This window comes from Trachypithecus francoisi, unplaced genomic scaffold (genome assembly GCF_009764315.1).
Source record: "Trachypithecus francoisi isolate TF-2019V2 unplaced genomic scaffold, Tfra_2.0 Lachesis_group11, whole genome shotgun sequence".
NCBI classification, from domain to species: Eukaryota; Metazoa; Chordata; class Mammalia; order Primates; family Cercopithecidae; genus Trachypithecus; species Trachypithecus francoisi.
In genome coordinates this window covers 64,913,204-65,035,099 of record NW_022681456.1, presented here as the reverse complement: position 1 = coordinate 65,035,099, position 121,896 = coordinate 64,913,204, and the positions used below count along the sequence as shown (strand labels likewise).

The 121,896-nt window shown below is 41.2% G+C and overlaps 1 long non-coding RNA gene across 1 annotated transcript; it reads right to left on the bottom strand.

Moving 5' to 3' along the window:
• Window positions 1-3,619: 3,619 nt before the first annotated feature.
• Window positions 3,620-85,434, bottom strand: LOC117089767. The gene is made up of 4 exons (XR_004439740.1): window positions 85,319-85,434; window positions 83,342-83,448; window positions 80,239-80,309; window positions 3,620-3,669 (listed from the first exon to the last, which is right to left on the bottom strand). It is a non-coding gene; the product is annotated as an uncharacterized LOC117089767 (long non-coding RNA).
• Window positions 85,435-121,896: the final 36,462 nt, after the last annotated feature.

Below are 121,896 nucleotides of genomic sequence, written 5' to 3'. Positions count from 1 at the left end.
TTAATTTAGGAACTCTTTCATGACATTTCAAGATTCATGAGCTATGTAGGTGGTGATAAAAATGTCACGGCATGTTTTTGTTGTATATTTTCTCTGTGCCACATCACTTAGAAAAAAAATTAAAACTTTAAAGAACATTGTATGCTGCTAGTCTAGCACAACTTGGGGGGTATTGCCCAACCTGGAAGCGTATGACATACATTCCTTCAGTCCCCTCATTCTGTTCCCATCTCTCTGAAACCACCCTCTCAAGGTTGCCAAAGACCTCCAAGGAGCACATATTTTGTCTGCCTCTGCGGCAGCCTCTCACCAGTACTGGACATAGTTTACACTCCCTCTCCTTGAAGCACTACCTTCTCTTGGCTTCTGAGACACACACAGTCTGGATTTTTATCTCTCTCAGGCTCCTTTGCTGACTTCTCTCCTTCCCCAAGTGAGGGCCTTCTTGGTTCCTTGCCTTCTCGGCTCCTTGCCTTCTCTGTGTTCCCCCCTCCTTAGATAATCTCATCCAGTCCCTTGGCTTTAACTCCTATCTATGTGCCAGTGACCCCTGATTTAAATTTTCATCCCTGACCTCTCCTCTGTGCCCCAGATTGACATATCTCAATGCTCACCTGACATTTCTACTTGGATGTTTAATAGGCCTCTCAAACTCAACATCTAAAGAAAAAACCATTTTTTTAGCTTTCTTAGGTAGTGTGTGTTTATATTTTGGCTTCTGATCATGAGAAATGCAAACTACTGCCTCTAATTTTCAAACAGTAATACCACGTTACATTACAGTTGAAAAGTACATTTTCGAAAAGTTTCACATAATAATAATGGCTTCCACTGACTGGACTTCTAAGCACCAGGCAGCATGCTAAGTACTTTGTTTTACAATTTTTTCAAAGTGAGCTTCACAAAGATTTAAAATTATATCCACAATCACTAAGCGAGTAAGTGTCAGTGTCCCAGGATCCTCAGGGGTGTCACTTTTCCTGCTGGAAGCCTCTGTGGCTGGCGGCACCTTTGCCTGAGTTTTACTTGGGCCTGCTGGGCTCCTTCTGCTCTCAGCCCAGCAGGCTGTGCTCAGCTTGTGCTACTGGCCCGGATTCCACACCTGCCAAACACCAGCCAGGTGTGGAGCAGCAAGGGGTGTGTGGGCAAGCAAGCGCAGGCTCCAGCCACTGCACACAGCCAGGCACGCTGGCTGCTACTACAGGGCAGGCAGCTCCAGGCACTGGCACAGGTGCTAGCTCCATGTGAGGCTGTGGCTGGACCAGACGTACTGCACATGGCTTCTGCTGCAGGCACCTGTGTCTGGATGAGGGGAACATAGTGGTGCCTGGGAGCTTAGAGATGCCAGGAACCGCAGAACCCTGGGTGTCACAGCCCTGGGTTCAGCAAGCCCTAGATCTGCGCTTCCCAAAGGACTGCAACTCTTCTCTTCTTCTTGTTGCTTACAACATGGTGAGTGTGTGTGTGGGGAGCGTGTTTCAGCCCTGTTTGTGTTATACCTCTTTTAGTCCCGCCACTTGGTGGGTCCTGAGTTCTAGTGCTGCATCCAGGAAGAATGAGGTACTCAAACAGTTGGAGGGTGAGCAAGGGAGAGAGGAGCTTCACTGAGTGGTAGAACAGTTCTTGAGGAGACCCGAAGTGGGTAGCTCCCATTTGCAGATAGGTTGCCCTGAGGTCTGTGCAACCCTCAGCTGAGAAGAGACCTGGAACAGGTATCTCCTATCCTCAGGCAGGTCATCCCATGTCTGCCTGAGTCTGGCTGAGTCTGGGGTTTTTACAGGCTTTAGAGGGGAGGAAGTGTGTATGGACTGGTCCATGGGTGGCCATGGGTGTCCCAGAAAAAGCACCATAAGTTCTCACTCCAGTGTGCAGAACTGACAGCCCACCCCCCAGGCTTCAGGCCATCCCTAGTTTGGAGGTGGGGCTTCACTGGGTACCTGCCGCTTTCCACCCAGGAGCCTGTCTGCCTCCTGCCACCATCAACCTGCCCTCCACAGCACCCACAGTGCCCAGGCTGTTCCTGCTAAGGGGCTCCTGCAGACCCACACCCAGTCCCCTCTTAGCCTGCTTCCAATGCTCCTCAATGCCCAAAGTCTGGAGGGGTCCCAGGTGGCAGGGTGCTGGCATGTCAGTGCTTCACAGCATGCACACTTGGCCAAATCATGACAGCACCCAGGTTTGGCCACAGTTTGCTCTAAAATTGGAACAGGTGCCAGGAGCGGGGAGAGGCCAGGCAGTGGGACCAGTCACCTCTGAGCCTGTAGGGTCAGGGGGAATTCCTGGGCCCCAAGAATGCAGGGATGCCAGGGTCTGTAGCCGGGGCTGGGCAGCTGCAGCTGCACCCAGGAGGGCGGGGCTCCCATCCCTCCCACTTGGAAGGGCCTACTCCCGGCTCCCACTGGCTCCATGGAGCCGCTGCCCCAGCCACGCCTCCCCCACTACAGCTGGCATCATGGCAGCAGCCACTCCAGACAGGCCACCACTGCCATCACCAGCACTTGGATTCAAACCTAGGTCTGTCTGACTCCCAAACCTGGACTTCTTGCACAAAATTGCCTTGTTTAATCATCACAACCCATTGGCCGAAGGACCTGTGCTTGATTATCCCCATTTGCCCAGTAAAAAACAGACAGGTTAATGATTTGCTCCACATCACAGAACAAGTTATCAGGAGCCAAGGTTAGAACCTTCCTTCCCACTCTTCATTCCGTGTTTTTTCAGAGCACCAAATCACCGTTCACATGTTACATTGTAAAAGCTCTATTAATGGCAGTTCCATTTTACTTATGGATAGACATAAAATTTGATTTCTGAGAATCTTCAACATTGCAATAAATATGGCTTAGCTTCAACACAGGTCTGGCACATTCCTGTTTGTTCCAGTTTACCTATGAATCAGGTACCTGTTTCTACCCCTTTATTGGTTCCAGAATCCTCTCACAAGTCCTATGAACAATGGTGCTAAAAATATAAGGGCACAAACACCCTCCTCGGCCTTTATCCTGTCTTTGGCTGCCCTGACACCATCGCCAGACAATCGACAGAGCACCCCAAGGAAGGGTAGACATCATCTTATCTGGATTTTATTCCTTTATTTGTAAAATCATGAAGAGATTGTGTTATAAAAATCCAGCAAGAAGGTCTCATGTCCTTGAATCCCACTATTGAAAGCAGGTTCCCAGAGGAGGTATCATTTTATGTCCTGGCAAGAAGGTCTCTTCTTCTTGAAGCTGCTGACACGATATCCTCAAACCTGTATTCCAGAAACGGTGTCTATGGTGTGTTGTGACCAAGAAGTGATTCTCAGAAAATATAAAAAATAAAAACAAAAGTGGTCATGGACACCGCTCTCTGGTGATTCTGTATTCAGCTAAGGGGGCACCATACTGCTCCTTTAGCAGCATCTCCACGATTCAAATTCCCTTCCGAGCTCCCTGTCTTAAGAATGTGCTGGCAAAAGTTTCCAAAATGCAGTTGAGAAATACAGCTCTGGTGACTGAAATCTTGCGTTTTTCAATGAGCTCTGTCCAATTTGGATTTTCCACACTTTCCCAGAAGACAGACTCTTCCTTCCTAAATGCATACTGTGCCCACATAAGGCAATGACTCCATATAACCATGTTTCTTGAGAATTGAGTCATGACTTCTCTTTTAACTGGATGTTAGGTACTAAAAAGGAGATTATTATTATTATTATTATACTTTAAATTCTAGGGTACATGTGCACAACATGCAGGTTTGTTACATAGGTATATATGTGCCATGTTGGTTTGCTGCCACCCATCAACTCGTCATTTACATTAGGTATTTCTCCTAATGCTATCCCTCCCCCAGCCCCCTACCCCATGACAGGCCCCAGTGTGTGATGTTCCCCATCCTGTGTCCAAGTGTTCTTGTTGTTCAGTTCCCACATATGAGTGAGAACATACGGTGTTGGGTTTTCTGTCCTTGTGATAATTTGCTGAGAATGACGGTTTCCAGCTTCGTCCATGTCCCTGCAAAGGACATGAACTCATCCTTTTTTCTGGCGGCATAGTATTCCATGGTGTATATGTGCCACATTTTCTTAATCCAGTCTATCATTGATGGACATTTGGGTTGGTTCCAAGTCTTTGCTGTTGTGAACCGTGCCACAATAAACATATGTGTGCATGTGTCTTTATAGTAGCATGATTTATAATCCTTTGGGTCTATACCCAGTAATGGGATTGCTGGGTCAAATGGTATTTCTAGTTCTAGATCCCTGAAGAATCGCCACACTGTCTTTCACAATGGTTGAACTAATTTACACTCCCACCAACAGTGTAAAAGCATTCCTGTTTCTTCACATCCTCTCCTTCATCTGTTGTTTCCTGACTTAAAAAGGGGATTTTTAAATGACTTTTTTGGTTTTCCCCTCAAACCCCTTCCACCCAGGCCCCTCCACCCCTGGCTTTTCTGTCTCAGGAAACGAAACCACCTTACACTGTTACTCAAACCAAAACCCCAGGAGTCTTTGACTCTCCACCCACCCCAGCCAATGCAATACATCAGGAAGTCCTGTTAACTCCATCACCAAGATATCTCCTAATGCTGTTTGTGACTCCTCCACTGCTGCCATCTTGGTCCGAGATGCCATCGTCTCTCTCCCAATCCCCTCCCTGCTTCCTCTCTGCTACCTGTAGTCTACTTATAGCTCAGATGCCAGAAGAGTGTTTTAAAACATAATCAGAACATGTCCTTTTCACTCCAGGGGCTTCTAGTCACACTCAGAATCAAACCCAAAGCCTCTTCCTTCCTGGACCCTGAGACCCTACATGAACTAGCCCTGCCTGCCTCTCCTCCCTTGGTAACATTACATTACAGCCACACATGCCCTGAACACACAGATTTGCCTCTCACCCGAGGGCCTTTGCACAAGCTCTGCCTTGTGCCAGACACATTCTTCTCCAAGTTATCCCATGTCTGGTTCCTTCTTATTCAGGTTTCAACTTCAATGCCATCCTCTTTGAGAGACCTTTGACCACTTAGATGTAGCCCCCAGTTCCTGCACCCCAGCTGTCATTTCCTTGCACATCTCTGTCTTATCTTCATCATACCATTTACTATCATTAAATATTTTCTCCTTATTCATATATTCCGGCCACCACCATCCTCCAAATGTAAGTGCCATGAGAAAAGGGTCCTGGTCATCCTGTTCAGTGTTCCATCCCAGCACCCACAGCAGTCCCTGGCACAAAGTAAGTCTTCAGGATATGTTTGATGATTAAATGAATGAATGGATAGGTTTTAGAAAGAGCCAGTCCTCTCCATAGACTGCAATCTAAATGATGAGACTCAGAAGTGTTTCAAAATCCCCATTGCCTAATAAGACATTCCAACTTTTAGATTCATTCCATTGGTCACTGTCTTAAAATATCATTGTTATTGTAAAAAAAAAATTACCTAAAGGAGAACAGAGGTCTTGTGCTATGCTGTTAATACACTAATTCTTCAAAACATAAGACTGAGTTAGTTTTCAAATCATTTTTGTCTTAGAAATCAAAGGCAGTGGGACCAAGGACAAATATATTATAATGAAAGTGTGAAAGAGAGAATATGAAACGTTGGCTGCATGGGAGCATTGCCGAGTCAAGACAGATGTGGGTGAAACATCATGGACAAGGAGGGGGTTTTCCCACGAGAGGCCAAAATTGGGGGGAGGGTGAAGAGAGGGTTGCTGGGTACTTCTCACAGGCTAGCGTCGCATTAGGTGCCTTAGGAACAAGGAAGAAGTGAAGCACAAACTCTAGCCCTCAGAACCTTCTGGGAAACCTGATGCTATGGTAATTTCTGGTGAGGATGATCATGTTTAATAAACAAGGCACAAACATTTCAGCTCTGCTGTATCCCCAGGCATCTCTCCCGAAATCAGTTTATGTCTCTACTTTACAAGAAAAGTCGGTTAGCTTCAGGGTTTATAAAACTCACTAAAACATACAAATGTAAAAGCAAATGTTACCCCGCTGATTTGAAAGGGGTTCTGGCATGACTTCTCAGATAAAGATACAAACACATTCTTTGTTCATTTCCATGAACGGCCTTTTTATGGCTTTTGAGACCTAGTCTAAGTCAGTAAAAGTCAGAATTTGTGTTTCTGATAGGTGTTGGCCTTGTAAAACTGGAAAAAAGGAATCACATTTTCTATAACATATGAATGCACAAGGGATTCATTCTTTGGATCAGGATGGAAACATTTATTTTTGGCACTCTTGATTCCTCTTTCTGCATTAGCTTCATAGATTTTTCTCAATACGATGTAGACATTGGATGGGCTTCATTCACAAGGAAACACCAAGATAAATGGGGTGACTAGCATCCAACTATTTAAAACTTGTAAATATTTATGAGAAAATTATATCCGTCTTTGTGGGGATTTCTCTCTGAAACTTGGATGTAACTATTGAGGGCTCTAACTTCCCTTTAAATGGTGGATTCTAGTGTTAGTATTGCAGTGCTTTACAGCAAAATCAGTATGTCCATTGTGTATAAAATAGTTATGCTAAATCTTGGATAAAAGGGATAATGCTTCTTTACTTGTATGACCCTTCCCACTGCTGAGCCTAGAACATCATATTTTGAGATCAGTGACCTAAGTCCCAGACCAGCTAGATAATTCGCAGGGTCCAGTGCAAAATGAAAATATGGAGCATTTTGTTAAAAAAAAAAGAAATATATATATAATGTCAAGATGATAACAGCAGAACCTTAAACAAGCATGGGACTCCTCTAAGTGTGGCGACCTTTGTGACCGTACAGGTCTCAAGCCCAGAAAGCTGACCCTGTATAAGCCCTCATTTGAGTCCTTTGGTATGACTTGTTCAGGTGAATTAACCATTCTGCACCTACTTTGTCCTATCTGCTGAACAGGTGAAAAGAGTAATGGGTTTTCTATTAATCTTGATGATTGCCTGTAACAACTGAGAGTTGATTTTTTAGTATACCAGTCAGGCAGGTGAAAGGCTATGCAACTTAGCATTGGGAACTGTCATCCCCAGTAAAAAACTAGGAAATTTGTTAATGTCCACTTACTGGTTGTTACCCAGACAGAATAGACAGGGACAGTGGTCTGAGGATTGAGGTACAAATATCAGAAGGATGAGAAGAGTCATGAGAAAAATAATGAAAATACCTGTAGTCTTAAAAAAAATTTTTTTTGAGACAGAGTCTTGCCCTGTCACCCAGGCTGGAGTGCAATGGTGTGATCTCAGCTCATGGCAACCTCCAGTGAGCTCAAGCGATCCTCCTGCCTTAGCCTCCCAAGTAGCTGGGACTGCAGGCACGTGCCACCCATGCCTGGCTAATTTTGTGTTTTTTGTAAAGATGGAGTTTTGCCATGTTGCCCAGGCTGGTCTCGAACTCCTGGGCTCAAGTGATCCATCCTCCTTGGGCCTCTCAAAGTGCTGGGATTACAGATGCAAGACACAGTGCCCAGCCTAAATTTTTTATTATATATATTTTATTTTAGAGAAGAAGTTTCACCATGTTGCCAGTGTTGACCTTGAACTTCTGGACTCAAGCAATCTTCCCACCTCAACCTCTGAGTTGTCAGTACTACAGGTGTGCAACGCTGTGCCTGGCTTGTGTATTTTTTATTTAAAGAAGAAACTTTGGGAGGCCGAGATGGGTGGATCACGAGGTCAGGAGATCAAGACCATCCTGGCTAACACGGTGAAACTCCATCTCTACTAAAAACACACACACACACAAAATTAGCCGGACATAGTGGCGGGCGCCTGTAGTCCCAGCTACTTGGGAGGCTGAGGTCCTTGATGGGAATGGCATGAACCCGGGAGGCGGAGCTTGCAGTGAGCCGAGATGGCAGAGCAAGACTCTGTCTCAAAAAAAAAAAACTGTATAAGTTGAATGGGCCAGGCATGGTGGCTCACACCTGTAATCCCAGCACTTTGGGAGGCCAAGGCAGGTGGATCACTTGACATCAGGAATTTGAGACCAGCCTGGCCAACAGGGTGAAATCCCATCTCTACTAAACAAACAAACAAACAAACAAACAAACAGACAAACAACAACAAAAAACCCAACAACAACTTATGATGGTTGAAAAGCCATCATAAGTATATTTAAATCAGCAATTTAAAAAACATTTGATTATTTTTAATGTTTAAAGTGTTTCGTGGTCTTTTTAAAATAGGTTTTAAAAAACTGTGGTAATATACACATAACACAAAATTTACCATCATAACCATTTTTAAATCTACAGTTCAGTAGTCTTAAGTACAGTCACACTGTTGTGTCACTGTTGGGACATGGAAAACAATACCCTAAAATCAAGGCCTCAGAAGCAGCCTGAGAAGCAAAAGGTTTTCTCTGATCTTCTCCTGCTTGCCTCCTGTCTCTCAGTCCCACTCTCCCCCGAGGGCAGCCATAGAAATTAGAATCCCTCTTCCCCAGGTGGGTCCTAGAAACCAGAATCCCTTTTCCTCAAAGCCAGCTATAAAACCTAAAAATATTATCAAACTTTTCATCCACCTTTCTTGTAAACCAAAAATAAAATTCTAAGTACCCTAACCATCTGAAAGGACTCCTCTTGGCAAAAGCATCCCAAAGTTAACTGGAAAAACAAGTTCAGCCCATGATGGGAAGGGGGAGCCAGACATGCCCCCTTATACCCTCCTCCCTTTTAGAATTATTGATAGAACAGACTTCTTAAGTCTGATAAGAAACATTTACAATCTGTTCTCTCTGAAGGCTTAATCTGCATGATAAAACCTTCGTCTCCACAATCCTTATCATAACCCAGACATTCCTTTCTATTGATAATAGCTCTTTCAACCAATTGCCAATCAGAAAATCTTTAAATCTCCCTATGACCTGGAAGTCCCTGCTTTCAGTTGTCCCACCTTTCTGGACCAAACCAATGTACATCTTATATGTATTGATGGATGTCTCATGTTTCCCTAAAATGTGTAAAACAAAGCCGTGGCCTGATCACCTTAGGCACAGAGGCAGGACCTCTTGAGGCTGTGTCATGGGTGCGCCCTTAACCTTGGCAAAATAAACTTTCTACATAGCTTGGGACCTGTCTCAGATACTTTTGGTTGACATTGTGTATAAAAACTGGCCATAAGGAAATGATCGGACCTACCTTGTTTGACTGTAGGTCATAAGACCCCCATTCCAGAAAGGGTCCTGTCCCATACCCAGAAGGAAGAAATGCTGCTCAGGGAGGTCAAGAAGAATCTAGACAGACAGGCCTTGTTGGGTTTCCTTACTTCATCTGTTAACGTTAGATCATACTCTTTTGTCCAGTCATATTTCTACACAGCTCTGCATACTTTGTTGAACCTAAACATAACAATGTGCACTTTCCCTTGTCTTGATTCCGAAGGTTCCCATGTACACATTAAATGCATTTGTATGTTATTTCTCCTATTAGTCTGCCTTTTGTGAGTTGATTTTTCAGTGAAACTTCACAGGGCAAAGGGGAACTTTTCCCTTGGCCCCTAGATAACTAATCTCCAGAGCATTCTCGCCTTGCAAAACTGAACCTCTATGGCTATTAAACAACAACTTCTCATTTCCCCCTCCCCCTAGCACCTGACAACTACCATTCTACTTTCTGTCCCTATAAATTTGACTATTTTAGACACCCCACCAGTGGAATTATATAGTATTCATCTTTTTGTGACCGGCTTATTTCACTTAGCATAATGTCCACAAGGTTCATGCATATTATAGCATATGTCAGAATTTCCATCCTTTTAAATGCTAAGTAATAATAGTTCATTGTATGCATATACCACTGTGGGGGAAGAAAAAAAATGTTTTCCTTTACCTTCTTAGGTTCAGTATCTGGGGCCCTGCAAATCAGACTGATGAAAGACAGATTAGCAGGAGGAAAGGTTTATCTTGTATATATACAGGGGCCTTCCTAGAAAAGTGAAGGGGCAGAGAAGCAGTTAGACCTAAGAGGTGACACAGCATTTTGACAAAGAGTGATACATTTGATATATTGCAGAGACTGACAAGACAAAGAAAAAAGGGGATTCCTAAGGGTGGTAACTTGTGGGAAGGAAATACATGAGGAAATAAACAGGAAAAAAGAGTGGTTTAGTAAGGCTTGTTATATACATTCCCCTCTAGGTCTTTGGGCTGAAAAGAATCTAGAGTCATCTCCAGTGATGAAGAGTCCCGATGATTAATGAAACCACCTTTGCAAAGATTATGACAGTGAGAGGAGTCTAACCTTCTAGCTTCTAGCCTCACAGACTGGCTATCTTCACTCATTCCTGGGCATAGGAAGCTAACCATGGAAGGGATTTAGTTTCTAGTTTAATGTGGAAGCAAGGATGATAGTCCCTCCCTAAAACAGATCCCCTCCTTGTTCAGGAGCTGAAACCACCTTTGTAAAACTAGTGGAAGACTGCAAGATTAGAATTATGGAAGGGGCCTAAATTCTGATAAAATATAGTTTCTATAATCCCTTACTACTCAGGAGTCATGTGGCCAGAGGTCACAAGATTTGTGACTTCCCCTATTGCTCCTATAGATAACATCATGATTGTATAACTTAAGATTGATCTTTTGAGATGTTTTTCAGACTTTCGCATTTTGGCCACTGACTGACCCTACTGACTCATGACTCAGCCGGTCCTGTGGCCCCCACCCAGAGGCAGACTCAGTGCATGAGGACCATTTTCCACAACCCTATGATTGTGTCCTCAGTCAGTCAGCAACATGCATTCCCTAGTCCCCTAACCACCAAGCTATCCTTAAAAAACCCTAAACTCCAAGCCTTCAAGAAGACTGATTTGAGTAATAACTCCATCTTCCATGTGGCCAGCCTAGCATTAATTAAACTCTTTCTTTACTGCGATAACACAATCTCAGTAAATTGGATTTGTCTGTGCAGAGGGCTGACCAAACCCATCAGGCAATTGTGTTAAGAGTTGTTCTCTTCCTTGACAAGGGAGAGCACACCTTTGTAAATGCATAACATAAAAATAAAATCCTAAGCCCACATGACACAAGATCCTTCTTGGCCATGGAGACCCAAAAAACCTTAAAAACTGAATTTCCAACTATGACAGGAAGTGAGGTTGAATACACTTTTTTATACTCCCTCCCTTCTGGAGTTCAGGCACAACTGACCAGTATTAATGTTAAAATAGAGATCGTAAGACTGACAAAACAGACTCTTTGTGACAGTAAGATACCAAATTATAAACGGGACCTATGACCATGCCAGACAAAGGTTAAGTATATCCCTACAGGTCACTCTGACCCAGTGTATTGGTTAATGAACCTCCTTGACTTAAACATTCCTTTCTACTGACTTCAAGTCTTTAGACAAAGCTTAATTCTTTCAACCAATTTCCAACTAAAGAATCCCAAAAACCCACCTATGGCTTGTAAGTGCTCTTCTCCCCACCTCAAGATGTCCTGCCTTTTTGGGCTGAACCGATATTACCTTCCATGAAGTGATTTATGTCTTTAGCTGTAATTCTTGTCTCCTTGAAATGTATAAAACCAAACTATAACCCGACTGCCTTGGGTACACTTTCTCTGATTTTTTTTTTTTTTCGGACATAGTCTTGCTCTGTTGCCCAGGCTGGAGTGCAGTGGAATGATCTCAGCTCACTGCAGCCTCCACTTCCCAGATTCAAGTGATTCTTGTGCCTCAGCCTCCCAAGTAGCTGGGACTACAGGTGCCCACCACCATGCCCAACTAATTTTTGCATTTTTAGTATAGACAGTGTTTCACCATGTTTGCCAGGCTGGTCTTGAACTCTTTACCTCAAGTGATCCACCTGCTTTGGCCTCCCAAAGTGCTGAGATTACAGGTGTGAGCCACTGTGCCTGGCCATGAGTGCACTTTCTCAAGACCACTTGAGGCTGTGTTTCTCCAGGTCATGGCCACTCTTGTTGGCTCAGAAAAATCTCTTTAAACTATTTTGCAGAGTTTGGTTTTTCCATTAAAAATGGAAAGTCATGTCCTGCTTTTAGCCAGATAGGGGGAGGGCAGAGAGTTTTTGTTTTTCTGTCTGCTGTTTCTTGATTGTCTTTAGCTCAAAATAATTCTTATGCCAAAGTGGCATATTTTGGGGTGGAATAGTCTGGTTCCCTTCACCACATTTTGTTTTTCCATTCATCCATTGATGGACACTTGGGTTGGTAGTCTTTTTAAAAATACTCCCAAAATGTCTTATCAAGGCATTCAATTGAAACAAGTGCAGTGCTCTCCCTAAAAGGAATTCTACTGAATAAAATTTCTCCACTGTTACCAACAGCAGACTGTGTTTTGGCTACCAGGTTAAAAAAGCAAGTTAAACCAGCATTAGGTAAATAACCATTATTTCAGAAGGGTGTCTTCATCTATCTGAGAGTTCCAGAATCCCCATCAGCAAATGCTGGCTAAATAGTGATCTTGACTTGTCATTGCAACTCATTTGCAACTTGGTAGCTTGGAATCAGAAGAATTAGTGGAAGGTCCAGCAAAGCAGGAATTGATCTTGAAGGCCATCTTTCTTGCTAATATGACTTCATGGATCAATGAAGTTCATCAAATGAAATCTTTGTATATATATGCTAGAGTTAAGGGAGTCCCTAAACTTTTCGTAAACATACTGAATATGCTGTTATGGAACTCCAATGTTCCTGTGAGTTCCTTTGCTTCCTTTTCCCTTTACCTCATTTTCTTTCATCAGAAATACATGTGACTTCAGTCACTATGTGAGGCTTCTGCTTGCCTTGTGTAAAGGAAATAAACAAGACAAGAGCTTCATAAGCCAGCTCCTGCCCTAAATATTAATAAGAAGAGAAGGTATGGTTCGTTTGCGGTAGAAGGATGAAGAAGAAAGAGAGGGGATGTCTAAAGCCAGAGATCCATATGGAGCATATTATAGACTTAGGTAAGTGAACAGCCATAGCTTAATATTTGAGTTGATGAATGGGACCTAACCATTACCAGCCAGAATGTTGAAGGGAACTAGCAGAAGTTGGAAGCACAGATAGAAATAGAAGACAGGACAAATAATCAGCTTTTTGTTTCTATGTCTTGAGCTGAGCTAACTTGGACATAAATTTGCTCCTGAGTCTAAAAGGCAATGTAGAAAAGTTAATAATAAATCTGCTGAATGCTAATGACTAATATTCTGACCTCTGCTGCTTCCCTGGGTGACTACGGGGTGGTGCAACAAGGGGCAGCGTCGTATAGACTGTCACTGTGACAGGAAACAGAGCAACATTAGTATCTACTGGTATTTAAGAGCTTCTCCAAAAGACTTAGAACCTTTTTTTCGGTTGAAGCTATGAATACTTTCACCTCATAACAGGTGTCCTTAGCTGAGGTCCTGGACCTTAAGTAGTGAAAGACTTGAGTAGACTTTTAGTTCAAACGGGTCCTCTTCAAAAGAGATCTCAGGACCAGGGCTGAGCAAAGGTTGAGGCTGTGTAGAAACATCCCCAGGGAAATTGTTAAGTAAATGGGTTTCTTTTTTATTTTTATTTTTTTGAGACAAGATTTCTGTCACCCAGGCTGGAAAGCAGTGGCATGATCATGGCTCAATGTAGCTTTGACCTCCCCAGGCTCAGGTGATCCTTCTGCCTCAACCTTCCCAAACAGCTGGGTCTACAGGCACTCACCACCATGCCCTGCTAATTTTTGTATGTTTTGTAAAGATGGAGTTTTGCCATATTGCTGAGGCTGGTCTCGAACTTCTGGGCTCAAGCAGTCTGCCCACCTTAGTTTCCCAAAATGCTGGGATTACAGGTGTGAGCTCTGTGCCCAGCCCTGGGATTCTTTTCTAATTCCTCTGACCTCCTCAGAGAAGGTTTGGAAACCTGGGTTATGGGGGTGGGGAGAATGAGCTACCCTCCTCAAATTCACAAATATTTCCTTAAACACAGATAATACAAATATTTCTTTTTTTATTATACTTTAAGTTCTAGGGTACATGTGCACAACGTGCAGGTTTGTTACATATGTATACATGTGCCATGTTGGTGTGCTGCACCCATTAACTCGTCATTTACATTAGGTATATCTCCTAATGTTATCCCTCTCCCCTCCCCCCACCCCAAGACAGGCCCCGGTGTGTGATGTTCCCCATCCTGTGTCCTGTGTCCAAGTGTTCTCATTGTTCAATTCCCACCTATGAGTGAGAACATGCAGTGTTTGGTCTTCTGTCCTCGCGATAATTTGCTCAGAATGATGGTTTCCAGCTTAATCCATGTCCCTACAAAGGACATGAACTCATCCTTTTTTATGGCTACATAGTATTCCATGGTGTATATGTGCCACATTTTCTTAATCCCGTCTATCATTGATGGACATTTGGGTTGGTTCCAAGTCTTTGCTATTGTGGATAGTGCCACAATAAACATACGTGTGCATGTGTCTTTATAGCAGCATGATTTATAATCCTTTGGGTATATACCCAGTAATGGGATGACATAGTACAAATTTTTCATAATGCCATCAGAAATATAATTAGTATACTTGTCAGAGTGCTACAAGAATGTTGTACAAGTGTAAGATATCAAACATTTAAACCCAAACCCTTCTCCTCCCATTGGGAACACAGATTCAGACTTTAGTTCAATGCTTAGCTTAACATTTAATATCTTACCATGGGCCTCTTATTTAGTATGCCCTAAAAAGCACATCAAAAAGAGAACAAATGTTTATGAAGGCAGGTGGAGCTCTTCTCTTTTAATGGATCGTAAAGCAATGAGCTTCCCTGGATTTCACTGGCGTTAGCTAATGTGGCAGGGTATAGAGTAATAATTTAAAATAGAAATATACTTGGAACTGGTTTACTGTTGGATCAGATTCGTCAATGAAATAAGGAAAAGTGATTTTCTCCTTCACCCTCCCAGGAAGGCAGGCAGGCTTTTGTGTTCTGGAGTTCTGGGCTCTCTCACCTCTTGCCCCACTCCAGATCACTGGGTGACTGAGGCTACAGCCCCTTAAAGACTGGAGGTTTATCTTCTAGAGAGGGCAAAATAGTGTCTCTGGAGTGAGCAATACCAGACATAGGTGAAGGAATGGTACCCTCTGTGGAAAGCAGAGGTGTAGTGGCTGCTTGCATTTTAATGCCCATGGTGCAGGTACTCCAGACCTCTCTCCCACTCAGCTCCTAGAATCTGACAGTTTCCCAGACCTTACCCTCCAGGCAGGAGACTGGAAGACTCTTCTCTGGGAAATTTCCAACCAGTCCAAAGGAAAATACTTTTAAATACTAACATGGAGATTAAGGGTGGGGATGAGGGAAGTCAAAAAATAGTCTACCCAAAGCACCTTGGACCTAGAGTAAAGGTCAAAATTAATAAGCGTCAGCCTTGAACTTCCAATCAGTTTTTACTCCCCCATCCTGAATCTGGAGCATTAGTAAGGAAAATAGACAAAATTACTGTACTCCATGAGCTTATATTCTAATGGCCATGGGAATGGGTTGGGGGCAGAAAATAATGAAATAAAATGTATAGTATATTAGAGAGTGATAAATGCTTTGGATAAAAATTGGGTGGTGGTGGTTATGAAATGCCATTTTTGGAGGGCATTGCATCAGTGGATTAAGTTTGGGTCAGGGAGAGAGATAACACGCATCTATTTAACCTGCTCTCTTCACCTGGAAGCTTCGCATCTGAACTACTTTCAAGTTCCTGAAACAAACCTGCCGGTTTTGGCCTTGAGGCCTTTGCTGCATTCCGTTCCCTTGATTTGGAAAACTAGACACTTCTGCTCCACCTTGCATGCTAACTCCTGTGGAAGAATGAGATTTGGGGTTGTGCTTGAAATCAATTGGCTTAGCCTTACCTATTTATTTTTATTTGCATAAACTATGCAAGGAAAAAGCTTCAAATACTTTCCTTATGCCAAGAAAACCCACAGGTCTTTATAGTGGTTGAGTTCATTATAACAACACCAGTGAGGCCTTACTGGTTAATTATCATGGGGTTGGTGAGCAAGTTTAACCTCATATGACAAACACAGTTTGCAACCTCAAGTGAACAAACACAATTTTCTACAACAACATTCGATAGTGTAGACTGCAGTTCTGCAGGACCAACATTTGCAGTCTCCAGATTATAAATCAACCGCCCTTCAAACTGCAAAAACCTATCTCTGAATATTACAGGGACACTCTTTGCCCTTCTCAGTAAATAGAGGGAAATCTAAGTTTATGATTACAAGATACGGAATGATTATAGATTTAATGTAAATTTAATGGTAACAAGTGTGTAAACATTCTCTAAACTTCTGTATTTTTTAAATCAGGGAGTAATGACTAATCCAGTGAAGTTAAAAGTACTTTTGTCACAACTCAAAGTTTCTTATTAAGCACCACTAAAAGCCTGTGGCCTCGACTAAAATTTAAAATGAGGGTGTGTGCAAAAATTTGAAATTTAATTTTACCCTCTATATCTCAATTTAATCATTTTTCCTCCAGAAAGTCTTCCCTGATCTCCCAAGAAGGGAACTGCAATCTGTACTACCCCATGATCCATTTATCACTTTGGAATTGTGTATTTCTTTTCTTTTCTTTTTTTTTTTTTGTACACACCAGTGTACAAAAACCCTCCACCTCCAGGGTTCATGCAATTCTCCTGCCTCAGTGTACACCTCAGGAGGCCAGACACTTCTAAGAGCAAGAAATAAGTTTGTCTTTTCCTCAGTTCAATCCCCAACGCTCAGTACAGTGACCAGCCCTTGGTTAAGCACAAAATAAATATTTGTTGAGTAAACGACTAAATATACAAATGAACAAAAAGTTAAGCATCATAGTAGGGAATGAAATAGTTTATAAAATTTTAAATCTCAGCAGTTGTTAGCTATTATTTATCAAAATGTTCACTTAAATTTAAAATAACATTAAAATGCTAGATTAAAAACTTAAATGTTGGACTCTGTTCAAATGTCACTTTCTCAATGATGCCTTCTTTGACCATCCTACATAAAATTGCACCTGAGTCATTGTCTTGCCATGACACTTCATCTTTTTCTGTTGCTTGTAGAACAACTTGACTCTGTATTTCATATATTTCATCTGTCTTCCCAACTTTATGGAAGCTGTATGAGAGCTAGGATCCCAATTTATTACCATTGTATCCTCAGGGCCTGGAACAGTGCCTAGCACATGGTAGCCGCACATTTAACTTTAAATTTACCTTATTAAAGACTAATGTTAATGGAGAGTATTCGCTGGGGTGAGGATAGAATAATTTAAAACTTTTTTAAAATAAGAAGCGTACCAGCTATTATGTAAAGTCTAGTGCTTTAAAATGTTTAAAAAACAATTATTATTATTAGTTTTTAGAGACAGGGTCCTGCTATGTCACCCAGGCTGGAGTGCAGTGGTGCAGTCACATCTCACTGCGGCCTTGACCTCCTGGACTCAGGCACTTCGTTTACCTCAGCCTCCTGAGTAGCTAGGACTACAGGTGTGTGCCACCATGCTGGACTAAGTTTTACTTATTATATATTTTTATTTTTATTTTTTTGTAGAGACAGAGTCTCATATGCTGCCCAGAGTGATCTTGAGCTTCTCAAGTGGTCCTTTCTCCTGCCTTGGCCTCCCAAAGTGGCGGGATTACAGGCATAAGCCACCATGCCTGAATTCCAGTGCTTTTTACACCAGTTTGACCATAGCCTTAGAGTAGGGATGCATTTTACATAGCAACGTGGCACATCCACTTGAAGCAATACTCATCTTTATTATATGCAATGCTCTTTTCTTTTCCCTTCCATTCTATTTCAAAAAAAAAAAAAAAAAAGAGTGGGAGCAGTGGCTCACACCTGTAATCCCAACGCTTTGGGAGGCTGAGGTGGGCGGATCACATGAGGCCAGGAGTTTCAAGACCAGCCAGGCCAACATGGTGAAACCACATCTCTACTAAAAATACAAAAATTAGCTGCGTGTGGTGGAGTGCGGCTGTAATACCAGCTGCTCAGGAGGTTGAGGCAGGAGAATCACTTACACCCTTGAGGTGGAGGTTGCAGTCAGTTGAGAGTGTGCCATTGCACACCAGCCTGCGTAACAAGAGTGAATGAAACTCCTTCTCAAAAAAAAAAAAGCCAGTCTGATCCACTGACTTCATGACTCACTAATGATCATGATCATGATTCACAGTTTTAAAAGCACGGATTTAAAGTGCTTTTACTTAATAAAATGTCCAACTTATGAAAACAAAGTAATGACTGCCTTCCCTATGACACTGTAAGTATGTGATAGTTCTACTGATGGCTGAAAGTAGATCAAGAATTAGTTTCAGCTCAGTCAGCTTCTTTTATTTTTTAAGGTCTTTTGGACCACAATACAATCCAATTAAAAAAATTTTGTTCATTCATAAAGGAATTTTATGCTATGTAAATAAAATTTCTTTTTTTTTTTTTTTTTTTTTTTTTGAGATGGAGTCTCGCTCTGTCACCCAAGCTGGAGTGCAGTGGCCAGATCTCAGCTCACTGCAAGCTCCGCCTCCCGGGTTCACGCCATTCTCCTGCCTCAGCCTCCCGAGTAGCTGGGACTACAGGCGCCCGCCACCTCGCCCGGCTAGTTTTTTGTATTTTTTAGTAGAGACGGGGTTTCATCGTGTTAGCCAGGATGGTCTCCATCTCCTGACCTTGTGATCCGCCCGCCTCGGCCTCCCAAAGTGCTGGGATTACAGGCTTGAGCCACCGCGCCCGGCCATAAAATTTCTTAAAGTAATGGCCCAACATGTTAGTTACAATTACTTTTATGGCATTTAGGAAAAAGAGGAAATTTAAAAGTCCTTATATTTGAAGTATCAGCATAAATGAAAATGTCTTTGGCAAGAAATGATTATAATAAATTTATAGGGCATTACATTTCTTAGCTATCTTAAAACCATTCATTGTTTTATGATAAGGTAACACTTTAGATGGGAGAAGGTGTTAGACCCTGAGTTTTGATATGAGATTATATTATACTACATTGTCTAGGGAGTTACACCTGATGTAAATGACAAGTTGATGGGTGCTGACGAGTTGATGGGTGCAGCACACCAATATGGCACATGTATACATATGTAATAAACCTGCACGTTGTGCACATGTACTCTAGAACTTAAAGTATAATAAAAAAAAGAAAAAAAATCATATCATAGTAGTTATCATCTATGGTATCATAGTAGTGTGATAGTAGTTTGAGGTCTGTCTCATCAAAGCATGGATGAAAATGTTCTTCATTTGACCAGAATGGCCATGTCCCTTAGAGCCAGCATTCTTATTCTCTGGACAGCCCTGTACTCACAGGTCAGACCTGCCTCAAAACAAATGATTCTGTCCCTCTGCCAGGAAAGCTACTGCCCAATCTCTCTACCTCCCACCATCATCATTTGAATATCCACTCAAAGGTCACTTTCCAGCAGACAGACCTCTGTTGCTTCCTCCCCCAAGCCCAAGCTAAATCAGGTCTCCTGTCATAGTAGCCATCATGGTAGTTAATGTTGATTATTACTGAAAACGAAATGGTCCTTTTCAGGCAAAAGGCATGTGCAACAATACACAAAGGAGGAAATACAAATGACTAAGTAACATACGGAAAAGTGTTTAATCTCACTGTAAATAAAAATAAATACAAATTTAAACAACAGTGAACAAAATTCATAACCTATCAATGTATCAAATACTTAAAAAATTTTTTTGTATGTATTCATTTTTGAAAATGAGATGCCTAATATGAATGAGGGAACAAGGAAGTGGCTATTGATACATTGCAGGTAGGGATGAAAATTGCTACAAGCCTTTTAGAAAATAATTTTGCAATGTAAGTTTAAAATGTTTATTATGGTAATTCTACTTTGTGAATCTATCCTAAAGGCATGACCTGAAATTTGGAAATTTTTTTTTTCATAAAGTTAGAAATCATAATATTGTTTAAAATAACAAAAAAATTGGAAATGAGGTTTATAAAGTGGTTTCCTAATCACATCTTAGAATATTATTCTGCCATTAAGATGAAGTTTATAAGAGTTTTTAATATTATGAGGCAATGTGTACTGTTACAGTGTTAACAGCATACATTGGTGTCTTTACATTGTATACTGTTAACATTGTATTACAACATCTCATATTGCCAGATAATGTGCTAGAGAATGTTCTCACTCAGTACTTCTATTTAAAACCATCTTATCTACTTCTTTCAACTTATAGATGTACAAAATTCCAGAATGAATGAATTCCAAAAACAGTGAAATTGTAACATTTCTTTTTCTTTTTTTGAGAGGCAATCTCACTCTGTCGCCAGGCTGGAGTGCAGTGGCATGATCTGGGCTCACTGCAACCTCCGCCTCCCGAGTTCAAGCTTTCTTTTCTTTCTTTCTTTTCTTTTCTTTTTCACTGAATCTATTTGCCTTGAAAATTGTAACATTTCCTGATGTAGAAGTCTAGAACAAGAGACATGAACTATGAAACTTATTCAGTTTCTACTCTTGGAAGTGTCATTATTTTAAGAGAGCATGAAATTGGCCTTGTATTCACCAACAACTCTTCTAGGCTATTTTTGACTTGAGGCAAATATTTTGAGGAGTGGTTGACAGACTGTTACTCTGGTCACTCAATTATGAAAGCAGACAAAAGTGAAATTCGGGGCAGCATCTAGAGGGGAGAAAATCAATGACTTAGGTAACTTTACCAGCCACAGCTAAAGAGGGAGGTGCACATTGGAAATCGCAAGCATCATCTTCCCTCACCCGTGTCTCTTCTCCCAAGACACATGTCCAACTCCAGACTTCATGTGTTTGTTTGTGACTTTTCCCCTTAAAGGTTGCTTGGGTTTACTTGTACCAGTTTAAAAATGTCCTCATGAGTAACTGCCTTTGTCAGCAGCCCCGGCATAAATAAATCTTGACTTCTACCAGTGTTGGTTAGAGCCAGCTCTAAGCCTGGATGGCCCACTCAAGCCCAGCAGGTTGGTAGTGTGACAGGAGGCACAGTGTTACACAATAGCCCCTAGAGCACCTCGACTCAAATACCCAAAGCAGCAGTTTAATGATGGTATTTTTTCCTTTAAAGGCAATGATAGCTAAGCAGCTGTTTTATTCTTAGAGAAGTTCTATGACAGGAATTGGAAGAAGTGTTTCCTATTTTGCAACTAAAAATATGATTATTTTGATTGAGGATTGCCTACTGCTGCAAACTTAACGTTAAAGAAATTAGGAATGTTTCATTTTATCATATTTTTCTGTCAAAGAAAATGGCAGAAAATATAATAAAACTGCAGTTCATGACCCTCAGTAAGCTATGAAATAATTTAGAAGGTCATGACTAGCAAACTTATTTATTATACTTTAAGTACTGTAACTTTATAATATCTTTGCTAAAGAATCGTGTAATGGATATTAATTATGTATTAAGGACCAAATCTGCATTTTTCCTGAACATTAGACTGAAAATAATGAACAAAATCTATATATTATGTAACAGTCTAAAACGTTTAAAATTCATCTTTTAATTACTAATGCATATTCATTATAGGCAGTAAAAAGAAGATTACACTTGCCCATAAACCCAGCAGCTAGAGACAAATGGGCTGTTGTTAATATATTGGTACTTTTCTGTCCATATGCTTTTTCTCCACATATATAAAAATATGATATTTTTTCCTTTCAAAATAGGGTCATTCTAGTAAAGTTTTTCACCCACGTATTGTCAACATCTTTCCATACTGATATAGTTCTACCATATTATTTTTAATAACTGCATATATTCTGCATTATGACTGTATTATATTTAATGAAACTGCTCAGTTTTGGATATTTATAAACCAATGTTTTTTAGTCTGCCGTTCATGACCCTTAGTAGGCTATGAAATAATTTAGGAGGTCATGACTAGCAATCTTATTTATTACACATTAAATACTAAAGCTTTATGGTATGTTTTATTAAATAATTTTTTTTTTTTTTTTTTTTTTTTGAGGCGGAGTCTCGCTCTGTCGCCCGGACTGGAGTGCAGTGGCCAGATCTCAGCTCACTGCAAGCTCCGCCTCCCGGTTTACGCCATTCTCCTGCCTCAGCCTCCCCAGTAGCTGGGACTACAGGCGCCCGCCACCTCGCCCGGCTAGTTTTTGTATTTTTAGTAGAGACGGGGTTTCACTGTGTTAGCCAGGATGGTCTCGATCTCCTGACCACGTGATCCGCCCGTCTCGGCCTCCCAAAGTGCTGGGATTACAGGCTTGAGCCACCGCGCCCGGCCTTATTAAATAATTAACAGGACAAGTTCTTCCTTAACCATATTCTTCTGATTTTTCTAAATGATATGGGTTATTTTTATAAATTTAGTCTTTCAGATAATGTTTAAAATTAATTTGAATAGATCCAAGAAACATGCTGTGGAAATTTTCACATTAAATTTTTAAATTGACTTGGAAATTGATGCCTTTATAAGAGTGAATCTTTTCATCCAGAAATAAAGTATGTCACTTCATTTAATTATTTCCTTTTTTGTCTCTGAGTAAAATTGTAAAGGATTCTTTACACAGGCCTTCATATTTGTTGTCAAGTTTATTCATGGGTATTTAATATTTAGTTTTGCTATTGCAAAACAATATTCATTATTTTTTTCCAACCAAACAGAGCCATATGTAGGAAAGATATCAATGTTTATACACTTATTTTGCAACTGAGCATACTGAATTCTAAAAATATTTTCCCACCCAAGTCGTGTAGGTGAAATGAGAATGAAAGCCATGAGATATAACTGGAAAATCTTGCTCTTATCCTTCTTCCTTCTTCAGTTACATATTATTTGAGTTTCTTTTATTTCATTAAATATAAATGGCTGTCCTATGAAACCAAAAATAACAGAATGACCTAAGGTCGTCTGTATGACCAAATCTCCTTCTCGAAAAAGCAGAGTGAGTTTCCAAGTGAACCTGATTAAACAACGCATAACAGGACCCACCTGCAGTTGCTTTAGCTGTCACCCTTTTGCCAGCAGCTGCACATCCTGAAACCACATTCTCCCTAAACAGGAAGAACATAAAGGACCCCTTGGCTAGGTAAACCCTGTTGCTGCATTCTGATACCGGTTGCTACCTGTGTAGATGTCATACTGAGTGCTGTTATTACCCTCGTTTTACAGATGAACAAACTAGGCCCAGAAAGGTTACACACTTCATCTACTCACTCACTTATCGTTCATTTGTTCTTTTAATAAATTTAAATTAAGTATTGAGCACCCACCATGCACTGAGCCCTCTTCTATGGCTGTGAATGAAAGCATCTGCCCTCATGAAAGCTACATTTTAATGGGGCAGACATGTATAAACAAAAAAGTACCCCCTTCCAGGTGGCACAGCTGGAATTGTAATTGAGCAATAGACCTCAGTCTGGTTGCAGAGCTCATGGGTTTGACCATGACTGCAAGTCCACATTGAGAGAGAAGAGAACACAGGCCCTGGAGAAGGTGATCCGGCATCTCCTGAAAAGCCTTCAAGATGGTATGACTTGGGTGAGATGACGGCAGTCCGGGGAGTCTTTCCAGAACCACCTCATTCTACAGGTTCCACCCCGGGAGAGGATATCTCTCCCAGGGACAGCTGCCTTTACCGCTCTTAGGATACTGTTTTATGTGCTCAACCTTCCTGACCCCTGTAGCCCACATACCTACTCTATGTTCTTTCTTTCATGTTCTTGCTAGTGCAAATGTCAGTTCAATAAGGTACTAATGATTAATAAGAACTAACTTATTTTAGCAGAGCTAAATGAGCCTGATGCCAGGGTTTTCACATACATTGTACAACAGTGGGCAGAAATAACTAAGTGGAGTTAGATGAAAACTTTTAATATCATTAAAGATTATCTGTAGAAGTAGGGCAGTTGGTGACAGGACTATCACCTGATGCTACATGGACTGAATCTTTACTTAATAAAATTCCATTTGCCAGCCCCTGCTATTCCTTCCTTAATGAAACCAAGGCTCTTCTTGCCTTATAAACGTACATATTTATAGATAAAGATCTTTTCTAAATATCCAGAGTTAATCTTCATTTACTAGTTTTGAGATTCATCTCGATTTTAACTTTTAAGAAAATATTTATATTGTTTAACTCTTTTGAAATATTTGGAGTTAACTAGACCTTTATCTTAGTCCAGTGTTTATTTAAGAACTCTAGAAACTTTATAAAGGATTTAAATCACTTTTGCTAAACACTGTTGGTAGTTTCAATACAGGAAAAAAATATTTTCTCTGCTATTAATTCAGCTTGGTGTCAGATGTTGTCAGTCCCTTGGAAATCAGCTTCAACTGTTCAGCTTTAATTAACATTTTTTTTTTAATTTGTGAAAGATAGAGAGGAAAGAGGAGACCCCAAGGAAAAGACACCCAGATACCCTGAAGCCTTTCTAACAGCACCGCACAGAACTGTGGGTTTTCCCTCTGAATCCTCTGTAGTTAAGCGGTACAGGCAAATTTTGTGAGCACACTTGCTGTGGAAAACTTTACATGCCTTTTCCTTCTTTCTTTCTTTTTGTTTTTTTGTAACATCATGTGAAATCCTTGCAAATACAAAGACCTTTTATTTATTGACAAAGGGAACAGTGATTCTAGACAAGCAGCTCTCTTGTCCTTCTCAAAAATAAGAAAGAGAATCTGTTGCATATTTCAGTGCAGAGCACCCAGAATGAAAACTGCATATTGTATGTTATTTCTCCTTGATTTTGTGAATGCTTTCTATCAAACAGTGAAAATTATTTATGTAAACTTGCTCATGCCTTCTGCAAATGATTTGAAAAATAGAAATATTTTTAAGTGATTCGGGGTCAAGCATTGCATTACTGACAAAATTGAACAAAGTATTAACTTACCTGTTTTGGAGAATTTGAGATGAAATAAAGAAATGGGTGGAATGATTTTTTTTTTCTTTCATACATTCCTGGATAGGCAATTATATATTCATCTGGAAACATGAATGGAGTGCCCTCTGTGTGCTGGGCTGTGTGCTAGGCCCTGAGGATGCAAGCATAAATAAGATAGGGCCCTTGCTTGACACAGCTCACTTTTGCAAAGGAGATAGGCAGGTAAACAAATAATGACAATGATGGGAGCCCCAAACTCTAATCAAGAGCACCTGGCAGGCACAAGGGACTCCCTCCCCCAGAGACCCAGAGCCAGCAAAGAAAAAGAGGATACAAACTGCAGCCAAACAATGCATTGATTTCAGATCGTTATAGATTCCAGCCAATGCTGCAGAGACACTTAGACCGTTACCAGGCATTCCCTGTATGCATGGATGGCCAAAGTGCAGTAATTTTGGGATGGTCTCTGACACAGGCAACTTCTATTTTTAAAGAGGCCTTCCTGGGGAAGTGCTGTATTCCTGTCCTTGTATAAGTTAGTCTGAGACTCAGGATGGAGCAAGAGAGCTCTGCTTTCAAAGACTGCCGTAGATTTACCATGAGTCTCCAATTAATAACTTACTGAATGTCATCTAAGTGCTTTCAGCTACATGTCACCTCCTCAAAGAGTCCCTCACTGACAGAGGTGGATTTATGGTGAAACTAATGAGGCTTACATTTCAGAGCCCCTCACTTGCAGGGGTCCTTTGTAAGTTCTGGGAGGGACCCTAGTGATCTATTCACATGTATGTGTGTTTTTGTAAATGTTGCAAAAGTAAAATATTTTAACCACAATCAGTTAAAACTTAAGGCTACTTTTTCTTTTTATTCGAATTTTCTCTCCCTCATGCCTCTCTTCCATTGGCATTGGAGTGGCTATAGGCATTTGGAGGACCTGGCAAAAGGGAAGTTGATTTAGGGGTTCATTGAATTGAGGGGAAGTATGTAAGTGTTTTGCAGTCACTTCCTTATGTGGTACCCTGGTACAGCAATGATTTCCTGAAATACTCGTCACTCACTGCCGACCACCTGTTATCGTCACACGAAGGCATCTCAATATGAAAATGTCCTAAAACACTCAGCACCAGAAGACAAGGATAGTATGGGAGGAGAGTGAGTTTGTCTTATTTTCTTTTTCTTTTATTTTTACTTATTTATTTATTTTTGAGACAGAGTTTTGCTCTTGTTGCCCAGGCTGGAGTGCAATGGCACAATCTCAGCTCACTGCAACCTCTGCCTCTAGGGTTCAAGTGATTCTCCTGCCTCAGCCTCCCAAGTAGCTGGGGTTACAGGTACCCACCACCACACCCAGCTAATTTTTTTGTATTTTTAGTACAGTTGGGTTTTCACCATGTCGGCCAGGCTGATCTCAAACTCCTGAATTCAGATGATCCACCCGCCTCGGCCTCCCAAAGTGTTGGGATTACAGGCATGAGCCACCACCCCTGGCCAATTTTTTTTTTAAGTGACAGGATCTCACTATGTTGTCCAGAATGGCCTCAAACTCCTGGGCTCAAGGGATCCTCCCACCTCAGCCTCCCTAATAACTGGGATTACAGGTGTGAGTCACTGTGCCTGGCAAAAGTGAGTTTGAAATGTGTGGAGTCAGAAGCTATCTGTGGGGCATCTTTTCAAAGCTTATAGCTCATATATGAAAGAAGCTTAATTGAGGCTTTCCCAATCTTGATAATAATCCTCAAAATTCACATAATTTTACCAAATAACAAGTCGTGAAGCTCAAAAACTTTTTAAAAGTATTAACAATAAATGGTTTACCACTTTAAGAAAAATATTAAAATGTCTTTCTAGTCTCTTACTAAAAAGCAAATACCAAGCCATTATCATATAAGGAGGTAATCAAAATATATATGGCTGAATAATGTAGGAAAAGGTATTGTAGAGGTGTGTCAGAAAGTTTAATTAACTTTAATTCAATATTAATTATTTTTTCTGGATTTTGTGATGCTTATTTTTTAGCTTTTATTTGTAATTCTTTGTCTTCTCATTTTGAATAAATTTTCATGTTTGTACTAGCTTTGTATTCATGATTTCATAGTCTTTTACTTTAAAAAGGCCCCTCCAAATTCTAAGTCTCAAAATCTATAAAATCTGAATCCACCCGTTTCATGGTCACGCAGTCTAAAGCAACGGTACAGTCTCTCTGCTGTCGCTGAATTTCCATCTCTCCTAGCAGTTCCCACTACCTGACTTTCCCCTTATGAAGAGATGTAGCTGATGTTGCTGACACTCTGCGCATGCCCCGTGACCAGCCCATGTGCCCTACTCCTGTGCACGCAGCAGCTAATGCCTTACACCCATGGCCTTCTTCTAAGAAACGCTCTTGCCTAAAGAGCCTCTTTACCTGGGAGGCTACTACAACACCCTGGGGTGGCCAGTGACTGACAGAGATGGGTACAAAAGCTCCCTGCTCTTGCCTTCAAGGACAGCTCTGAAGGTGAAATTTGCACTTCAGGGCACCGAGGGATCAGGCCCAGACTAGATTTTTCTTCAGCACCCCTCTACTTGGCTTCTTCCCCTTCCCCATCCTGATCTCCTCACCTTTTACAGGTTTTCCTGAGGAGAACATCCTCATAAATCACATGTACCCAAATTCCCATCTTAGTCCTTGACAGTGTGTTTATCTGCTTACTGTCTTTCCCCACTTCTCAAGAGGAAATAAATTAAGAGAGCAGCGACTTGACCCAGCTCCCTCACTACTCTGTTCCTATTGCCTGGAGCTTGGCATGAAGTAACTACGACATGTGATGAGATGAATAAACGTTGAATGAGGATATGAATTCCAGTCGCTTTGCATGTCTTTCCTCTAATTCTCATGACAACCGAGAGGTAGATACTGCTTCTTTTCATACTACAAGGTAACAGCCCTAGGCAGTACTCCAGCTGCCACTGAGCCCTGTTGTCCTCTGTTGGCACCATCACCTGACCTCCAGGGAAGGGGTCCAGCATTTCCCAGCATCGTCCTGACGCAGGTGTGGGTGTGGACCCCTCCCTGATCCAATGCAGGACAGGCTGTACTGATGATGAAAGGACACGTGGCACAGAGCATAATTTAGACACACATGAGTCAGGACCCAGCCCGAGGCCCTTTCCTTTGCACATTCTCAGGCTCTCTCACAGGTAATTTCCCAGGGACAAGGAAAGTCACCCTCCACCAACAGAAATGCTTCCAGCAATTGCATGACACTGAGGCTGCCAAGCATTGGCCAGATCTAGAACAAAGAAAATATTCCTCCTACCACTACCAGGTAAGCTCCTTCCAGAGTCTCTGTTCCCTACTCTCAAACTAACCTCTTCCCAATGACAAGGGCTCATTCCCTTCAGCAGACACTCGCATCACCATGGGACCAATAGGATAACCTCATAATATCTGGCAGTGTATTTCCAGAGTTTATGCTATTCGCTCTTAAGTAACTCTCTCTACCCCAATAAGTAATCTATGAGTGCCTACCCCAAGCTCTGGGCAGAGTTTTTCAGTTTCTTCTCAGGGAAGTCATATAAAATTTTGTAGTGTGCTTTCATCTGTGACCGTTTTCTTACAGAGGAGTAAACCAAAATGCATGCATTGAATATTTTATAGCTTGGGTGTGAGAATAAGAGGAGCCCACATGAGACAATTATCAGTACAAAATTAAACTGTAAATAAGACAGGGAGTTAGAATCCACCTAGAAGGCTATAGAGCTTTTGTTGGAGCTTCCAAAAGGAGAGGGTGAGATCAGCTTTTGTTAGCTGGAGTTTGTGGGAAATCACAGACATGATGCATTTCCTTTTGGCACTGGTTCTTTTGGCAGGGACACGTCACCTAAGGTGATGAGGATGAGCTCAGGGGGCTGGCTCTCCACCAGCCTCTGCAATGGATGGAAGTAGGGGAGCTACTTGGCTTCCCCCTGTTGTTCCATTTTCTCTTCCTCAGCATCTGATTCTCTTTCCGGTCTTTCCCCTTCCTACCCTTCCCTCTTTCTCCCTTCCACTTTCAATTCATCTGACCCCTCTTTTCTTCCCTTTTCCTTTTGAATTTAAGGTTTGGTTAGTTTGAGACATACACTCTACTTGTGAGGCACAGCAATTTGTGGAGGAGAAAGGGACCCTGAGTGAAACAGACCTGGATGCCAGCTCAGATTTGTGCCTTACAGGCAAGTTATATAACTCCTCATAGTTCTGTGCCATCCATAGAAGTGAGGACACAAAGCTTTCTCAAGTTATTTGAAGGAGTAAACAAGATGATTTATGTAAAGTGCCTGGCACGTAGAAGGCTCTCAGTGGATGTTTATTTTGCCCTACTTCCTTCCTCCTTATTTGTTTTTGTAGTACTATGCACATATTAAATAGTAGTCACTAAATGGATGCTTAATAAATGAGTATTTGGAGTTCAATTAGTAAACTGTCAAATACTTAGAATGATTAAGATTAGGAGGGATTTAATAATTATTATTATTATACTTTGGGCTAGGCACTGGGATTAGAGAAGTCCTTGTCATATAATATCTGACATGACCCTCCCCAAATGCATAAGGTAGGCATTATTTTTATTACCCAACATGCAGTCTTTATTACTCAGGGTCGACATTTCATTTTACAGATTAAGAAGCTGAGGCTTAGAGGGGTCAAGTCATTTACATGAGGTCACAGAATAGAATCTTGACACCAGAACCAAAGCCTGGGACTGCTAGGTTAGACTGCAGAGTCATTTAATATTTTTGATCCCCTGCAGCCCATAAGGAAGGTAGAGCCCAGCATTTGGAGCATCATTTGTTTCCTGACTGCAAAGTGAAGCATTCTTCTTAAAGACAGTATAAGTAATGTGCAGTTATGCAAAATTGAAAGATTTGAGACAGAGTCATATCGTTCTCACAGGAAAGGATTAAGGGGTGGGGGGATGTGGAAAATTAGGAGTATGGGAGGAAAATGTATTAAGCGACATGTTCTAGGGCAGCCCAGAGCTGGCGGATAACAGAAAGGTCTAATGGGGGATCTTATTAGGTTGTCTCCTGTTTAAAATGTATTAAATCAAGTTTAGCCCAAAGCTGCCTCCTTACATATATTAAGTTCAGCCTAAGGGTATCTCTGTACATCATGAACTATAACAAGTGGAAGTATAAATAGACCATAGCCTACACTTGTGCCAATCATCAAGGTTTGGCCAATCAGATGTAGCTAATTGTTTGAACCGTATTCAAACAAGGTAAACAACAAACAGTAACCAATCCAGCTGTTTCTGTACCTCACTTCTTTTTTCTGTATGTCACTTTCCTTTTTCTGTCCATAAATCTTCTTCCCCTATGTGGCTGTGCTGGAGTCTCTGAGCCTATTCTGGCTCAGGAGGCTGCCCAATTCGCAAATCGTTCATTGCTCAATTAAACTCCTTTAAATTTAATTCAGCTGAGGTTTTTCTTTTATCAGATGGTGTCAGAAGTGGGATCCGAAGTAGAGTTTCTAACATCCCCTAGGAGCATTGAGTGACCAAGTGAGGAACTCTCTAGACCCATTGTGTCCATTGATCTCTTGGAGCAACTGGGGATTGTGGTAAGTTCTCTCTCAGATTCCAAAGTTCCACAGATTGTGTTTTTAGCTCTCCGAGTTTCTTTGAGCAAGCTTCTGATCCAAACTGGATTTGGAAGTTGTGACAAGAAACTGGACTGGGTCCAGTAATTAACTAGTTTGGATCCAGCTAGAGGCTTCTTGCATCTGACTGGGTCAGAAAGAAATCAGTAGTAAATGGCAATATTGCAGGGGGTGTAAAATTTGGCTTTTGGAAATTCATAGGGATTTTCTTGTTCTACCCCTTTGGTTCATTTTTCTTGTGCACTTAGGTAGGAAAAAAATCACCAGTTAAGTTGATCAAGGGAACCTGAAAGCAAAGCCAGTATTTGAGGTAACAATGAGATCCTTAATTTCTGAAGAACTGAGTTCCTTCTGGCTTATACATGCACAAGTGTTAGGCCCTATAAGCAACGAAGTCTTAAAGAAATGGCAAAATCTTACTAAAGATAAATTACAGTGGAACTTTCCAAATGAACAACACTGCACTGAAGTGTGTTAGAAAATGAGGGCTTCCAAATTAGTCTCGTCTAGGGATGTGTATTGATATGCAGAAGTTTGTAAAAATATTTCAGTATTTTTATTTGAAGCCTTTATAAAAGGCAAATAAGAAGCTTAAATGACTAATTGATTAAAAAAATTAAATCTGCTAACCTTTTGGCTTAGTTACTATTCTAATCCAAAGGAAGTAACTGCAGCACCAGTTGGCTGACTTGGGGTAAGTAGTGGAGTACGTTTTACCTGTACTGGGTTAGAGGACTGAGTTAGAGGCCCTCCCCTCAGTAAAATCCCTCTTGGTTAAGAATGAATTTGGCACTGTGGGCTGTTAACTGTTACTCTCCTTGGATTAATCTGTCTTGCACTTTTTGCTGATGACAGTGGGTGACAGGATTAGGCATGTACAGGATCATGGGACCTGGGGAAACTTTTTCTCCCCAAAGGGGGAAACTTGAGGGCTAATGGCATTGCTGGAAAATATCCCTTTTCAACTGACATGTGGCCATCTGAACTTTTGATTCAGCGTCGCTACAGTGGGTGGGTCTTACTCTGGCCTCCCTGAGTGGCTTGCCTTCTTTACTCTGCTGCAAGCAATGCTTTTCTCCCTTTCCTTTCTTTCCTCTCTCTCTGTGCAAACTGGTTGTAGGAATGGTAAAAAATTACTCTCTCTTGTGAAGTTTTAATTAATGTGAAAAGGATTCGTGAGGCTGGTCTTAAGCTGTAGCAAATCTGGTGTACTTTGTGCTATGAATTGTCTTTCTGCATCGTTCAGTCATAAAAAGGGGTACCATAAGATGGAATGCAGGCCTAGGCCCCCATAAGCTTGCTGCTCAAGCCAACCCAGCAAGCTGGTCAGTTATAAACTTTGCTGCAGGTGCCTGAAACAAACAACAACAACAACAAACTGGATGAGGTTTCCCTCTTGTCTTGTTTCACGCTCTTGCGAGCTTGACCTTGTAACCACAGGGTGGTACTTTCTCGCGGCCTCTGCCATCCAGGAAACAGGAATTTGGGCGTTCATGTGACAGTTAGTTCTAAAAATTATTGTGAACATTTAAAAGCCATTGCAGCTCAAAATTGACTGCTCTAGGCTCCTTCTGGGAAGAAACAACAGAAACTGCCCAATGCTGTAGCTTCATGGCGAAGGCTTTGTCTCTTCTCAGTGGCAGCCAGGATTCCATTCCTGGCTTAGGGGATGAGTCCTTTCTGGTTTGATATCTAAGTGGCTATTGCTATTTATTGATTCTCTTCCTCTCCTTTCAACTTCCCATCTTGAATTCTTCTTTCTCTGAGCACATGGGAGGTTACCTTTGGTAAAGTTCAAAAGCCAGAAATATTTGCTATTTGTTCCGGCTAGAATCTGGTTAAAAAAATATTTGGTTAAAAGTCAGCGTAGACCAGGTGCAGTGGCCTACGCCTGTAATCCCAGTACTTTGGGAGGCCGAGGAGGGCAGATCACTTGAGGTCAGGAGTATGAGAGCAGCCTGGCCAAAATGGCAAAACCCCATCTCTACTAAAAATACAAAAAAAATTATCCAGGCATGGTGCTGTGCGCCTGTAATCCCAGCTACTCAGGAGGCTAAGGCAAGAGAATCGCTTGAACCTGGGAGGCAGAGGTTGAGGAGAGCCAAGATTGCACTGCTGTACTCCAGCCTGGGTGACGGAGTGAGACTCTATCCCCAGAAAAACAAAACAAAACAAAACAAAACACTCAGTTAAAAGTGGATATTCAAGCCATAGGTATAGTTAAAAGGCATTTATGGTTTTTTTCCTCTTTTTGGGTCTTTTTTTTTTTTTCTTTTCAGGCAACTGAATTGTTTTTCTCCATTTTTTTCTTCTTGCCACTCTTGATGCATACATGAGAGGACCTAAGATAACTTCTAATAGTCTAGGACTCCTTGGGAAAAAACAAAGGAAGTGCCACAGACCCCGTTTTGGGAAAAACCTCTGTTTTCCTCATGAAACCCCAGGAATTAAAAGCAGATAGATCTCTCTCAAAATCTGAGGCTAAATATACTTTTAGGGATGGCAAATGGCAGTTGGGGAAACACTGAGCTCTTTGCACATTGGATCAGAGAAGCATGCTCTTGGCCACCTGGAAAGTATGGAAATATCCCCATCCCCCACCAAGAGATAAGACTCCCATTGGGGTGTGCTAATCACAGAAGGGGCTGATCAGCTTTGGGTGGCTTTGCAATGAAATGCACAGTCAAATCACTGCACTGTCTTGTTCCATAACATTTCTCTTTTGAGGATACAGGATCCAGTATAAAATTGGGATCCTGTATTTTTGGAGATCTGTTTTGTCTTCCAGCTGTGCTTACTTATTAGGACCTAGAAACTGAAAGTTTTCTTAGCCCTGTTCCTCCAAGGACTCCACCCTGAATCCAGTAATCCAGTTAAGAAACTTAAAAACTGGCAAATGAAACATCTTATAACTACTGGATCTTCTGTGTTTCTATGTGTTTATATGTGTTCTGTGTGTGACATTTGTGTATAAAAGAGCTCTGATTAATTGGCTTAAAAACAATAAACACTTAAATCAAAAATTTTGTAAGAAAAATTAAAACTGTAATGCCTTTTAGTTCATGTGACTTTAGTAAGCTTTGGGAAATAAATAAAGACATTTGGTCTAAGTTAGGCAGGTCACATATTAGATTCGCTAAATAACCTCCTAGATTTGGGTGCAGTGGCGTGATCTCGGCTCACTGCAACCTCCGCCTCCCAGATTCAAGCAATTCTCCTGCTTCAGCCTCCTGAGTAGCTGGGATTACAGGCACCCGCCACTAGGCCCAGCTAATTTTTGCATTTTTAGTAGAGATGGGGTTTCACCTTGTTGGCCAGGCTGGTCTCAAACTCCTGACCTCAAGCAATTCACCTGCCTTGGCCTCCCAAAGTGTTGGGATTACAGGCGTGAGCCACTGCACCCAGCCTAGATTTGCTAAATACTTTAAGGTAATAAACTGCTTCTTTGACTTTTGAAAAATTTTCAACTTACCTGCTTTGGGGCCTGTTTTAGATTTGAAGTAAGTTCTAAGGACATGTGGAGTTAGCCAAGCCCCCTGGCTATGCTAAAAAGAGTCAGACTTTATCTATACTTCTGTTTGGTGTCTTTGGCTTCACACCTGGTACATAATTAAAATCACCTACTTACCAGGGTTTTTCACCAAAAATAAAAATTGCTAAGAGTTAACATTATAACATGTAACTGAGACCACTGAAAAAACCGTTTTACATGCAAAGTGTGTGAGGAAAGTGAAATATGCTTTTAGCAAAAGATTATAAGAAGGAGCAGGAAGGTAAATTTTTGTCTAGTTTAGAGGCTTAAAAGAGTGTTTTAAATTAGGATAAAGCTGAAGGTTTGAGCGAATTGTGGAAGATTTATGAAAAATTAATCTTGTAAAAAAAATTCTTGGCCAGGCACAGTGGCTCATGCCTGTAATCCCAGCACTTTGGGAGGCCAAGGCAGGCAGATCACAAGGTCAGGAGATCGAGACCATCCTGGCTAACATGGTGAAACCCCATCTCTACTAAAAATACAAAAAATTAGCTGGGCGTGATGCCGGGCTGAGGCAGGAGAATGGTGTGAACCTGGGAGGTGGAGCTTGCAGTGAGCAGAGATCACGCCACTGCACTCCAGCCTGAAGACAGAGAGAGACTTCATCTCAAAAAAAAAAAAAAAAGAAAGAAAAAAAGAAAAAAAATTCTGTGTGTGAACATATTGGCTACATTTAAAGGGTTATTACTTGTTTTTTCGGTAAGTTGAACATTGAAATAAAGGCACAACAGGGTTTTCTTAGAGCACTGATCTGCTCTTTAACAAATATTTGTAAAGTGTTATAAAAGATTTATGAGAATCTCACCTTATGATCAAACTGATTAAGATTGGATAAATTTGCAGATTGGGGTTGACATTAATTAGTATGCTAATGCAAGGGTGAAATTTAGCTTTCTCTTTTGAACAAGATTTTTGCATGATATTGAAGGATAGTCAAATATTTTTGTTTGCCTTTTGAATAAGCTACAGGAAAAAGAAGAGAAACACAAGAGACAGATTGTTTGGAAAACTAAGTCTTCAGTTAGTAAAGGTTTCTGCCTTTTTAAAATTTTTGAGTCATCATTTTGGCTAAATGAATGACTTATGGTGACCAGGAATTCTATCTCATAATATCAAGTGTTTTAAACCTTTACCATATTTGACAGGCTTCCCAAAATCAAATTTCAGCTTCAAAATGGTCTTTTCTGACCTCTAACTTTGGGATACTACAGAGGGCCCCTGAAGCATCCAAAAGAGAGGTAAACAAGACTATTTAACATGTTAAGTTACATGGGAAGCATTGTCAAAATAAAAAACAAGTTTCAACCTTCTTCAGGTTACATTTTAGTGAATGTTATTAATATATGTTCCAAAATTGTATGGGATTTCTAAAATTCTAATATGTTTGAATATATGCTATCAATCATAAGTATGGTTATTATGTTAAATTATTGTAGACGATGGAAATAACCAAATATGCATGTCAATTGTGTCTTTTAACTATGACTACTTAAAGTCATTTCCACAGTTAATTGCTTAATGCTGATGCAGTTTCTGAAAACTTCACAAACATGCAAAATCCTAGAATATGGCATATTTTAGGAGGTTCATGAAAGAATGGAAAGGACTCTGAAGAGTACTCTTGAATACAGGTTTCTGGTAACTTTAGAATCATATCATCTGGACTAGGTAAGAATTCCTGGAGCTTTAATGAAGAGACTGACTGGTTTACAAAACTGCTTACCCAAGTAGAACAAAAATTAATTGAACACCAAGAAAATACTTTGCAGATTTTCATGCTAAATCAGCTGATACTGAAATTGTTTAGATATACAATTTGAATGAACTCCATGATCTAAGTCAAATTACCTATGATAACCCATTAGTTTTCAGTGCTGTTCACCTAAGTTGGAGAAACAACTGGTATTCAAGAGGACATATGTCCAGTGTTAAGCATGGAATCACAGAGAACCAGGACAGCTGCCTTGTCCTTCCTGAGTTCTTAAAGCTTTTGTTATTCAAAGTTCTGCATTCCATGACTCATCACAGGAAAGATACAATGATCCAAATTAAATATATATTGGTGTGGTGACTTCTAAATTACTAAAATAGTTTATGACCAGTGTTTGGTTTGTCAAACCCATAGTCCTGGGAAGACAATCAAAGCTTCAGGTACATTCAGCTACCTGATGGGCCATTTAAGCATTTATAGAGGGATTTCATTCAACTGTCATTTTCAATGCGTGTTTTCTGCTTATATAAAAGGTCTCCCATGCAAGAGGGCTGATGTTATAACAGTAGGTTATTATACCACAGTATTTTTTCACTAGGTAAAAAAACCTTTTTATGATTCACTGACTGAGGACAATCAACCCCTTCACAATCTAGAACCTGAAGATTGGATCTTCTGGGAACATCAGAGAAAGCCTGCCCTTGCCATCCACACTGAAGCAAACTTCAGGACCTTGAACCTCGTGTTCATAATCTCACAACTAAGAAGGATCCCTCCACTCTTGGAACTGTACACCCACTGGACCCCTTTAGGTAAAGTTAACCAGGGAAGTTCCTCCCCAGAAGAAGATGGCATCCTTGATGTGAGCAGCTTTTCCCAAGATCACAGATCACAACTTCTCTACTATCATGAAACTCTTATCTTTAGATATTTTTTCCTTGGTTATGACTCTGTGGACAATAGAAGTGAAAGAGGGGTCTGTTGTGTGCACTCATGGGGTATACTTTTATTTGTAAAGGATTTTGCAGCCAGCCTTATACATGGATAACCTTATATCTTGAGAGATGAAAAATTAAGGCCCAATGTAGATGAAAAGCTAATGGTACCTGTGTTGCCTCATAATCAGTCAGAAACAGAACACTGGTTCACTCCTCTTAATCCATACCATGGGTTAAAGAGAACATTGCCTGGAGGCTTACAATCTTCTAGAAGGGCATCATTTGTTAGGCCCTTTTTCCATGGTTTGGAATAAAAGAGGCAATGATTAGAAATGTATCCCTCATGGTAGGCTCTATAGCAGATTCTACTGTAGAGGCTATGGTTACACAACAGACTTTAAATTATCTTGTGAAAGTTATGCTAAAGAACAGGATTGCTCCAGATTATTTAGTGGCTAAATGGAAAAGTATTTGTGCAGCTGCTGGCACTTGAGTGGTCTATGAAAACATACATCAAATGTAGATTATAGAGATTCAGTTGTAGGGGATTAAAGAAGAGACTACTTAGTTAAGTGAGTCAATTCTTTATCTGGCTCATTCTTTGATGTATTTAATTTTAGGTGGTTTGGTTTATGTGGACCCTGGGTAAGGAGCACACTCCAAACATTTGGTATTATCCTCCTGATAGTCATAATAGTAGTCTCCCTGGTGTGCTGTATTCCCTCAGTACAGCACAAATTTTAAATGTTTGCATGAAGCCATCTCAAGAATGTCAAATGGTCTCTCTTTAACTGGAATGACAAGAGCTGAAAGGAGTAAGTGAACATGAGGGCACCATAACCTATGAATAACATGCTGAGAACAGAAACCCGAAATTGTGGGTGCCGCTGAGGCTCTAAGTTTTGATCACACTCTTACCTAAGTAAGAACCTCACCAAAAAGGGGGAATTTTTTAAAGCAAAATTATGGGAGTCCATTGTTTTGAGAGCTTGTTTGGAGGTTCTAGCAGAAGGAAATGTGGGGTGGGACCCCCTACACAGAGTCCCTACTGGGGCACCGCCTAGTGGAGCTGTGAGAAGAGGACCACTGTCCTCCAGACCCCAGAATGGTAGATCCACTGATGGCTTGCACTGTGTGCCTGGAAAAGCACCGACACGCAATGCCAGTCCATGAAAGCAGTTGGGAGGGAGGCTGTACCCTTCAGAGGCACAGAGGCAAAGCTGCCCAAGACCATGGGAACCCACATTTTATATCAGGGGACTTGGATGTGAGACATGGCATCAAAGGAGGTCATTTTGGAGTTTTAAGATTTGACTGCCCTGCTGGATTTCAGACTTGCATGAGGCCTGTAGCCCCTTTGTTTTGGCCAATTTCTCCCAGTTGGAATGGCTGTATTTACCCAATGCCTATACCCCCACTGTATTTAAAAAGCAACTAACTTGCTTTTGATTTTACAGGCTCATAGGCAGAAGCCTTGTCTCAGATGAGATGTTAGACTGTGGACTTTTGAATTAATGCTGAAATGAGTTAAGACTTTGGGGGATTATTGGGAAGGCATGTTTAGTTCTGAAATGTGAGGACATGAGATTTAGGAGGGGTTAGGAGTGGAATGATATGGTTTGGCTGTGTTCCCACCCAAATCTCATCTTGAATTCCCACGTGTTGTGGGAGGGACCTGGTGGGAGGTAATGGAATCATGGGGGCAGGTCCTTCCTGTGCTATTCTGGTGATAGCGAATAAGTCTCACAAGATCTGATGGTATTATAAGGGGAAGTTTCCCTGCATAAGCTCTCTGTTTGCCTGCTGCCATCCATGTAAGGTGTGACTTGCTCCTCCTTGTCTTCAGCCATGATTGTGAGGCTTCACCAGCCACACGGAACTGTGAGTTCTCCATTAAATGTCTTTCCTTTGTAAATTGCCCAGTCTCAGGTATGTCTTTATCAGCAGCATGAAAACAAACTAATACCAAGGCCAAATAAGTACATTTACAATGGTGATAGTGACATCAGTGACTAAAGCTTTGGTCAACCTTTCAAAAGATGAACCTTTGAAAAGATGATCAAAAGGGGAGAACTGTTAAATCAAGTTTAGCCTAAAGCTGCCTCCTGACATATTTAAGTTCAGCCTAAAGGTTTCTCTGTACATCATAAACTATAACAAGTGGAGGTGTAAACAGACTGTAGCCTACACTTGTGCCAATCACTGAGTTTTGGTCAATCAAATGTAGCCAACTGTTCAAACCATGTTCAAATAAGGTAAATGCTGAGTTGTAACCAATCCAGCTGTTTCTGCCTCTCACTTCTGTTTTCTTTGCATCCCTTCCCTTTTTCTGTCCATAAATCTTCTTCCCCCACGTGGCTGTGCAGGAGTCTCTGAGCCTATTCTGGCTTAGGAGGCTGCCTAATTAACAAATCATTCATTGCTCAATTAAACTCTTTTAAATTTAATTCAGCTGAAGTTTTTCTTTTATCAAATGTGATATAAGCCGTCTTTTTGTCTTCCACAAAATATCTGATAAGATTGACATTGTTCTCTGAAGCTTTATGAACAGTCTTTGCTTGGCGCAGATGTGATGTAGGCTGAACCCTGTTTTCAAAGCTAGAGGAGATGGCTCCCAAGGACCCATCACACCTGGGCTACAGATAAATGAAATCCAGGTCACCTTTCTCTGCTTACCTTCCTTCCCCCACCATTATTTATTCTCCTTTTCTTCTACATGTACAGCCTTGTTTTCTAAGCCATACCCTTAGTAATTATACTTCTGCTACAAAATACTTTATTAGGCCCTATAGGGGATCTAGATGTGGATATGATAGGGTTCCTCTGGAGTCCAAAAGAACCTCATATATCATTTAAATGAAGCAGAGTTGGATATGAGGTTCTACTATGTAAAATAATCCTTAAGGATATCAGCATTTTGGTCATTGCAATATCACCAAATTGGTGTTGGATTATAACTGTGTCCAATCAGTTCCTGATTAACTGTTTTCTAATAAACAGATCACAAGTGAAACCTCTAAAATATAAGTTGGTAAAATCCTAAAAATGTGCTCCCTCATCTTACATAGAAACTGCTAATAGATCAGACTGTATATTGCCGCCAGCAATATGAAATTGAAACCGCCTTTGCAAAATTATGACTGAGACTGTGAAAGAGATCTAACCTAACCAACTCCATCTTGCTTCTTACCTTTAAGCTGTCCTTGTTCCTTCCTGGGTGTAGGCTGAACTAACTTTGGGAGGAGCTTAGTTTATAGTTTAAAACAAAGACGACAACCGCCCTTTTCCAAAACAAAACCCCTTCTTGCCTGGGAACTAGACTGCCTTTGTAGGACTAACAAATTAGCCACAAGATTAGAAATTACTGTTTAGGAGTCATGCAGCTGAAGACTACAAGATTCTGACCCTCCCTAACCTACTCCCAAGATCAGTGCTTGAGATATTTTGCAGACCCTGCACTTGATGGATCAGCTGGCACCACCCATACATCGATAAACTGGCTCATCTGATCTTGTGGCCCTCAACCAGGAACTGACTCAGTTCAAAAGGACAGCTTCGACTTCCCACGATTTCATCTTCAACCCAACCAATCAGCACTCTCAATTCACTGGCCTTCCCCCACCCACCAAATTATCCTTAAAATCTTTGCTCCCTGAATGCTCCGGGAGACTGATTTGAGTAATAATAAAACTCCAGTTTCCCACACAGCCTGTTCTGCATGAATTACTCTTTCTCTATTGCAATTCCCTTGTCTTGGTAAATCGGCTCTGTCTAGGCATCGGGCAAGATGAACCCACTGGGTGGTTACAAAATAATGGCCAGAGCAATGCTTTTGGATCATGTTTAAAATACCAATAATTTAAACATGAATTTTGCATGCCTGGAAAATTTAGTATGGCTTCTTAAACTTTAATGTACATACAAATAATTTGAAGTACTTGTTAAAATGTTTATTCTGATTCAGTGGGTCTGGGATACAGCCCAAGATTCTGCATTTTTAATAAGCTCTCAGGTGATGCCAATGCTGGAGGTTCATGGACCACACTTTTGAGTAATAAAGGTTTAGTGGATGGCGACTGTTTCCTCTCTTGCATTTTCTGCAGTTATGAAGAAGGGGAAGGGCAGATCCTGCAGGTATGAGTTCCTGAATTGACATTTCCTATCTTTAGAGTCCAGGAAAATTGTATTGCATTTACTTTCTAAATATTTGCTTTTCTGATCCCAAGATTGTTCTTCATGTACCTGTATAGGCCACACTTTTGGCAATCCTAGGACTCACACAATGATATGAAAATAAAGTTGTTTGTTTGTTTTGGGTGAACCATGATTTTAATATAGCAAACTCAAAGGAGCCAGAAGACATGAGGGTTGACTCGCCAGTCATGATGGTGCTGTCACACTGTTTATCAGTATGATAAGCCAGACAGCTATTGCAGGAAGCTGTCAGTTCATCAAGTCCAAGTTTGAGAAGGGTATTTTTCACTTGAGATTTAAAGAAGGCAGAAATAACATGCTGGGCCAAAAACTGTGTCAGAAAATGGACTGGAATAATTTCTTTCAAGAAGCGCAGTGGCAATACTATTTTATAGTTGTTTATTGATTTACCATTACAGAGCACCTTCATCTGAGTTATATAATTTAATCTTCGTGAAAACCCTAGGAGGCAGCCTTAAAAAAAACAGATAAAGAAACAAGGGCCAAGAGACAGTGATTTGTTCAAAATCACTTGCTAGAGTAGAGCTAGGACTAGAACAGAGGTCATTAGCCTAGTCATCTTCTTATGAAAACATTGGTAACTATATCACACAGATGTTTCTGTTATGCCTTCTCAAGCAGGCATCAGTAATTGATCCCAGAATTCCTTTTCACTTGAGCCCTTAGCTTCACAATCCTCCCAACTTTATGCCCCAGAAAGCTAAAAAGGAGTTGCCAAAGAAGTGGCCATGGTGTGGGATAAGAAACCTAGTTTCCTCCTGGCAACACTAACTTTTATTATCCACAAGGACTAATTACAAAGAGATTCACCTTTCTTGGGTATCTGTAAGAGGATAAGCATTTGTTTTTCAGGTTTGGTTAAGGATTATTCATGTGGGGGCAGAGAATGACTCTGGAGGTCCTTTTCAACCCCGGAATTTCAGAAAGCTAACCTCATAGTTACCCCATGGTGTTGCCCTGATGTTACAGTGAGAAGCTATACAGGCTGAGGCAGGCTGAATTCTAAGATGAGTCCCAAGATTCCTACCCCTTGATGTTCACTCCATGTAACATCCTCCTCTTGGATTTGGTTGAGACTTCTGATCTACTTCTGGTCAATAGAATATGGCAAAGGTGAAGGGATTTTTGTAGATGTAATCAAGGCCCCAAATCAGTGTGTTTTGAGTTAATCAAAAGGGAGATTATCCTGGATGGAACTGGTTTAATCAGGTACTGGACTCTCTCTTAGGTCAGAGACTCTCTGCTGTTGGCTTTGAAGAGGTACACTGCCATGTTGTGAGAGAAAGGAGAGGACCGCCTGGCAAGGAACTTCAAGTGACCGTTGGAGTTGAGAGTAGCCCCTGGCCACAGCCAGCGAGAAAAGGGACCTCAGTCCTATGACCACATGGAAATGAGTTCTACCTGCAATCTTTGGAAACAAATCTTTCCCAGTTGAGCCCCCCGGATGAAAATGTAGCCTGGCTGATACCTTGCTGGCAGTCTTGGGAGACCCTAAGTAGAGGGCCCAGTGAAGCCATGTCCAGCTTCTTGACCCACAGAAACTGTGTAGTAGTAAAAGTGTGTTGTTTTAAGCTGCTAAATTTGTGATAACTTTTTATGCAGTGATAGAAAACTAAGTCACATGCCTTTTATGACATCTTGCTTAAATTTTAACCTTGCCTCTGTTTCTCAACTGTGGATCTATTTACCTATTCAAAATATAAGGTGGACTGAGCACGGTGGCTCACGCCTGTAATCCCAGCACTTTGGGAGGCCAAGGTGAGCGGATCACTCGAGGTCAGGAGTTCGAGACCAGCCTGGCCAACATTGTGAAATCCTGTTTCTACTAAAAATACAAAAATTAGCCAGGCGTGGTGGTACATGCCTATGATCCCTGTTACTCCAGAGGCTGAGGCAGGAGAATCACTTGAATCTAGGAGGTGGAGGTTGCAGTGAGCTGAAGTCGCACCATAGCACTCCAGCCTGGACAACAGAGTGAGACTCTGTCTCAAAATAATAATAATAATAATAATAGTAATAATAATAATAATAAAGGTAAAGCTCATGTAGACTTAATTTTGTCTGAACTTGACAACAACAGGACCATCAAGGTGGCAGAATCCTTCCCTGGAACAAAGGGAAGACTTCCTGTCACCACATTTCTACATATCCCCACATTTCTGAATGCTATTGTAGCCAAACTGACAGCTGACCATGAAATCAGTACAAAACACAGAACAATCCTTACACATTACCATGATTTTCCAACTTTTACCAAAAACCACTAAGGCAAAAATGCCATTTAATGGTATGCATTCTGGGCAGTCCTGCTTGAAATTCCTATTGGAGTAGCAATTACACCTGACTTAATATCTTGGTAATTAAAACTAAATTCTAAATTTTCTTTAGCAGGACTTCCTAGCACAATGTTGGCTGAGGGAATCCATCCATTCACTTAATCATTTAATGTTGACTACGAGGCCATGCACAGTCCGGGGCAGCAGGAATACAATGGTGATTAAGACAGGATACTTGCCCTCAAGTTGCTACAGGAAAAGACAGGCAGGTAAACTGATAGTCAAATACAAATGAATAGGGCTACGTTAGAATCAATACAAATGAAAAAGGCTATATGAGAATCAGGACACTGAAAGAAAAACTTGTCTCCAAAGATCGCTATACTGAAATGCACTGTTTACCTTTGTCTGCTAAGCAGCTGTGAAGGCAGCTGCCTCTTCTTGCTATTACTATTCTTTACATTCCAGATGGTTAGCAGTATCTGCATATCATAGATACTCAATACTGTATTGGAACTAAGACAACATTAATTAAGATCATATCATTTTATACCTCACCTAAAAGAAAAAAAATGCTGCTAATTAAACTTTGGCATACCAGAGTTCCTAAACAGATTCTGGTTTCAGAAATGTTAAAATGTAGAGGGAAATGCTTACCTTAGAATTGATTTATAGTATGTAATCACTGAACTCTCTTACTGAATTTCTAGGAGGAGTATGGAAGGAACAAATAGAGATGTCAGAGTGGATACCAGAAATAAAATGTATGCTGTCGGCATGTCATCTAGCAATGCACACTGCTGACTCAAACCAGATTATCAAAAGGGTGACCTCCAGAGTTCTCACTGTAAGACAGACAAAGCCATGTGAAATATCTTTAAACAGCTCTAAAAGTTGTAAGGTCCTAAAGCTATGAAAGCATGCAAGATCCCATAAAGTTTAACATTTTTTAGTTATTAGATAGAGAATACATTCACTTACCATCTTAGAATCTCATCTAGTTCAGAGATCGTTAAAGTTAAACAAATAGCCGAGCATGGTGGCTCACGCCTGTAATCCCAGCACTTTGAGAGGCCAAGGCAGGAGGATCACTTGAGCCTAGGAGTTCAAGATCAGCCTGGGCAACATAGTGAGACCTCGTCCCTACAAAAAGTCAAAATATTAGCTGAGTATGGTGGTGCACACCTGTGGTTCCAGCTACTCAGGAGGCTGGGATGAGAAGACGGCTTGGACTGGGGAGGTTGAGGAGGCAGTAAGCCATGATTGTGTCACTGCCCTCCAGCATGGGTGACAGAGCAAGACCTGTCTCAAAAAAAGGTTAAAAGATAAAAAAATTAAGTTAAGCAAGCAAATAAAAAGCATCTACTATCAAATTGGGTTACTTTGTGTCACCTAAAAAAATAATATGTGGAAGTCCTAAACCCTTGTACCTCAGAATGGATAAGATCATTGCAGATGTAATTAGTTAAGATGAGGTCATATTGGAGCAAGGTGGGTCCCTACTCCAAAATACCCGTTGTTCTTATAAAAGGGGAAAATTTAGACAGAGACGTGAACAGAGGAAGAACACCACACGAACATAAAGGCAGAGATCAGGGTGATGCATCTATCAGCCAAGGAATGTCAAAGATGGCCAGCAAATCAGCAAACCACCAGAAGCTAGGAGAGAGGCATGGAACAGTTTATCTCTCATAGTCCCCAAAAGGAACCAAATTGACTAAGAGCTTGATCTTGGACTTCTAGTCTCCAGAGCTGTGAGACAATACATTTCTGTTGTGTAAGCCACCCAGACTGTGGTACTGGTTATTGCAGCCCTAGCAAATGAATACATCCACATATCTGCAGAGCTAAAGAAAGACCATGTCCAATCACATGGCCAGCCTGGGTGGGTGCTGCAGACTTCTGTGAAAAGGCAGAATCAAGTAGCCTGAGTCAGGAAACCAAAACCCTTTCAACATTTCAGAACCCATGACACAGTATCTATAAAAAGACAGTCTGACAAGGGAGAAGATCTCATGTCTGACCAAAATTTTTAATCATTAGAAACCTCTAGTAATGAGGGTGGTAATTGCCATCCTTAGCAGGTAGGCAACCTTAGTTGACCAGGATGGTAGCACTTTTCCCAGTTTTTCCATCCTGGGAAGATGAAGAATTAGGTATACAATAGTATATATAAGAGAATCAAAACCAAGATTAGTATCTTTTTTAATTAGTGGACTTTATTTTTGTTTGTTTATTTATTTATTTATTTGAGATGGAGTCTCACTCTGTTGTCCAGGCTGGAGTGCAGTAGCACCATCTTGGTTCACTGCAACTTCCGCCTCCTGGTTCACGCCATTCTCCTGCCTCAGACTCCCTGTAGCTGGGATTACAGGTACACGCCGCCACGCCCAGCTAATTTTTGTATTTTTAGTAGAGACGGGGTTTCGCCATGTTGACCAGGCTGATTTGGAACTCCTGACCTCAAGTGATCTGCCTGCCTCAGCCTCCCAAAGTGCTGGGATTACAGGCTTGAGTCACCACACCCAGCTAATATTAGTATGTTTTATATGAAGTTAGAGTCAGTATATATTTGATATGTGCCAGGTACCCTTTGTCCTCTTATAAAACTTACTACCATCCAAGCTGGAGAGGCACAGGGCTCATGTTGACCCATAAAAGCAGATTGTCATATTTTCAAAAACTTTGCAAGCTGTTATTAAACACTGTTCCAGTCCTTACAACTATACAAAAATGATAGCTAGCATTGTTGAAAACAGCATGGCTGAAGCTGAAAGAGGTTTCAATTTAGGGACTAGAATTCGCACAAGGGTGAGAAATAGCTTAATAGCAGATGACATCAGATCAAATGGCAATACTTTTATGGAGAAAAGAGTTAGCAGATTGGGATGTAACTCCATCTGTCAAATCATGGTTGAACGGCAGCCACAGTTGCAGTCACAGATACAAGAGTTTGGCAAAAGTCAACAAAGTCATTCTGTGAGGTTCAACTGACCACATGGAATTTACAATAAAGGGTATTGTCTGGTTGATTATTACTTGGAAGTTGTGTGCTACATATATTTACTAACATTCCTTTTCCCCTACAGCCAGTTTTTAAACACTTACCTCACTGGGGAGATAGACTGTTAACAAATACGCAGATAATAAAGAAGGTAAATTCAGGTGGTAGTAAGAGTTGTGAAGGAATTTGAGCAGAGTGAAGTGGCGGAGAGTGACTGGTGGGTGGGGAAGTCTTATGACATAGTCCGGGTTGTGAATGGGGAGAGGTAGCCAGCACATGAGGATCAGGGGTTTGTAGGTAGAAGGAAGAGCAAGCTCAAAACCATAAGGGAGGAAAAAAATTGCACGTTACTATCATTGCTGTTGTTAGAAGAATCTGCACTTGAGACCCCAGATCCAAGGATTCCACTCATTCCTTTCTTTCTCAGTCTGTAGCTGAGCAATTGCTCAGGGTCACAATCCATTTGGCCCTGAAAGAAGCACCTGGGGTTCCTGACTTCCTCCACAACGTTTCAGATACTATCAGAGTTCTGTATGGTTTAGATCATAAATGTTCTATATATTCCTTTCTTGTTTCTCTTCTTTGGTGGAATTTGAAGCCATGGAACCTATATTTTTCCATTTTCCTCATTCCTAAACTAACTTTCTTACCAGGTCTAAACTAGATTCCATTGGATGCCTGGGGTCCACCTCCAAATTTTCTCCCATGGTAGAGTTGTGTAACCCAAAAATAAAAGTCGAAGCCCTCCAACCCTCTGAATGGACTCCTCCTCTCGGCGAGGGCATCCCAAAGTTAACCTGAAAAACGAGTTTTGGAATTACTGACGGAACAGACTCTGATAAGTCTGATAAACATTTATAGGCTCTCTGAAGCCCGCTACCTAGAGGCTTCATCTGCATGATAAATCTCTGGTGTCCACAACCCCTTATCATAACCAAGACATTGCTTCATTCCTTTCTATTGATAATTACTTTTTCAACCAATTGCCCAGAAAAGTCTTTAAATCCTCCTGTGACGTGGAAGCAGCCACCCCACCTCCAGGTGCTTCCAGTTGTCCCACCTTTCTAGACTGAATGAATGTACATTTTACATGGGATGATTGATGCCTTGCCTTATGTCTTCCTAAAATGCATATAGCCAAGTGGTGGCTCAGCCACCTTGGGCACATCCGGACCTTCTGTGTCAGGAGGTCACAGGAGGCTGTGTCATGGGTGCATCCTTAACCTTAGCCAAAAATATCTAAATTGTTCGAGACCTGTTGCAGATACTTTTGGTTTACAGTTGTGATCCCTCCAAGTGCCTCGTTGCTAGGCTCATTTAATGATGTGGTTGGGGCTAGCAATTCTTTTTTCAGTTTGGGTTTGGAAATTTACAGCTCCTAAAGTCAAACGAAACAGTGTTGGGGCAGGTGTTTTGATTTCATACACCTTCAGTAATTGCACTTACTTGGTACTCGTTGGTTCCTGAAATCCAGAGCCTGCCTAGGCTCTGGGGAAATGCTCAAAGGATGTTTCTTTGTCGTGTAACAACAACACAGTCAACTCTTAAATGCCATGACTGTAATTCATTCCTTAATGATGGTGCAAATGAGTTAAATCTTTCATATTGTAGACTTTTAACTTTGCAAACATCCTTTAAAAAACCATTACAGGGATATGCTCACTCCAACAGAGAAGTGTTTTGGCTGCAGCATGAAATAGCTAATTCATAATTTAAAATACGATGCCTCTCCCTTTTTCCCTTTTAGATAGTTTATAAAAAGGGAAACTTTCTCCTTCATGTGCTGAGGGGCCGGTTTTCTTCACTGGCTGTTTGCCTTCCAGAGCACTTTCTTCGTGGCCAGCACTTATGAGCAAGCCTGGTGTGTTTAACTTAGCTGGTGAAATGATCAACAGCAAACGTCAATTGCTGACATTACAGCCAGCTGCTTGAAGCATCAGCGCAGCTGCTTTGTGAGATGAGAACAAGATCTTACCGCTGCTCCTTGTTCCGTGGCGAGGCAACAAGGAAATGCCCATTATGAACCAAGGGGCTCATAACACATTCGTTTTTGCTCCTTTTACCACCAGCTCAGATTTCTATAGAGTGAAACCTAAGTTCAGAAATCTGGAAGCAAATGCAAAATATATATATATATATATATATATATATACCCCTGCTTCTGAAACTGTGCTCTATTACTTACGGATTTCAGGATCTGCTTTTTCTTTTTTTTGATTGTATGACTCATATAGATGTTAAGGAACCACCCATGAGGCCCCTGTGCATTTGGATAATTAAGGTTCTTCCTGGGTGAAGAGCAACAGTCCCCTCTTTCTGAATGACTGAAGATGTGAGAGCTCTGCACACCCTGAACAACACTGTCCTACGGTGAGGCTTTGCTTTCCCTTGTTCTGGTCCTGCTGGACCTAGAGATTGGGGTGTGAAGGTGCTTAGCGTGGAACAAAGGAAAGAATTGAGCAGGCCTGGACAATGTCACCTCACCAAAGCGGGGGCAGAAGGCAGCAGAGGAAAGGTGCTTAGTACAAGCCTAAGGATCTCATAAGCCTTTGTAACCTGGGCTCTGACCAGCCTGTTGTTTCTTTAACATCCTGCATTCAAGTATTTGATGCAAATATGATTGTCTCTAGGCAAGAGAATATAAATATTTGCCAAATGTATACTTAAATGGAAAAAAAAATAGCTGTGTAAGTGAGGACAGCGATGATCTCTTCTTGCCTTCTTCTCTTTGTCCTGCTCCCTCTCCTTTCTTCCTTGGTTTTCAAAGATTCAAAACAAAACAAAATAAAACAAAACAAAACGAAGAAAACCTGTTTTGTCCTGGGAGTGTAGTTTCACCAGCTCCCTGCTGTTCCAGTCTATCCAAGCCGTCAATCAAAGCAAACAACAGAAGTTGGCTAGTATTCAAAGGAAAAGTGTGTTTTATGACACATTTTGACATATGTTGGATGATTTAGTAAGATCATGGTGCCTTGTCTCATTTTTGAAGATTTCCTGAGTTCATTTTTTTCTTTTTTCATAACTTTCATTGAACTTTTAATGGCCTTTTTGTATTTTTCTCATGGAGGATGCTTCATTAATAGAGAGACTCTGTCCAGTAAATGAATCTTCAAATGAAAAAATAGGAAAATATTCTTAAAGTGGTTTTTTATTTTTAGAGAAAACAGGTACTAATATAAAATGGAGGAAGTGCCTTCTAAGCCCATGGTTTCCAGGCTGTGTACCAAGATGCCCTGGGGTGCCACTGGATAGTTTAGAATTATAAGAGAAGCACAGTGATACTTGACATCCATTCAGGTACCACACAAACTATTAGCTCAAGGTAGTTGACAGTATCACCATTAGATTGTGCAACATTTCAACATTTCTTTTTGTTATGTCATATTGTGAAGCTGGGTCTACTGTACCTATTCTGTGACACTACATGCAGAAACAGGAAACAGGAAATGAGGGTGGTGGTGTCCTGTCTAATTTCAAGGCTTGAGAAGTGAGAAAAGAGGCTGGGCGTGGAGGCTTACTCCAGTAATCCTAGCATTTTGGGAGGTTGTGGCAGGAAGATTCATTCCTTGAACCCAGGAATCTGGGACCAGCCTGGGAAACACAGAGGAAGACATTTTCTCTACGAAAATAAAAATAAAAATTAGCTGAGTGTAGTGGTGCATTCTGGTAGTCCCAGCTACTCTGGAGGCTGAGGTGGGAGGATCGCTTGAGCCCAGGAGTTGGAGGTTGCAGTAGGCTATAATCATGCCACTGCACTTCAGCCTGGATAACAGCAAGACCCTGTTTCAAAACAAAACGAGGAAATGAGAGAGAGAGAAAGAGAGAGGGAAGAAGAAAGAAGAAAGAAGGAAGAGGAAGAAGAAGAAGAAGAAGAAGAAGAGGAGGAAGGCAGAAGAAGAAGGAAGAAGAAGGAGAAGGAGAAGGAGAAGAAGAAGAAAGAAGGAAGAAGAAGAAGAAGAAGAAGAAGAAGAAGAAGAAGAAGAAGAAGAGAAGAAGAAGAAGAAGAAGAAGAAGAAGAAGAAAAGAGAGAGAAGAGGAGAAAAGAACTTTTATCTGAGGAGTCCAAATCCTTTTAAATTACCAAGCCCAGAGAGACATTAAAATCAGACAGCAATTACATTCTACCCCCTCCTTTGAGCTACATATTCATCTCTTGAAATTGCTTACTATGGCTACAAGTATCTATAAATTAACCTAACAATGTTGCATCAGACAATACAACCCATACCCTATAGCTTAACAACGTATAGCCTATCACTAATCAATGCTATTTCTGTAAACTAATGAGAATTCCTGATAAATAACTTTGTATCAGCTCACTCCCTGTTCCCCCCTCTTTTTTTTTTTTTTTTGCCTTTAAAACTCTGCTTATTAACAAAGGTCAAAGGAAGCTTGTATTCCAGGTTCCCAGGGTCTGAATCTCTGGGGCAGCTGTCCTCACTTTCGCTCAAGTAAACTCTTTAAATTATATTTTGTGCCTCAGCCTCAAAAATTTTCTCTGTGTTCCACAGGAAAATGCATCCCACTAATAGGTAACTTTAATTATTTAAGAATGAAATAAAATTGTTTTCTTTGCATTTATATAGACAGTTTTTCAGACTAAGTTGTTAGGTCACAAATATTTATCAAGTTGTTTAGACCTAATTAACAAATAGCTCTGGTAGGAATTTCTTTTGGTCTAGGGACAGGGCACTGAAAAATTGACTGAGACTCTAAGAGTGCCACACACAAAAAACAAGCTGGATAATTTTGGACCAAGTTATCTAAGAAATAAATATGCATAAGAGCATGAGAATAACTGAGGAATATGAAATAAAACTTATATTGGAGGTGAATATGCAAGGTACTGGAAATCGAGGGGCAGGTGGCAGCAGGTATAGAAATGCCAGCTGATCCTTGGAGTGGGACTTTTCTGTGGCAGCTTCATGACCCGGGTAGTGATACATGGCTCCCAGGCCACCTCTCACTTTTGCCCCACACTATTGGCAGATGTCACTGGTCCATTTGGACATACTTTCCCATGGAGTTTACATGCATCTTCAGAATCCTTCTCAACTTAGTGATTCAAGCAACCAGTGATCTATCAGAGGTGACACAGGAGACAAAACCTACTTATTCTTCCTGTTCTAAGTCGGATTCCCAGCCTTACAGTCTCAAAAACTCAAAATTTCTCACTCTGTCCGAACTTTTGTAGCGCCTGTGATCAAGCCTGTCCTGGGCACACAGATTCATACTTAAATAATGAAGGGAATCCATTGTAGGAGCCAAATCCCATCTCCAGAATTTGTCGCGAGCCCCTGACCTACCCACTGCCTGCTTTGACAGATACTCTTGGCTTCTTTCCCTCCCACCTCACCCATTCCGTGAAACCTCTTCAGTTGGGATCTGGTGTTCAATATTCTCCTCTGTGCTCAGTCCCCCTGGTCACCTCTAGACTCACTTTGCTGGTGTTGACCTCAGTAGCCCTGCAGGACACGGCTGTTGGTCTCTATGCCCTGATGTTGCTGGGGTCTCGGGTAGGAGCCCCACCCCTCATTAAGCAATTTCAGGTCCCATTCCTCCCCAAGACACTACTTTAGGGAGGATGGTTTGGATAAGACTTTGAAGTTCTCAAATTTGGGCAAATTCACTCAAACTAATAGAACTTGTTGTGATAGGTGAATGTGCTCTGTTAAGATGAATAGATTTTATTTAGTAGGCAATTGGTGGTTGCTCAGGTCTACCTGGGGAAAGTAACTTGGGTTATATGATTGATAAATTGGAAAGAGAGCATTCTTAGGAGAAAGGACCTGATGTTTTAGCTGTCTGCAATCTTAATTACAAGCTCTGAGAATATAGGAATAAAAATCAAGTGTTTTTTTCTCTTTTCTCCCTCACCAACAACCAACACAGAAGACTTCTGTGACGTCTGGTCACCAAGTGTGTAAGGATTTCTCCCCACCAACAACAAATCAGTTCTGCAGTGAATGCCAGCGGTGTGTCTTATAATTCAACTCTAACACTGTCTACCTGGAGATACCATCAGAACTCACAGTTGAGGGCTGAGTCCCACAAGATTGTCCTCCACTTCTGATGCCAATCACAAGCTCTAGACTGTCTGACTTGTCCTTCTGACTGACCGGCTTCAAGTTGGGGCTCTTACGATGCCCTCCTTGGATTTGATTAATTTGCTAAAGTGGTTCCCAGAACTCAGGGAAACACTTTACTTAACATTTGTTTGTTTATTATAAAGGACACAGATGAAGAGATGCATGGGGCAAGGCACATGGGAAGATTCACGGAACCTCCAGACTTTCTCTGGGCGTTCCATTCTCCGGGAACCTCCACAAGTTCAGCTATCTGGAAGCTCTCTGAACCCAGTCCTTTTGGACTTTTATGGAAGTTTCATTATATAGACATGATTAACTAAACCCTGGAAGCTGAATGGTGGGACTGAAAGTCTGAACTCTCCAATCCTGCCTTGGTTTTTCTGGTGACCAGCCCCCATCCTGGAGCTCCCTAGGGGCTGCCAGCCATCAGTCATCTCATTAGCGTAGAAAGATACCGCTTTGAAGATTCCAAAATTTTAGCAGTCCTATGCCAGGAAGTGGCGATGAAAATCAAATATATAGTTCACTTTCACAATATCACATGAACCAACCAATAATGGGGCTTCATGGCTGCACCGCAGTCCGATGTCAACCCTAGCTACATGCTAGAGAAATTTAGCCGACACCTCCAGAAAGGACACATCCCTTCTCCATCCTGCACTGGTCAGATTGTGTCTATGTTGAATTGTTCACTTTCAAGAGTCAGATTTTAGAACAGATGACGATGTGACAAAGACTCTCTCTTTGATCAAACTTTAGTCAGGCTTCCCTGAGCTCCTTTTCCAGTGAAGCTTCAAGTTGAACTTGGCGTCCATCCTGACTTTGGCCTGCCTAGCCTAGTTGTAGTAAGAATCACACTAAGTCAGTTTAGCAAGAATCTCTCCACCCTTGATATCTGACCACTCTGGCCTGCCTTCAGCAAGAACCCTACTACCCCGAATGTCTCCTATTTTTACTTTTCTATGCACTCATCCCTCACTCTGCCCCTTGGCTATAAATCCCCAGCTATGTTTGTTGAGCCTGATCTCTCTCCCCTATTGCAGTTTTGAATAAAGTCTTCCTTACTGTTGGGACTCACAACACAATACCCCAAAATATGGCACGTTGGAAACCGAGAAGACAGCAGAAGCATAAAGATCACTCTCTGATCTTCTCTACCTTTCTCCCCTGAGACCATAGAAAGAGTTCTCTGATCTACCTCCCCTGAAAATGGGTCATAAGACCCTCATTCCAGAGGCAGATCTGCCTTATAACCAGGCAGAAGATTCAGAACAAACAGGCCTTGCTAAGTTACCCCAAGTTTATTACCATTAGATCTGTCAAACAAACAAACGAAATTTCAACATCTGTAGTTTAAAGATCTCATTGACTTTGATTATCGACTCATAAGTTGAGCAGTATTCCATCTGAAGATGAGCTGAGCAGAGGAGATGGGCTTTATAGGCAAAAAAGGCTGAAGAAAGGAGAAACAAGGAACAAAAACTGGATTGGTCATTATAAAGTTACATTTCTGATAGGCTTAAAACAGAGGGGACTTTCCTATCATGCTGGCTGAAGTAAACTGGGCCCTGTGTAACTGGTTGCTGTGAATCTCCTGTTTTTTGGAAAACTAGCCCAGTTTAAAGTTCAGTTTGGTCTCATGGCACTTACACAAGTGACTCATTCTGGTGTGGTCTGGTCTGTTGGGGTCTAGGGCAGGAACTCAGTCCAAAACAATGGCCTCCCATCAATTTCCTTTAACAGATTGATGAGGTTTTGATATTTGTCCCTTTCAAATCTCATGTTGAAATGTGATCCTCAATGTTGGAGTTGGGGCCTAGCAGGAGGTGTTTGGGTCATGGGGGCAGATCCCTCATAAATGGCGTGCTGCTGTCGTTATGGTAGTGAGTGAGTTCTCAATCAGTTCACGCAAGAGTTGGTTATTTAAGAGCCTGGCACCTCCTCCCCTCTCTTTGGCTCCTTCTCTCACCATGTGACATACCTGCTCTGCCTTTGCCTTCCACCAGGATTGTAAGCTTCCTGAGGACCTCACCAGATGCAGATGCTGGCACCATCCTTCTTATATAGTCTGCAGAAGAGGGCCAAATAAATCTCTTTTCTTTATAAATTACCTAGTCTCAGGTATTCCTTTGTAGTAAGGCAAAATAGAATAATACACAGGTCATATCCTTTGTCCTCTAATCACACTTCTGCATAACCGTCCATAAAAATACAGTTTCCCTTGGGTCATTGAGACTTCATTTCTGAAGGCTCTTGTGTCACCTAAAAACTTTGATGAAATAAATTTGTTATGCTTTTCTCTTGTTAATCCATCTTTCATTATAGGGATGCCAGCCATAAATCTTGCAATGGGTAAGGAAAAGATATTACTTTTTCTCTTCTATATTACCATTTTAACAAGTGTCAGAATACTTTTTTCTTTACCAATTGATACACTATAAGGTGTTCTGAAGGGGTGACCAAGAAGTGAAAATTCTTAAAATCACATTACAGTTATGTGCTGCGTTGCAACAGTGCAGTCAATGATGGACCGCATAAGATTATAATGGAGCTAAAGAATTTCTCTTGCCTAGTGACACTGTAGCCATAATAATGTCATAGCACAACAAATTGCCTTATGTTTAGATACACAAATATGTAATCATTATGTTACAGCTGTCTACAGTATTCAGTACAGTAACATGCTATGCACATTTGTAACCTAGGAGAAATAGGCTCAAGCATACAGCTATAGACTAAAAATAAAATGCTAAGCCCTTACTAACTGAATAGACACTCTCTTGGCCAAGGGGACCCCAGGAAACCTTAAAATTGAATTGCCAGCCATGATGGGAAGGGAGGGTAGACACGTCTTGTTATATCCCCTCTCTTTTGCAGTTTAGATACAATTGACCAGCATTAACGTTAAAATAGAGATCATAAGATGAACAAAACAGTCTCTTTGTGACAATAAGACACCACATGATAAACAGGACCTAAGGCCATACCTGACAAGGTTTAAGTCACACACCCCTTATAGCTCACTCTGTATGAGTTAACAGACTTCCTTCTCTCAACTTAAAACATTCCTTTCTTCTGACTCTGTTTTTAGACAAAGCTTTACTCCCTTACTCAACTGCAAACTAAAGCATCTCTGAATCCATCTATGACCTGTAAGCCCCCGCCTCCCATTTCAAGGTATCTTACTTTTGGGGGGCCAAATCAATGCATGACCCCCATGTATTTTGATTTTATGACTACCTGTAATTTCTGCTTCCCTAAAATGTATGAAACTGAGTTGTGACCTAGCTGTCTTGGGACCACTTGGTGAAGGCTTCTTAGGTTTGCGCTTTTCCCCAGACCATGGTCATGCATATTGGCTCAGAATAAACCTCTTTAAAATATTTTACAGAGCTTGGTTTTTCTACTAACATAGCCTAAGTGTGTAGTAGGCTATACCATCTAGGCTTGCATTAAGTCCACTCTATGATTTTTGCACAAGGATGAAACTGCCTAATAACACATTTCTCAGTATGTATGCCCATCGTTAAGTGATGCATGACTTAGAGTTGAGTTAAAGGTTTAGGGTTTTTTAACCTTCAAACCAATTCTGGAAAATTGAATTACTAATTTCAAAATCACATCAGATTGTTTCAATGTTACTTTTAGGGATCATTAATCACCACAATTTAATTTTGATTTCTCTAAAACTGTTTAGTTGTTTAAAAAAAGAGAGAAATGGCCGGGCGCGGTGGCTCAAGCCTGTAATCCCAGCACTTTGGGAGGCCGAGACGGGTGGATCACGAGGTCAGCAGATCGAGACCATCCTGGCTACATGGTGAAACCCCGTCTCTACTAAAAAATACAAAAAACTAGCCGGGCGAGATGGCGGGCGCCTGTAGTCCCAGCTACTTGGGAGGCTGAGGCAGGAGAATGGCGTGAACCCGGGAGGCGGAGCTTGCAGTGAGCTGAGATCCGGCCACTGCACTCCAGCCTGGGCGGCAGAGCGAGACTCCGCCTCAAAAAAAAAAAAAAAAAAAAAAAAGAGAGAAACAAGGAAAGTGGGTGAATCCCATAGGGTTCCATTTAAATAAGCAGTCAATCTATAATATCAGAGATATAATTTAAAACAGAGCATGGATTATGGTCTGCCTATATTTTAGTTTCCTGTGCAGTAGAGGGACTAAGGGCTCAGGAAACTGTCACATCGAGGCATATCTGAAAGTCTGGTGGGGGAATTTCCTTCAGGAGAGGATCAGTAGGAAAGACCAAGGGGGCTCTGGGAAAAAGAAGTCAGGTTGAGGGAGGAAGGCTGATGTAGTCAAGCTGGAGGAAAACAGGGACTGTACTGCTTGCCAGGTTTTCTTCATCAGGGACTATTGAGAGGGACCTGGAGAGACAGGATGGTAAAAACCAAAACAGTTTTATCAGCATCTCTAGAAGCTGTTGGAAGAGAATGGCCACTGTACCTCACTCATTCTTGTTTTCTTCACCCCAAGGAGGCGTTCATTTGGGAACTGCCGCCTTGTGTGGCTCAAATTCTAGCCGAGGAACAGATGGTGCGGCAAGAGGGTCTTGCAGCAACTAGACCGAGAAGAAGGACACGCAGATGCCACTTGCTATCATGAGGTCTGTTTCTGCCAACAGAAGAGTGGAGCTTCATGCTGTGACTGAGAAGATGCCTTGGTCGGCAAAGGTGATGCATTGAACTTAGGTGGAATTTGAAAAGAGCTGAGTTTCCTATAATTGGATGGGTGAGCCAGAATGTAGGAAGTATAGCTCTAGGATTATAACTTTGACTATTTTTATGTTCAAACTGGCATTGCCAAGGAAAACATGATTACCTTTGTAAAGATATGGGTAGTGATTTTTAAGAGCCTGAGAACAGATTTATACATCTTCCTAACCCTAAAACTCCCTGTCTAGTGCAATGCCTTGTACCTCACAGGGACTCGTACAATGTTTGTTGATTTAGAGTAGATTTCAGAAAACATTATACAATAGTCATTTTTCTTTAAATCCAGTTCAGCAGCAATTAATAATAATCATAGCCCACGCATCTAGGCAATTTGTGCTCATGGTCTCATTTAGTACCCCAGGCGACCCTGTTGGATGAGTACAACCTCCTTTGACAAAGTAGAAACAGAGGCTTCCAGGTGGACAGCTTGATAAGGGCAGTGAAAGTCTGGCTCTCCTCTGTACATAGTACTTTTGAATGCAGATATAGGTAGACGTTCCATAAGCAGCAGACCTCAACTGAAAACGGGAAGCCAAGATTTGGAGCCAGGTCTGTCTGAGCATAAAGTGTATTGTTTCTGTCACTCCTTTCAAAAATAAGGCCTTTCTGAGCTTCCTCTAGTCTGCAAAGTCCTGCATGATTGAAGAAAGAGGGAGAGAGGCTTCTCTGTCTAGAGGCCCACCAAACTGAACTAAACAGACAGCCGAATTCACACACAGAGTACTAGAGGCGTCTGAGGCATAGAGATGGGTGGGAGAGCTCCCTTCATGACTGAGCACCGTCTGTGCGCCAGGTGCTCTTCCATGCACTGGAGACTACAGCTGCACAGCCACACTTTGGGTCCAGAGCCTCAGCCTCTTTATGCCTTTATTTTTGCAGCTGTGATATGTATTTTTAGGATTATTTAATGTATTTCTAGACCCCAGACAAGTCAATCTGATTTTAATGCTTCTAACTCGTGATTTCCTTATAATTTGATGGATCATTGAGGTACCATGAAATAATAAAGAATGTGGATACCTTATGCATAATATATATTTTGTTTATTAATTTATCTTTGTAAAAAATTAGAAAATGCTGAAAAGGCAAAGAAACCATTAAATTCACCTATAATCCTATCACTGGCAATGACCACCATGCCAATGTCTTTTTTATACACACACACACACACACACACACACACTTACAAAACTAGGATCATTGTCTTGTAAGTGTGTGTGTGTTTAAATAAAAACAGCTCTTCCCCCCTCACTATAATCTATGTGCATTGTATGAAAACCAGAAAACAGGGCCGGGCACGGTGGCTCATGCCTGTAATCCCAGCACTTTGAGAGGCCACGGTGGGCAGATTGCTTGAGCTCAGGAGTTCAAGACCAGCCTAGGCAACACAGCGAAACCCCATCCCTACGAAAAATACAAAAAATTAGCCGGGCATGGTGGTGCTTGCTTATAGTTCCAGCTACTAGGGAGGCCAAAGTGGGAGGATTGCTTGAGCCCGGCAGGCAGAGGTTGTAGTGAGCCAAGACTGAGTCACTGCACTGCAGCCTAGGCAACAGAGTGAAACTCTATCTCAAAAATAAACAAATAAAAACAAAAACAAAACCAGAAAACACAGAAATGTGTAAAGAAGGTGTTCCTGTTTTGTGGGTGAGTCTAAAAGGACAGTTCTGGAGAACTGCCCTGTTTTGTGGGGTTGAGGGACAGGGAGGGCACACTTGGAAGAGGACGGCTTTCAGGTATGTGAAGCTGTAGACCAGGTTCACGAAGGACTCCCTGCTGCTCAGGGTGTGTGCTTCTTCTTTGCTGTCTCTTTAAACATTGAGATCATCCTCAGACCAGAAAGAGAAACCTGAGGGGTGGTCCAGTCAGGAAGCTGCTTATAAATAGAGAAAATGGAAAAGTCTGGTGGGGGAGAAGCAGGTTGAGGGACTGACCAGAGGCCACATGATCATCACTGAGACCAAGGGCCCAAGACACTAGCTCAGGGCCGTGTGAAGGAGTAGAATCAGCCCCCACTGTACTCTAATGAGGTCTGTAACCCAGTGGCTCTCAACCTTGAATGTGCATTAAAATTAATCAGAGGGATTGTTAAAGCACAGATGGCTGAGTTCCACTCCCAGAATTTCCGACTCAGTAGGTTGAGGGAAAGCTTGAGAATTTGTTTTCTAAGAAATGTCCAAGTGATGCGGATGCTGCTGGTTCCTGGAACACTTTAAAAACTATCACTGTAGGCCAAAAAGGAATCAGAGAAAATTCTATGTATGCCTCAGGAGGCTACTGTTCAGGATAGCTTAAAACGCACAGAACGCATTTGGGGGTGGGAGACTGAGAAAGAGTAACCTCTTCTCCTGGGGTGCCTCATACCTGGAGGCTGATCTAGGGGAAGACAAAGATTCCACTGGACCTATGTCAGTGCTCCCCCAGATGCCCTTGGGTGACAACCTGAGTGGCTCAGCCTAGCCTCTCATCAAACACTGGGTGGAACTAATAGTTTGGCAGGGCAAGAACTAGGACACCTACATGTGTGTTTGGTGAGAGGCTAGGAATGATGAAATGGTAGGAATGAGCATGTGTAAGACTCGAACTGCTAATAGGGCCCAAATTTTGCTTTTTTTTTTTTTTTTTTTTGAGGCAGAGTCTCGCTCTATCACCCAGGCTGGAGTGCTGTGGTGCAATCTTCGCTCACTGCAACCTCCACCTCCCGGTTTCAAGTGATTCTCCTGCCTCAGCCTCTCGAGTAGCTAGGATTACAGGCGCCTGCCACCATGCCCGCCTAATATTTTTGTATTTTTAATAGAAACAGGGTTTCACCATGTTGGTTAGGCTGGTCTCAAACTCCTGGCCTCAAGTAATCCACCTGCCTTGACCTCCCAAAGTGCTGGGATTGCAGGTGTGAGCCACTGTGCCTGGCTAATTTTGCCTTTTTATCATTGTCTCTATAGAGGCTAAAATAAGAACCCTTTAAGAACAAAACACTTGTGTCCTTAAACAGATCTTTTTTAGAAAGCAAATATAGAATGGTACTTATAAGTGTGTGTGAATGTGCAAGAGTGTGCATGCACACGTGAGAGAGGGTGGTGGAGAGAGAGAAGGGTGGGGGGGGGTGGGATGGACATTTTTCTCCCTAACTTTGCACTCAGTTCTGGGAGAAAAATAACTTTCTTAATAACCAGAGAGGCAGGAACCAGAAAGGAGCAGATCATTAAATGATCCGGTCAAGAAAGCAAGGACTGTAAGGTGAGAAGGCCTGACATGGAGAAATGGGGCTGTGAGCCCAAGAGACTTTAAATATTTGAAAAAGACAGATCCTTTGGATTATTTTATTTAGATTTTGGGACAAAAATAGGACAAATAAGTGAAGTTATAGAGATGCTAATTTGGAGTTAATAGAAGTAGTTTTTAGTAATTAGAGCTGTCTGACCATAAAATGGATGGCACAAAATAATGAATTTTCCTAAATGAGCATATATAAAAATATTAATAATATTATTTACTTGAGTCTTGGCAAAGGATAATTTTCAAAAATGATAAAATTATGACTGTCATTCAGATAGAAAATGATTATATTTTAAAGCTTCTGCTTAGCTCATCATTTACTGAGGGAATCAGGCAAATATATAATAATTGAGATAACTCAGAAAGCAGATATATTTCTAGATCGGGAATATTAAAATGAATTTTCAGATAGGTACAAAACTGGCTTTTGTCCCTCTACCACCAGATACAATTTATTTGCATGTCTGTAGACAAAAATGTTTTGCAATGCTATTAGTTTTCTGTAAGTTACAGAATTATAATATAGCCTAGTCAAAAAAAAGTGTATATCCTTATAGAATGAATTTCTGAAGTCTCTAGCATTTGTGTGAAAGAATATCCAGTAGTCTCTTTTGCTTTTTTAAAGTTTTAAAATTTTCCTTATAGTCTCCTCTTCTTAGTAAAAATAACCTCAAAAATAGGTTATTCTTGATCATTAGTTTTTAAATTTGACCTGATTATTTACATGGGCATAACAAGAATGTAAATTTACCATACAAGCCGTGACAAACACACCGAAGTTTGTTTTGCTGAAAGTTTTCATAAAGAATGTGATTGGACTTTCAAAAGCCTATATTATTTCCTGAGGCTAGGAAGCCAAGGCCAAGAAGCTCTCCACTAGATTTCTCTTGCAGTACCTACAAATTTGGACAAATTCCTTCTTACCTGTAAGACTGAGACCTTTCAAGCCAAATACTGGGACGGTTTTCCTGGAAGGGCTGTGTGATTATTGGCTCCATACAGGCCATCTTACTGCCTTAAAAGTGCTTGTTGTAATACCTGATTAAATGAACATCATTCTCAAAAATTACATTCTAGGTGTTGGTTGAATAACAGATTTTTCCAAGTATATTCTGGTGAAAGGATATATTATTAATGACTCTTTATTAGTGTCTTATTGCTGACAAAGCAATACTAATGTAACAAACGTCTACAAACTTACTGGCTTAAAATAACACAAGTTTATCATTTTATAGTTCTGAAGGTCAGAAGTCTCAGATGGGTCTTAAGGGGCAAAAGCAAGCAGCTGCATTCCCTCTGGAAGCTCTAGGAGAAAATGAATTTCTTTGCCTTTTCTACCTACATTTCTTGGCTTGTGGCCCCTTCCCCTATCTTCAAAGCCAGCAACTTAGCATCTACAAATCTCTCTCTATTTCTGACCTGATTTAGCTGAAAATAGTCAAGTAGACATAAAAACAAATGTAAAAAGTCTAACAAATCATTTAGAGAATAGATCTCTATAATTCAATAATTCATTTACAGAAATCACCAGATGGTCAAACCATAAACCAAATTCCCAGTCATTGCTGTCACCAGTGAGGAACAACTTAACAGCCATAAACAAATCAAAAACAAAAACAAGCCAGGCATGGTCGTTGCACACCTGTAATCCCAGCAACTCAAGAAGCTGAGGGGAGAGGATCACTTGAGCCCAGGAGTTCGAGACTAGCCTGGGCAAAATAGAAAGACCCTGTCTCAAAACAAAACAAAACACAAAATTGGCAGAGGGAAAATTAAAATTAGAAAAACAAGGAGTAACTTTGGGAGGTTTGAGGCAGGTGAATCACTTGTGCCCAGGAATTAAAGATCAGCTTGGGCAACATGGTGACACCATGTCTCTACCAAAAAAAAAAAAAAAAAAAAAATTATATATATATTTATCCAATGTGGTGGCACATGCCTGTCATCCCAGCTACTCAGGAGGCTGAGGTGAGCCTGGGAGGCAGAGGTTTCAGTGAGCTGAGATCACTCCGCATTCCAGCCAGGGCAATAGTGCGAGACCCTGTCTCAACAACAAAAACAGCAGCAACAACAACAGCAACAACAACAAAAGCAAGGAGCAAGCAAAGTTCTATTGTCATTTTGATTTCACCTCTAAAAATCAAGAATGGATGTGCCTGGACTTAAGCTGTCCATGAAGCTGCCCACTTCTGTTGATGGAGTTTACCTGGCTCTGTCAGGTGAATCCACTGAGCATCTCAGTGGAAGACCTCCAAAACTGCTACAGGATAACTTTATTTTTATAATTTAAATTTTTTTGAGACATCACTCTGTCGGCCTGCCTGGAGTGCAGTGGTAAGATCTCACTGCAGCCTCTGCCTCTGGGTTCAAGAGATTTTCTTGCCTCAGGTTCCTGAGTAGCTGGGATTACGGGCATGCACCACTACGTCCGGCTAATTTTTTGTACTTTTAGTAGACATGGGGTTTTGCCATTTGCCCAGGCTGGTCTTGAACTCCTGAGCTCAAGTGAGCCACCCGCCTCAGCCTCCCAAAGTGCTAGGATTACAAGTGTACCTTTTCCTAGAAGATAATTTTAAGAAAAAGTAAAATCCTGATTCTCCTTCAGATATAAGGTGAATACATGTTAGAAATATTATTTCACTCATTATTTACTGAGGGAATCAGATTGATGTTACAACCAGTTCAAATGAAAATTCAGAGAACAGACACATATATGGATTGGGAATAGTAAAATGAATTTACAAATAGATACAAAACTGGCTTTTTCATGGAGGGAGGGGACATTTTCCTTCCATCAAAAATTGTTTGCATTGCTGGCATAGTCGTGGTTAAGTGTGCAGACCTCAAGAGTCTTGGCACCTGGACCTGAAGCTGCGAGCCACCATTTTTATTTACTTATTTTTAGAAAGGGGGTCTTGCTATGTTGTCCAGGCTAGAATACAGCAGCTATTCACAGTTATGATGCTTGTGCACTACAGCCTTGAACTCCTGGCCTGAAATAATCCTCCTGCCTCAGCCTCCCAAGCACCTGGGACTACAGGCACTTGCCACTGCTCCTGGCTGATCCTCCACTATTAGCTATGTGGCCTTCAGAAAGTGACGAAACCAGGAATCAGCAAACAGCCCAAAGAGAAAATCCAGCTGCCACCTCTATTTGTAGAGTTCTTAAGCTAAGAATAGTTTTTATATTCTTAAGTGAATGAAAAAAATAAAAGAAAAATAATATTTTATGACACATGAAAATTGTATGAAATTCAAAATTCAGTGCCCATAAAATAAGTTTGGTGGGAACACAACCATGTTCATTTGTTTGCATATTGTCTATGACTTTTTTCAGTTCTACAGTGACAGGGTTGAGTAGCTGTGACAGAAACCATCTAGCCTACAGATCCTAAAATATTTAATACCCGGTTCTTTACAGAAGAGAGGTTTCCAACCCCTGAATTATCAGTAATAAACTTCTCTAAGGCTTGGTTTTATCAGTAATAAACTTGTCTAAGCCTTGGTTTTCCTGTAAAATGAGGATCTAAATGATACTTAAGTATGGGTGCAGTGGCTCACACCTGTAATCCCACCATTTTGGGAGGCCGAGGTGGGTGGATCACCTGAGGTCAGGAGTTCCAGACCAGCCTGGCCAATATAGTGAAGCCCCGTCTCTGCTAAAAATACAAACATTAGCCAGGCATAGTGACATGCACCTGTAGTCCCAGCTACTTGGGAGGCTGGGACAGGAGAATTGCTTGAACCTGGGGGGCAGAGGTTGCAGTCAGCCAAGATCCCACCAATGAACTCCGGACGGGGCAAAAGAGCGAAACTCCACCTCACGGGGAGAGAAAAGTACTTACATCATAGAACTGTGGTAAAAATTCATTGAGGTGATGCAATAGAAAGCACTTACCATAGTGCCTGGCATGTGGTGAACTCTATAACACACAGTTAATCAGTCCCTCCCAGAAACTGTTTATACAGATGCTAGGATATAAATGTTCCCCTTTTTCCTTTGGGGTCTCTAAGTTAGGATGATATCACCTAGAAATATCTATAGTCATGCCTATCTCTCTGCCTCTTCCACAAAAATAACAATATGAATACTATATTAGCATGCATTTATTGAGCACATTCTATGTGTTGGGTATTGCTGTGAGTTGCTTGTGCCTTTTAAAAAAATTTTTGAGATAGGGTCTCACTCTGTCACCCAGGCTGGAGTGCAGTGGCGATATCATGGCTCACTACAGCCTCGCACTCCTGGGCTCAAGCCATCCTCCCGTCTCAACCTCCCAAGCAGCTGGTACAGGCACGCATCACTGTGACTGGCTAACTTTATTATTTTTAGTAGAACAAGGTCTTAGTATGTTGCCCAGGCTGGTCTTGAATTCCTGGGCTTAGGTGATCCTCCTGCCTCGGCCTCCAAAAGTGCTGGGATTACAGGCATGAGCCACCATGCCTGGCTCTGCTTGTATATTATCATCTCATTTAATCTTTACAACCACCTTATAGGGTAGGTAGGTATTATTATTGTTGTTTTCTCTATTTTACAGATGAGGAAACTGAGACTCAAAGAGCTTAAGTAATTTATTCTAAGTAAGTGGTGGAACCAGATTCGAGCTTAGGGAGTCTGACTGAAGAGCCATCTGCTTATATTATCACCCACATAGAGAACACCCACCTGCAGCAGAGAGAATGAGGTCAGCTCCCTAAAGGAGGCAGCCCCATGAGATGGAGGAAAGAAAGGGAATCCTGCTAAGAGCTCGCCCTGTTTTCCTATCATTTTGTTTTGTTTTGTTTGACAGAGGCAAATGTGGCTTTCTGACACCGGAGACAGAAATATGCTCAGGAAAATAAAGGATGAAAAAGACATGGGTGTTTCCTTCCAATAGCTCATAAGACAGTAGGGGAGACAGATAGACGAACACGCAAATGGAAAGAAGACAGGAAGCACTAAGGACTAAAGTAAAGCCACCTGTTAAATGCTGTGGGCGCACAAGGAAGGGGACTCAACACAGCATCAATTAGAGACATACTCCCTGTGTGTCTTCCACGTGTTGGGCACTGTGCTGGGTGCCCTGCAGTTGACTTTGTTAATATTTCAAGTAGAGTGAAATAATTTGCATCCTTTGCTTTTGGGGTCTTTTATTAGTGCCTCTTCTGCATTGAATACAGGGTACTCTACAGTCTGCTAGGATTCATCGTTGGTTCATCTGTGATGTGGCATTTCTTACTCATAGTTTAATTATGATTGTTCTATGCCAACAACGCTGCAGTGATGTCCACAAATGGGCTAGGGAAAGCAGTTGTTAAAATATAAAAATGTAATGAAAAAAAAGTCAGGGTTGTCTTTCCACTAGCCAAATTATATGCTTGCTTACCTTTTAAGTACTAACTTATTAAAAGGGGATCCCAATTATGTCTCCCTTTCACAATGCAAGTATTTCTTTAGCCACAATTATTTGTTGTTGGAAAATTGCACACACAAATAATTGCAGCCACAGTTGTCTAATTGTAGGCTGAAAATGAAGGGCAGGCAGTTAATTATTTCTCAGATGCCTGATGCTGCATGTCATTAGCTGGCTGTGGCACAGGCCATTGCACAGGGCGTTCTTCAGCTACGAAAGGTAAGGGCCTGGGTGACGCACTCCACTGGGTGTGGACTTGAAGAGTTAAATGCCTGCTCACCTCTGCCAGGGTGTGCTTTGCTCCAAAGAGAACTGACTTCTCTGTCAACCTTTCACTTAGTACTAGCTCACCTACTCTCTCTGTCTTGCTTCTTCATCTGTTCTGATTTCTTCAGGAATCATCTCGTCAGCTGAAGTAGATGTGTGCTTTAAAAAAAACCAAAAAACTTTATTCCAATTTAAATTGTTTTCTTCATTTCTGTCTTCCAGCTTTTCTCATATTAGAAAGATTGAAAAGAATTGTTTCTATGGAGTGGTGAACATGGGACAGAAGTATTTCTCTTTTGATAAGACCAGCATGTGCAAACCAGGAAGAAAAAGTAAAATCTCTAATAATAGAGAGATAAATCAAATGGGAAAAAAAAAGTCCGGGTCTGAAAACCACGTGCATTCCTGTAGCAGATTTCATGTGAGGAGTTTTTTTTTTTTTTTTTTTTTTTTTTTGTGATGAGGTCACTATTACACACATGGCTGTGTGGGAGAGATAGAGAACATGCATGAATAACAAGAAAGCAAGCATTCTAATTTGTGCACCTTGTTTTTTTAAGAGTATAATCATTGGCTGGAATTAATAGGAGCAGCTCTGAATGAAGTAACTTACTCAGCATGTAAGTGAAATAACTGAGATTAGAATCCTGAATTGTTACCTTGGAGCATTTACCTACTTCTCTACCTGCTTATCTCCATCTCCTCTAAGGTGTGTTAACCTCGTGATAATCAAACACTTCCATGATCAACAGTCTCGCTTCTTTTGAGATACTCTTAGGATTTCTGCTCTAAAAACTTAGACTCCTGGGACTTGATTTTCTTTGCTTTGTTTCTCAAAGATGTATCTCTTTCTTGTTCAGTTGCAGCAAAATCGAGTGTATGCGGAGTTAAACTCCTACAATTAAATGTGCTATTTCAGTTATAGTTTCTCACTCAGAGTTTTACATTTTTGTGTCTAAATTTCATCTGTTAGTTTTATAATCTTCATTGTACCCCCTTTGTGACATATAAATTCTATTAAATCAGTTTTACAGACATTGGAAGGTTAGGAACAATAAACATTGGTACAAAAGTGCCAACTGGAATTAAGTGTTTCTCATAAAACACTACCTTTTAAGGAAATATTGCCGAGTGTAATATAATTGTCTTTACTGAATGTATCAATCAGAGTTCTTGATTGCAGACAACAGAGGCCACCCCAACTGTTGAGGCAGGAAGAGATTTATCGAAGGAGTATTTGGTAGCTCACATCTAATACACATAAACTCACATATGAGTTTTTATGATAATTCAAACCCTCACATATACAGTCAAAAGAGTGAAAAGGCAACCCACAGAATGGGAAAAATATTTGCAAATCACATATCGGATAAGAGATTAATATACAAAATGTATAAAGAACCCCTAAAACTCAACAACAATGACAACAACAAAACAATCTGCTTTAAAAATGGGCAAAGGACTTGAATAAACATTTATCTAAAGAAAACATACAAATGGTCAATAAGCACAAGAAAAGATGCTCAACCTCTCTAGCCACTGGGGAAATGCAAATCAAAACTACAAGGAGATCTCACCTCGTATCTGTTAGCATGACTACTCATTAGCAGCCATCCTAATGTTTAAAAATCCAGAAAATAACAAGTACTGTGAAGATGTGGGGAAATCAAATCCTTTGCGTCTTGCTAGTGGGAATGTAAAATGATGCAACTGCTATGGAAAGCAGCTTAGCTGTTTCTCAAGAATGACTGTGTGATCTGACAATTCCACTCCTAGGTATGTGATACGGTTTGGCTCTGTGTCTCCACCCAAATCTCTTGTTGAATTGTAATCCCCATATGTTGGAGGAGAGGCCTGGTGGGAAGTGATTGGATCGTGGAGGCATACTTCCCTCTTGCTGTTCTCATGATAGTGAATGTGTTCTCTTGAGGTCTGGTTGTTTAACAGTGTGTAGTACTTCCCCCTTGGCTCGCTCTCTCTCCCACTCTGCCACGTGGAGAAGGTGCTTGCTTCCCCTTTGCCCTTCCGCCATGATTGTAAGTTTCCTGAGGCCTCCTGAACCATGCTTCCTGAACAGCCTGAGGAACTGTGAGCCAATTAAACCTCTTTTCTTCACAAATGACCCAGTCTCAGGTAGTTCTTTACAGTAGTGTGAGAATGGACTAATACAGTATGTAACCCAAAGAATTTAAAGCAGGAACTCAATTAGATACTTATATCTCAATGTTCACAGCAGTATTATTCACAATAGCCAAAATGTGGAAACAACCCAAATGTTCATCAACAGATGAATGAATAAAGTATAGTATATACACTCAATAGAATATTATTCAGCCATTAAAAAAATGAAATCCTGATACATGCTACAACATGGATGAACCTTGAAAGCATTATACTAAGTGAAACAAGGCACACACAGAAGGACAAATATTGTATCATTCCACTTACATGAGGTACCTAGAATAGGCAGATGCACAGAGATAGAAAGTACAATAGATGTTTCCAGGGGCTGGGAGGAGAGGGGAATGGAGAGTTCATGTTTAATAGATACAGAGTTTCTGTCTGGGATGATGATATTCTGCAAATGGACAGTGGTGATAGTCACATAATATTGTGAATTTACTTAATTCCACTGAATTATACACTTAAAATTGGGTAAAATAGTAAATGTTATGTTATGTATATTTTATCACAATTTTAAAAAAAAGCAAAAACTACTCCTAGCTCAGGGGCTGTGCACAAACAGGCAGCAGGCTAAATCTGGCCCACAGGCTGTAGTTTGCCAACTACCGCTCTGTGGAATAGGGACACAAGTTAGGCAGAGGCTACAGTGCGTGAGCCGCTTTAGAGTCTCACCACAATGGGTAAAGGAATATGCTCCCTATTAGTTAGCTATGTGTATTTGCTCTTCCAGTAATGCAAGTTCACCTGTATTAACTGAAAGAACTTCTTCAACTTATTATGCCTCAATATTTCTCTATATCCTTATTGATCATCCTGCTTCCTTTCACCTCAGGCATGGCATTCTTTTATAAGACTGACTCCTATGTTTTTTTCTCTTGATTCCATTCCCCCTCATCCTTCCCCTAGATTCTTGCTCCTTCCTCTCCACTGGTTTCTTTCTCTTAGCAACATGTCTGCCCATATTTCCTCTAACATAGAAGGAAGTTCTCTCAACCTTATATCCCCCTCCAGCTACTATTTTATCCCTCTCATTCCCTTCATTGTCAACTCTTTAAAAAGAGTAGCTTCTACTAGAGTTACTAAGCTAAACTAAAAAGAGAAGTATCTACCCACTTATTCTTTAATCTATTGCCATCTGACTTTCTGTGAATTGAAATGTCCTTTTAAAGGTATTTCCTGATTAGGAATCTAACAGGCTCCCATCGTTTGACCTTTCTGCTTCATTTGGTATGTTAAGTGCTCCTTCTCAGTCTCCTTTCCAGGATCCTTTACAAATCCATCCACAGTTACCAAGCACTTGTCACCTGCCCAGCACTGCATTGGGTGCTGGGGACACTGTCTGCCCTCCATGCATCTCTAGGTTTTCTTTCCAAGGCTTCCCTGAGCATCTTCTGTTCTTGCTCTGTGCTCCTTCTGCAGGTTATTTAGCCACTTGCTTGGTATTGAGAGCTTACTCTATGGCGCCCTGTTCTAAGCTTCACATGGATGAACTCACTGGACATTTGAAACATTCCCATGAGGTGCTATTAATATCTCCATTTCACAAATGAGAAAATCAAGGGACAGAAAGTAGCCCTAAGTACTACAGCTAGTAGGTGGCTGATCTGGGATTAGAACCAGGCAGTCTGAATGTAGAACTTGCCCTCTTTACATTCTACTGCCTCTCCCTTAGCTTCAAATATCTCCTTCATGCTGACTGCTCCATCTATGACTTCAGTCATTTTTGTTCTGTTTTGTTTTGCTTTACTTTGTTTTTATCTTTGAAATGAGGTCTCCCTTGGTAACCCAGGCTGAAATGCAGTGGTGTGGTCATAGCTCATTGCAACCTCGAACTCCCGGGCTCAAGGATCCTACCACTTCAGCCTTTTGAGTAGCTAGGGCTACAGGGACATGCTATGAGGTCTGGATGACTTTTTTTACTTTTAGTAAAGATGGGGTCTCACTATGTTGCCCAGGCTGATCTCAAACTCCTGGCCTCAAGCAGTCCTCCCACCTTGGCCTTCCAAAGTGCTGGAATTACAGGTGTCAGCCACCACCCCTGACATATGGCTGTAGTTTTGACCTAACTCCTGGACAGGTTCTTTCCTAACATTCATGGGGCTCATACAAAAACCAAAATGGAGGCTCACATTCTAAATGTCTGAAACTTTTAAAATTGTAAGTGAAACTATCAACTGTTAAGTACGTTCTATTATCCTGCTTGACAAATATATCTTCTTAACAATACGGATTAAATTTAGACTTCTTGGACTCTGTGGAGTTCATGCTGGAACACAGTGGCATGGAACAAGCTGGCTCTTGCCCCTGGACTGCCCCCTCCTTTCCCTGCACACTGTGAAGGGCCTTGTGCACACACAGCTTGCACTTCCCAGCTCTACTCACACACCCCACAAACACTGTTGGCTCTGGGCTTTGCACACGGGTGGCACCATTCACCCCCAGCATGTGCTCCCAGGGAAGAAACTTGCATGGGCCTCCCAGAAAGACTGGCAGCCTCTGGGGCTGGGCATCTTTGGGAACTCCGACCATGGGCTCTGGGTAAGCATGCTCTGTTGGCCCCACAGATCCCTTGCACTAGACTGACCCACTAAAGCAGTGTTTTTCAATTTGTCATGAAAGATATTCCCCCCACCGATTTTTTTTTTTTTTTTGACTTCCTATCTGTTACAGATCAACACTTTTTTTACTGCAACAAAATGAATAGTAGCCAGGCATGGTGACTCACACTTGTAATCCCAAAACTTTGGGAGGCTGAGGCAGGAGGATTGCTTGAGCCCAGGAGTTTGAGATCAGCCTGGGCAACATAGGAAGACCTCGTCTCTACAAAAAAAATTTTTTAAAATTAGGCAGCTGGTGGTACATACCTGTGGTTCCAGCTATTCTGGAGGCTGAGGTGAGAGGATGACTGAGTCTGGGAGGTCAAAGCTGCAGTGAGCAAAGATCGCACCACTGCATTCCAGCCTGGGCAACAGAGGAAGACTCCTTCTCAAAAAAAAAAGAAAAAGAAAAAAAGAATTGCTAAAAAAGTGAAATAAAAACAAAGACATACAAAATGCAAATCCATGTTTCTTATTGTTAGGCATAAAATAACATTTCCATAAATATAATTTAAAAAAGAGAAAAAATTATAAAATCAACATTGTTGCTGTGTACAGATAATTAACATGGGCAATCACTACTCCCTCCATAACTTTGATCTCTCATGGTCATAACTAAACAAAACTTTATGAATACAATAGGATTCCCAAGTATTAGATGTCTATAGCACACTGAACAGCACCATTCATGTCAATATTTAAGAGTTTTAATGTGACAAATGAGTTTGCCTATTACCTGTTAAATCTTGGTTGAGTTGATAAAACACCGCTTATAGGGAATAACATACATCTAAACTGTTTTCATGCTTTGTAACAAAACCGGTCTCATAGGGGTATTTTGATGGATGGATGGAATAAGATATTTCAGAGTAATTTCAGCAAGCTCAGGTCATTCATTTTTTATTTTTATGCAAAATGGAGCAAAATTCATCTTCAATCCTTCACCGGTAGTCAGTTGCAACAACTTACCTTCTAAAACTATAATGAAATTTAAATTATCTTTCTATGAAAGACATTTCAGCCTCATGAATTTCCTATGTTCAGCTGACTTCTTTCTTGATGAAGGAAGCAGAATGTTGATTTACATTCTGGCACAAGTTCCTTAAACTGGGTAACTAATCCAGAATGTTTTCCAGTCATGGCAGCTGTGCCATCAGAATATAATCCTACACAAAATCCTAAACTCCAGACACATTTAGGAACAATGGAATCCTTTATAGTTTTACACAATTCACAGTTGTATTTATTGGCTGTGAGGCTAAAAAAATAAAAGAACTATTTCTTCCAATAGCAATCACATTGAAATCATACATATAATAACCAAATGGCCATAACAATAGCTATGCATTCATCTAGTTGCAATGAGAGATACTCTGCTAATTTCATTTTTTCCCCTGTAAGTTAACCTTCCATATCACTAGCCAATTCCCAAATATGCTGAGCTATAGTTTCACTAGGAAATGGCATTTGAGCTACTCCTCTTGCGCAGTATCACCCAACATTTTTAAGCCAGTATCTTTGATGCAATCTTGCATTCATGTCTTGGCAATTGTATATATGTTTGATCTTAGCAATCCCAAATACTGCTTTATAAGAAGCCTGCAAAGTTTCTTTCATATGAAATAGTTAACATCTGCTTCTGTCAGGTTTTAAATTCAATACTCCTTCTTTCAAAGAATTCTTTTGATTTTGCTCTTATTTTTTACATATGGTATGCAAATGCCACTTAAATTTTAATGGTTTCATTGCTTCATTAGTCAGTACAGTGCTATGAATAATACACTATAGTTTTAGCATTTTATCATCAATGATGACTACAAAGTGAACCCAACACATGAGAATTGTATATCCAAGTAAAACGAGTATGAACTTTTTTGGTCTCTATTTCTTCAGAATCAACTTCCATTGTCATTTGGTTTACTACAACTACAACATTTGCAATGTGTGTTGATTCTTGAAAAAGAAATCTTGTAAAACTTGTTTCCCAATTAGCCAATTAGGGTTAAAAATAAATTTTATAAAGTTTATATTCTTACTTTAGCTATTAGGTTAAACTATATACATTTTTTGTTTGTTTGTTTTTTTGAGATGGAATCTTACTTTGTCGCCCAGGCTGGAGTGCAGGGGCTTGATCTCGGTTCACTGTAGCCTCCACCTCCTGGGTTCAAGAGATTCTCCTGCCTTATCCTCTAGAGCAGCTGGAGCTACAGGCATGTGCCACCACACCCAGCTAATTTTTGTGTTTTTAGTAGAAACAAGCTTTCGCCATGTTGGCCGGACTGGTCTCGAGCTCCTGACCCAATTGATCTGCCTGCCTCGGCCTCCCAAAGTGCTGGGATTTTAGGCATGAGCCATCACGCTGAGCCAACTATATATATATATTTTTTAACTAGCTTGATTAATATGAAAATGATATAAATAATAAGTCACAAAAATAAATACTTTCAATCAAATACATGTAATTTTTATTTGTAAATTTAAAAATAAATTTTAAAAAACTTGAAATGCTTTCATCTATTTATATTTTACTAACTTTTAGGTTATAGGTGACTAACCTGAATATATCACATGTTGGAAAGCAGTTATATTGTCCATAATAGTATGAAATCTACATCATACGTGATTCAGTATTCTATTTGACCAGACCGTAGTTGGTCTATGCCCTATTTAATGAGACAATGAACCAATGTCAGATTGGTACAAAAGTTTCTAAATGCTTATTCTCAATTTCTGTGCTTATTTCATGTGGTCTAGTAACAAACCATCTGTGGACTGACTGGTCCCTAGACCACCTCATGAATTGCACTGCTCTGAAACCCAGGCCCAAGGCAAGGGCCCCTCTTTTGTGTGTCTCAGGGAGCACTGCTCCTGAATTATAAACTTTAATTATTGGCTACCTGCTACATACATTTCCATGGATAATGATAATAGTAAACTGTTATTAAAATCATAAAACTATCTGATACTGGGAGTTTAGCATGTGCCAGGAATATAACAATGAGTAAGAAAGAGCTTTCCGGCTTTACAAACCTTAAATTCTAGTGAGAAAAATAGGTATTTTAATTACTATGACATCTCTTTGAGATAGGTCTTGTTATCCACATTTTACAGATAGTTATAGAGGTTAATATGTCCAAGGTCTCAGAGCTAGCAAGTGGTGCATCAGAGACTCAAAACTAGGTCTTACTGGCCATAAACTCATGCTTTTCATCACTTATCTATGTTGTGAAATCTTAAAATCTTGTTTTAAAAAACTAAACCTTGTTTTTTCTACCCAGTTCTCCAGAGCTCCCCATCACAACTAATGATGTTGTTGTCCTCCTCGTGTCTTATAGCAGAAACCTAGAAACCTCACAATGGCTCTGTCACCGCCTCAGAGTGCCTCTACCAACCTCCCATATCCTTCCTGTCATCATTTCCAGGCCTGATTCAGACCAAGAAATATCAGGTAGTAGCCTTCATGTCATCCATCCCTCCCTCCTCCATTCTTCACACTAAACATGAGGCATAGTAAACTATTTCCCTTATTATAAACCCATACTTCATAAAGTGAAGCATTATAGGGAGATGAACTCTTATCAAGTAATCATGGTGCTCTACTAAAAATTTTGTATTTGAAAATTTGACAATAACTGTCTTCTTTAAAAAAAAAAGAGTTCACTTTCACAGCATCTATTTCAATGTTGTAGTTAGTTTCAACTTGCAAGCAGTTGTGAAAATGTGGTACATCAGAAGTTAAGTGATACAGGAATGTGAACATCATTACTTCTCCGGCTGTGTCATGACCTTCATGCATGATAGAATTATACTCGCTTTTCCTTTACCGCATCAGTTTATATGCTGATGATAATTTTTGTCTATTTGATTTAATTACAGAATGAAACCCTAACTGTTAGTCTACAGCTATGCTATAATGTGGCAGACTGGCTAGGTGTTCACCATGCTGTTTCTATTTTCCTCCTGGATCCAGTAGATATTCTTCCAGGCAGGTGGGGCCACGTGGTTGAGTTCTGACCAAAAGGAGGCAGTTAGAAGTCAGGAAGGTGACCCATAAAACCTCTCCCAGAGTTCGCCATGTGATTTCCCTACTCCCATCTGCTGGGCAGAACTCAGAGATTCAACAGAGGACTTTGAATATAAGAAGTCTGGGTCCTTGAATGACAGTGGGGAGGACAGTCTAACCCCTCTCCAACCTACACTGAACTGTTCCATGAAATGATTGTGCATTAAACTTATGCTGTGTTCAACCACTGATTGTTTGGGGTAAGAGCAGTAACTAACAATACATAAATAAGTAGATGAATAAAATGGATACATTAAATTCATAAAATGTTTACTTTTTTGTTTTTGTTTTGAGATGGAGTCTCACTCTTGTCACCCAGGCTGGAGTGCAGTGGTGCAATCTTGGCTCACTGCAACCTCTGCCTTCCTGGGTTCAAGTGATTCTTCTGCCTCAGTCTCCCCAGTAGCTGGGACTACAGGCACCCACCACCATGCCAGGCTAATTTTTGCACTTTTAGTAGAGACGAGGTTTCACCATGTTGGCCAGGCTGGTCAAAATGTTTACTTTCTCATGAAATCTGTCTGTGGCAAAACTCTAAATAGTAGAGTTTAGGTACTCTAAATAGTGACCTGGAGTTTCTAATAGCAACCCAGAGGACTTTCCTGTTTGGATTTATTCAGGCTCAGGTGACAGAGCTATAAATTTATGTAGCTAAATATTTAGCAGTGTTGACAAAACTGCTTCTAGTAATTAATGGCACATCTGGAATTAAACTCTCTTTTTCCTTATCCTTTATTCTATGTTTACAATCCCAGCAGATGATACACCTAGTTTAAATGGTCTTAAATAGAGGCTGGGCGCAGTGGCTCACACCTGTAATCCTAGCACTTTGGGAGGCTGAGGCAGGCGGATCACCTGAGGTCAGAAGTTCCAGACCAGGCTGGCCAACATGGTGAAACTCCGTCTCTACTAAAAATACAAAAATTAGCCGGGCGGGGTAGCATGCGCCTGTAATCCCAGCTATTCAGGAGGCTGAGGTAGGAGAATCGCTTGAGCCTGGGAGGAGGAGGTTGCAGTGAGCTGAGATTTCGAGATTGCCCACTGCACTCCAGCTTGGGCAGCAGAGCAAGATCCTGTCTCCAAAAACAACAACAACATCAAGAAACAAAAACAAAAAAGGTCTTAAATAATGCCCACTTAACTAACTTTTTAGTTATTTCCTTCATCTGCAATTGTGGTTTGTCTATTTGGGCTCCAACCTTTTCTATAAAATTGTATTCAATTCCACAGTCCTTTTCTTTATTATTTATTATCAGCATGATTTTATTTGTGACTAATTAGACTAATCCTCAAGGCAAGAAGAATTAAATAAAATGACATTTCTATCTTAGGAGACCCAAAGAAGTACGAGAGTTAGTTACAATTTTAATGGAGTTACAGATTTCCAATAATAAAGACAATTAGGTAATAATATGATTTAAACTCAAGGACATGGTCTAGGACACCCACCCTTTTTGAAAATTATAGAACCTCGTTATGGTCACTATTAATAGGACTCGGGCTTCATGTGACCCATTCGAATTAAGTAAAAGAACGGAATCCTGTGGTCTGGACAGGAGCTTTCTGTGTACAATTAAGAAGCTCAGTGCACTGGGTCAAAAACATCAACTACGGTTTGGGCTGACATTATTTTCTCATTGAAAAGATTTATTATTAAATAGAAAAATGATGAAATAAATAACACTCAAATTATTTATACTTTTATGTTAAGTTTAGGGTAATCTGTGTTTTTCTGGTATTTTAAGTGCTTGCAGTATTTAAGAATTTGGCATTTTAAGGTATCTAGCAGGTTGTGATTCCAATTTAGAAAGAGTTAATTGGGTTAATTTAGACTTCAGAGGAATAAGATAATTTTCTTGGATTATAAGCAATAATGGAATGATTTAAAACCTTAAGTTTAACCATCTTTGTAAATTTAATTAGATGTACAAGAATTACATAAATATATAATAAAGTTCATTTGATAATCAACTAAGGCAAAAAATGTATTTAATATAAATATAAAATTAAAAGTACAATTTTAAATGCTTAAAAGATTATGCTGTAAAAGCTAAAATGTGATTATTGAACTCTTCTAGATTTGTATTAATAAATGCAACAATAAGATTCATAAGTTGACATCTTAAGAAAGAACAAAACTTTTTCAGTTGTCATTTAAAATGTAAAGGAATATAGAAAAGATCTGAGCAATCTTACAGGGCATGAAAGCCACCTCCAGGAATACCAAAAATCTCCCCTGAAAATGTTCTTCTTTCTTTTTTCCCCTATTGTCCTGTAGCCACCCCGACACCAATATCTTCTTTTTCTTCCCCTAGCGCCAAAATGCTATGCTTGTAAAATAAAAAATTTAAATGTGATAATCTTTAAGCAATATTTGTAAAATGTTTTGTAAATTGAAAATGAGACATTTGCAGGAAAGGAAAATAAAGGGAAAAAGATTCTCAGTGGATTTATTACCTCAGAACTGTATACTTAAAAATGGTAAAGATGAGGCCAGCTTGGGTTGCTTACGCCTGTAATCCCAGTACTTTGGGAGGCCGAGGTGGGTGCATCACCTGAGGTCAGGAGTTTGAGACCAGCTTGGCCAACATGGCGAAATCCTGTCTCTACTAAAAACACAAAAATTAGCTGGGTGTGGTGGCAGGTGCCTATAATCCCAGCTACTCGGGAGGTTGAGGCTGGGGAATCCTTGAACCTGGGAGGTAGAGGTTGCAGTGAGCTGAGATCTCACCACTGCACTCCAGCCTGCGCGACAGAGCGAGACTCCGTCACAAAAAGAAAAAGAAAAAAAAAATGGTAAAGATAGTAAATTCCGTATGTATATTTTACCTCAATAAAAAAAGGAAAAAGAAAAATAGTTTTAATGAAATGTTTGCTTTGTTCTGTCTTTCATGTGGTCACTTACTGGACTTCTGGACATCGGTCTGTACAGGTACAGAAGCCCTCTCATGCCGTAAAGGTAAAAGCGATAGCAATAACCTGTTAAAATAATACTAAAGCTGCAAAGAATTCACTCTTTTGCATGAGTGTGGCAGAGGAATAATAAATATGGATGAATAATTATTTTTAGTCTCGGCATCCTTGAATGTTCTTGGTCCTTGAAGTAATCGCTTCCAGCATCCCTTACAAAATTCTTTTGAAAGTGACAGATGATAATCTTCCCCAACCCGAGCATCTTTGACATTGAAATGTGCAATGTGAGGTTTCTAATCAGTCCGTATGGGGTAGTGAAGCTCAAATGGTGCTCCATAAGCCCTCCAGGTACCATAGGGACTCTGAGGCGACAGCCTGGGCCTCCTTCCTCCTTCAACCAGGGTAGCTTCATTTCTGTCTCTTTTACATACCAGGCTTCTTGTCAGATTTCATTTAAGAGCAGCTTTCATAGCTTTGCAGGTTCTGAAAACCACTGGGCCACAGTAGGCTTTTTCCAGAGCAGTGGGAACACTGTGCGAGGAATGTAAACTGCACAATGGGATGATATTAACTTAGGGACCACTGGGCTGTTTTTTTTCTAAGAAATGTAAAGAACTTCACAAACACTGACTTGGGGAATTTACTAGCCCTTTAACTAAACTGTGGGGGTAACCACCCTAAATTATTTCTTTTGGAAATAAGATCGTTCTTGTTTGCTTGGATATTTGAAGACTCTTCTTGCTTATATTCAGAAACTTCTCTCATTTTATTTGGTATTGACGATGTAGCCTAGCCATGTGAGCCTGCGGGCTATTCAAGGTTGCCAGTGTGGCAGAACAAGTCTTTTTATGCCTTCCTTCCTAGTGCTCAACAACTACTGAGGCTAAAGTAATAAGAGAGAGCTGTTTAAAATTTAACTCAAAACCAAGGAGACAGCGACTCTTAGCATAATATGAAAATCCTAGCAGGAGGTTTTTTGTGTTTGTGTTTTTTACTGTGTGCAAAAGCTCGGGTTGCTTTTTAGATGCTTTGTTCTGTGGCCCTGCAATCAGACTGCCACAGTGGCCTCTGCGACTTTCTTGTTCCATTCACATTTCAAGATTTTTTTTTTTTTTTTTTTTGACGGAGTCTTGCTCTTGTCACCCAGGCTGGAGTGCAATGGCATGATTTTGGTTCACTGCAACCTCCACCTCCTGGATTCAAGTGATTCTCCTGCCTCAGCCTCCTGAGTAGCTGGGATTACAGGTGCCCACCACCACGCCTGGCTAATTTTTTTTTTTTTTTTTTTATTTTTAGTAGAGATGGGGTTTCACCATGTTGGCCAGGCTGGTCTCGAACTCCTGACCTCAGGTGATCCACCCACCTCAGCCTCCCAAAGTGCTGGGATTACAGGTGTGAGCCACTGTGCCCAGCCCACTTTTCAAGGTTTTAAGGACCTTCCACCCTACTTGACCCATCCCTCATCCATCAGAGGAGCTTGAATTGGCTGAGAATGACCAATACCAATGACCAATGACGGAGCCAGAGGTTGGGAGGCAACACAGGAAGTGGAATAGAAAGGGTTAGAGATGGCTGAGGGAATGTGTTTGGGGGGAAGAAGACATAAGGGAGAGGGGTGTCTGGGTAGTAGGTGGTGATCTGAGTCATGGGAGGTACCCAGGCCTCTAGAGCCAGGACCCTGTTTCATTAAAAATCTCCAAAACCTTGTTTGTCTTAGTTGAAACACAGGATTTGAGCCTTCAGTAAGGACTTGAGGGAGGGTTCTTCAGGATTCTAAGTGTGTGCTTGTCTTACAGCTCCACAGTAAAATTATATTTTAGGGAAGATTTGAACCATTATTTTAAGACATGGCAAAATGCAGGCACAATGCTCTCTCTAGATTGGATCACACTTTAAAAAAAAATCACAATGACATGGAAGTTTGAGGACACTAAGAGTCCAGTTGAAATGGTTTTATGGTCTCTTATTTTCTCCATGAAGTTCCATGCTAAGCAATATTCAATTTGCCCTTATCACTTTCAATGATGGTCTGAAAATGGAGCCTTTTACTTAGTCTGAATGACTCTGAGCCTTGAGCTGGCATTACTCACTAGCAGCACAATCCAGCAGATCCTTCCATGATGAAAGAAATATTCCACACCTGCAGAATCCAATATGGTATCTACTAGCCACATATGGCTATGGAGTACTAGAAATGTGGTCAATGCAACTAGAGAGCTGAATTTTTAATATTTTAAAATCAATTTAAATTTAAGCACCCTCACGTGGCTGGCAGGTAATGTCTACATTATTGTGGGTGGAAAAGAGAGGGCATGCTCATGCATTGCTGATAAGTCCAGCAGTCCTGGTGGGCTGCCTTTCCTCAGGTGGGGGGCATCTTCTCGGTCATTTTATTGTATTTTCAAGGAATAAATTATAGGCCCTTTTTGACAATCACTCATAATTTTCCTATGTCGTTTGGGATGCTAAGGGGCAAGCTTCTACATATTTCTAATAGAAATGTTAAACAGCAAACAGGCACAATCTTTAAGAAGACTCTGGGCAAAATAGAGCCTTTCTCTGGGAAGGGGCACCCAGAGAACTTTGAACCAATAGTCCAGTCTTTTAATTCTACCCACTTTCTATGAGAAGGAAAAACTCTTACCTAGTGATGTCAGAGGTCCCAGAGCCTGGGCGGCGGAAGTTCCTGAGTTTCTCTAGCACTATTTTCCTTCTCTGTAATGACAAGAGACCTCATGCTGGAGAAAATGGTAACTCCCTCTGGTCAGCAATTTGACTCCATCCAAATCCAGTTATTAGTCCAACATAACTGTGATTTTGAACACTTATTTATTGGGAACCTCTTCTGTGCTAGGCGCAAGGGTTATCTCCTGTAATCTTTATAACAATGAAATCAATACTATTATTGCTCAATCATGTAACCAAGGAAACTGATGCTTAGCAAGGTTAAGTAGCTTGCTCAAGGTCAAGGTGAGTGGTAGAGCAAGCAGGTAAACCCATGTGTGTCTGAGGCCACAGCCTATGCTCTAGTCACCAGGTAATCATTGATCTCTCTGGAATATCCACAGTTGTTGGAAAGCAAGGACTTTGCAACTTGCCGTTGAATGTATTTCTTTTCTTTTCTTTTTTGAGACCGAGTCTTGCTCTGTCACCAGGCTGGAGTGCAGTGGCGCGATCTCGGCTCATTGCAACCTCCGCCTCCCAGGTTCAAGCAATTCTCCTGCCTCAGCCTCCCAAGTAGCTGGGGCTACAGGCACGCACCAACATACCCAGCTAATTTTTGTGTTTTTAGTAGAAACGGGGTTTCACCATGTTGGCCAGGATGGTCTCAATCTCTTGACCTCATGATCACCCACCTTGGCCTCCCAAAGTGCTGGGATTACAGTCGTGAGTCACCGCGCCCAGCCGCCCCGAATGTATTTCTTACCACCAATCTGTTCAGTCATTACTATTCCTTCCCCCTTTCCTAAGCACCATGGGAAATGAAGCATAAAGCACCCAAAGACCAAGGAAAAGGCAACATTCAGGATTCAGTTCCAGAATGTCTGCCTCTTCCAGACCCATGCTCCCACCAGTTGGCCATGTATTCTCAGCTTGCATGCCTATGTCATCTGTCTCTCCTGACCCTGAAGAAAACTTCTATTCACTCCATGAGCACCTGCACCTGCACTGAGTCAACAGTGAGTGGCTGCTGTCTGCACCAAAATCTATTGCTCAATATTCTTTCTTCCCCATTCCAAATGGTTCCTCACTTCTGTGAAAGCCCACATGGTCTTACCATATGTCTGGTTGTCTTGGTAGTAAACACATTTTTAAAAACAAATATGTCAGCATCATTTTGTTTTCTTTCAATAGTGGTCTCATGTTACAGTCATAACAGGTTGCATAATGGTTACATCTAGTACAAAATATGCTATTGTCTTTTCTCTTTGAGGCTATTATCTGCTTACGTTGCTTGTGACTAGCGAAGGAGGACATTGTAGAAAAACAAAGACCTTCAAGTTAGACAGACCTGACTCTGAATTCTGGCTTTATCATCCATTCATTTAAAAATATTTATTCAAGGCCAGGCACAGCGGCTCATAGCTGTAGTCCCAGCACTTTGGGAAGCCGAGGCAGGTGGATCACCTGAGGTCAGGAGTTCAAGACCAGCCTGGCCAACATGGTGAAACCACATCTATACCAAAAAATACAAAAAATTCGCTAGGCATGGTGGCACACGCCTGTAATCTCAGCTACTCAGGAGGTTGAGGCAGAAGAATTGCTATATATATATTTTTTTGATCCCTGATATATTTTATATATAAAAAAATTGATTTTTTAAATCCCTGGCACATAGTAGGTCCTGAATAAATATGTGTATATATGTGTATACACATATTTATTCAGGACATATACATACATACATACATATGAATAAATGTATATATGTATATAAATATATATGAATAAATATGTATATTTATATATGTATATTTATTATATATAATATATATATTTTATATATACATATTTATTCAGGACATACATACATATTTATTCACATATATGTATATATACATACATATATTCATACATATATACACATATTTATTCAGGACCTACTATGTGCCAGGGATCATTTTAAGTGCTGGGATAAAGCAGTGAATAAAACACCAGACATGGTTGCTCATACCTCTAATCCCAGTGCTTTGGGAGGCTGAGACAGTAGGATGACTTGAGGCTAGGAGTTCAGGACCAGCCTGGGCAACACAGCAAAGCCCCCATCTCTAAGAAAAACTTTTTAAAAATTAGTTGGGCATGGTGGCACATGCTTACAGTCCCAGCTACCCAGCTACTCGGGAGGCTGAGGCGGGAGGATCACTTGAGCCCAGCAGTTCGAGGCTTCAGTGAGCTGTGATTGAGCCACTGCACTGCAGCATGGGCAACAGAGCAAGACTATATCAAAAACAAAAAACAAACAAACAAAAACACTGTCCTCATGGAGCTTACACTCAAGGGGAGTGAGATAGACATTAATCAAGACAAATGAGGAGAACAAGGTATATAAGCCAATGATATGCTGAGGAGAAAAATAAAACAGGGAAGGGGGATAGGAAATGTTAAAATTGGAGTGGCCAGGAAAGGCCTAACAGAAAATGTCATTTGAGTCAAGGTTTAAAGGAGGTGAGGCAATGGATGTGCACACATTAGTTGTGTGATATTAGGTAAAAGTTACCTATATTTCTAGATACTTGATTTACTCAACTCTAAAGTGGGAACAAAAGCCACCTTGTTAATGACTTGTTCTGAGGATCAAGCCCACTTGTGAAGAGTATGTGGCCCAGGCATTGAATGGGCACATGACGGCAGCTGGCATTACTGTTCCTCATTGCCAGCAGCAGCAGCGCCATTAGAAACAGCCACTTGCTAGAACTGGAGATGGGTTATTTACACATTTATTAGCCTCAAATGACCCTACTGAGGAAACTCAGGTAATAGTTGGATTCTGAATATTAAATGAAATATGCTAGCCTTGGAGGAGGGACATGTAGTTTCAATATTTCTATCACAGTCTTGGCAGGAAATAGAGGGTGCCCTCATATTGGATAATTTGAAGAGTTTAAAAGAAGGTTATTTAAAAGATCAGCAAAGTGTAGGGAAAAGAGTAGTGCCGTCCCCAGAATTAGTAATGACAAGCACTGCTACCACTCCTGTGTTCCCCACCCATGCCCAGACCTGACAGGGCAAGAGGAGAGAGTGCTTACCAGAAGGCAGAATCAGAGAGGGCCCCATGGAGAGAGCGCATGACAGGGCAGGTGTGGCCTTCGGTGAGGAGATACAGCCAGTCTTCAGTGACTCCATCAAAAGGGAGCTGGAGAGTGAATACGCCAGTGTCATTCTCCTTAAGCCCATCAGGGCTCCCCAGTGGCCAACCCAGCTTGAAGTCACAGGGCAAGAGAGCCTGTGGAGCCGCTCCTGCAGGTCAGCCTCCCAGGGCACCGAGAAGGTGGAGAGGGTGGGAGGAGCCCAGGGAGACACCCAGCAGAGTAGCCAAAGCAAATCAGACATGACTCCTAGTGAGCCAGGCCACTCACTATTACTATTCTCCTCTGTGTTCAATGAAAGCAACCCAGTTCTTTCTTTCCTTAGATGACCCTTTCACCACATCTGTTGCTTTCCTCTGGGTGCTACTTTTCCTCTTGCGCCTCCTAAGGTGCAATATTTGGTCAGGTGTTTTGAGACGTAACCAGATACATTAAAAATAAGACCCAGTTGTGCGTAAAGCCAGAGACTTTACTGCTAACCTCAGTCCATCTCTACCCCAGGAATGGTACTGGGACAAGGGTCAAATGTTCAGTTTGTCACTCACCAAGATGAAAAAGGCAAGGCCAAACATGGTCTTGACCAAAAGTGTATCAGTGTCACCGTTTTATTTTTTAATGAGGCTCAAGCTATGACATTAAGTAAAAAAGGAACCGGATGTAAAACCATGTAAACAATACAACCTCAACCATGTAATAATTATGTGGATGTATAGAAATAAGACTACAAAGAAATACTCAAACTCTCTGCACTGACTATTTATGGAATATAGATTAGGATGATTTTTAAATCCCTCATCCATATTTTTCCAAGTTTTATCAATGAAAAGTTGTTCCTTTTAAAATAAAAAGGAAATCAGTAAAAGCTAGTTGCTGTTTTTTGTTTTTAATAGAAAGGACATGACCTGTTTCCTACAATTCACATCTCTATTTATCTCCCTAGTAAGTTATAACTTTCATTTGTGGGAAACTTTATTCCAGGATCACTAAAAAAATGGCTTTTTTTACTAAACTGATTATTTTGCTGTTTGTAAAGAAAATGATTTTATAGATAATTTTGTGGGTTTTTTTGTTTTTTGTTTTGTTTTGTTTTGTTGGAGATGGAATCTCGCTGTCCCCCAGGCTGGAGTGCAGTGGATGCAATCTCGGCTCACTGCAACCTCCGCCTCCCAGGTTCGAGCAATTCTCCTGTCTCAGCCTCCCGAGTAGCAGCCACCCGGGATTACAGGCGTCTGTCACCATGCCTGGCTAATTTTTATATTTTTAGTAGAGATGGGGTTGGCCAGGCTGGTCTCGAACTCCTGATCTCAAGTAATCCACCCACCTTAGCCTCCCAAAGTGTTTAGATTACAGGCGTGAGCCACCACACTTGGCTGATAATTTCTAAAAAGAGAATGCTGAGCAATTTAAAATATATTTTCTTAATACTGGTTTACTTTTGATTCATGTTTATGTGTATAACACTAAAAGTATGCTTTGAGAGCTTCAGTCCGTGGGCGTCACGTTTATTCTCATCAACTACTAAAATTCTTAGGCTAGAAATATATAATTATAAAACATTAAATGTAATCTAATTATCATTTTCTTATATTGGATTAACCACAAAGTAGATCCAGAGAGATCGCTGTTTTAGTACAGTGCAATTTTTTTTAAAGTCCAATCCTGTTTTGCTCAACAAATCTTTTCTGAGTACATGGCAGGTATGCCTGGCACTGGATTAGGCTCTGGAAATATAGCAAAGAATGAGACAAAGCTCCTGCCCTTAAGGAGTAGCAGCAGCAAAGACAGAAGTCTAAGGAAATGATTTCCATTCATCGCAGGAACAGCGAAAGCTAACTGCAGCGGGTTATGAAAGCCCAGAAAAGTCACTCAAGTAAAATAAATAAATAAATAGTAAATAAATAAATAAATCCACCTAACCTACTTGCTGCTGAGCTTGCCAACTCCTTCGTGACTGGAACTCTTTGTTTTTGATTTTTCACTGGGCTGATCAGGATGAAGTTCAGTGTAACCAGGCTTGAGTGGTAAGAGACGTCTCAACAGGCCTGATTCTGCTCAGCTGCCCACGCCCTCATCACCTTCTCAAAGGTGAGGAGAGCCGCATCCTCAAGATACAGGAGCGATGACTCACGGAGGCCAGCTGCCCCCTTCAAGGAGGCATCTCTTAATTCAGGACAGCATTCTCTGCTGGCTTGGGAGAACTATCTGCTTGCAAGTTGCCAAGAAGTTACAAAGTTGGCTTTGGTAGTGGATGGAGAAGACAGACAGTGAAGAATAAAGTAATGCTAAAGAATTTGGACTTTTTTTGGAAAAAAAAAAGGCTGCATTTTTGGGAAACATGGAATGCTGTGAATGGTGGATGGTTTTGTCATACACTGGGGAGCCGCTGCAGGTGATGGGCAGAGAGTGGTTGCATGGAACGTAGGCAGAGATGGTGTTCAGCTGGCATGCCCTGGTTCAGCCGAATAGCAGATCATGGTAAAGTCTGCTCTACCTGGTTGGTGCTTGTGCCAACCAATGCCAATTATTAAATGCTTGGACCATCTTCCCTTTAGGTATGTGTACCTTAAATAGCTGTGTCAGCAGACAGGTACCTTTTTCATTGTTCTTTTAAGCCTGTTTATGTTTAGCCACTGAGGTGTAAATTCTTACCATAATCAAGAGTAAATGCCCTAGGTTTTAGTTCAGACCCGCCCTACTTTGGGGCTTAAATGTGACTGTGTTTGTTTGTCTATAGAGACAAGGTCTCTCTCTGTCAGCCAGGCTGGAGTGCAGTGGTGCAATCGTAGCTCACTATAATCTCAAACTCCTAGACTCAAGTGATCCTCCTGCCTCAGCCTCCAGAGTAGCTAGAACTATATGTGCGCACCACCATGCCCAGCTAATATTTTAAATGTTCTGTAGAGACAGAGTCTTACTGTGTTGCCCAGGTTGGTCTCGACCTCCTGGACTCAAGTGATCTTCCTGCCTCGTTCTCCCGAAGCACTGGGATTACAGATGTGAGCTACCGTGCCTGGCTGTGACTCAGTTTAGACTTGGGATATTTGATGATATTAGAATAATTCATCATGTAGACCTTCTCTTTTTAAATAATATCCTGAAGAATTTTGGTAAATTTTGCCTACATCTTGTAAGTAAATCTTCACTTTTCCCAAACAATTACACTATTCTCTCTAGACCTGTGAATTCTTTAAAAACCTTAATCTTTTATAATTACATGAAGCTTGCCTTCTTTAAGATGTCTTTTATTATTGGTTGTAATTAGAGCCCCCTAAATATTTTAAATGCTTCTTTAATAAAATGGAAAGTCAGGATTCAAAACCTATTAAAACTCTGCCAGATTGTCCAGCTGTCTCGGCCACTCTTTTAGCTGAAATCCTAAAAGCTGTCTGAGATCTGGAAGAGATCTGGAACAACTGGGACACAAAGTGCCATGGAAATCAGCAGATTGGCCACACTTTACTCTGGTTTCATTCTGTCACAATGACTCTACACTATCTATTTCAGCCCAAGGCCAAAGGCTCTGTTGACTGACCAAAGTCACAAACCACAGTAAAACTTCTTTTGCCAAATCTCTATCGCAAGTTAATAAGTGAGAAAGTTTAGGGCCCCTGGCACAGTGTTCTCTTTTCAGGAGTGGAAATGACTTTTTATTAGCCACCCCAGCCTTGCCTTTTTTTTTTCTTTTCTCGTTCCTTTCTTCCTGGAACAAAGATTTAGACCACCAGGATTGTAGTACCATTTAAGACATCAGTTTGTTACCAATAAGAAACTTAATTAGCAGAAGGAAAAATGTAATAGTGGAGATAAATGGAAAGAGTGCCAAGCTTCCAAAAGGTGATGGCTAGTACTATAAAACTGTCTGCTGTTAACCCCTCTGTTTTACATACTTAACCTTATTCAATCCTGACAGGTGGTTGCTATTCTCCCCTGTACAGGTGAGGAACTGAAATTGAACAGTTGAATGCCTGGAACCACATAGCCAGTCAACGGCAGTCACTGTCCTCTTAAAGCCAGCTCACTTGTTCTCAAGACACTTCATGTGGAGCCACAGCTGCCTCATGTATTGGGAGCACCACTCCTGAAGAAGCCGACTCAGCTTCGATGCAAGGAGGAAAGTCTGACTAGTTAGGTGGAACATGGGATCTGTAAAGCACGGTGCTGTGCAAGAGGTGGTAGAATGCACAGGCAAATGGTCCCCGGAGACTCCAGCAATCATTCCAAAGTCTGTGTTCAAGCAGTAAACAAACAGCACACTCAGTAACCAGTATTCTTGCAAAGGTGGAGGATGGTAATTATATTCCATGACTAGAATCCATGGGAAGTCATTAATACCACTGGCCCTGAAAGGGTAAGGGAAGGCGGTTACCAGCGAGAGCTGTTGCTGGTGGACTGGGGCTAACCTGACAAGTGCTCTGACTTGGGTGGCAGTATTAGGTAGAGAAAAGTAGCTACAGCCAAATGATAGCTGGTACAGAAGGAGCCAGAGAATAAACAAACTGACCACGCTCTCCTTGCTATCTGACCTTTTGCTGGTGCCTCTCACTGGCTAAGCCCAACCAGAAACCGGGGGCACAGGAACCCAGGCAATGCCATCTGTGGAGGTCAGCCTCCCAGGGCACAAGGTGTAGTGGAGATGAGTGAAGAGCGGGTCTGGAGTAGGGTGGGCAAATGGAGAATATCTAGAACAGAAGCTTTTTCAAGACTAAGACCATATTATCCTACCCTTGAGGGCTCTATTTCCTGGCAGACTTGCAAGAGGCATATAGGACTTCAGGATTCTTCCCTCTTTTTCTTCCCCCTCATGAACACCCCCTCCTTATCTCAATAATGGCTTGAAAATTGCTGGATATTTTGGGGTATTGGATATTCAGGTGCTTATGTAAATTGCTTATAGTCCTATAGAAGAAAAAAAACATCATGATGGTATTGCAGGTTTGCACTCAACATCCATCCCACTTTAGGTGTGCTTTTTATTGCTACAAAGCATGGAATGCTAAAAAAACAAACAAACAAACAAACAAAAATGAAAACAAACCAGGGGCCTAACATCTTCCCCTCCTTCTCTTTCTGCTCACAACCATGGCCATGGAGCTGTTGGTTGCAGGTGATCAGGGGTGGGGTCCAGGGCGTTCACTCTACTGGTGCAGATTGCAGCAAGGTAATATAATGCTGAGACTGGGACAGTCACCAGATCACAGTGACTTTCTGATTATGGTGGACTCCCAATTGTGGCAGTGGTGACATGATTTAAGAGCCAGTGGCTTTTTAGATCATGGAGGCAAGAGCAGCTCTGTTGATGACGTGGCTCTGCTGATGGTGTGTCTTAGTCCATTCAGGCTGCTATAACAAACTACCCTAGACTCAGGTGTCTCATAAATGGTATTTCTCACGGATCTGGAGACTAGGAAGTCGAAGATCAACTACCAGCAGATTTAGTGTCGAATAGAGGTCTGCTTCCTGGTTCACATATAGCCATATTTTCAGTGTAACCTCATGTGGTAGAGGGGGGCAAAGGATCTCTCTAGGGTCTCTTTCATAAGGGCACTAATCCCGTTCATGAGGGCTCTGCCCTCAGGACCTAATCACCTTCCAAAGACCCCATCTCCAAATACCATTCCATTAGGGATTGGGCTTCAACATATGAATTTGGGGGACAACACAAACATTCAGTCCATAGCATGGTTCAACCTAGATTCTTATGTGAAGCTCAGGGTTCCAAGAGTAGTTTTCCAGTAAATAAGGAAGAAGCTGCATGATCTTTTATGATCTAGCCCTAGAAATCACATGACATCACTTCCACCATACTCTCTATGTCCACCTAAATTCAAGGAGTGGGGATTTAGATGCCACTTCTAGATGGGAGGAGTGTCAAAAAATTTGCAGCAATGATTTAGAGCCAGCACAACTCCCTCCACAAACTCCATGCCCCATCATTCCACTTACCCTGTGGCTTTAGTCAAAGCCTCCACCTGGAATGGTTTAGATACTTGAAGAATCTCACCTTCGGGTCAAGGGCTAGACACAATACAGGCACTGCTACTCCTAACATTTGTTTAGGAGATAATTAAGGGTGAAACTTTTCTTTTTTTTGAGACGGAGTCTCGTTCTGTCGCCCAGGCTGGAGTGCAGTGGTGCGATCTCTGCTCACTGCAAGCTCCGCCTCCTAAGGGTGAAACTTTTTGACTAGCTTCCTGATGTTTTGAAATTTCCATTCCATTGCCAGAAAAGGAATCAAAATATAGTCTTGCCTAGAAAAGGAGAAACCTTACTTTTGGTAATCCTTGGACCAGCATATTACCAAAATAGAAACTTGGACACACAAGAGTAAAATGTGGGTCTAGTGATGACTTGAGAGAATGATTCCAGGATCAAGGCCAAAACCCAGGTTCTCCAACTAAGGCATAAGATCATAGCAGATTGCACATCAAAATTCACTTGATTCTGTGTCATTATTTTCATATCCTCCTGGGTAACTGCATGGTTGGTCTTGGAACCGAGACAGGCTAAGCCTGGTATTGGGTGCTTTGCTTCTGGGTCAGAAAAGAATGTGCTGCTCAGCAAGTCATTGATCCTCAATAGCACAGACCAACATATGTTTGTTGAGTAGATCCTATGTTTCAGGCATTATTAGTTTCAGGGCAGATGTAGAGAAACAGATAGTGTCTTTCCCTGAAGGAGTTCAAATCTCATAGAGGCGATAGAGATAGATGAGGGAGCAAATAATCACAATACCATGTGATAAAATAGTATGCCTGATCATCTCAATAGATGCAGAAGAAGCATTTGACAAAATCCAGTATCCTTTAAGATTAAAACTCTCAGCAAAATCAGCGTACAAGGGACATACTTCAATGTAATAAAAGCCTTCCATGACAAACCCACGGCCAACATAACACTGCATGGGGAAAAGTTGAAAGCATTTCCTCTGAGAACTGGAACAAGGCAAGGATGTCCACTTTCACCACTTCTAATTCAACATAGTACTGGAAGTGATAGCCAGAGCAATCACACAAGAGAAAGAAATAAAGGGCATCCAAATTGGTAAAGAGGAAGTTAAATGTCACTGTTTGCTGATGCTATGATCGTATACACAGAAAACTCTAAAGACTCCTCTAAAAAGCTCCTAGAACTGATAAAAGAATTCAGCAAAGTTCCCAGATACAAAATTAATGTACATAAATCAGTAGCTCTCCTGTACACCAACAGCAACCAAGCTGAGAATCAAATCAAACTCCTTTTACAATAGCTGCAAAAAATAAAATACTTAGGAATATACCTTACTGAGGAGGTGAAAGACTTCTACAAGGAAAACTACAAACACTGCTGAAAGAAATCATAGGTGACACAAACAAATGGAAACACATCCCATACTCATAGATGGGTAGAATCAATACTGTGAAAATGACCATACTGCCAAAAGCAATCTATAAATTCAATGCAATTCCCATTAAAATACCACCATCATTCTTCACAGAACTAGAAAAAAAAATTCTAAAATTCATATGGAACCAAAAAAAAGAGCCCACAAGGCAAGACTAAGCAAGACTAAGCAAAAGGGACAAATCTGAAGACATCACATTACCTGATTTCAAACTATACTATTAGGCCATAGTCACCAAAACAGCATAGTAATGGTATAAAAATAGGCATATAGACCAATGTAACAGAATAGGGAACCCAGAAATAAACCCAAATACTTACAGTCAATTGATCTTCAACAAAGCAAACAAAAACATAAAGAGGGGAAAGAACACCCTATTCAACAAATGGTCCTGGGGTCACTGGCAAACCACATGTAGGAGAACGAAACTGGATCCTCACCTCTCAGCTTATACAAAAATCCACTCAAGATGGATCAAGGACTTAAATCTAAGACCTGAAACTATAAAAATTCTAGAAGATAACATTGGAAAAAAACCTTCTAGACGCTGGCTTAGGCAAGGATTTCATGACCAAGAACCCAAAAGCAAATGCAATAAAAACAAAGATAAATGTCTGGGACTTAATTAAACCGAAGAGCTTTTGCACAGCAAAAGGAACAGTCAGGAGAGTAAACAGACAACCCACAGAGTGGGAGACCATCTTCACAATCTATACATCTGACAAAGGACTAATATCCAGAATCTACAATGAACTTAAACAAATTAGCAAGAAAAAAACAAACAGCCCCATCAAAAAGTGGGCTAAGGACATGAATAGGCAATTCTTAAAAGAAGATATACAAATGGCCAACAAACATATGAAAAAATGCTCAACATCACTAATAATCAGGGAAATGCAAATCAAAACCACAATGTGGTACCATACAATGGTCATAATCAAAAAATAATAGATATTGACATGGACACAGTAAAGAGGGTACATTTCTACATTGTGGTTGGGAATAGAAACTAGCACAAGCACTATGGAAAATAGTGTGAACATTCCTTAAAGAACTAAAAGTAGAACTACCATTTGACCCAGCAATCCCACTACTGTGTATCTACCCAGAGGAAAAGAAGTCATAATGTGAAAAAGATTCTTGTGCACACATGTTTATAGCAGCACAATTTGCAGTTGCAAAATCACGGAACCAATCCAAATGTCCACCAATCAATGAGTGATAAAGGAACTGTGGCATATATATACACAATGGAATACTACTCAGTCATAAAAAGGAATGAATTAATGGCATTCACAGCAACCTGGATGGGATTGGAAACTATTATTCTAAGTGAAATAGTTCAAGAATGGAAAACCAAACATTGTATGTTCTCACTCATAAGTGGCAGCTAAGCTGTGAGGATGCAAAGGCATAAGAATGACACAAGAGACTTTGGAGACTCAGTGGGAAAAGGGTGGAAAAGGATTGAGGAATAAAAGACTACAAATAGGGTTCAGTGTACTGCTCAGGTGATGGGTGCACCAAAATCTCACAAATCACCACCAATAAACTTACTCGTGTAACCAAATACCACCTGTTCCCTAAAACCTAGGAAATATATATATATATATATATATATACATTTTTTTTTTTTTTTTTTTTTCTGGAGACAGAGTCTCACTCTGTTGCCCAGGCTGGAGTGCAGTGGCGTGATTTGGGCTCACTGCAAGCTCCGCCTCCTGGATTCACGCCATTCTCCTACCTCAGCCTTCCGAGTAGCTGGGACTACAGGCGCCCACCACCACGCCTGGCTAATTTTTTGTACTTTTTTGTTTTAGTAGAGACGGGGTTTCACTGTGTTAGCCAGGATGGTCTCAATCTCCTGAATTCGTGATCCGCCTGCCTCGGCCTCCAGAAATGCTGGGATTACAGGCGTGAGCCACTGCGCCCAATCAAAAAAAATTTTTTTAATTAAGTGCTAAGTGTTATAGGTGCACAAAAAAGGGAGTGACCTGTTTTAAAGCCTTTGGTAAAAGATGACTTTCGAGCAGGATTTTGTCAGGTTAAGAAGATAGCAAGAGCCTCTTGAATAGAGAAAACATCCCGTGAACAATATTGAGGTGCAAGACTATGTTATACACAAAGAACAATGGATAATTCTATGAAATTGGGGTGTTGATTTTAAGGAGAGTGAGGTGGAAGTGAAAGCTAGAAAATGGATTTGGGTTGGATTTTCAAGGTCTTTGTATTTTAGGCTAAGTTTGAGGGTTTTACTTATAAATAGTCGAGGATGCAAAAGAGTAGAAAATGTGGCAAATATGAGAGAGCAAAACATGTAAGGGCTGTTTTTAATCAGTGAGGCCAAGAATGCCCTGCGACTCAGAGCTTTGTCATCTTTAATATTTTGTAAACCTCTCTTGGAGCCAGACTCCAACTGGAAATTTCAGACTTACTCCTATGTTTATGATCTTGTGTTTTTCAAAAAGTTTAAAATTCCTCATTGCTGCTATGCTCCATCCAGTGAAGACAAGGTTACCTGCCGGAAATAATCTGAAAGGCAAACAGTACAGTTTTACCAGTTTCTCTGTTATATCATTCATTTCCAAGTAAAGAACCGATCAACAAATAGACAAAATCCTTTTTGTCCCCAGACAGAAGAATTTAAAAGGTTAATGTTATACATGTTGGTGGATTTTTTTCCCCTACATGTGGTACAAACCACCCGCTAGAGGCAAATTACTTAAATCAACTCTCATAACCACACATATCTATTCATGCAGCCAGCAGTGGGAGGTGTGGAGGGCAGGGGATTCCAGGTGACTCAGTATGTCTGGCATCTGGGTCAGGAATTTCAACCGATGGCAGAGGGGTTGCCACCATAATAGGTACCGCGTAGGAACTGCCACCAAATCACTGTATGTGATGTGCGCTGTGTGAGGTCCTTCCAGATCTGTTTCGAGGCTAGGCAACCTTTAATGTGAAGCAGCTTTAATTTTTTCCAGCTCATTCAGCACGGATGGCCTGGAGGACTTGCTTTCCTGCTAGCTTCTTAGGTGTCTAACTCCTGGTTAGTTGTGGTAAGTCTGTCTTGGAGTTTAAATTTTCCCAATATTGACATAAATGACTGCACACTGGAAATTTCTAGTTGGCTCACCCATAGGCAGCACATGGTGCCCAATGTGAGGGAACGTTAATTTTTCTCTCCATTCCTTTTAAGTGAAACTGCCATGGAAAGTAGACATTGAACCCTATTGTAATCAGTATTGTTCCTCTTTCTTGCTGTGGAGATATCCAGTTACCTTGCACAGACAGATCTTTGTCTTAAGAAGATCCACCTGCCTGGCCTCTTTTAGCAAAGGGGCCCAGATGTTGCTGCAAATAAATGGCAAACTGGCACAAAATCCAAGGAGATTCAAAGGAGAGAGATAGGGATGTCAAGCCCCTTCCTTCTTAGAGATGTTAATAAAACATCTATACTGGATTAAACTGGCCACAGTATAAGGCCACCAGGCAGACAGCACTATGACCCCAAGGAGAAGCTCACCTCTGGAGAGAACAATGTGGCACAAGAGTTCAGTTTCTTCCCAGGGCCTGGGTTGTCATGGCAGATGGTTTGACATGGGCTGATGTGGGAGACCCTCCTCTCTGACCCTCCTAGACACTGTACGACGTGGGTGGCCTTGAGGAAATGACCAAGAGTGTGTTTAAGCCATATAGTTCTCTTTATCAAAAACTTTTAGTTTTTGACTTAACATCGTATTAAATATAAACATCCCATCTGGATGTTCAAGGCCCTCAAATCTGACCCTGAAGTTCTTTTCCCAGATTGTTTTCCCAAATGACCCCAACAAGGTTGCTGTGGTCGGTCGACCTGAATAGCCTGATGTGCTCCTTTCTCACCTCCTTGCCTTTGCTCGGTTGGGAACACTCTCCCTCTTTCTACGTATCAACACCCTGCTCACCCTCTGAGACCCAGCTCATATGTAACTTCCTCCAAAACTCATCTCTTAAATTCCTCCCACCAAGGTTTCCTTCTCTGGTTTACTTTTCTCTTGCATGTTTCCACTGCTCTTTATGCACTTATGTACTAGAGCCTCATCCGTTTCTAGCCTGTACACTGAAAGACATCATTGTAGGTACTGTGAGTTGCAGCCTAGAAGCACAGGAGATCTGTAAACGGTTATTGAATTGCACCAAATTGTATTGTCAAAGGTCACACAGCTGGTTAGGGATAGCAACAGAAGTAGCAATCACATTTCCTGACACCTAATCCGATAGTGTCTCAGTAAAATAAACTGGAATCCTCTTTTCTTCTAAAACTTACATGTATGGCTTAAAAAGTATGACATGTATGGCATATATCATAAAAAATCTTTTAATATATTATTTATCACTTCTTTCTGGCTCTAAGTAGCCCTCCCAGTTGCCAATGAGAAGTGTGCTTACCAGGCAGAGAGAGCGTGCAGCATGCTGGTGGATGCAGCAACCCTGTCTCTGTTCTGCCCAGATCTCCTTGGATCCCCTGTAGGAGTCTGTGCTCCTGTTGGACTTCTGTGTGCCTCAACTTCTAAATGGCCTGCAACGGTGACTCACTTTGAGCCCTGACCTAGGGTACCAGAGCCATTTTTCCCACACACAGAAAACTGTCCACATACCTAGCAATTTATGTTTCCTTGGGGTGGCTCTTAGTCAATAAGTGACTGGTATGGATGTATGAAAGACCAACTGCCTGGCCTCCAGTTGGGACAAACTCTAAGGCATAATTCATTCTCCTGAGCTGCTTTCCTGCAGGAGCAGGCGGGAACTGGGACTTTGCCTGAAATTGCACCTTCACTCGGATCCTTCTCCTACCTATCCTGCTTCTCCAACTATCCCCTGCCCTGCCCCACCCTCTTCATGGGCCACTTTCTCTATACATCCCTTGCCCATGAATCCGCATCTTAAGGTCTGCATTGGAAGAACCTGAACTAAGGCTGTGTTGTGTGGAAGACAATGGAAGGTGGAGCAAGACTTAATCATTGCTCACAAAGACCAAAATCAATTGGAAAGTCCCCTCTATGGACAGTTGACATTCCTAGGTGGCTGTTTTTGGCTCACATTCAGAAGCATCCAGAGTTCAAAATCCACAGTCCAAATAATGGCACACATGAGGACGGAGGCTTTGTAAGCCTGACATTAACACAATATTACATTTGGTCACACCCCCTAGCCTTTTGACTGTTAACATCCTCAGATATGAAGGGTGTTTGAGAAGGCCTGGCACCAGGGAGAGTGCAGGTCACTGGTTTATTGAGTGACATTGGACTCTGCCTACTTTCTCAAAGTGAAAAAGTCTGTTACTGCAGCAAAGGCAGCACTGAGGAGTGAAATGCATGTGGATGACATTGAATATAATTGACCGTCATTTCCTATTTGGCGGCTTCCTATGTCCACAGGCCAGGATACCAATATTGCCCAATCAAAGGGCAACTTCTCTGAAAGAATAAGAAAAGGGTAGGGTGCAGCTCTATTCCTGGGTGCTCCCTCTCACGTGGTCCTGAGGCACTTAGCACTTTCACAATCACTGTTGTAAGAACCTGCTTCCTTTTCTTAGACTGTGAGATCTCTGAGGACAAAAACCCATCTTGCATGGGACTGTGTTTCCAGAGCCTGGCACAATGCTTGGCACTAAGTAGGTGCTCAATAAATATGTTCTGACTCTACGTGGGAGCCCTTTGAACATGAGGCTGGGCCCCTGGAGTCTGATCACATTAGGTTTACCTTCTTAGGACAGATATAGATTAAAGGATTCTGGAGTTGAGGCTGTCCCTGCTATGGGCCACAGTGGTCACATATCAGAGAAATGGCTGCTCCAGTTGCCTCTTGTACCATTTCCAATGGTTCTGCCTGCTAAGTTTCAGTAAGAAGTGCTCCTTCTGGAGACCCTAAAGGAGGCACAGTTTCCTCAGACCTAGGAAATCTTGGGGAAGGCTCATTAGAGTTCCCTAGCTTAAAAAAGAATCAAATTTGACATGGTCTGAATTCATTGTTCCGGAAATTACAAGACTTATTTTACTAGAAGCAAGTCCCTGGTCCAGGAGAATGCAGACCAGACTCTGGAAGGGAAGAGAGTTCTGGAAGGTTGTCTCTGCCTTGGATTCATCTTTGCAGTCTTACTACCTGCACGTTAGTTGTACTGAATGTCCCTTACCTTTGGTGCCTCTGAGAGCCAGGTTGTTCTTCCTCCGCATGCCTCGTCTGTGATTGAGCCACTGGACTGTGAGGTCCACCAGTAGGACCTGTTTCTTTCTGCAGTACCCAAGGAAGAGCTACAGAATCCTGATGGGGGACGTCAATAAAATCATAATTTTCTATCAGGATCAAATATTTGGGAAGTGATGCCAAGGGCAAAATAAGAAAACTAGAGCTGAATGTTTTTATTTATTTTTCAAGCTAAATATCTGTGAGAGGTTTGTAAAAAACATTTACTATTTTTAATATTCTCCCTTGCTTCATCTCATACCTTAGAAGTTGAAGCCATCTTTGGCTGCCACAGGGTAATTAGAAGCGGTCTGCTTCCTCCCTGCCCAGTTTCCCAGATGTTGGGAGAGTGGAATGTTGGCTGAAGGGAAGATTGTGCAATGCTTTTTATTTTTTATTTATTGCTAAAGAATTGATACATTGTTTAACAGGTTCTTTAAGAAAATTCTATTCTCTGATTTACCTTCCAAATGCCTTGGGTGGTGATGGAAGACTTAAGTCATTTTGTGTTTTTTAGCATTGTAGGCCACATCAAATTTCATACCTTCCTTAGTATACTTATTATTTGCCCAATAACATATAGACTAAGATCCATATTCCCAAGTAAAATTCTGAAGAAAAGTCTACTTTTAGATTTATTTTTAGTTTTTTAGTTTGTTTATACTTGACACCAAAACCACAAAATATTTGCATGAGCCAACGCTCAAAAAAGTGCTGCCATAAGCTTGTTACTAGAAGCTGCTTTTGGTCCTAAATTGCCAAGGAGGAAAGAGTCCAAACATAGGTTTCCTGTTGGGGTCCTTGAGCAATATTACTTTCTGCCAAATGCCCTTTTTGGGGATTGACTTTGTTTAAAGCAACCAGTTAGAAAATATTGAGTGTATTTTAAAACAACTGCAAATATATGAGTTAACAAAGTTAGAAATGAGGTTGTCAGTTACCACAATTCATCAGTTCTTCATCCAATAAATATTTATTAAGCATCTATCATCTTCCAGGAACTACATGTTGGTTTAAGCCAAATTTAACTTTAAGATAAATTGGAGTTTATACTATTGCCTTCCAAATAGTACATGTTACAGAAACAGGAACAAACACTAGGTTTTAAGATAATCACAATTTTATTCCAATAGTTTTCAAGGTGACTGGTTCTGTTAAGAGAGGAGGGGGGCAGGAAACAACAACTTTTGATAAAGAAGTAGACCAGGCACCATGGCTCATGCCTGTAATCCCAGCACGTTGGGAGACTGGGGCAGGAGGATCACTTGAGCCCAGGCAAAACAGGGAGACCTCATATCTACTAAAAATTAAGAAAAAAAAATTGGCCAAGTGTGGTGGTCTGAGCCTGTACTCCTAGCTACTCCAACAGCTGAGGTAGGAGCATGGCTTGAACCTGGGAGATGGAAGCTGCAGTGAGCAGTGATTGCATCACTGCACTCCAGCCTGAGTGACAGAGCAAGACGCTGTCTCAAAATTAAAAAAAAAAAAAAAAAGAGGCAAAGTCAAGGCTTTCATTTTAAATATCTGCATTCCTAAGCTTTTCTCCTCAATAATCATTTGAAGTAGACAAAAGACGAAAATAATAAAGTAAGAAGATCTGATAACTCTATAGGAAATTTTACTCAACAGAATACTTTCTGATAGCAATTTAAAATTCTAAAGCAACAGAGTATCTACATAATGGTGGCCATCTTAGGACGGCGAGTATCAGTATCAATCACTTTATATTGTTGGAAATATGCACATCATACATTCAGGCATTTAATTTTTTGATAAAGACTTAATGTCTACAAAAACACACATTAATTCATTTTAAAAAGGATTATTTTATTTCTAATTGACACATAATACCTGTATACATTTATGGGGTACAATGTCATGTTTTGATACATATGTTATACATTGTGTAATGATCAAATCAGGATAATGAGCATAGCCATCACCTCAAACACTTTTTATTCCTTTGTGGTAAGAACATTCAAAATTCTCTCTTCTAGCAACTTGGAAGTATACAATACACTATTGCTGACTACAGTCACCCTACTGTACCCGGGAACACCAGCACTATCCATCCAATGGACCTGTAACTTTGTACCTGTTGACAGCCTGTCCCTATCCCCCTCTCCTCCTTACTCTCCACAGCCTCTGATAACCACCATTCTACTCTCTACTTCTATGAGATCCGTTTCTTTATATTCCACCTATGAGTGAGATCATGCAGTATTTGTCCTTATGTGCGGAGAAAGGGGAATTCTTATACACTGTTGGTGGAAAAGTAAATTAGTACGGCCAATATGGAAAACAGTATGGAGTTTCCAAGAATTAAAAATAGAAGTACCATGTGATTCAGCAATACCACTGCTGGGTATATATACAAAGGAAATGAAATCAGTATGTCAAAGAGGTATCTGTACTCTCCTATTTATTACAGCACTATTCACAATAGCCAAGAAGGAATCAACCTAAGTGTTCATCAACAAATGAATGGATTTTTTAAATGTGTTATATACATATGATGGAATACTGCTTGGTCATAAGAAACAAAGTCCTGTCATTTGTGAGAATATGGATATCCAGCACTTTGGGAGGCCGAGACGGGCGGATCACGAAGTCAGGAGATCGAGACCATCCTGGCTAACACGGTGAAACCCCGTCTCTACTAAAAAATACAAAAATCTAGCCGGGCGTGGCGGGTGTCTGTAGTCCCAGCTACTCCGGAGGCTGAGGCAGGAGAATGGTGTGAACCCGGGAGGCGGAGCTTGCAGTGAGCTGAGATCCGGCCACTGCACTTCAGCCCGGGCGACAGAGCGAGACTCCGTCTCAAAAAAAAAAAAAAAAAAAAAGAGAATATGGATAAATCTGGAGGACAATGTGTTAAGTGAAACAAGTCAGGCACAGGACAAATATTGCACTGGTTCTTGACTTATCTCCCTCTGTGTAGTAATTCAGAGTCTACGGTAAAATGAATAAATGCTCTTTTTCCCCCTGAAAGATCCATTAAGCATCGCATATATGCATTCTTGTCATCTTGTTCAGGAATATCAAGTTAACCTAATCTTTTGCTTTCGCTTTGTTTTTTTGGAAACACTGATTAAATAATTTACACTAGGTATAAAATTAAAATTTACATTAAAACATTTAAATATGTAATTTGTCAACAGAAATATCGAGTAGTGGCATTTAAAGCATTGTGTTTGCTGCTGGATTTGGTAAAGGTGAATAGGATACTGAGTCTGCCTTCCAGAATCTTGTAATCGGTGCGGCTGATGAACTCAGACAAGAAAAATTCAATGTGCTAAGGAGGTTTGTACAGAAGAAAGAGAATTAACTCCGCCTGGGATGGAAGAAGGGTGAGTCAGGGAATCTGATACATAAGAGGTGAATTCTGAGTTTGAGTTGATTCTGGGAAGTTGAGTAAGTGTTAGTCAGAAGGATTAGATGAGAGAAGGAGATAAAGAGGAAACTCAAGAAGCTATAATAGAGAAGATAGGCCAGGCACGGTGGCTCATACCTGTAATCCCAACCCTTTGGGAGGCAGAGGCAGATGGATTACTTGAGGTCAGGAGTTCGAGACCAGACTGGGCAACATGGTGAAACACCATCTCTACTAAAACTACAAAAATTAGCCAGGCTGGTGATGCCTGCCTATAGCTTCAGTTACTTGGGAGGCTGAGGAAGGAGGATTGCTTGAGCCCTTGAAGCAGAGGTTGTAGTGAGCCGAGAGTATGCCACTGCACTCCAGCCTGGGTGACATGAGTGAAACCCTATCTCAATAAATAAATAAATGAATAAATAAATAAATAAAGACATGTGTTTATATAATATTAAAAACTCATATCACGCCAGGCACAGTGGCTCACATCTGTAACCCCAGCTTTGGGAGGCCAAGGTGGGAAGATCACTTGAGTCCAGGAATTCCAGACCAGCCTGGGCAATATAGCAAGACCCTGTGTCTACAAAAAGCTTAAAAATTAGCCAGGCAGCGCAAGTGACACAGAAGACCACTGATTTCGGCATTTTCAACTGAGGTACTGGGGTCATCTCACTAGGGAGTGCCGGACAATCGGTGCTGGTCAGCTGCTGCAGCCTGACCAGTGAGAGCTGAAGCAGGGCGAGGCATCGCCTCACCTGGGAAGCGCAAGGGGGAAGGGAATCCCTTTTCCTAGCCAGGGGAACTGAGACACACAACACCTGGAAAATTGGGTAACTCCCACCCCAATACGGCACTTTAAGCAAACAGTACACCAGGAGATTATACCCACACCTGGCCGGGAGGGTCCCACCGCCACAGAGCCTCCCTCATTGCTAGCACAGCAGTCTGCGACCTAACCACAAGGCAGCAGTGAGGCTGGGGGAGGGGCGCCGCCATTGCTGAGGCTTAAGTAGGTAAACAAACCAGCTGGGAAGCTCGAACTGGATGGAGCTCACAGCAGCTCAAGGAAACCTGCCTGTCTCTGTAGAATCCACCTCTGGGGACAGGGCACAGCTAAATAACAACAACAAAAAAAGCAGCAGAACCCTGTGCAGATGCAAACGACTCTGTCTGACAGCTTTGAAGAGAGCAGTGGATCTCCCAACACGGAGGTTGAGATCTGAGAACGGACAGACTGCCTGCTCAAGGGGTCCCTGACCCCTGAGTAGCCTAACTGGGAGACATCCCCAACTAGGGGCAGTCTGGCACCCCACACCTCACAGGGTGGAGTACACTCCTGAGAGGAAGCTTCCAAAGTAAGAATCAGACAGGTACACTCGCTGTTCAGCAATATTCTATCTTCTGCAACCTCTGCTGCTGATACCCAGGCAAACAGGGTCTGGAGTGGATCTCAAGAAATCTCCAACAGACCTACAGCTGAGGGTCCTGACTATTAGAAGGAAAACTATCAAACAGGAAGAACACCTATACCAAAACCCCATCAGTACGTCACCATCATCAAAGATCAGAGGCAGATAAAACCACAAAGATGGGGAAGAAGCAGGGCAGAAAGGCTGGAAATTCAAAAAATAAGAGCGCATCTCCCTTTCAAAGGAGCGCAGCTCATCGCCAGCAACGGATCAAAGCTGGTGAGAGAATGACTTTGACGAGATGAGAGAAGAAGGCTTCAGTCCATCGAACTTCTCAGAGCTAAAGGAGGAATTACGTACTCAGTGCAAAGAAACTAAAAATCTTGAAAAAAGAGTGGAAGAATTGATAGCTAGAAAATCAATGCAGAGAAGGTCATAAACGAAATGACAGAGATCAAAACCATGACACGAGAAATACGTGACAAATCCACAAGCTTCAGTAACCGACTCGATCAACTGGAAGAAAGAGTATCAGCGATTGAGGATCAAATGAATGAAATGAACGAGAAGAGAAAGAAAAGAAAAAAGAAGAAAAAGAAATGAACAAAGCCTGCAAGAAGTATGGGATTATGTAAAAAGACCAAATCTACGTCTGATTGGGGTGCCTGAAAGTGAGGGGGAAAATGGAACCAAGTTGGAAAACACTCTTCAGGATATCATCCAGGAGAACTTCCCCAACCTAGTAGGGCAGGCCAACATTCAAATTCAGGAAATACAGAGAACACCACAAAGATACTCTCGAGAAGAGCAACTCCAAGACATAATTGCCAGATTCACCAAAGTTGAAATGAAGGAAAAAATCTTAAGGGCAGCCAGAGAGAAAGGTCGGGTTACCCACAAAGGGAAGCCCATCAGACTAACAGCAGACCTCTCGGCAGAAACTCTCCAAGCCAGAAGAGAGTGGGGGCCAATATTCAACATTCTTAAAGAAAAGAATTTTCAACCCAGAATTTCATATCCAGCCAAACTCAGTTTCATAAGTGAAGGAGAAATAAAATCCTTTACAGATAAGCAAATGCTTAGAGATTTTGTCACTACCAGGCCTGCCTTACAAGAGACCCTGAAGGAAGCCCTAAACATGGAAAGGAACAACCGGTACCAGCCATTGCAAAAACATGCCAAAATGTAAAGACCATGGAGGCTAGGAAGAAACTGCATCAACTAACGAGCAAAATAACCAGTTAATATCCTAATGGCAGGATCAAGTTCACACATAACAATATTAACCTTAAATGTAAATGGACTAAATGCTCCAATTAAAAGACACAGACTGGCAAACTAGATAAAGAGTCAAGACCCATCAGTCTGCTGTATTCAGGAGACCCATCTCACATGCAGAGACATACATAGGCTCAAAATAAAGGGATGGAGGAAGATCTACCAAGCAAACGGAGAACAAAAAAAAGCAGGGGTTGCAATCCTAGTCTCTGATAAAATAGACTTTAAATCATCAAAGATCAAAAGAGACAAAGAAGGCCATTACATAATGGTAAAGGGATCAATTCAACAGGAAGAGCTAACTATCCTCAATATATATGCACCCAATGCAGGAGCACCCAAATTCATAAAGCAAGTCTTTAGAGACTTACAAAGAGACTTAGACTCCCATACAATAATAATGGGAGACTACAACACTCCACTGTCAACATTAGACAGATCAACGAGACAGAAAGTTAACAAGGATATCCAGGAATTGAACTCATCTCTGCACCAAGCGGACCTAATAGACATCTTTAGAACTCTCCACCCCAAATCAACAGAATATACATTCTTCTCAGCACCACATCGCACTTATTCCAAAATTGACCACATAATTGGAAGTAAAGCACTCCTCAGCAAAAGTAAAAGAACAGAAATTATAACAAACTGTCTCTCAGACCACAGTGCAATCAGACTAGAACTCAGGACTAAGAAACTCAATCAAAACCGCTCAACTACATGGAAACTGAACAACCTGCTCCTGAATGACTACTGGGTACATAACGAAATGAAGGCAGAAATAAAGATGTTCTTTGAAATCAATGAGAACAAAGATACAACATACCAGAATCTCTGGGACACATTTAAAGCAGTGTGTAGAGGGAAATTTATAGCACTAAATGCCCACAAGAGAAAGCTGGAAAGATCTAAAATTGACACTCTAACATCACAATTAAAAGAACTGGAGAAGCAAGAGCAAACACATTCAAAAGCTAGCAGAAGGCAAGAAATAACTAAGATCAGAGCAGAACTGAAGGTGATAGAGACACAAAAAACCCTCCAAAAAATCAATGAATCCAGGAGTTGGTTTTTTGAAAAAATCAACAAAATTGACAGACCGCTAGCAAGACTAATAAAGAAGAAAAGAGAGAAGAATCAAATAGACACAATAAAAAATGATAAAGGGGATATCACCACCGACCCCACAGAAATATACTACCATCAGGGAACATAAACACCTCTACGCAAATCAACTAGAAAATCTAGAAGAAATGATAATTTCCTGGACACTTACACTCTTCCAAGACTAAACCAGGAAGAAGTTGAATCCCTGAATAGACCAATAGCAGGCTCTGAAAATGAAGCAATAATTAATAGCCTACCAACCAAAAAAAGTCCAGGACCAGATGCATTCACTGCTGAATTCTACCAAAGGTACAAGGAGGAGCTGGTACCATTCCTTCTGAAACTATTCCAATCAATAGAAAAAGAGGGAATCCTCCCTAACTCATTTTATGAGGCCAACATCATCCTGATACCAAAGCCTGGCAGAGACACAACAAAAAAAGAGAATTTTAGACCAATATCCCTGATGAACATCGATGCAAAAATCCTCAATAAAATACTGGCAAACCGATTCAGCAGCACATCAAAAAGCTTATCCACCATGATCAAGTGGGCTTCATCCCTGGGATGCAAGGCTGGTTCAACATTCGCAAATCAATAAACGTAATCCAGCATATAAACAGAACCAAAGACAAGAACACATGATTATCTCAATAGATGCAGAAAAGGCTTTTGACAAAATTCAACAACCCTTCATGCTAAAAACGCTCAATAAATTCGGTTTGATGGAACGTACCTCAAAATATAAGAGCTATTTATGACAAACCCACAGCTAATATCATACTGAATAGGCAAAAACTGGAAAAATTCCCTTTGAAAACTGGCACAAGACAGGGATGCCCTCTCTCACCACCCTATTCAACATAGTGTTGGAAGTTCTGGCTAGGGCAATCAGGCAAGAGAAAGAAATCAAGGGTATCCAGCTAGGAAAAGAGGAAGTCAAATTGTCCCTGTTTGCAGATGACATGATTGTATATTTAGAAAACCCCATTGTCTTAGCCCAAAATCTCCATAAGCTGATAAGCAACTTTAGCAAAGTCTCAGGATACAAAATTAATGTGCAAAAATCACAAGCATTCTTATACATCAGTAACAGACAAACAGAGAGCCAAATCATGACTGAACTTCCATTCACAATTGCTTCAAAGAGAATAAAATACCTAGGAATCCAACTTACAAGGGATGTAAAGGACCTCTTCAAGGAGAACTACAAACCACTGCTCAGTGAAATCAAAGAGGACACAAACAAATGGAAGAATATACCATGCTCATGGATAGGAAGAATCAATATCATGAAAATGGTCATACTGCCCAAGGTTATTTATAGATTCAATGCCATCCCCATCAAACTACCAATGAGTTTCTTCACAGAATTGGAAAAAACTGCTTTAAAGTTCATATGGAACCAAAAAAGAGCCCGCATTGCCAAGACAATCCTAAGTCAAAAGGACAAAGCTGGAGGCGTCACGCTACCTGACTTCAAACTATACTACAAGGCTACAGTAACCAAAACAGCATGGTACTGGTACCAAAACAGAGATATAGACCAATGGAACAGGACAGAGTCCTCAGAAATAACACCACACATCTACAGCCATCTGATCTTTGACAAACCTGAGAGAAACAAGAAATGGGGAAAGGATTCCCTATTTAATAAATGGTGGTGGGAAAATTGACTAGCCATAAGTAGAAAGCTGAAACTGGATCCTTTCCTTACTCCTTATACGAAGATTAATTCAAGATGGATTAGAGACTTAAATGTCAGACCTAATACCATAAAAACCCTAGAAGAAAACTTAGGTAGTACCATTCAGGACATAGGCATGGGCAAGCACTTCATGTCTAAAGCACCAAAAGCAACGGCAGCAAAAGCAAAAATTGACAAATGGGATCTAATTAAACTAAAGAGCTTCTGCACAGCAAAAGAAACTACCATCAGAGTGAACAGGCAACCTACAGAATGGAGAAAATTTTTGCAATCTACTCATCTGACAAAGGGCTAATATCCAGAACCTACAAAGAACTCAAACAAATTTACAAGAAAAAAACAAACAACCCCATCAAAAAGTGGGCAAAGGATATGAACAGACATTTCTCAAAAGAAGACATTCATACAGCCAACAGACACATGAAAAAATGCTCATCATCACTCGCCATCAGAGAAATGCAAATCAAAACCACAATGAGATACCATCTCACACCAGTTAGAATGGCAATCATTAAAAAGTCAGGAAACAATAGGTGTTGGAGAGGATGTGGAGAAATAGGAACACTTTTACACTGTTGGTGGGATTGTAAACTAGTTCAACCATTATGGAAAACAGTATGGCAATTCCTCATGGATCTAGAACTAGATGTACCATATGATCCAGCCATCCCACTACTGGGTATATACCCAAAGGATTATAAATCATGCTGCTATAAAGACACATGCACACGTATGTTTATTGCGGCACTACTCACAATAGCAAAGACTTGGAATCAACCCAAATGTCCATCTATGACAGACTGGATTAAGAAAATGTGGCACATATACACCATGGAATAGTATGCAGCCATGAAAAAGGATGAGTTTGCGTCCTTTGTAGGGACATGGATGCAGCTGGAAACCATCATCTTAGCAAACTATCACAAGAACAGAAAACCAAACACCGCATGTTCTCACTCATAGGTGGGAACTGAACAATGAGATCACTTGGACTCGGGAAGGGGAACATCACACATCGGGGCCTATCATGTGGAGGGGGCAGGGGGGAGGGATTGCATTGGGAGTTATACCTGATATAAATGATGAATTGATGGGTGCTGACGAGTTGATGGGTGCAGCACACCAACATGGCACAAGTATACATATGTAAAAAACCTGCACGTTATGCACATGTACCCTAGAACTTAAAGTTTAATAATAAAAAAAAAAATTAGCCAGGCATAGTGGCGTGTGCCTGCAGTCCCAGCTACTCAGGAGGCTGAGATGGGAGGATCACTTGAGCCCAGAAGGTGGAGGTTGCAGTGAGCTGAGATTGCGCCCCTGCACTCCAGCCTGAGTGACAGAGGGAGACCCTCCCTCAAAACAAAGCAAAACAAACGAACAAAACTCACAAAACCCCAAAAACCTCATATCATACAAGAAGTTTTGGACAGAACAGGTACAAGGTACAATATTGTTGATACCAGAATTTACTTACCTAGAAAAAATATTTTAATTCAAATAATGCTGAAAAATTAGTATCAACATCATTTTATATAAAGATATATTTTAAACTGGCTGGTAAAAGTACATACAGTCTGGGCGCGGTGGCTCATGCCTGCAATCCCAATACTTTGGGAGGCCCAGGCGGGCAGATTGCTTGAGTTCAGGAGTTCGAGACCAGCCTGGTCAACGTGGTGAAACCTCATCTCTACTAAAAATATAAAAATTAGCTGGGCATGGTGGCAATCACCTGTAGTCCCAGCTACTCGGGGGGCCGAGGCAGGAGAATCACTTGAATCTGGGAGGTGGAAGTTGCAGTGAGCTAAGATTGCACCACTACACTCCAGCTTGGATGACAGACAGGGCAACACTTAGTCTTTAAAAAAAAAAAAAAATTACATATAATATGATCTCATTTTGGAAAAACAAAAAATTGGCATGCACCTGTATAAAATGTATGTATGAAAATGCATTTGTGTGTTTGTGTGTTTACATATTTATTTAAATAGGATTAGATGAGCATTGGTAAAACTATGGAAGAAACAGTCATGTAAACAACATGGTTTCCTTTGGAGAGTGGCTCATGTGAGAAGAAGGGGAAGAAAGAAGAAAGAGTGATTCAAGAAAAAATGGTAAAAATATAGCTTAAACAGCATGAATTCATCTATGCATGTGTGTATGTGCATACATGTGTACAATATATGTGTATGTATATGTATATATAGAGTATTGGGGGTGTGGAGAGAAAAAAGAGAGAGAGTGTTTTATAAGAAAAGAAAATGAAATACAAACCGAAGGCATTCGGGGCAGATTGGATACCTTGTGTGAAACCACCAGCACATTTAAAAGATTACAAAGAGTCACCGCATAGCATGTGGGTGAGACCTGTCTTTTCATTTCTTCAGTATATGATAATCCTATCAGCTATCACTGATAAATGTAGGTGGGGTGGGTGATTTTTCCTTTTAAGCCAGCTGATGTTTCTCTCTTATAGGAATTTATAACTCATATCTTGGCATTATCATTGGCAAAGAGGAAGATTTCTTTCCAAAGAGGAAGATGCTAATCTTCAGGCCTAGATTTTCTGGTTTATTATATCGTATGACATCAATAGCAAAGGAACCAGAGAGCACAGGCCTCTGGGTCAGCGTCTGAACCAGCAGGATGGAGCACTGGTACACATCTGGCCTTGCCTCAGACCCACTGGAATCAGATTACCTTACCTCTTCAGTCTCAAGAGTCCCATTTGCAAAAAAGAGCTTATACTGTGTGCCTTGGAGGAAGGGCAAGCAAGCACATGACAAATTCTCATAAACAACCTTGATACAAACATGCCGACTACAGAAGCTATGGTTCTGTTCCCTGCTGCCCTTCAGCTTCCAAGTAAAAGTCTTGCTTTTGTCTACTTGACTAATGGAAATACCTTTCATGGGTGTATACATGTATTTACTAAATCAATTCTATGTATTATCTTCTGCATGTCATACCTGCTGCTGTCACAGTTATAATTAAATGTTACTGCAATTAAAATATAGAGTAACCATTGTCAGCCTGAAAACTGGGCTGAGAGGCAGGGAAAGGGACTGAACCACTCTGAGTCACACTGATTTCATAGGTTTTAAGCACAGGTGAGAGAACCAAAAACCACAGCCAGACATGGGCAGAAGAGAAATGGTCTTAAATAGATAAAATTGGACGAAGAAGAAAAGGGAATAGGGATTAGGAAGGAAAGATATGGATAGAGGTAGGAAGATATTCCAGGAGACACTACAATAACTGAAAGTGACTGTTTGCAGTGATGTCTGTCTGTTTTGCTGTGAATGAAAAATAAAGGGCCTATGAGGCAAGATCTCAGCCAGGATCACAGAGGGAGGCAGGAGCCCAAGGGTGTAATGCTGTTGAACTTGATCCATAAGCCAAGCTGTGCTTTCAGCTTTGCCATGTACTAGTTGTAAATTATTTAACTTCCTGTGCCTCTATTTCTTCAAATAAATAATAGAGATAAAAATATCAATAATAATATCTACAAGAGCAGGCTATTACAAAGATAAAGTGAATAAATTGGCATAAAGTGTTTACTACACTGCTAGCACATGGTAGGTACTGTACATGTGCTAGTCCTTATTATTTCCTGCTTTCAGAAGGTAGAAGTAAGCAGTTTCTACTAGGATGGGTGAATCCTTTTCCCTGAAGGCAGACAAAATATTTAAATATTTGGAACAAAGAGAATAAAAAAAAAGAAACATGCAATGTTTGCAGAATTCTTCTGAGAAGTTCCTTCTCAACCAAAAAGTTTGCTTGCATGTTGTTTAATGTTTTCATAAGCAACAGTGTCTCAAATGAGGAAGGACAATTGGTATTGAGGCTGCAATAAAAGAGGAAAAGGACTGTGACTAGAGGCCGCCTTGATCTACCATTTCTGACCCAGGTGAGGAAACCAAAGGGCCCAGAAACTGTCACCCCACTGACTTGGCTGTGATTTGTGGACAAAACCCTTTTTATCCTTCTTTTTGTCCAAACTGAGCTGAGTCAGTTCAGAAATCCTGGACTTCTCAGATGTTCAATGCTATGTCACTTTGGCAGAGAGCAGAAGGGATGTCTGAATGTTCCTTAGCTCTGTCTTAGGTAGGAAATAAAGGGACAAGGAAAACCCTTTGACTGGGTTCTGTCTCTTCTTGTCTGAAACTTGTGTCTCCTGGGACCTAAGTTTTCTACTTACTTGTGATTTAAGTAATCAAAGCGAGGCCTAGATGGCAGAAGGGAATGATTTCCAAATTTTGGCCAACATAAAACAGGGCCCAACTCAGATAGGTAGAATTGAGCATTAAAACAACTTTCTGGAGCAAATTAGGCCTTGTGTATCAAATGCCTTTAAAATATTTATACTCTTTCATCCAGCAATTCTAAGTATTTATCCTAAGAAAACCCAGCAGATGTGCACAAATATTTTACTATTCAAGGATATTCATTACAGTTTTGTTTTTAATAGTAAAAAATTGGAAAAATCTAGATTTCCAAAAATAATCCTAATTAAATAAAGTATGAGTCATGCATGTCGTAGACTCTTATGAAGAGGCTAAAAAATCAACTATAGAAGAAGGTTTATTAATGTAGGAAAATGTTCACAATTCATTGGCAAATAAATATTGCAGAAAACCTCAGTGATAGGGTAGAAGAATTGAAGGATAACTAAACCTCCTCGATCCATGCATTTTATCTTATAGACAGAGGAACTTTTTACAATGAAAAGAAAATAAAGCTATTTATTAGATGTAGTGGAGTGGACAGGAAAGGGAAAGAAGAAATTGGTGCCCACCAAATATTGCTACTCTCCCAGCTGTCCCCAACTTGGTACTCTCACAATTCAAGCATTCTCCCCTAGGGCTATGGACTGATGTTCGTGTACGCCCACAATTCATGTGTTAAAACATAACTGCCAATACAATGGTATTTGGAGATAGGGTCTTTAGGAAGTACTTAAGTTTAGATGAGATCATGACAGTGGGGTCCTTCTGATGGATTAGTGCCTTTATAAGGAGAGGAAAAGAGAGAGATCTCCCTCCAAGCAAAGGCCATGTGAGAGCCCAGTGAGAAGGTGGCCAACTGCAGGCCCGGAAGAGAGCCCTCACCAGGACTCAATCACATGGGTGTCCTCATCTCAGACTTGCAGCTTCTACCCATTACCCAGCTACAAAGCCACTTTATGTGTTTAGGTATTTGTTATAGCAGCACCCCTCTTTGTGGTACCAAAATCCATTTGTCAGCTTGGGTGGCCATAACAGAATACCATAGAGTGGGTAGCATAAACAACAAAAATTTCTTTCCTCATAGTTCTGAAGACAGGTATACCCAAGATGGATATGGCTGGTGTGGACATGATGTAAGTCCCTCTCATAGACTACCCTGGGTTTCACGTGCCAAGGCTGTCCCAGGAGGGAAGCCAAAGGAGCAGAAACATGTGGTGCAGGAATCCTGCCTTGACCAGAGCTCAGCCGCGTCATGTCCCCCAGCCCCCTACACACTTGTAATTCCACGCTCCTGTCCATCCGCAGCAGTGACTAAGGGCCCAGAAAGACACATACATGTTAATGGTGGTTATCTCTGGGTGGTAGAATTATGAATAATTTTTATATTTTAATATTTCATATAGCAAGCATAAATTACTCTTGTAGTTGGAGTGGAAGAGTCCATTAATTTAATTAATTTAAATGTATGTCATGGACGGGCAGATCTTAGAGCAGGACCTTCTGAGCTTCCATTTTGCTCATCTGTAAAATAAGCCAAATGACTGGTAAAGTTCCTTCTAGCTTTGGCAGTCTGTGATTCAACAGATTTGCTTTTTAAGGGTGACGAACAGGAGGGTAGCTTAAGAAGGTCACAGACTCTAAGGTATGCATGCGAAAAATCTTTAAAGCTGATGGAGTGCAAAGCTAGTTGCAGTGTATGAAATTTGTTTTAATTTTTCATTTGGATAAGAACAGAAATCACATTAACAGGAAACATAATATCTGTTATTTGGGAGATGGGAATGACATGGTCCTTAGCTCTCTACCTAACAGGTGTCTGTGGGTGTTCATTCAGAAACCCCTGCAAAGGTGGTGATTAGGCGGAAGGAGATTTTAGATTCATCTGGACACTTCTGGAAAATGACTCACTCATCTATTTGGTGAACGTTTACAAAGCACATACCTCTGATTTGTTCTGAGGTATAAAGGTGCCTCATGCTATTCTCTGTCCTCAGAATCACCACAATGTTGTCATATATTTTTGACTACTTTCCCTTTTTAGAAGAACCTTGACAAATTTTTCTTAGATAAACATAACATTTTAATATAAAGCCTCAAGTATTTGGTTGATGATATCGTATGTTTATATTGGCAAAAACAATATTGAGCTTCATGGAAATATTAAATCTTAAAATTCCTTTTTTTACTTTTTATTTTTTGGAAAGAAGCCTTGCTATGTTGTCCAGATTGGCCTCAAACTCCTGGCCTCAAGTGATCCTTCCATTTCAACCTCCCTCAGCAGCTGAAACTACAGGTGTGTACCACCATGTGCAGCTAAGATATCTTATACTAAGTTAAAATATATATATGTATTACCATTCTGAAATGATTACAATAGGGAATTCATTTACTTACGCTATCAATTTTCTATAAATTTTTAATGATTTTTTCTTTTTTAGCATTTCTAAATGTATTTTACACTGTTGTAACATTGACTAAAAATTTAAAAATCACTCATTGTTCCATCACTTCAACCAATAATTTGTTTTCACTCTTCTGTAGTATGTTCCAGGCTCTCTCTGTTTATTTATGCGTGTAATTCTTATGTAGCTGTGTCTCATAGCTGACACATGTTTTGGGCTCCTGCTTCTTTAAATAGTGTCACATTACACCTGAGAGTGGTGCTCAGGGCATGCACTCTGGGCATTGTGCTTGGGAGTTGTCCCTGCTGTTGCCTCATAGTCTTTGTAAATGACCATTTATAATAATTATGCAATATTCTACCAACCTGATGTATATATATATATATATGTGATTTTCTTTTTTAAAAAAACTACTTTACAAAGTTGTCCCAGGACAGCCCAATCCTTCGTTGCTTACTTTATGTAATTTACAGGCTCCGGAAATAACCAAAACCCTCATCTGCCACAAAAATTCACCCAACTGCAATTGGATCTTTGGGCAAAGCCTTCCTTGCCTTCTCTTTGGGTTAAAGATAATTTTGGGAAAGTGAATATTTTTAATCCCTAACATCTATATTGCTGATTGGTTTCATCGGTTGACTCCTCTCTCCGCATAGAAAGATTAGGGAAGAGGGGAATGCTGGGGGTAGGGTGGGAAGAAATGAAGCAGAAAGAGGTGGACAGGTGACATAAGTACCAAAGATAAATGTTGCCTGCTTCAAAATGTTTCCTAGGGTTACTTCTGAGCACTGTTCCCTTGAAGACTTTAGGGCCATCTGTTATCATTGTCTGCATTTTCAGATGGAAAAGTAGAAGTCACTGAGGCTAAGTGACCAGTCAGAGGTCAAATGGCAGTGAGTGGTGGAGTCAGCATGAGGATTCCTGTCTGTTGGCTTATTGTTTTGGAGTGTTTTCTCTCATGAGCACCTTTGCAGCCAGTCATCAGCACCACTTTGACTCTCACAGTTGGGTGAGCTCCATAAAGCAGGCCAGAAAAACCTTCCAGGGGTCAGGTCACCGGTAGTTTCTGGGACAATGCTTTGCTGCTGCTCCCAGTCACTACCCTTCACAACAAACCAGAAAACTGGCTACTCCAAAGTTACAGGACATCTATCCCTTCCTTCTGGGGATAAACATATCCTCCTGCCTATGCCCATCCCCAAGCCCAGCCAGTAGAAAATAATGGAATAGTGTGTGACCTTTATGGGCCCCTCTGAGGTAGGAAAATGTACTTGGCAAGGTAGTCAGTCTAGTGTGAAGCACAGGGGCTGTGGAATCAGCTCAGTGGCTTTGATGCTGGGTTCTATCCCCAGGGCTGCTGCTAGCCCATTTAGTGCCTTTGTTCATGTTAGAGGAAGGTGTCCCCCTGGTGGGTGCAGCCCTGCCGGCATGTGGCTGGGCAAGTGAAACACAGGCTGGATTTTGGCCTCTATTTATTCGTTTGGCTGCCAGTGCCTTTGGAGCAGTGAGTGACTTACGCAACTCTATGTAAGTGCCCTATCCAGACTTTACTATTGGCCGACCTGAGCAGGCTGCTTGACCTTTCTGAGCCTTGGTTTCCCCATCTGTAAAACAGACAAAATAACAGTACCTGCTTCAAGGGTTGGCAGGAGGTTAAATGAGATGGTGAGTGTAAAACACCCAGGATGGTGCCCTGTGAGTAGTAAGCCAGTGTTCTATAAAATGGCAGCTGTTATTACTAGCTGTTACAGTTATGGCTTGGCTTTATAAAACAAGTAAAGCTATACTTTTTTTTTTTTTTTTTTTTTTTGAGGCGGAGTCTCGCTCTGTTGCCCGGACTGGAGTACAGTGGCGGATCTCAGCTCACTGCAAGCTCCGCCTTCCGGGTTACGCCATTCTCCTGCCTCAGCCTCCCGAGTAGCTGGGACTACAGGCGCCTGCCATCTCGCCCGGCTAGTTTTTGTATTTTTAGTAGAGACGGGGTTTCACCGTGTTAGCCAGGATGGTCTCGATCTCCTGACCTCGCGATCCGCCCGTCTCGGCCTCCAAAGTGCTGGGATTACAGGCTTGAGCCACCGCGCCCGGCCAAGCCTATACTTTTTAATACTCTGTTGAGCAGCTCGATTTGCCTAGACATGTATTTTATAAATGGTGGGCAATTATGAAAAAGGGAAGCAAGATTCATAATAGATTATTTGTTATCGTTTTAATATAAAGGTTATGATGATTCTTTTTGGTTGCGCCATCTGAAGTACGCATATCTGATATGGAATTTCTAATTACATGTATAGTTCAAGAGAGAGTCATTTATAAGTTCACACCCTGACACACCCATGCCCCTGGAGAAAACATCAAATTTTGTGGGATGTCTTGGGCATTGGGACAGACAATTCCATTCAAGTTATTATTTGGTAAATTCTTGCTCTGTTTCCTATAGTAGGATGAGTGATAGTAGGATGAGTGATACAATGAATAATTCAGAAGCAAACACCAAGGAATGTCTGATTTGCATAGGCTCATAAATGAGCTTCCTAAACTGGGTTTTAAAAGAAAAAAAAATGTGCTCTCTGGTAGTTCTCAGGCCAAGTGAGGTCCCAGTGTTTTTGGTTGGCAGCTCTGCTATCCACCCCGCCAGGACCCAATATACTATATTCTATTATTTAATTATTTTGGTTGGAAGGGGACACATATAATTTAGCCCTGGGAGCTTTAAAAAGATTCCTGACAATTAATAAATAGAAGAGTCTTTTGTGTGATTTTAAAGTCACCGGAGGGCAGACATAAATTGTCAACTTACCTAAAAGAGAAACATTCGCCTTTTCTAGAGAGACTCATCGGCTTCCAGGGAGTGCATCATCCATAATTTAGCATAACTGCTTTGAAAATAAGTCTATAATCCTTAAATAACTGTGAGTCTCTTGCCTGGAGTCTTCCTTTCAACTTCTTTCATAGAAGAATTTATAATCAAATAATAACACTGATTTTAAAACAAGCAACCATACATACATCACTCAAGAACTCACTTAAGGTTTTGGGGGAGCCGTTTCAAAACAAAGCAGCAACAACAGCAAAACTCACCATGGTAAAGCTTTAACAGAGGAGAGCACCTAAGGACTCGGTGACTCAGTGTTAAAGGGATGGGAAGTCAGGTCATTTCCAATTATTGTGGCCTTTTACTTCCGGTTTCTCAGGATCAAATGAGAAAGGAGTGAGTCAGGAAGTGGGCATGATAACCCTGTAAATCTCTGTGGCAGGGTGCCCTACTGTGTCTCAAGCCATTCAGACGGGAGCTGTTTGTAGATGGTGACTCCTTCAGGTAACTGCTTGCAGAAGTGAATGCTTGAGAGAGTTTGGTTTTTGAGCAGAAGGAGAAGAATTTTGTGTCTGCCCTGGGAGAGAAATGGTGGAGGCTGGATGAGAAAAATAGAAGGGGAAGGCATAAAGTCCCGTCTCTTTTGCTCCCCCTCCCCATCCCCAACACTTATACAGGTTCACACTGGCTAGAGGGGCTTCTCCAGAGCCCAAACCAAAGCACCTAGTTTCCAAGCTTGCAGCTTTGGGAATCTAGATGACAAGCACAGCATGGGATGGTGATAGGGCCAGCCTTCCCACCTCTACTTTGCTTCCAAAGGCAAGGCGGCTTTTGTATTTAGACTCAGGGCAGCCGCAAGCCTTCCTTCTTAAGTAGCCCATCATTATAATTCAGCATGAATGTCAATGTGACTTGTTGCCACTCACAGGCTGAGTCTGGTGATGTCTGGGCTATTTTGGTTTTAGAAATAATTTATAAATCATTCAGAAATATTTATAAATGACTTTAATGTACACTATCTAATTTAATCCTCCCAATGACCTTGAGGAGAGTACTACTGAGGAGACAGGGACTCAATGGCTATAAGTCTTTTTTTTTCTTTTCTTTTCTTTTGAGATGGGGTCTTGCTCTGTCACTCAGACTGGAGTGCAGTGGCGCGATCTCGGCTCACTGCAACCTCCACCTCCTGGGTTCAAGCGATTCTCCTGCCTCCGTCTCCCAAGTAACTGGGACTACAGGCACATGCCACCACGCCTGGCTAATTTTTGTAATTTTTAGTAGAGATGGGGTTCCCCATGTTGGCCAGGCTGGTCTTGAACTCCTGACCTCAAATGATCCACTTGCCTCGGCCTCCCAACGTGCTGAGATTATAGGCATAAGCCATTGTGCCTGGCCTGGTTATAAGTTTCAGGGTGACAGAGCTAGTGTGGGCTGAGCTGGAGCAGGGAAGCAGGTCCTCCAGGAGACCTGCACTTAACAGGTGACCAGTGCACCCTACAGCCACCTGCTGAGTACCTCTTCATGTCACAAGAACACTTTCTAGCCTGTGTTTTACATATTTCCTGGATGGCTGGGAATTACCAGTAGGCAGAGTATAGCGCTGCACACTGGTGATTATGAATGCTATTGGCCATGGGTGTTAGATGTCATCGTGTGCCAGGCCCCTGAAGAACATAATCTGTTCGCATAGTTTCTCTAAAATTTGTTTTCAAAACAGGTCTCATCTTTCCTTACTTCTGCCAGTGTTCTCATTCTTGATTTTACATTTGGAGCACAGAGCATCTAGACAAAATTAAGAAGAAGTTGAAAATTGAAAAAAATCAATAAAATAAAATCCTGAACCCAAGAATGATCAAATTTTACTTTAAAATTTAACTCAAAAGGGATAGTTGTTCTGGCCTTCAGACATGCTTTGTAAGAAAAAAAAGGATGGTTGTTTATGCCGTGATGGACTAATTGCATAGGTAAACATGTGAGGAATCCTCATTTTATTTCTTACACTAAAATGAGAATCCCTGTAAATCGGAATGTAGTTTATCTTACTGAAAGGTTTCACTGTTCAGCTCTGCTTATCCATCAGAATCACATGGGAAACGGCAAATCATAGAGGCCCGAGCTCAACCCTATTCCTACCGAATGGAGTCTCTGGAGGTGAAGCTGTTTTAAAATTTTCCCAATCGGTTCTGATGTGTACCAGAGTAAAGAATCAACCAGTACACTGAACTGGCAATTTTAGCAAAAACCCAAGGAACCCAGGGACCTATGCAGAAAGCAGGAAATGCCCTCTAGTGGCCAAAGGACGCCATCATCCATTCTCCATGCTCTTGGGCCCTGGGACCCATGGCAGAATTAGAGAGGTGGGAACAAAAGTTCCTGTTGTAAACTACAGTATAATCCACTGATTCCACCAATATGGCCCTAAAACTTAACTGTAAGACCCATGAGGGCAGGATCCACTTGTTCTTGTCTTGCCCATGAGGGTGCCTGGCATAATGTCTGACCCATTGTGATGGAAAATCTAAAATTAAGGCTCAATTTTATGTGTTGCCTATTAAGCCTCAATTTTACATGTTGCCTTGACATATATGGTAAAATCAGGAGGGTATCAAATGGCCTAACTGCAAGTTTCTTCTCTCCTGTTCCGCTCCCATGAATAAGGTCCCCTAGCCAAATAGCCCTCCTCATCAAATCAACCAGAGTTCCTGTTTATCCCAGACTAGTGGGTTCTCTGCCTGCTTAGGGAATTATTCAAACAAGTCAATCACATCCTCCCACAGGAACTAGGCCACCTCACCCCCTTGATACTCCAAATCCTGTCTCCATGGCACTTGGCTCTTCACTCTGACCCTGAGTGCAACCCTCTGTGACCCTGCATGGCATGGGGGATCTTCCTCCCCCAGGCTGTGACTTCATGTGACTGACAAACTACTTTCAATCTCAACTGTCTAGTGTGAGCTGTTGTGTGTTTAGCTATCCCCACAATCCTGGAGTGAAAATTGCTCTCACCAAAGAGGAGGCAATCAAAACATCCATAACAAGTGTTCTGTAAATATTTGTTAAATGAATGAATGAGACCAAAATTTGACAAGTTTAAATACCTTTATTTTATTGATTTATTGTCAATTTGCATACACTTTCAAAGTGATCATAGGCACACATGAACAATTCAATGAATGTATTCATAGAACATTAAGGCTGGAAGATATCTTAGAAATCATCAGGACTAACCTTCTTGTTTTATTTCTAAGACAACTACTACTCAGACAAGATCATGAATTCCTCAAGGAAAGTGGCTATGTTTTATTTATTTTTATATTCCCTTGACTCAGCACAGAACTGGTGTACAGTACATGTTTGATAAATGAATAAACAAGGATTAAGTGAATTTCCCTGGAGTACATGGTAGGTAATGACACCAACAAGGATTTAATTCCAGAATTCAACAGATATTTGTCAAACATCTTCTGTGAGCCAGGTGCAGTGGCTCACGCCTGTAATGGCAACACTTTGGGAGGCTGAGGCAGCAGGACCATTAAGCTCAGAAGTTCGAGACCAGCCTGGGCAATATAGTGAGAACGCGTCTCTAAAAAGCAAAAAAAAATTTTTTTAATTAGCTGGGCATGGTGATGCATGCCTCTAGTCCCAGCCACTAAGGAGGCTGAGGCAGAAGGATTGCTTGAGCCTGGGAGTTTGAGGTTGTGGTGAGCTGGGATCACACCAGTGTACTCCAGCCTGGGTGACAGAGTGAGACCCTGTCTCAAAAAAAAAGAAAAAAAAAAGTCTTCTGTGAGATACAGCATCTTGCTAGGTACTCTCTGAGAATGCAACTAGGACTCTAGGCATGGGCTACAAAAATGAGAAAGACACAGTCCCTACCCTCAAAGAATGGATACTCTGCAGATGTACTGTCCAGTACGGTAGCTTCTAGTGACATGAGGCTATTTAAATCAAAATTAATTAGAATTAAAAATCCAGTTCCTCAGTTAAATTAGTCACATTTCAAGTATTTAATGGCTAAATGGTGGCTAGTGGCTACCATATTGAACAACAGATATACAGAATATTTCAATTGCTGTGGAAAGTTATATGGGATAGCGTTGCTATAGAGAGAAAAATGTTATGAGCCTGAAGCCCTAATAGAAGGCAGAAGATGATAACAGAGGTACAAATTAATTGCCACGGGGTCAGAGAGGATTGTTTCAGAAAGTCCCCACATGATTCCAAGTTTTCTGAAGACAGGGACTCTTTGGCTCCTAGCACGTAGCATAATGCCTGACTCATAGAAGATGCTCAACCCATTTATTGAATGAAAATAAACTACCCATAGCAGTAGTGCCCTTTTCCTAACACTTCAAAAATAAGAGTATAGAGAATAATATGGCCATCATCAATGTATCCACAGCCCAATTTTATAAAATTTTAACATTTTGCTATATTTGTTTCAAATATAGAAAAATATGTATATATTCCCTTAACACAAATACAAGATCTGAAACAAATATATACTACAATTTATCTATTCTACTTTAAATGGAAATGTATCCTATTTCCAGTTTTTATAATTACCAATAAAGCCATAATGAACATTCTCATAAGCGTTTTTTATAGAAACATTCAGAGTTTATTCCTAGAAGTAGTATTGCTAGGTCTAAGGTTATATGAATCTTCAACTATTCTGAGCACTGACAAGCTGATTTCCAAGGGGATTAACTGATATATATTCCCATCAGCGTTGTATGAATGTTCTCATTGTTCTGCATTCTTGTCAACACTCAGTATTGTCAGGCTTTTATTCTTTGCCAATCTGATAATGTGAAAAGATACACTGTAGTATTTCCAAGGATGTTAATGGCATGAGAACAAGGCAAAAAACCAAAAACAACAACAACACAAAACTACCCTGTTATAATCCTGGCACTGGGGTATAAGAGAAATAACAGAGTTATTTGCTTTTCATGTTGTAATGAGAAAATTGGCACTAGGTCCCAAGTAGCAACTGACCTTCAAGATAAACAAAACTGCAAGAATAGTATAAGACAGTTTTATCATGCTCTCCCTCTTTGACACTACTAGGCATAGGCCAGGACACTTTTAAATAGAATTTGGGATTCCTGGCGGAGCAAGATGGCCGAATAGGAACAGCTGCAGTCTCCAACTCCCAGCGCGAGCGACACAGAAGACCGGTGATTTCTTCATTTTCAACTGAGGTACTGGGGTCATCTCACTAGGGAGTGCTGGACAATCGGTGCTGGTCAGCTGCTATAGCCCGACCAGCGAGAGCTGAAGCAGGGCGAGGCATCGCCTCACTTGGGAAGTGCAAGGGGGAAGGGAATCCCTTTTCCTAGCCAGGGGAACTGAGACACACAATTCCTGGAAAATTGGGTAACTCCCACCCCAATACTGCACTTTAAGCAAACGGGCACACCAGGATATTATACCCACACCTGGTCAGGAGGGTCCCACGGCCACAGAGCCTCCCCCATTGCTAACACAGCAGTCTGCGATCTAACCACAAGGCAGCAGCGAGGCTGGGGGAGGGGCACCGCCATTGCTGAGGCTTAAGTAGGTAAACAAAGCCGCTGGGAAGCTCGAACTGGGTGGAGCTCACAGCAGCTCAAGGAAACCTGCCTGTCTCTGTAGACTCCACCTCTGGGGACAGGGCACAGCTAAACAACAACAACAAAAAAAGCAGCAGAACCCTGTGCAGATGCAAACGACTCTGTCTGACAGCTTTGAAGAGAGCAGTGGATCTCCCAACACGGAAGTTGAGATGTGAGAACGGACAGACTGCCTGCTCAAGTGGGTCCCTGACCCCTGAGTAGCCTAACTGGGAGACATCCCCCACTAGGGGCAGTCTGACACCCCACACCTCACAGGGTGGAGTACACCCCTGAGAGGAAGCTTCCAAAGTAAGAATCAGACAGGTACACTCGCTGTTCAGCAATATTCTATCTTCTGCAACCTCTGCTGCTGATACCCAGGCAAACAGGGTCTGGAGTGGAACTCAAGCAATCTCCAACAGACCTACAGCTGAGGGTCCTGACTATTAGAAGGAAAACTATCAAACAGGAAGAACACCTATACCAAAACCCCATCAGTACATCACCATCATCAAAGATCAGAGGCAGATAAAACCACAAAGATGGGGAAGAAGCAGGGCAGAAAAGCTGGAAATTCAAAAAATAAGAGCGCATCTCCCCCTGCAAAGGAGCGCAGTCCATCGCCAGCAACGGATCAAAGCTGGTGAGAGAATGACTTTGACGAGATGAGAGAAGAAGGCTTCAGTCCATCAAACTTCTCAGAGCTAAAGGAGGAATTACGTACCCAGCGCAAAGAAACTAAAAATCTTGAAAAAAGAGTGGAAGAATTGATAGCTAGAATAATCAATGCAGAGAAGGTCATAAACGAAATGACAGAGATCAAAACCATGACACGAGAAATATGTGACAAATCCACAAGCTTCAGTAACCGACTCGATCAACTGGAAGAAAGAGTATCAGCGATTGAGGATCAAATGAATGAAATGAAGCGAGAAGAGAAATGAAAAGAAAAAAGAAGAAAAAGAAATGAACAA